The 144,179-nt window shown below is 34.6% G+C and overlaps 1 protein-coding gene across 1 annotated transcript; it reads left to right on the top strand.

Moving 5' to 3' along the window:
• The first annotated feature begins 71,357 nt into the window (after nucleotides 1–71,357).
• RAMP3 (receptor activity modifying protein 3) lies at nucleotides 71,358–130,946 on the top strand. The gene is made up of 3 exons (XM_051984560.1): nucleotides 71,358–72,029; nucleotides 105,008–105,140; nucleotides 129,202–130,946. The coding sequence occupies exons 1-3, from the start codon at nucleotides 71,978–71,980 to the stop codon at nucleotides 129,455–129,457; spliced, it is 441 nt and encodes a 146-aa protein (XP_051840520.1). The 5' UTR covers nucleotides 71,358–71,977; the 3' UTR covers nucleotides 129,458–130,946.
• Nucleotides 130,947–144,179: the final 13,233 nt, after the last annotated feature.

Here is a 144,179-nt window from a genome sequence, read left to right as displayed (position 1 = left end):
AAAATGATCAGGATGATTTGGGTTATTAAAATGCCCTTTAGAAAAAGTCAATTTTGTTTGTGGATAATAAGCTTACTTTCCAAACAACTGTCTGCTTTGTTGCTCAGAAATATTTTCTTCTTATCCTTTGGAACTATTTAGCCCCAGGTTGGATTGAATTGAGATGCATCTTTTATAATATGGAAGAAAGAATTCTGTTGGAAGATTGAAAAATTTTGCTTTCCCTTTAATGACAGTATAGGATCCCTATATTTATAGTATTGCTACTTGAAAGATAATAATAATGATAATAAGGCTAGCCATCAAATGAGGCATAAAAATGTGACTGAAAAGGAGGCAGATTAGCTAACTCTAGCCTATTCCCTCTCAGCCTTTTCCAAGGGAGACTTCAATTCCCATCAGGAGAAGAAATAGGAGATTGGGGCCAAAGCTTGGCCACTTGGCTCATCTCAGAGAGAATGGGCACTAGAATGTTGTCTAGTTACTTAAGAATTGTTAGCCAGTAGATGTAGTATTTAGGTTCAAGCTAAACTTCTGATCATTGTTTCTTGATGGGGAAAGGAAGATTCTATGCTTTCTGTCTGAGGCTTCACTTCCTACTAAATATTGTTCTACAATGAACATAGAACAATTATTAGAAGTAGCAAAGAAACCCTTTCCCCCAAATTAATAACAAAAAGAAATTGGGTTAGGAATACATGGGAGAATACAAGCCAGATAATACAGAGTGAAGGTGTTCTCCTATTAGGATGGAGGCAGCAGCTCATCTGAAAGAGAGAATCCCAGATCTCACCTATGGGGAAATCTCCCACAGTCTGTAGTAGAGCAAACTGGGGATAGATATTTGATGGAGCTGCTAATTCCCCTCATGTCATCTTCTTCCCAGAGTCTTTTCTGGGATTGGCATTATCCATTGTTTCTCTTGAATCTGGAAGCCAGAAGAGATTGAAGTGACTGTTGAGCTCCAAGTAGAATATTTGAAGAGTGAAATTCTCCTCATTCTCTGAGGAGAGAGTTCTATTCTAATGGACCTTGGGACTTGAGTTACATAACAACAATAATTAAAATTTATATGATGCTTTAAGGTTTGAAAGTACTTTACATTCTATAATATATATATATATATATATATTCCAATATGCAATATACATTTGATCATTATAATAATCCTGGAAGGCTGATATTATTATTCCCATTTTACAGATGAAAAAAAAAAAACTGAGTCCAGGAAAAGTTAAATCATTTTTTTAGGATTACACAGATCCTAAGTATTGGAGGCAGAATTTGAATTCAGATATATCCTGAATCCACCTCCCGAACTGGATACATTTTACCATCTAGCTGCCCCTCTAAGGTAGAATTCATTGGTCTTATCAAAGAGAATAGAGTAAAGTTATAAGTGGAGGAAGAAAAAGTAGTTGGTGTCATATCATTCAAATATGGTTTGATATCTTTCTAAATAGTAGCTTTATAGGTGATCACTCAAAAAACAATAAATAGAACCAACCTATGGTCCTCCTTGGGAATTTACTCATTAATTTCATTTACAGGAGTGATGAGAAGGTGGATTGACAAGCACTTTTTCTATGCTGATCTTTTCTTTGGGTATTTGTACTTTGCCTTCATGAATCAACAAGTATTTTATTAGGTAATTGCTATGTGGTGAGCACTAAGATAGATAGATGGGATATAGAGGCAGAAATAAAACCATTCTTGCTCTTAAGGTGCATACATTCTTTTGGAGCCAGGTCCATATAGAACAAAAATGGGGAGACCAACCAATGAGGGCCCAGTCCTGGAAGCATGGAAGTATATGATCTCCAGTATAGAGATCATACAGATGTCTGAAAAAATTAATATATTTTATTCTGCCTCCATTACATGTTAAAACAATTTTTAAGCATTTAAAAAGAGTTTTGAGTTCCAAATTTTATCCCTTTCTCCCTTTTCCTCATCTTTGACAATAAACAGATACAGATTATACATGTAAATCATGTGAAACATTTCCACATTAGTCATTTTGTACAAGAAATCTTGAATAAAAGAAAAAAGTGAAAGTGAAAAATTGTATGCTTCAGTTTGTATTCAAACAATATCAGTTCTTTCCTGGGAAGCAGATAGTATGTTTCATCATTAGTCTTTTGGGATTGTCTTGGATTATTATACGGATGAGAATAACTAATAAGAATAATACTACTGTTGCTGTATACAATGTTCTCCTACCTAGTTCTGTTCACTTCACTTTGCATTCATTCATGTGAGTCAGGTTTTTTCTGAAATTATTCTGCTTGTCATTTCTTATAACAAATATACATATGTCTTCTTACTACTAGGTAAGAATACTCTCTGAATTGTCTGATGAGGCAAACGTATATAGAAGGTACTAATAAGACAAATAAAATTCCTTCTTCATCAGTAGTGAGTGAGACAAGAACTGCCATAGGTTTCCTGGTTGAAGAGGGACCTCAGGCTGTCCCCACTGGAGTTCCTAAAATGTGAATATATGCCCTATTCCCAAGTAGAAGACCCATGGCATTTCTTTCCTTACTCCTACTAGTGAAGAAGGAGATTGATTTGCCCTATTAATGCCTAACACATGCACTTTTTACATAGAAGGAAAGAAGCCTAGAGAGGAGCAGTTGTCTTGCTTAAGGTCACATAGGTACTAAGTGTCAAAGGTAGGAATTGAATTCAGGATCTCTGAAAAAAAGCCCTAAAGGACTTTATTAAATGTTATTACTGTACTATAAATTAATAACAATTGATATTTATGTAGAGTTTTAAGGTGTATAAAATATTTCACATTTATAAAACATTAAATGCTTAAAGCTTGAAACTGTCCTAAGCTTTTTGGAACTTTCTGTATGATCTCATTTGATCTTTGCAAAAATTAAGCACAGCAGATATTGCAGTAGTAGTATACTAATTTTGCAAATGAGAAAGCTGAGGTTTAGAAAGGTTACATGATTTTCCTGAGTCACATAGCTAGAAAACTGGAAAAGTAGGATTTAAATCATGGTTGGGCCACTATATCTTCTATATCTTTCTGTCTCTCTCAGTTCTTTCTCTGTACAATGGAGATGATAAAACTATTCTGTTTACAGGCTACATGGGTTACTTTATCCTTAAAAGTAGCAAGGTGCTGCACTGAATAGAGTTCTGGGCCTGGAATCAGGAAAAACTGAGTATAAATGTGGCCCCAGATACTAGCCATGTGCCCTTATTAGCAGATTCTCTGTCTGTCTCAGTTTCCTCAAATATAAAAAGGGATAATAATAGCATCTATACTTCAGAGTTGTTGTGAAGATCAAATGAAATAATGTTCCAAAAAATAAAAACAAAAACACTTGGTGTGGTACCTGAAAAATTCAATAAAAACTTATTCCCCCCTTAAAGGTCTTTTAAAAAATGGTTAACTTTCTGTTTCATCATTCTGACTTCTAATATTTCATGGTTTGTTGATTACTTTCTTACTATATTAGCATCAAATTAATCTATTCAATTTATGAAAAATGTATTTGTGGCTGCAGAGTCTCTTAGTATATATACAAAACTGTATATTAAAATGACATCAAATCCAATACTTAAAAAATATTTCCCAATGATTTAATGGTAGATTAAATAAGACATTTAGGTCTAATAATAAATTTACTAATGAATTATAACCACCTTTCTTAAACTAGTTGGAATCCTTAATTATGCCCATTAAAGACCTTTTTCTTCACAGCGGGGATACTACTGATTAATTGCTTTTCATATAATCTCAGCTTTTCTGCATAAGGAAAACTAAGAAATTGAGCCCAAGATCAGATCCAACTGAATCTTAATGCTTCTTACTTATATTCCCTTAGGTTTTTATATATAAGCTGTCCCTAAATTATGAAAAGCTTGTGTTCAAAAGTTTTAGACGTTGCTCAACTGGATTTTAAGAACACATTTCCTTACAGAAATATTAAAATCAATAGCTCATCAGAACTGGGAAATAGTTTTGTTGTTAAGTCATTTTTCAATTGTGTCTGATTTTTTGTCACCCCATTTGAGGTTTTCTTGGCAAACACATTGGAGTGGTTTACTATTTCCTTTTCTAGCTCATTTTATAGATGTGGAACTGAGGCAAACAGGGTTAAATAATGTGCACCCAGCTAGCAAGTATCTGAGGGCAGATTTGAACTCAGGAAGAAGAATCAGTCTTCTGGACTCTAAGCTGGGCACTCCCTGCACTATGATGCTTTTACTGCTCTTGAGAGATAGTTTAGGGTTAATTAATCCAAAACTTTTCTTTTTAAGCTGAGGCAATTGGGTTTAAGTGACTTGTCCAGACTCACACAGAAGTGTTAAGTGTCTGAGGTCAGATTTGAACTCAGGGTTCTTCTGACTTCAGGCTTGGTACTCTATTCACTGAGCCACCTAGCTGCCTCTTAATCTAATGCTCTTAATTTACAAAGAAGAAATTGTGGCTCTTATCTAAGGCCACACATTGTTAATAGGAGATCAGAGATTAGAATCAGTATGTCAGTGACTGCTGATTGCCAGGGTTCTGCAACCTCTGACATTCCCTAATTAACCTGGCCCTTTCATCACACTCTGTGCATTACCAGAGACAATTTCTAGTCCTGCTCACAAACCTCATGATGATCTAACCTTGGACAAACTGCTGCATCTGAATGTACTTTAATTTCCCCTGAAAAAGAGAAATGGGTTGAACTTGAGGGTTTTCTTCACCTTAAATCTATGAACTTAAAAACTTGATTACTATATTTCAATGTAATTGTTTTCCTTTTTAATTCTATGCATTTTATTTTATGCTTTTAAAAACACTATTCTTAGAACAATAATATTCCATCACAATCACATACTACAATTTATTCAGCCATTTTCCCAATAGATGGGCACCCCCTCATTTTCCATTTTTTTTTGTCCTGAGAAAAGAGCCACTATAAATATTTTTTGTACATATAGTCCTTTTCCTTTTGAAAAATTTCTTTTGGGATTCATACCTAATAGTGGTATTGTAAGGTCAAAGATATGCATGAATATATAGCCCTTTGGGCATAGGCCATATTTTAAAATCATTTATCAACTGGGGAATGGCGCTCTCTCTCTCTCTCTCTCTCTCTCTCTCTCTCTCTCTCTCTCTCTCTCTCTCTCTCTCTCTCTCTGTCTCTCTGTCTTTAAATAAATTTGCCTCAGTTCTATGTATGAGAAATGAGAACTTATCTCAGAAATTTCCTTTAAAATTCTTTTTACAATTACTATTGCTAACCGTATTTCCCCCATTTATTCTATTCTCTAAAAACTCTATTATCAGACTTCCCAAACTACCAAAGATATTCTTGAAACAAAAAGGTTCAGAACCCTTGAACTAGATGACCTCAGTGATTTCTGGAAATTCTAATGTTTTATAAAATGCTTTTTACTATAATGCTATTTCTTATGAATAATGATCAGGTTCCTAGCCTAAGTCCCATAGCCTGCTCAGCCTTTTATCTCTAAATACAGGATGATGATATGTAGATTATAATAACAATATAGATGAATTCTGTTATTAGTAAGAATTTTGTGTCCTGGAAACAATAGTAGAAAAGAGGAAGAAGGGAATGTCCATCTCCTTTCTTTGTGGAAATCAAGCCATTTTTTTAGAGTCAATTAAGCAACATTTCAGATTAGGTAAAATTTGTTTGTGGAACTTTCTCACCTCCCTTCTACAATCCCTATCTATGTTATGGTATTTCTGCCCACTGTTCTCCTCCTTCCCCACCTAATTTTCCCACCCTATGATGTTCTAAAATCCCTAGTATATCTCTCTGACTTTACAGATGGGGTGGTGATGGTGATCACAAAATAGCCTATCCTGGTGTAAGAAGCACTGGATTTATCATTGGAAGATCTATATTTGAATATTTACTACCTGTGTGACCATGGGGAAATTCAACAAAATTTAATTCAATAAGCATGTGTAAGTACTATATTAGGTACCTGGGCTAAAAACTCCCAAATCAAAATATCTTTCTCCTCAAAGAATGTATCATCTATTAGGAAAGTCAATTTTTCTGGATCTTATTTTCAACTCTAAAATGGAGATTGGGGTGACAAAATGATCTTTAGGATTACTTTCAAGTCTAAATCTTATGATTTCATCTCATGATAATTATCTACTATATAGTTATCTATTAAAATATTATCCATGTGATACATTGCTCTTCTGCTCAATCACATCTCACATTTCTTCATATGTAGGACACAATGTTGACAGAGAAACATATAATACTGATTCTTCATCATAAAATGTACTGCTCATTTACTGAAAATGTCAGTATAAGCTAAAGAAAGGAAGTTTGATTTGGAATTAGGAGACCTGGGTTTTAATTCTCCATAATAGCTATATTATCTTGGTTGTGTCATAAAATTCCTGTGGGGGTCTCATTTTTCCTTATGTGTGAAATTGAAATAATAACATTTGCAATAGCTACTTCATGGGATTTGAGAAGGAAACATTTCTAAAAACTTTAAATTATATGGGAATAACTTGTACTATATTTGAGGGTAGTTTATTTTTTGAGCATAAAGGCATGAATTTACATTTACTCCTTATAAGTTATATCATGGATCATTCACAATTTAATAAGCAAGCTTACCATATGTAGTCTACGGCTTGCACACAATAGGTTGAATATATTAAAATCAAGAACTCTTGATAATTCTGAACTATAAAGACAAGGCAATATTATATTCGAATACTCTCTCTAAGAAGGCAAAGAAATAATACTTCCCCCCAAAAGAAATACACAAGCAAAAACCGTTATTTGCTAGTCCCACCAAGAAATGAGTGGAAAAAAAATAAAATAGGGAGAAAAATCAGCAGGCAATTTCAAAACTAAAACTTGAAATTAAGATACAAAATGCGTTTCTTTATATGATGATTACTTCTGTGATATTGTTTAAAAGTCAGTTAAAAATGAGTCAGTTTGCAAAATTCATTATACATCAAATTGTTGAATCATTGAAGAGAGAAGGAAATGAGCATTTATTAAGCACCTAAGTGTGGGGCACAAGGTGCTGTGAATTTTACAAATACTGTCTCATTTGATCCTTTTTATGATCCTCATTTTACTGATAAGAATATGGAGGCAGACAGAGGTTACATGACTTGCCCAATCACATAACTAATGATTATCTGAGGCCAGATTTGAATTTAAATCTTGCTGATTTCAGGCCCAACACTCCATCCAGTGAACTACCTAGCTGCCTCTTAAACTGACCATTGCTTTGCTCTGGGGTTGATGAAAGCAATGGGTAGCATGGAATACTTTATAGGACGATGTTTGATTTTGTTGAGAATAGACATGCTTGGCTTTTGCTTTAATGTACAAACAGTATTCTGGCAGATGTATGACCTCACATTAATTTTTTGTAGCATACTCACCACTGCTTCCCAGTAAGAAAAAATATAGTGAAGCAAATAATACATTAAAAAATTACTATTAAAAATTGATTTTGAAAAGGATAAGCTTTATTTATCTGGAAAATTCATACATGACCCCTGAAGTAGTGACTAGAACATTCCAGTCATGTTGAATAATGAATGATGATTGGTTGTCTTTTTATAGGTTTTTACTTACCCAAGATACTTCTAAGAATGCGTGTGTGGAAACAAAAGAAGGATATGATTTAGTCCTTCCCTGAAAGAGTCAATTTGACTAGTCAGATGAAATGATAGCTACTTGGCAATATACAAATTGTGGAATAAAATCTAACTGAGAATATTTCAAAGGGTAGTAAATGTTGTGGGTGGTAAAGGAAGTAGGAAAAGGTTCTTTGATGAAGGAAATATCTAAGAAATTGGAATTTAAGAGAACCTGGCAGGTTATGAGTAGGAAAAGGAATAGCAGAGGATTTTCCAGAAAGTGGAGGTGGTGGTTGTGGGGGGTGAACATGTTTTTTTTCTGAGAAAGCAAGGAAGTCAGATTCTTAAGTAGATAATTTATGGTCAGGAGCAGTAAGAGTGAAGTTTGAGTAGGATAATGGAGGCAGTTTATGTGAAGCCCTGAATACCAGACCAGACCTTCTGGTCTGAAGACCAGAGGAATCTGGGCTTGGTCCTATAAAAAATAGGGTGACATTGGAGGGTCTTGAACAGGGGAATAATATAATGGTAGAGATGTTTTATAGAAATACCAAATTGTTATTGTTTATCCTTTGTATTAAATAGTATTGATTGGAGGGAACAAAGCATGGAAATAGAAATGCAGGAGAAACTAGACAGAAAACTTTGGAGTTAACATGATAAAGAGTAAGGAGTTAGTCGAGTTGGTAAATTATAGAATCATAAGATTATAGATTTTGATCAATAAAGGAGGTTGATCAGCCCTACTCTCTCATTTTATAGATGAGGAAATGAAATCCAGGGAGGTTAAATGACTTGCTCAATGTCACTAAGGTAATAATCAGCAGAGGTGGAATTCAAATTCAGGTCCTTTGACATCAAATCCCAGCCTCCACTTTACTGACTCTGGCTGTGGTGAGAAGAGACCAAGATCAGATATATTAAAGGAAAAGAGCAGAAAGACTTGAAGAATCTAGAGGAGTATGTCAAATTTGGATTTTCATAGCAGTACAGGATCATGGATTTAGAACTAAAAGAGACATTTCAAGAGTATTTTTTTTTTTTTTGATCAGAATCTTAATTTGTGATATGTTATCAAGACTACTTGTGAGGTCTCTGACTAACCCAGAGTTGCCTAACTTATGAGGAATGGGTTTGAACCCAATGTTGGTTCTTAGCTAACTATGCATTTTTGGGCAAAAGATGGGACTTTTTTTCTTTTCATGAACATTTATCATGGCTCTGTCTTATCTTTAGGATACTTCTTTGATTCAGTAGTCCTGCCACCAATCTCCCATAATCACTTCTTTCCTAGTATTAAGGAAATTCTTCATTCCTACTTGCAATTTATGACACGGAGTAAAGTGGGCTTCACTTAGATTACCTTTCTGTGTTAAAAATACAGAATATTAATATAGGAAGAAAGAACCTCAGAGATCATGTAGGACAGGTTTCTCATACCATATTACACAAAAATCTAGTGGGCCACAAAACATGAAGAAGGATTCCATGAGAAAATGTGATGTTAATGAAATTGTCCCCTATAAATGTTAAATATAAAATGACATATGTATCATGAATACTTTTTGGATCTGGGTTAATTATTCCACAGCTACTAGATTCCAGTATTACTTCCAAAGGATTTGGGATCTTTCTTTACTACCTACCATCAGTTTTGAATCTCCATTCTGAGTATATTAGCCATCAGGAACTAGTATTTTAATTCCATGGGACTGATTGACATAATTAAAATTTTTTTTTACAAAAGGATATGTACTATGAAGGTATAGCAAGAAGAAGAGTACAAATGTTTTCCCCAATATTCCAGGGACACAGTTTCCTCGATGCCATCTTGTTCTCTGGGGAGAATGGGCTCAGACTTAATCCAGTTTTTTTTTTTTTTTTTGCATAGTCCTAGTCCCACTAAATTCACATACAAATGCAGCATTCCTGCCAGAAGAGTTCTTATCTCAGCTCCACTGTCATAGGGTCTGAGGGTATTAATGTTTGGGGCATCAGTATTGATTGGCTTGGTGAAAAAACTCAACGTGGCTTCATTCCCAGATTCCTGGATTTCTCTCTTTATCTATTAAAACTTACAAGACCAGATCCTCTAGACTGAATTTCTTAACTTAAAGTAAAAGAACAAAAGCTTGATTAGGCAAAGAACCAAAGCTATATTTACAGAGACAATTTTGTGTGGAATAATTTTATTTGTGATAATGTTCAGGTTATTTGTTATGTTCTTAAAGATATTTTAAATTCTGCATTTTAAAATGGTAATTTGTTGCTTTTTAGTTTATAGAAGATAGAATTCTGGTCTATAATTCTTATCAAAATAGGTTATGTCTTGCTAAATATTCTATAGGTGATAGAATTTTGCAATACAGCATGATGTGTTGCATAGTTTCCACTGTTACCTTGTACAATCTGCAACAGTTAATTAGTTCTTGTTTCTTAAGGATAACATCTCTTCTGGTGTAATTTCTGGTGGTGATGAGCCAATCTTGATCCTTCTCTTTTTATAAACAGATTTCTGTGACCCACTTACTTGTTCAATATTTCTTTCTCAATTCATTGTTTGTTAAGTTTATACAGCTGTTTCTCGTAGAGGGCTTTTTGATTCCACTCTTGTATCTTAGACATTTCATAGACTCCACCTGGAGGTGATTGACTTTCTGTCATATTCATAAAATTCAAAGGCATGTTATAATTATTATGACTGTTGTTGCTGCTAATAGAAGGAATTAGAGGTATTTAGCCTGGGGAAGAAAAGTCATAGATAAGACATAATAACTGTCTTTAAGTATTTAAAGTATGGTCTTATGAAAGGGGGACTCGATTCATTCTCCTCTGTGCAGAGGACAGAGCTAATAATAATGGATGGAAGTTTCAGAGAGACAGATTTCTTTTTTTAATTAAAACTTTTTATCTTCAAAATATATGCAAGGCTAATTTTCAGCATTCATCTTTGCAAAACCCTGTGTTCCAATTTTTTTTGCTCCTTCCTCCATCCCCTTCCTTAGATAGCAAATAATCCAATATATGTAAAACATGTGAAATCCTTCTATACACATTTTTATAATTATTTTGCTACACAAGAAAAATCAGATGAAAAAGGAAAAAAATGAGAGAAAAATCCAAAATTCAAGCAAACAACACAAAAATAGTGCAAATACTGTGTTGTCATCCATACTCAATTCTCACAGTTCTATCTCTGGGTACAAATGGCTCTTTTCATTACAAGACCATTGGAACTGATCTGAATCATCTCATTGTTGAAGAGAGCCACACCTATCAGAATTGATCATCATAGAATCTTCTTGTTGCCATGTACAATGATCTCCTGATTCTACTCACTTCACTTATCATTAGCTCATGTAAGTCTCTCCAGACCTCTCTGAAATCATCCTGCTGATCATTTCTTATAGAACAATAATATTCAATAACATTCATATACCATAACTTATTCAGCCATTCTCCAACTGATGGGCATCCACTCAGTTTCCAGTTTCTTGCTACTTCAAAAAGGGCTGCCACAAAGATTTTTGCACATGTGGGCCCCTTTCTCTCCTTCGTGATCTTTTTTGGTTTACTCACCTGCCAAGACAGGGATTTGGACTAAATAGGTATTTCCCAGATTTCCTAGACCATGGTACACTTTGAGGACTTGAAATTCCAAAATAAGAGAGCCTTATAAAAGCTACTTAGCTGTAGTAAGTTTATTTAATTTTTTAATACACATTGCTTTATGAATCATGTTGGAAGAGGGAAATAAAGAACAAAAGGAAAAAAATGGGAAAAAAAAGAAAAAACAAGTGAACATAGTATATGTTGATTTACATTCAGTTTCCTTAGTTCTTTTTTCTGGATGGAGTTGTCATTTTCTGTCAAAGTCTATCAGAATTGCTTTGGATCACTGAACTACTGAGAAGAACCAAGCCTTTCATAGTTGATCATCACAACTGCTGTTATTGTGTACAATGTATTTCTGTTCTGCTTGTTTTGCTCAGCATCAGTTCATGTAACTCTTTCCAGGTCTTTCTAAAATCAGCTTGCTTATAATTTTTATATGACAGTAATATTTCATTACCTTCATGTACTACAACTTGTTCAGCCATTTCCTAATTGAGGGACACCTCATTTTCCAATTCTTTGTTACCACAAAAAGAGCTGCTACAAACATTTTTGCACATATGGGGTCCCTTTTCCTTTATGATTTCCTTGGAATATAGTAATGGCATTGCTGGATCAAATGGTACGCACAATTTGATACCCTTTGGGCGTAGAACCAAATTACTCTGCAGAATGGTTGGATTATTTCACAACTATACCAACAAGGCATTAGTGTCCCGGTTTTTCCATATCCTCTCTAACATTTATCATTATCTTTTCCTGTCATTTTAGTCAATCTGAGAGGTGTAAGGTGGTACCTCATAGTTGTTTTAATTTTCATTTCTCTAATCAATAGTGATTTAGAGCATTTTTCTTATTACTATAAATAGCTTTAATTTTGTCATCTAAAAATTGTCTGTTCATATCCTTTGACTATTTATCAATTGGGGAACAGCTTGTATTCTTATAAATTTGATATATTTCATTATATATTTTAGGAATGAGATCTTTATCAGAATCATGGGCTGTAAAGATTTTTTCCACAGCTTTGTACTTCCCTTTTAATCTTGTTTCTGTTGGTTTTGTTTGTGCAAAATCTTTTTAATTTAATGTAATCAAAATTGTCCATTTTGTCTTTTATAATGTTCTCTAGTTCTTCTCTGATCATAAATTCCTCCCTTTTCCAAAGATTTGATAGGTAAATTACCCCTTGTTCTCCTAATTTGTTTATGATATCATCCTTTATGCCCAAATCATATATCCATTTTGACCTTATTTTGGTATGGAATGTGAGCTGTAGATCTATGCTGAGTTTCTGACATTATTTTCCAGTTTTCCCAGCAATTTTTGTCAAATTGTGAGGTCTTATTCTAGAAGCTGGAATCTGGAGGTTTATCAATTACTAGATTGTTATAGGACTTGATTATTGTGTCACATGTATCTAATCTATTCCACTGATCCGCCACTCTATTTCTTAACCAGTACCAAATGGTTTGATTGCTGCTGCTTTATAATATAGTTTTAGGTTTGGTGCTGCTAAACCTCTATCCTTTGTCTTTTTTTTTTCATTAATTCCCTTTGATATTCTTGACCTTTTGTTCTTCCAGATGAATCTTGTTATTTTTTCTAGTTCTATGAAATAATATTTTGGCAGTTTGATTGATATGGCACTAAACAAGTAGACCAATTTAGGTAGAATTGTCATTTTTATATATTAGCTTGGCCCAGTCATCAACAACTGATATTTTTCCAGTTGTTTAGATCTGATTTTATTTGTTTGAGAAATATTTTGTAATTGTGTTCATATAGTTTTTGGATTTGTCTTGGCAGATTCTCAAGAATTTTATTTTATCTACAGTAATTTAAAATGAAATTTCTCTATCTCTTGCTGATGGACTTTGTCAGTAATATATAGAAATGCTGAGGATTTATGTGGGTTTATTTTATATCCTGCAACTTTGCTAAAGCTGTGAATTGTTTCCAGTAGGTTTTTGGATGATTTTCTGGGATTCTCTAAAGATATCATCATATCATCTGCAAAGAATGATAGTTTATTTCTTCATTGCATATTTTAATTCTTTTAATTTCTTTTTCTTTTCTTATTGCTAAAGCCAACATTTCTTTTTTTTTATTTTTTTAATTTTTTTAAAACTTTTTATTGACAGAACCCATGCCAGGGTAATTTTTTACAGCATTATCCCTTGCACTCACTTCTGTTCCGATTTTTTCCCCTCCCTCCCTCTATGCCCTCCCCCAGATGGCAAGCAGTCCTTTACATGTTAAATAGGTTACAGTATATCCTATATACAATATATGTGTGCAGAAATGAACAGTTCTCTTGTTGCACAGGGAGAATTGGATTCAGAAGATATAAATAATCTGAGAAGAAAAACAGAAATGCAAGCAGTTTATATTCATTTCCCAGTGTCCTTTCTTTGAGTGTAGCTAAAAGCCAACATTTCTAGTACAATGTTGAATAATAGTGATGATAATGAGCATTCTTATTTCATCCCTGATTTTATTGATAATGCACCCAGCTTCTCTTCATTACAAATAATGCTTAGTGTAGGTTTTAGATAGATATTGCTTATTATTTTAAGTAAAGTTCCCTTTATCCCTATGTCCCTAGTATTTTTAAATAGGAATGGGTATTGTATTTTGTCAAAACAGTATCTATTGAGATTATCATATGATTTCTGTTGGTTTTGTTATTGATGTGGCTGATTATGGTAATAGTTTCCTAATATTGAGTCAGCCCTGCATTCATGGTATAAATCCTACTTGATCATGGTATATTATCCTGGAAAAAGTTGCTTTTATCTCTTTACTAACATTTTATTTAAGATTTTTGCATCAATATTCATTAGGGAGATTGTTTTGTAAGTTTTTGTCTTTGTTTTAGCTTCTCCTGGTTTAGGTATCAGTACCATATTTGTTTCATAGAAGGAATTTGGCAATACTCCTTCTTGACCTATTTTTCCAAATAGTTTACATAGTCTAGGAATTAATTATTCTTTGAATGTTTGATAGAATTCACTTGTGAATCCATCTGGCCCTGGAGATTTTTTCCTAAGATAGTTCATTAATGGCTTGTTCAATTTCTTTTTCTAAAATAGGACTTTTGAAATAATTTATTTCCTCTTCTATTAATGTGGGCAATTTATATTTTTGTCAATATTCATCCATTTTGGTTAGATTGTCAGATTTGCTGTCATACAGTTAGGCAAAATAGCTCCTAATTATTGCTTTAATTTCTTTGTTATTGTTGTTGTTAAGTTCGTCCTTTTCATTTTTGAAGCTGATGAATTGGTCTTTTCCTTCCTTTTTCTAATCACATTAACCAAAGGTTTATCTATATTGTTAGTTTTTTCATAAAACCAACTCTTAGTTTTATTTATTAGTTTATTAGTTTTCTTAGTTTCAATTTTATTAATGTCTCCTTTGAGTTTCAAGATGTCTAATTTGGTATTTAATTGGAAGTTTTTAATTTGTTCTCTTTTTTAGTTCCATGCCTAATTCATTGATCTATTTCTTTCTTTTATTCACATAGCTATTTAGAGATATAAAATTTGCCTTAAGAACTGCTTTGGCTGTATCCCATAGGTTTTGGTATGTTGTCTCATTATTGTCAGTTTCTTAGATGAAATTATGGATTGTTTCTGTGATTTGTTGTTTGACCCACTCATTCTTTAGAATTAGATTATTTAATTTCCAATTGGTTTTTTAGTCTATTTTTCCCTGTCCTTTTGTTGAATATAATTTCTATTGCATTGTGGTCTGAAAAGGAAGCATTTACTATTTCTGCCTTTCTGCATTTGATTCTGAAGTTTTTGTGTCCTAATACATGGTCAATTTTTGTGTAGGTGCCATGTACTGCTGAGAAAAAACATGTATTCCTTTCTGTCCCTATTCAATTTTCTCCAGAAGTCTATCATATCTAGTTTTTCTAGTTAGCCTCCCTAGTTTCTTTCTTGTTTATTTTGTGGTTAAATTTGTCTGATTTTGAGAGAGGAAGGTTAAGGTCTCCCACCAGAATAGTTTTGTTGTCTTATTTCTTCCTTTAACTGGCTTATCATCTTCTCTAGTAATTTGCCTACTCTACCACTTGGTGCATACACATTTAGTATTGTTACTACTTCATTATATACGGTACTCTTTATCAAGATGTACTTTCCCTCCTTGTCTCTTTTAATAAGATCTATTTTTACTTTTACTTAATCTGATATCAGAATTGCCACCCCTGCTTTTTTTTTTAATTCATCTGAAGCCTAATAAATTCTGTTTCAGCTTTTTACCTTTACTCTGAATGTATCTCTCTGTCTCAAATATGTTTCTTGTAAACAATATATTGTAGGATTCTGTTTTTTATTCCACTCTGCTATTTGCTTCCATTTTATGGAAGAGTTCATCCCATTCACATTAACAGTTATAATTACCAGATTTGAATTTTCTTCCATCCTGTTTTCTCCCCTATATATAATTTTGTTCTCTCTTTCCAATCTGTCCTTAGTAGTGGTTTTTTTTTTTACTCATACCACTCAATCCTTATCTCCTATTATCCCTCCTCTTCTCTTATTAGTATTTTTTTTTACCCATCCCACTCACTACCTTATCTTCTGTCAGACCTTTCCCCTTCTCTTACCTTTTCCCCTAATGTTTCTGCCTTCTATTCTGTCCCTCCCTTTTATTTTCTTCTTTCTCTTCCTGTTTCTTTATAGGGTTAGATAAATTTCTATACCCAACTGAAAGATTAAATTATTCCCTCTGAGAAGCAAAACTGATGACATCAAGCTTCAGACAGTGTTCATCCCCCTACTTTCTTTTTCTGGATTGTAATAGGTCTTTTGCACCTCTTCATGTGAATTTATTTTTCCATCATACCTCCCCTTTCTTCTTCTTTTTTTAGTACAGACCTTTTCCTACTCTTTAATGTCTTTTTCTTTTGATGTCATCACATAAGGGGCCATTCACAACCACATCATCAGTCCATGGGATAGCCCCCTCTGTCTGCCCCAGGCTCAGATACAGTTTGCAGGAGTTATAGATGATTGTTTTTCCATCAAGGGATGTAAACAGTTTAACCTTTAAATATAATTTTTTCCCCTGTTCACCTTTTTACGGTTCTCTTGTATCCTGTATTTGTACATTTACATTTCTGTTTAGTTCTGGTTTTTTCAATAAAAATGATTGAAAGTCTCTCCTCCTCTCCCAAAAGATGACGCTGAATCTCCATGGATAGTTAATTCTTGTTTGTATCCCCACAGTTCGTTGCCTTCTGGAATGGGGAATTCCAGATCTTCTGATCTTTTATTGTAGAAGCAGACAGATCCCTGGGTAATCCTGATGGTTGTTTTTTGATATCTGAATTGTTTTTGTCTGGCAGCTTGCAGTATTTTTTCCTTGTGATTATAGTTGTGGAGTTTCACAACAACGTTCCTTGGGGTTTTCCTTGTGAGATCTCTTTCCAAAAGTGATTGATAGATTCTTTCAATCATTATTTCCCCCTCTGTTTCTAGACTATAGGGGCAGTTTTCCTTAATGACCTCTTGTAGAATACTATCCATTTCCATTTGGCTTATTCTACTGTTTAAGGAGTTGTTTTCTTCAATTTTTTTTCCTCTCCTTTTCCAAGCTGTTGACTCTCTTGTTTCTTTTCTCATTTTTTCCTTCTACTTCTCTTATTTGCCTTTCAAAGTCTTTTATGAGCATGACCAAGAAGCCTCTTTGGGCTTGAGATCAATTCATATCAGTCTTTAAGATTTCTTCTGTGGACATTCTGTCCCCATCTGAGTTTGTGTTTTGGTCTGTGCTGTCACCATAGTAGCTTTTTATGGTCAAAGTTTTTCTGTTTCTTGCTCATTTTCTTTCTTTTTCTTTTGGTATTTAATTTTATTTTTAAGGTAGAACTCTGTTCCTGGGGTAAAGATGGTGCTGTCCTAAGCTTCTTGTGCAGCTCCGAGCCTTGGCTTTGAGCACAGGGTTCCCTTGTGTTTGCAGGGGTAGCTTTACCTGCTTTGTTCAGGAAATAGTCTGGTTTTCCCAGAGTTCTGAGCTGGCACTGGAAGCTGCCTCCATGCTGTGCTCCTCTGCTAAGCCAGGACTGAGGGTCTTAGTTGCTGATTTGCTGTGATTAAGACCCTGTCATTGACTTTCCCAGAGTCTGTCTGAGTAAGGCTGAACACCTTTTTCACTTCAGTGAGACTGACTTATCTTGAAGTTTTTCCAGTCTATCTTGAGCTGGAGAATAGTTTCAATTCATCAAACTCTGTTCAGAAGCTTAGTTTCATGTGGTTTCCAAGGGAAACTGGGAGAGCTTGAGCAGTGTCCTAACTTTACTCTGCCATCTTGGCTCCAGAAAGCGACACTTCTAATGTCACAACTACTTATTGGTCTTGGATCAAAGGAAAAGGACAGCACATGTCAAGTGTTCAGAAATAACTATCAAACTGATTTCAGTTAAATGAGTGAACAAATCTGCAAATATGGGCTCAAAGAAAGTACTTTACAAGTATTTTTTAAATCAATTTTATTTATTTAAAACTTAAATACAAAACAGAAAAAGAAAAAAATTTCCCTGTGCAAAGCAAAACAAAAGAGAGGATATGAAATAATAAATTTCCATATCAAGAATGCCTATATAATAAATACTATACATTGTGTTCATCCTTTTTTTTTTTTTTTTGCTTCCTTGTAGATTTTCTTTTGTTCTCTGCTGTGCACTTTTTACTTTATTTTTTTCTTCTTTTCCCCAAGAAAGTTCCAATTAAGCATGAATACATTTATACACATACACATATACATAGATATCTATAATCACACACACATTCATATACATCTACTAGTTTGTCCTTTCTCTGAAAGTGGATAACATCATTCTTCATAAATCCAAATCTTGCCATATTTTTCTGAATCCACCAACTCATCCTTTCCTACACCACAGCAACATTACAATCTTATACTTTCTAGTTATTTTACATATTCTAAAATAATATTGATTTATGTGGCAGACATGCAACATAGTTCCCCAATTTTTCTCTTTTGATTAAATCTATTTAGCTTTAACTTTGTCTGAGATTAATGATTAATACCTCTGCTTTTTTCCTAATAAATTCTACTCCTGATCATTGTTATTATGTTTGTGTGTTTCTCTTATTTTCTATCTCTGCTGATTTCTCTACTCTATTTTTACTTATTATCTTGCTTTGCTATTACTTCACCTACTCCTCCTCCCAGCCCCCTACTCAAGTATTCCTTTTTTATTCTCTCGTCATTCTTCTCTCTCTTTATCCCATTTTCTTTAATCTACACAAGCTTCCATTTAAGAGTAGGATTTCAGAACTAGTACTTCTCCCCCATTTAATTCCTCTGTGTCGGTTTTTCCCCTCACACCTCACCTACATAATTATTCTTTTTACTTTTTTCTTTCTAAAACCACATCATCCTCAATTCCAATCTTTCTTTTGAACTATCCAATTACTATAACAATCTTAAACATATGGTTTACATTTTCCACACATAAAATATAAACAGTTTGTTCTTATTGAGTCCTTTGTACAAGTGTTGATAAGTTTACAGTTCTTGCAGAAACAATAAGCCATCTTTCACAGGGTAAGGTCATAGTAGAAAACTATTCGTTTCATTTTGACTTTGCCATGCTATAACCTATTACCTATCTTGACCATCTGTATTTTTTTAAAAATCAACTCCTAGTCTGTTTATTCATCATTTCAATAGATTAATTTTTTTTGCCTGAAGAAATTGGAGTTAAGTGACTTGCTCAGAGTCACACACAACTAGAAAGTAAATGTCTGAAGTTGGATTTGAACTCAAGTCCCTCTGACTTCAGGGCTGGTGCTCTATTCACTGCACTATCTAGTTGCCCTGCCATCTGTATTTAGAATGAATAACAATATTGGTATCAGCAGGAAAACAGGACAAAGATTGCACCCCCCAACTTCTCTAATTTTGCTAAGTGAAGTTTCAAGATAATTTGTCTGGAGTCAATATTAGTGGCAAAGGGAGTGATGGGAGTTGGAAGAAATTTTCTCCTTCTAACTCAAATAGCAAACAGGTCCAAGAAAGTTGCAGAGGGAAGGAACCAACAAAATTCAAAGTAAGATTTGATTTAAAGCTCTGCTGAGTGACTGAGTACAGCTATGGGTTTGTCTGACCCCCAAAAAGCTGAAGTAGTCCTGGCTTTATGGGTTCTAAGCACATTCAAGAGCTATGACCATTTTTCTATAGAGTCCAAAGCAATTGAACCAATAGATGGCAGCAGATAAACAAAAAACCCAAAACTAGATATGTAGATAAAGGATGGCTGTTTATAGCTTTTAGCTCAGAAGATCAAGAAGCACTTGGTGGTCTGGTGAAGAAAGCAGCCAGGCGGCATTAACAATCAGCAGATGGCATTCAGCATCTCTATGAGAAGCAGAAAATGCAGGCTTTGGAGGCAGAGAGGTTCCAGTCAGGATCCAGTTCTAGGAGCATGAGTTGCCTTGGTTATGTGCATTCTCTCTGTGTTCTTTCACATGTAATTTCTAGTCATAGGTGTTCACAAAGTGTGTTCTGATGCTCACAGTGACATGGCAATATGAGGGAGAGAGGACTTATAATGGGGAGAATTTCTTTGTTGTTTATCTTGTTATTATGTCAATTAAATGTTTCTTCCTTTGAAGTAATACGTCTTTCTGGTTTAGTCTGGTAAAACGGGGGGCTGATGAGATATGATTTCAATGTAATTTATATGCTAAGTGTGTCTTGAACTCAGGCGTAACTATAAGGGGCCCATATTTGAACATCCCATAAAATATGGGGGTTGGATTAGATAATCTTTAAAGTCCTTTCCAGAATTTTCATTTTCTACTTAATTAGCATCCTGAAGACCATAACCTTTCAATATGGCGGGAGTGAGAGTCTAAATCTCCTTGGCACCCAAGGAAGGAACTATTTAGCTGCAATCAAGAGAGTCTTTGACAGGAGCTTCACCTCATTTTATTTGTTTTGGAATTGAAACTGGTGATCACTTAGCAAATGGTACATATACTTCCAAAATCAGTCCGTTTGTCAAGACATTTTTAAAATTCCTGGTTCTCATTCTGGGGGCAAAAAAGTGACTTGTAATAGCCAACTTCTTAAGCATGTGTAACTCAAATGTTAATAGGACTATGGATAGGATATGGAATACTTTTTTACTTTTTCCAGGGAAATGAGTAGCATAATGATAACAATAACTCATTCTATTAGAATGATTTACAATTTATAAAAAGCTTCCTGCATGACAATATTATGGAAGAGGTAGAGTATGATTATTACCATGTTATAGGTAAGGAATCTTCACAAATGTTCTTTCTAATGCTTAACCATGTTATGGAGATGACCCTGAGATCTATGCTATTGGATTCTAAGTTCTGACCTGCAAATATCTAAAAATTTTCTTATTTGATTGATTTAGAGAAGCAATTCTATTCTTATTTTAAAGATGTTGGTATTTATAATTGTGACTAGATTAGGAACCCATTTATCATAGACAGATATGAGGCACATAGGTTTGTTTTTTTATATTAGAACAAGAATAATTAATAGATTTGTTTTGTGATAATATGTTGAATAAATCATTTGAACCTGAAAATCTTATTTTGAATGAGTGAACAAAGAATTCTTTGGTTTATCCATGATGTAAATTTTTCTTGCTTATAATACTTTCTTTGTATGAAATTGGGTTTGTAGCTAATACAAAAATCAAAATATTTTTCTTGGTTAGTGGTTCAAATGGAATTATGAGAAGCATTATCATCAATGACACCATGTTTTGAGAAACTTTGTATTGAAAAACATGCCAAACTTTTATATCATTATTCATAAAGATCTATGATTTCATCAGTTTTGGAATTTCTTCTATTCATACAGTAGTTTGTTAGCTAAATGCTCATAACTAAAATGTGCCTTTTCATTGCCCTCTGTGTGACATTCATTTCCAGAAGCAATGGTGTTCTAGGGCTCGGTGCCATTCTAAAATACCAGCAAAATTGTTTGTATTGAAACAATGAGTCTTTACTATTTTATACAGTAAAAGTGCTATGCATTTGTCCCAAAGCCATCCAGTAAGCACTCTCTCCTTCTTCTTTGCAACTCTGGTCCAATATATTGTTTATTGGTATGCTCAATAGGGTGTCCATTCAGATACATGTTGAAATCTGGGCAATAAACATTCTTTATTCTTTTATTTTTTTTGATAAATAGGTTACATTTCTTTGAGTGATTACAGGTCTCTTTGAGGAGTCTCTGCAATGCTTTGGGTCTTATTGTAATCAACACAATATCATCCACAAATGGGAGCCTCTGAAGAATCTTACCATTCACAAGGAATTTCTCTTCAAAATGGACTCTGACGGATTTTTCCATTGCACTGACAAATACTTTTTTTTTTTTAAAGCTTTTTATTTTCAAAATATATACCTAGTGTTCAACATTACCCTTGCAAAATCTTGTGTTCTACATTTTTTCTCTCTCTCTTCCCCTCACTCCTCCCTTAGACAAGAAATAATCCAATATATGCTAAACATGTACAATTCTTCTACATATATTTCCACAATTGTCATGCTGAAAAATAGGATCAAAAAGGAAAAAAAAAGAGAAAGAAAACAAAAAGCAAGCAAACAACAATAAAAAGGTGAAAATACTATGTTATGATCCCCATGATTCTCTTTCTGGAAACAGATAGCTCTTTCCATCTATTGGAATTGTCCTGGATCATCTCATTGTTGAAAAGAGCCATGTCCATCGGAACTGATCATCACCTAATCTTGTTGGTGCCATATATAATGTCCTAGTTCTACTCATTTCATTTAGCATCAGTTCATAGAAGTCTTTTCAGGTCTTTTTGAAATCATTCAGCTGATCATTTCTTATAGTATAATATAATAATATTTCAAGCAAATACTTTCAGTGAGCATACATCTATCACTATTTAATTCCTTGTCTGATGTTTATGGTCAAATAAGTTATTGAATAGAATTATTTTTGTTATTACATCTTCTAGGGTATATTGAATGCTCTTGATAAGTGGGAGAGAGATACATTTATTGTAAAAGATTTTATAAGGTGACATTCTGTTTTATGTTTTTGGCTAAACAAATGATTAGCACAATGTAATCTTATATTCTCTTCCTCTGTCAACCAATTGTTAGTTGGTAGAGATGTGGCTCATGTTGAATACCATTTGCAAAAGCCTGTCTATATCTGACTAAGGTCCTTATTGAGGATTTACCAGTTCATATATAGATGTCACTCAAAAATTTATCTATATAGAAGCAGCATGTAGGCTGCAATTTTCTAGGTTACCTTGTTTTGAAATCAATAAGGTCAGAGAAATTTTCCATGCCTTTGCTATCTTCTTATCTTTTAGATACATTATAAGCCAGGTGCTCATGTCCCCCAATAGTATTACCTCTAATATGGATCTCTCCTCTATAGAGATGATCTGAGACAGTTTAGTGTCTCTGTAAGCACCTTAAGCTCCAAGTATGTTGGTTCCATTTGTACCTTGCCTGTGAAAATAGTGTGTGGTAATAATTTTTGCAAATCATTTCCTTTTTTCCTCCTCTTTATAACTCTCTTTCTCTTTTCTTTCTTGAATGTTGTTGGAATGATTTTACTTTATTGGATATCCTCACAAGCTTTATTTAGACTGGTTTTTACCCTTTGACCTCTTCTCTGTTTTATGAGACAACATGACTTATTGTCTATTATTATTCTTTGTAACATTTTACAGATGGGCCTACATTTTAATCTAGTGTTGTCTTTGGCAGGTATGTCTCTGTTTTCTAAATAATTAAAATGCTTGCTAATTAAACAGTTTTCTGGACTCTTTGGGTCTACTAGTATCTATTTATATAGACAACTTATGGATGAAATTATTAGTCATTATTGATGTTATTTATGTTTGTTGTCAATTTTCCATTTTTGATTTGTAACAGCTTGTTTAAATAATTCAGGGTTAAATCTTCATAACTGTATACCATATCTTTTCCTCATTGTTATTTTTTTCTCGCCTATTATAAATTCAGATCTTAACTCAAGAAAGTCAGTAGTCTGATTACACAGATGGTTGATTTTGAAATGGCTCCTATGTCCATAAATAAATCTTTTTCTCCATTAAAATATATTCAATTTTATTCTCCATGATTTAGTTTGATACTTGGCATGAACAGCGCCTACTGATTCTTTCTTTGAAGAAAATATTCATGATACAGAAGAACAAAGCTTTTGTATGAACTACTTTGGAAGCATCCTTTTCCATATGTTTCTTCCCATCTTTATATTTTCTTACATTTGTGTTGAGATCTTCAAGTATTAAAGTGTGAATTGATTTGATTTGGAGGTTCTTATCAAATTCTTCATAGAATTTCTCTATTATATTCATTGTTTACATGAGAGGTAATTATACTTAGGAAAGCCTTTTTGCAAATACTTATTATTAGATGCTGGAATCTGTGATGACCAAATGTCACCTGGTTACTATTGCTTTCTTCTTTAAGACTAACTTTCACATATTTTATAGTTATTTTATATGTACTTATTCATCTACATGTTGGATTCCCCATTAAAATATAAACTCCTTTGGTGTAGAGATCGATTCCCTTTCTTTGTATCTCCAGTATTTATCTCAGTGTTTAACACATGGTGGGAGCTTAATAAATGCATATTTATTAATTGATAATTACTATTCATTGTGGTTATTTTGTTATAAATATGAAAATTATAGAGTATTTTTATATCTACACATAACATGTTTTAAATTTTTGTGTTTAAGATTGATTTGTTTATTATTAAAATTATAACAAATTCTAAATTTTATTTGAATAAAATAAAATGTAAGGAAATTGCTTGCATATATTGTTTTATGAAAAATGTGAACATTTTTTTTGTAAAAATGAGGGAGCATTTCTATGATATAAATATATATTAATAATAATAAATGATAATTATTAATAACACATAATATTACATATTATTTAAATATAAATATAAACATTGTTTGAATGCCAAATGTACATTTGCCAAAAGGATTCTTTTATGGAGAACTCACACAGGGCAAGCATTCACAAGATATTCAGAAAAAGTGATACAAGGACATCTTCAAGATTTCTCTTAAGAACTTTAGAATTGATTATATGACATAGGAGACACTGGCATAGGACTGCCCATCATAGTGTGCCTTCATCAGAGAAGGTGTTGTGCTCTATGAGCAAAACATAATTAAATTAGCTCAGAGCAAACATGAGTGTGCAAAGTTGGAGAAGTCACCCTAAATGTTCATAGGGACTATCGTGTCTCTCCTGTGACAGAGCATTTTGAATTCATATTGATCTGATCAGCCACAGTCAGACCCATTGTAACTAAACTCTTAACATAGTGATGTCATTTTGGTCCTCTTCGAGAATGAAGGACAACTGACTTTTCACGACTCCATTTAAGGTTTTCTTGGCAAAGATACTGGAGAGCTTTGCCATCCCCCTCTCCTGCTTATTTTAACAGATGGGGAAACTGAGACAAACAGAGTTAAGTAACTTGCCCAGAGTCACACAACTAGTAAACGTCTTCAGACAGATTTGAATTTAGGAAATTGAGATTTCCCGTTTCCAGGCTCAGTCCCTCTATTTTTTGCACCATGTAGCTGCCCCACATAGTAGGGGACCAAATAATAGTAGGGACATATAAGGAGAAGGTATTTAGGAAGAGAGTTAGCATTATCAAATGCTGCAGAAAAACCAAGAAGGATGAGGACTGAGAATAGACCATCAGATTTAGCAATTAAGAAGTCATTGATTAGTTTGAAGGTAGCCCTTTTTTTCCCTCCAATACATGCAAAGGTAGTTTTCAACATTCACCCTTGCAAAACCTTGTGTTCCAAATTTTTCTCCTTCCCTTTCCCTCCCACTTCCCTTAGAGAGCAGGCAATCTAATAAATGTCAAATATGTGTGGTTCTTCTAAACATATTTCCACATTTATCATGCTGCACAAAAAAATCATATCAAAAGGGGAAAAATGAGAAAAAAGCAATCAAACAACAACAAAAAGGTGAAAATACTATGTTATGATCCATAGTTAGTATCCACAGTACTCTTCCTGGATGCAGATGGTTCTCTCCATCACAAGTCTACTATTAATTGGTCTGAATCACCTGAAAAGAACCATATATGACACAGTTTTAATTGAGATATGAGGCTGGGAGCCACAAGTCATGAACTTGTCTACTAAAGTATGAGTTTTTATCTGTATTAGTGCAACTGGAAGATTTAGTGAATAGGAAACTGGGTCTGGAGTCAGAAGATGAGTTCAAATTCAGCCTGAGATACTTATTAGTTGTGTGATTTTGGACATGTCACTTTCCCACTGTTTTCCTAAGTTTCTTCATCTATAAAAAGGGGATAATAATAGCTCTTCCTTCCCAGGGCTGGTGTGAGGATCAAATGAGATGATAATTGCAAAACATGTAGAGCAGTACCTGGCACATAGTACGCACTAAATAATTGTTAGCTATTATTATTAGCTAACTATTATCAGTGAAGGGTGTACACAAATCAATGAAATCGTGATTTCTTGAAGTATTAAAGTGACATATCATTAGAACTTGAAGAGTCTTTATAAATTATCTGGTGCATTCCCTTCATTTAAGAAAAATGTCATACTGAAAAATACATAAAAATACATACATTAAAAAAAGTCATACTGAAGTCTAGTGTTTGAATTTTCCCTTATAACAAAGAAAAACAATTAATACAGAATTCTCCTTTGACAAAATGTATAAAATTATTGATGTGGGTCTAGTAGTAGAGAATTGAGATGTGAGAATCCCCTCTGGACGGCACACAGATCCAACATGAAAGAATTCAGGAAACCAAAAAATCTGAATGGCAAAAGGGATTTTTATTGGCACCGAGAAGCCAGCTTTGTTAGGAAGATAGACTTCTTAGTAGCAAGAGGTGCTGTTGGGGAAATAAAGGTTATCACTGAGAAGAAAATGTCTTCACATTGGGCAAGAGTCCTGGTAGACAGCTGGGCCAAGAGGAGAGGTTCCTTGGCAAGCATAAGCCTACTTCGGACTTCTGCAGAGATTTGGAGTTCAAAATTGAGTTTTTATTGACTGTTTGGGGCTAGGTTGCAGTTGAAAAGAGAGTCAATGCCCCCGGGCCTAGATACTTATCTTGGAGTTTCAAGCCACTCAATAGGAATATCAGGCCCAGATCTCCAACTGAATAAAATCATTTTGAAGGTTTTTCCCCAGAGTCTTGGGAATTTGAAGGGGATCCAAGCTACCCCCAAAAGATTAATGGAAGGTTATTTGACCAAGATCTCCAACTTAACTTATCTGAGAAGATGTGCTTTCCCAGAGGAGGGCCTAAGATTCTGAATCTCCCTTCTTTTACAAATTAAAAGGGACACAGTTTCAGAGTTCACCCCCATCATTACGCCCAAATAGGCCCTCATCTTCCTATTGAGGGTAGAGTTATATTTAACTTTCTCTTCTCCAGGACTATTATTATTAACTTTCTAATTTTTCAGAAGAGGAAACTGAAGCCCAGAAATGATAGGATGCACACAGGTTCTGCCCCTCCCAAGTTCTTTTTTTTTCTTTTTTTAAATTAAAGCTTTTTATTTTCAAAACATATGCAAAGGTAGTTTTCAACATTCACCATTGCAAAACCTTGTGTTCCAAATTTTTTCCCTCCCTTACCCTATTCTCTCCTCTAGACAGCAAGTAATCCAATATATGTTAAACATGTGCAATTCTTCTATGCATATTTCCACAATTATCATGTTGCACAAGAAAAATCAGGTCAAAAAGGAAAAAAATGAGAAAGAAAACAAAATGCAAGCAAACAACAACAAAAAAGAGTAAAAATACTATGTTGTGATCCATACTCAGTCCCCGCAGTCCTTTCTCTGAGTGTAATCCAGTTCTTTTTTAATAAAGTATGCTATTACTAAAATAATCGTATTTCTATGATTTTTACTGTTTTCCCTTCAAGCACAACAGAGTGAATAAACTACAAGATAAAATCACAACCTTAGTGTATTTATATGCATGTCTAAATTATATTGTTTTAATAGAGTTAATTAGACACTAATCTACTCTACTAAGTAGTCAAAACATTTGGGTGGTCAGGATCAAATTTACATATTTTACCGAGCCCTCCACTGGTTTGCCAAAGAACCCTGAAGGCAGCAAAACAGATCCTTTGAATAACTCTTCAGTTCTTTGCAACTAGAAAAGCTCAGTCTTTGCCATTGTTTAGATTTGTCTGTTTCACTTTGAATTTGTCATCAGTGTATTGTGGTGTGGTATAATGTCATAATATAATATATATTACATATATATATATGTATACGTATACATATATAAAAATATATATGTATAAAATGTAATATAATAAAAATAACACTGGACTTGGATTCAGGAAAACTTGGGCTCAAATCTTAATCCTGTTGTCTGTGACTTTGGGCAAGCTACCTTCCTGTTTTTCAACCCTAGATCATTAATTGCCTATCAGATATGTCCAACTGAGATGTCACATTTCAAACTGAACATATTTACAAGTGAACTCATTAGTTTTACCCCTAAACTATCGCCTTTTCCAAACTTCCCTATTTCTGTTGAAGTATCAACCCTTGGTGTCTGATCTTAGCGTTGTATTTAAAACCTTGTAACCATTCCACATATCTAATCAGTTATCAAATCTTGCCCTTTTAATGCTCACAACATCTCTTATATCTGATCCCCTTCTCCACAAACACAGGATTTTAGTTCAGGCTCTTATTGCCTCTCATCTAGATTATTATAACAGCCTTCTAATTGGTCTTCTTGCCTCAAGTCTCTTATGATACTTGCTTAAGTAATTTTCTTTAAGGTGCAGATTTGATCATTCAATTATTCTATTCAATCAACTCTATTGGCTTCCCATTACCTCTACAATAAGAGAGATATTTATCTGATTAACTTTTTAAAGGTCTTCACAATTTCTTTCTTTTTCTTTCCAGCCTCATTGGGCATTATTTCCACTCCTACATTCTGTAATTTATCCCAAACTGGTCTTTTCTCTGTTCTTTACTCATGACACTTCCATTTGTGCATGAAATTTTTCTGATATTCCCGATTTCTAGAGTCCTACCTCTCAAAACACCTTGTATTTTGATTACACACACAAACACAAACTCTTTCTTTATGTTATATCAATTTATATGTTCATTTATTGTGTTTTCTCTTCCTCCCCCCTCATGTGAAAAGTGTGGTTCCATTCTTTGTTTTGTATACCCAATAGCTAGCATGGCACTACTTGTTAATTTATCTGTTTGAACTTCAGCTTTCTTTTTTTGTAAAATGACAACATTAGAATATGTGTTTCTAAGCTCTCATTCATCTCTAAATTTTATGACTATACATTTAATTTCTCTCATGTTGATTATTTCATGGATTGCAAAGATCAAAGATATCATTGCAATACTTTGAACAGCACAAATGCTCCATTGGTATTCTTGCAATTTAGAAAACTCAAGGAAATCCCCAGCACTTTGGGTGGTCTCCTGAGAGGACATGAGTGAAGAGATTCAAGGGATGCGCAAGCTTAGATGTATTGTAATCATCCAACACCTATGAGAATACAAATCCATAAGAACGTATGGTGCTGATTTCCAAATTACCAAAAAAAAAAAACTTTAGCTATTATTTTCATGTACCAGAGATTATATTTTACTTGGCTACAAACTTTACTCATTTTTGGGGAAAAAGCATGATAAAAAGTAGGTTTTTTTTCCTTTTCTACCCGTCTCTGAATGGTAAATGAATGATTCTGGCATTTGTCACATTGACAGCTATTTTAACTGTTAGCACTTGCAAACTCTTTTCCCAGGCCTTTGCTCAAATGAATAAGTATCATATCCTGTCTTTGTTTTACAGTTTAAAGGATCCTTAAGCTCTGTTTTCTTTCTGTAGTTTGAAGTGATTTGGTTTAAGTCAGTGACAGCTCCCAGGGTGGTTCCTCTGATAGAGAATTTTGTCTTTTTCTCAACCCTGTCTGAGTTTGGGTTAATCATATAATATTTTCTGCATATTTGAAGCAGTTACTTTTATAGTTTCTTCATGTTTTCTCATTATATGGCTAGATTCCACGCCAGCTAGGATACAAGATGTTCATCAATCTATAACTGTGTCTAGTCTTTGCTCATGTGTTCCCTGTGGTGACTAGAATGGATTATCATCATTATTATCTCAACACCTTTGTATAATACTTTAAGGAGCTTTTATTCTATCAAGGAAGGCTACATGCCTCCATTCTTCTTCCTCTCCAATACATCTCTTGGACAGTCAAAAAATAACCTTTCTAAGATTTTTCATAAAATATAATTGACAAATGTCTGATATCTCTAATATATAGAAAATTAATCCAAAGGTATCAGACTAAGGATCATTTCTCAATAGATAAGTGCCCAAAGATTGTGAACACATATTTTTGAAAAGATGAAATATAAAATATAATGGTCATCTGAACAAAATGTTCCAAATCACTAATAAGGGAAATATAAATTAAAGATTTGCTAAATATGTGGTTTTACCACATATTTAGCAAATTAGCAAAGATGACAAAATCAGAAAATAGTGTTTGTAGGATGCTATGGAAAGACAATATTAATATGCTATACTAATAGTATATATTATATACAGTATAATAACTGTAAATTGGTCCAACTACTCTGAAAAACCATTTAGAATTATGTGAGAAAAATAACTAAGTTGTTCATAGTCTCTACACCAGTCATCCTGTTATTGAGTATATACCCCATGAAGGTCAAAGACAGAAAAAAATGTCCCAATACATGCCATAATATTGACAGCAGCATTTTTGAGGTAGCAAAAAACAGGAACTATGTGGATGTCCATGGATTGGGAAATGACTGAAAAACAGTCATAAAAATAGAATAATAATTGTGGTAAGGAATGACAAATATGAGGAATTCATGAAAATATGAACTGATTCTAAGTGAAAATGAGTAGAACCAAAAGAATGACAATGGCCACAAAATATAATTGAAAGTATCTCTAAAAGGAAGTAGAATTCTGAATAGTTGAAGAATCATTGATGAACACAGGGAACAGATAATGAAAGACACCCATCATTACTGTTTCAGCTATAAGGAAACAATATTGACCAGAAAAGATGTGTAATGAGAAGTAGAGGTAAGTGGAGAGATTACTGTCTTTGTTATTAAAGAAACTGGGTTTGAATTTCAAGAATATTATCCATTGAACACTGGCCTGCAAGTCTCCTTCTCTGAACTTCAATTTCCTCATCTATGAAATGAAAGGAACTGTCCCAGATAACCTATAGGGTCCCTTCCAGTGATTTTATGAAGCAAGTTTAGAGAAATAAGGAGATGTCAGAACAAATCAGTCAAGAAATTTATATTTGACATAGATGGAAACAAAAAGGCAGGGTGATATTGCAGAAAGAACATCTGACCTGGAATTTCTGAGTTTGAATTTTACACCTGGTTGTAGTTTTACAATGGCATACCAGTAGGTACCATGCTGGTTATTATCAGCTAGACTGGTTGCTGCTGCCCTTCTCTCAGACTTCCAAGTCCCCCTGCCTAAGGTTTTGTGAATGCGTTGGGGCTGTCTGAGTACCTTGAGGCTCTTTTGAAGAGGTGGGAGGGATAGTGTCCTCAAAGAGCCTCAAAGGCTATAATTGGCCCTGGCAGGTTCTAATAGTGCTAGAATGTTATGCAGGTTTGATATTGGCTTTATGGGGTTTATTCCTATTATTTTCTGTCTTCTGGTTGCCATATTGTACATTTCTGGGGTGAAATATACAACAATTTCATATTGTATTTCTTGATCATTATTCAATCTAATCAGAACTTGAGGATTTTGTTGGATTAGGTACACAGAAGCTAGGTGGTCTCCTGCTCATTTAGACGATCAACTTAGTAGATGTATCTTGAAACTATCCTATGAGAGAAACATTAAAGGCTTTTAAATATGAGAGTTGACCTGAAGAAAGAAGCATTCATGGAAACAAGTGGTTCTAATAGCAAAATGTAAAAATGTAATAGTGAAAACTGGCAGATTTTTTTTGAGAGGGTTCAGATCTTGTGCAATTAAAAAGATTTTTGAGGACAAGAATACTCATTGGAAAGTGAGATAGGAAGTGCAGTCAACACTATTTAGCATGGTCAAATGTATTCTGTATTATTGCTTTTGTCCAGCCGTAAGCCTCTTTGACAAATAGTTTGGATTAATTTCTCTAACACTTTCTGTCTCTCCTTTCTCTCCCCTTCTCTCCTTTTCCTTCTCCCTTTCTCCTTCTCTTCCTCATCCTCTCCTTTCTCCACTTTCTTTTCTTCCTCTTTCTTTTTCTCTTTCCTACATCTTCTCTCTTTTCCCCTCCCCATGGTTCAATCATAGTCAAGTCATTTTACTTCCTCTGGCCTCCCACTTTCTCATCCTGTAAAATGAGGGGATTAAATTAAATGACCTCTGAGATCTCTTCCAGGTTTGATTCTGTGATCCTAAATTTAGTGCTGCTGTTTCAAGAAGACAATTAATGTGTAGTGGAAAGAACCATGGAATTGGAGTTAGGACACTGGCAACCTCAGTTTCTGCTTTCTGGGCTTTTGGTTTTTTCCTTTATGAAATTAAGAAGTTGGCTTAATTGACTTGTAGAATATTTTTTAGTTCTGACATTTTCTTATCCTTTGGTTTGACTTTGGAATCTCTGTTTGGGGGTAAGAGGAGTGATCTGATCCTCTCATCCTATCCTATGAGATTATCATATTTCAACAGCCCAAGAAAGCATTTGTCTAGTTTTGCAAACAAATAAGCTTATACACAGTTTAACAAAAGAGAGTGTTCAAACCCAGATTTCTTCAATCCATTCTTTTTGAAATCATGTGTATTGGTTGGGCTGAAAAAGGGAATCTAAAGAAACCTAAAAGAAAGTACCTTGAAATTTGGGATGGTTTTAATGAAAAGGGGGAAGACAATGAGGACATTGGAGCACATCAATATTTAGGGGAAAGGGACCTGCTGCTTCCAGCAGTGACCATCCACCACCAATCATCTCCACTTATGGGCAGATAAGTCCAGGAGCTCTGAGAATAAAAGTGTCCCTGCTCCAGACCACAGCCTATCCCTCATGAGAGTTTAGAGAAACAACCATGTGGAGATATGGTCTGTCAACTTTCTTTTCAAGTGCTGTAGCCCCTGCCTCCTAAATTTTTACAGCTACTAAAGAGTGGGAAAATAAATTTCTTGCCAGCTAAATATTGACAGCTGCCAAGGGATTCAATATCACAAATAGATAAGATAATACTTATGGATTATGGATAAAGATAATGGAAATGTCATTTGAAAGATACATCACTTTAATCTAAGGACCACAGGGACATTTCCATTCTCAAAGTTGAAACCTCCTTTATATATTTTATCCCCATATTAGAATGTAAGCTCATTATAAGAGCAAGGTCTGTCTTCTTCTACTTGCACCCCCCAGTGTTTAGCAAAGTTTCCTGTGCACAGTGAATGCTTAATAAATGCTTTTAAAATCCATTTATCTATCCATCTATCTAATCTATTCATAGGAAGCTTATCTCAAGGACCCTTGAAACTCTGGAGTGTTTCCTCATCATTTGGTTATTTTCCTTTCATTAAAAAAACACAATCACTTCAACTTACTAGGTCTCTTGTGATTTATATAGACACAACACAACACACATAGTTATTGGACCTTTTTACCCAGTGTCAGCAAGGATGCATTTCCTGACCTCTCTTTCCTATGCTTATCCCAAGTTCCTGAATGTGAGAATCATAGCGCCTTTTTACATAAGAGCTATCATCAAACATAGCTCTTAAAGTTTGTTTAATATTTTTGGCTCTCTTTTCTTCTTATTTTCCAGCTTTATATCTCCTTCTAGCATTTTCTTGTACAAGGCTATAAATGGTCTCTTTGACAGAAACCTTGTTCCACTTTTTTTCCTTTTGCACTTCCTCTGTGATTTTGCTCACTGAGCCTTTCTCTAAAGAATGCTTATACCAAAGATAGAACTTTTCAGGGTGGCCTAAAGTTGAGGGTCAAAAAGAGTTCACTAATAGTTAAAGCATTTACTTCTGGCCAGCTTTGCTCTTGGAGGCTAATAGGAGACAAGAGACTGTAACTTCTGCTTTTGGATATTTTGGTACTTCTGCATGGGTGAAGATGGAGGAAGTAAGTGCTGAAAGCTGAATATTCATTTACAGGAAAGAATCTTTATGCTTTTAAACTCTGGAGAAATTTGGAGGGAGAAAGGGTCAAAATGAATTTTACCTGAATTTCTTTGTCTTTTACCAAATGGATTTAGTGACCCACCCCTTTCCTAACATCTCACCCCCTATCTTTTGTTGTTTTGTTTTGGATATTCTGAGTTTGTTATTTTGTGCATTTCTTTGGTGGAGCAGAACAACAATATACACCAATAAAGGAAATTCTCAGCTGGTCTAAAAGAATAAAAGCAGGAAAAATCTGGTGATTCATGACTTCCAGGTTATTTTTTTACCCTAAAGGGTTTGAGGTGGGGTTTAACTGAAACCTCAGTGGGTCCATGATCTCATCAATGTGGGTACTTCTCCACTAGGGCACTTTGCAATCTTTCCAAGTCTTCTCATCCTGTTATTCTTGGCAAAGTTTTCCTATAAATCCTGCAGAAATTACTTTATTCAACACTGAGCATTAGGAAGTCTGTGATTTTGCAGTAACTACAGGCAGGTCAATTTCCTCTAGGAGCCTCAGTTTCTCCTCTGTAAACTAAGAAGGTCAAACTGGATAATTTCTGAAGTGCTCTGATTCTATAAGTTTAGTAGTTAAACTCTAAGCAACTTGAAGGCAGGAACTGTTTTAGTTTGATCTTTACAATCCTCAGTGTTACACAAAGGAGGTGTTCAATGAAATCTTATTGAATGGTTAATTGATTTTCTTGGTGAGTAGTTTTTACAGGTGATACTTTTCATCATCCTTATTACTTATTTTCCTATAGCTCTCATATTCTCTCATAGCTGACATTCATGTAGTACTTTAAGGTACTTTATCTCATTTTAACTTCATAACCATGCTATGAGATAAATAGTATATATCTGTGATTTCACTGATTGCAACTTATCAATTCTTAACCCACACTGTGTGATTCCTACTATGTCTTCTCATAAATATATCTCAGGTAATCTAATCTCTCTCTCTCTCTCTCTCTCTCTCTCTCTCTGTGTGTGTGTGTGTGTGTGTGTGTGTGTTTCCTCACTTTCAACCTCATGAAGATGCAGTATTTCAGTTTTTGTTTCCACCATGTGCCTTTCCATTGCCCTCTGGATGATTGCAGATTTCTGTTCTTTGAATATTATAGTGTTTTATTATTTTACTCTAAGCATCATCAGGACAAAGAAAATTCTTTTGATGAAGTCATCATTTCATTGATATTGGATACACTCAGTGGGGAAACTTGTACCAATGTCAGGAGGCATCTGCTCAGTAATTTATAGTCTCAAAGGTTGTGTGACTCTGATTTGATATCTCTGGTATGTGTTGGAGGCAGATTCTGACTTCAGGTAGTCTTAACTCTGAGGATGGTTCTCTATCCATTGTAGCTCATCACCTCTCACTAGAATAATATGGCTCTTATGTAAAGATGAATTTTTGTTTCTAAGTGAAACTTGGGATTATTAAAGAGTTTCCTAATTCCCCAAAGATATATAGACATATAAAGACAAAGAGATATAAATCCACATACTCACATGAGTGTGAACAAGTTCATTTTGTAGATGAAGAAACTGGACTTCAGTTTCCTAAGTGAGCTGCCTGAGGTCACACAGCTAGAAAATGGCAGAGCTGTAACCACATCCCAGACTTACCAATTTTAAATCTAGTTTACTTTCCACTCTGTAGTTGATGAAAAGTAATTTATAATAAAGGGATTTAGAAGTCTTTAAGATTATTTATTTCAATTCTCCTGTCTACACAGTAGAAAAGTGATTCACATAGAGGTTAAGTGATTATCTCAAATCCCATAGAAAGCAGAAGAATTAGATTCTGGATTTAGGTTTTCCAGTTTTAAAGCCAGTGTGCATTCTTAGAGGCAACAAGATTATGCAGCAGCTGCAGCCCTGGGCTTCTATTTTAACTATATTTCTCTGGGCAAGTTATCTACCCTCCATTTGCCTCACTTTCCTCAACTGTAAAATGGGAAATTGTGAAAATAGGACAGGATAACATTTATAAAGTGCTCAGCACTGTGCCTGGCACATAATAAACACTTAAATACTTAATTTAATTCTTTGGTGGAGCAGAACACTCCACTTTGTGTCTGCACCATGCTTAAGCTCATCCTGAGCCAGAGATTATAATGAATGTTACAAGTGATAAAAGTAAACCTGGGCAGGAGCTGACAAATTATTCTTGACGTTTGTTTACATTCTGAGATGCTTGACTTTCCTGTGACTGAGTGTTCACACAAGATATTTTAACCAAGAATTTTAGCTATGCTTGAATGCCTCCTGGCTCAGTACTGGTCTTAGATTAGAGCAACTCTTTATTTTCCTCTTGACTTCAAGGAAACTTGTGCAACATTACCTTTAGTATTTGTTATCCTTGTTTTCTTTAGGAAGGAAATAAGCATTCATTAAATGCCTACTATGTTCTAGACACTATGCTTTTTTTTTTTTTTTTTTTTAATATGTCATTTGATCCTCACAACAACTCTGGGAATTTTAGATACTATTCCTCTTCCCCATCACTAGTTTTGCTCCCCAGGTTCAGCCAGAATTATTTATTCCCTCTTCTACTGCAAATATTTGAAGGCTGCGGCCTTATTTGTCCCTGAATTGTCCTTCTCTAAGCTAAACATCCCTAGTTCTTTCAACTACATGGCATGGTCTCCAGCTCTCTCAACATTCTATTTATCCCCTTCTGTGTAGGCTTCAGTTTTGCCACAAACAAAGTATTCTTTGTTTAATACATTGCTAAATTGACATAAGACTCTGGTTATGGACTGTCCAGGATAGATTACAGAAAGATCATCATATACAATATCCTACCACTATTGGAATGATTACTGTTTTGTTAAAATAGTCTGATCATATGGACATTAATCACAGGTATCCATAATTTATCCTGTTGAGACATGAATCTATAAGGAATCCAAAATATAGGCAATTTCTAACTTTTTAACATGTGCTTCAAATTTTATTTTATTTTTTAAATAATAGCTTTTTATTTTCAAAATATATATAAACATAGTTTTCAATATTCACCTTTGCAAAACCTTGTGTTCCAAATTTTTTTCTCCCTCCCATCCGCTACCCCTTCCTCTAGACAGCAAGTAATCCAATATATATTAAACACATGCAACAAAATTAAAAGGAATAGAGAAATTATATTCTCTATATTCCTGTAATCATCTTCTATAATTAAAAGAGGGAAAGGATATATTAAATATACAACCTTCATCACTAATCATACTATTCTATTATATTGCATATTAATAATGCTTAATAATATAGTTTCAAATTATGATACATAGACTGACATTAATGTTGTTTTGTTACTATTTGTTACATATGGCCATTCTGTAAAGTCTCTGCATAAAGACCTTTTCTCTTCTTGTACAAAGATTTAGATCAGGTAATCTCAGTCATTAATCAATCTGCCCATTTCAGTGAAATCTCCAGCTCATTTTATTTCATTTATTTATTTATTTATTTTTATTTTTATTATTTTAAAATAACTTTTTATTGACAGAATCCATGCCAGGATAATTTTTTTTATAGCATTATCCCTTGCACTCACTTCTGTTCTGATTTTTCCCCTCCCTCCCTCCACCCCCTCCCCCAGATGGCAAGCATTCCTTTACATGTTGAATAGGTTACAGTATATCCTGGATACAATATACGTGTGCAGAACTGAACAGTTCTCTTATTGCACAGGGAGAATTGGATTCAGAAGGTATAAATAACCCGGGAAGAAAAACAAAAATGCAAACAGTTTATATTCATTTCCCAGTCTTCTTTCTTTGGGTGTAGCTACTTCTGTGCATCATTGCTCAATTGAAACTGAGTTAGATCTCTTTGTCGAAGAGATTCACTTCCATCAGAATACATCCTCATACAGTATTGTTGTTGAGGTATATAATGATCTCCTGGTTCTGCTCATTTCACTTAGCATCAGTTCATGTAAGTCTCTCCAAGCCTCTCTGTATTCATCCTGCTGGTCATTTCTTATAGAACAATAATATTCCATAACGTTCATATACCACAATTTATTCAACCATTCTCCAATTGATGGGCATCCTTTCATTTTCCAGCTTCTAGACACTACAAACAGGGCTGCCACAAACATTTTGGCACATACAGGTCCTTTTCCCTTCTTTAGTATCTTTTTGGGGTATAAACCCAGTAGAAACATTGTCCAGCTCATTTTAGAGAAGAAACTGTCTATCACAACTTGTCACTCATTGACTCAGCCCCTATTTAACAGCTACTTTTTTCTCTAAATCCAATATATAGTTTCAGTCATTGAAATCTCAAGATTGTGGTTAAGTGAATAGCTTAAACAGTTTATCAAAATAATAATAATAGAAACAATAGCTAGTATTTATTATATGTTTTTAAATTTGCAAAACACTTTATGAATCTAATTTCATTTTATCCTCAGAACAATCTTTGGAAGATGGGTGTTATGATTATTCCTATTTTATCAGTGAGGAAATTGTGATTAAATGACTTTCTCAGGGATACATGGTTAATAAATATCTTAGGCTAGATTTGAACTCAGATCATCCTGATTTTAGGTTCAGTACTCTATTCCACTTTGTCACCTAGCTGCCTCTAAAATCATGGCAAAATTAAGACAGCATTAGTTATGTATATTCTGAGAGTCCTTTATAGCTATGGAACCCCAGATCTCATCCTATTCCATTTTAAAAATGATCTTTCAGACTCTTTTCAGCTCCATTCTTCGTGGCTAATCTTGCCTCTCAGAATGGAGTCTATTTCCACTCTACATATTCTTCCAAGTTGTAAGAGAAAAGAAAGCAGGAAGTCTATCTGCTTAATGAGAAAAACATCCCCATCTCTATCCACCATAGAATTATACTAGTCATTCATGCCAGTTAACTCACAAACAGGTGCTATAGTTTGGAGTCTCCTTTTATTCTCACTGCTGCAAGTCATGTTCTTCTCCCAGTTATTTTTCTTTCCCTCAGTTCACTGACAACTTCTTCTACTTTGTTGAAACTTAACTGCTAATATATCACTCCAACTCCATACTGTGATAAAATCTCAAGCAATTCACTTAGAAAAAGCATGACAATATTAAGGAAATCTATCAGTAGCCAACATATCCAACATCCACAACCTAAGTTAGCCAACTCATTTCCTCCCCGTTCCCACCAACTTCTATTGTGATTTTAACATGCCTTGGCTCTAGTCAAGAGAAATTGGAGCTTTTGGAAAAACAGTTTTCCCATCATTATCGACAACAGGGAATTTTCAGGATTATGAATTTTCATGGCTGTTAACCAAGAGCTTGACTTGATCCAGGAACTTTGCTTTTGGCAGATGTGTAATCCATTCAGGTAAGGAAGAATATAGGCCACATTGGATTTTCAGGCAATAGCTGGAGCAATGAAAATTTCTGGGGCTGCAGTAAGATGGCTAAATCAATACCCAATTCCTAGTCTTGCTAGAAGGAAAGAGAAATAGCAGTCTCCAAATCTCTTGGCCTGATGCAATGCATGCAGCAATGGCCACGTTAATCCCTTGACTTTAAAAAATATTAAAAAAAAGGTCTCACATTGAGTGCATACTTATTTAGAGTCCATTGCACTGGAAAACTAAGTATTTTGAGAATAAAGGGCAAACAAAACTATATGTTAGAGTATCAGAACATTGGCAAAGTGCTAGAAAAACCCTTTTCTAGATGATAAGATAAAGAATACAGTGAAGATGTATACCAGTGACATAAACAAACAAATAAATTCAGATTCATACTGTGATATTCCACAGTACAAGTGTGATCCAATCTGGAGAAGATTAGTTCTTCCAGAATTGCCAACCAATATAAGAAATTGCTTTTTCATACTCAGGAGTGAGTTCAGGGAGCTTATGTATAGTAGGTGCTTAAACCATCTCTGGGGAAAGGGAGTGGAAAGGGAATAAAAATTATATGATAACATATATTCTTTATATATTTAAAAGGAACAGCAAGTTGTACATAATAGATTTGTAGTTTTATGTGAACTCATCATTTGTTTCTATACTATGTTATAGAAATGCTTCTTTTATTCCATAAATCAAAATAAAATAAATAAATTTGAGAAAATACAAATGAGAAAAGCTTAAAAAAGTTTTTTGACTGACAGACTGACTCCCTTTACAAATGAATCAATTTAGAGGAAGCAAATGTTAGGAACAAAGGAATTATAGCCAGTGCAGGATTGAATGCCTGGGAAAGGGGTAAAGGAAATGGAGGTCATGGTTGAGGATAAAAAACAGGGTCGAGGGTCATTAAAAATAGGAAAGAATAGAATAATAAAAATTATTATCAGAGAAAGGAATTTCAAAGTTTGTAGGTAAGGAAGCAAAACACTTGTGGCTGATGGCAAAATAGTTAGCTCAAGTGGAATGGAAGCATAGGTTATGAGAATGTAGTAGAGTGAGGAATTGGAAAATCATGATATTTTAAAGAATATCCAATATGTTTGTTGAAATCCCATAGTGTGAAGGCAAGAGTCATGCTGGAGAGGGAGATTTGGTGATAACAGTCTGGGATCCCAGTCAGGACGCAGGTTGTACTGTGTCTTAAGGCTCTATTTGCACAAGCAGGGTCTATTGTTGTTTAGCTGATAGTAAAATGTGAGACTATTGTACATACATTTAAAATATTAGATAAAATTATTCTTAGATATCAAAGTACTTTGTGAGATAAATTCCTATTTTTAGATTGTCTTTTTTCCTACTTGAATTTATACAAATTATCCCATTTCAATATAATCTTATTGGACTGTGTCAATCTTTTTTTTTTTTTTTAATTTTTTGAATTTTTGGAATGACTTTATAATTATTTATAATAATGCAAAGTCCTTTGAAAGGGTAGGAGATATGATGAAAGATCCCAGGTTTTAAGAGGATGGCATTTTCTTTTTTTTTCTTTTTTGGTAAATTTATTTGTTTTTAAAATACATTGCTTTATGAATCATATTGGGAGAAAAAATCAGAGCAAAAGGGAAAAACCATGGGAGAGATTTAAAAAACTCCAGAAAAAATAAGTGAACACAGCATGTATTGATTTGTATCATCTCTTTAGTACTTTTTCTGGAAGCAGATGGCATGTTCTGTCCAAAGTCTATTGAGATTGCTTTGAAAACTGAACTACTGAAAGAACCAAGTCATTTATAGTTGATCATTGCACATTTTTGCTGTCATTGTGTACAATGTATTCCCGGTTCTGCTTGTTTTGCTCAGCATCAGCTCTTGTAAATCTATCAGGCCTTTCTAAAATCAGATTTGAACTGGGTCAATCTTTAGGTTATCATTAACCCATTTTTGAAGATGACTCATGTTATTCATCTCACTATCATCTGGACAAGTATGATTTCTTCTTATTCTGCTTGGTGAGAAAATTAAGAACTGGAATGAATGAATGGAAGCTATAATGGGACTAAAGGGGAGATTTTATCTCAGTGTAAGTCTATCAGAAATTGATCTGTGGAGATCATCTCAAGGGAACATGTATTCCATACTCTCCTGAAAACTTGTGGGGACTCCAGTGACAATATTTATTCAGCATATGGTTATAACCATTAACTCTGAGAACTGCTTTATGTTTTGATGTGAGTTAAATATCAATTTCCCTGCAAATTGTAGAAGTAATTTTAAATTGTTGTCCCATTTTTTGGTAGTTCTGTTAATGTAAGGTATGAAACTTTTATGCTTAACATTTATTTTGTGTGTAGAAATAAAATACTAGTTCCATGTTTGATTTATATTGATTATCTTTCTATTCCTTTTTCTGGAGAAAACCTTGGATATAAGCCTAAACCTGAATGGTTAAAAATCTCTGATACATTTGAATTGAATTGAAATCTTCCCTTTACCCACACTATAACTTTCACTCATTCGTCCAAGTTCCCTATTCTAGAGCCAAGTACAATAAGAAGAAATTGCATTTGCTCAGATGATAGTGAAAAGTTTTAAATAAACATAAGTTTTGAATAAAAATTTCCCTGAGGCATCAGAGTAGGAGTTCAATGAGCCAGAGTATGAAAAAAGGGAACCTAATAATTCTCATTAGGAGAATCCTCATGAGGAGGGAACTCAGTCTAACCACATGCCTGCTTCCAAGAGCAAAAGACCTTCTACTTCGAAAATGGAGCAGTATAATATGCTATTAGTACCCTTGGGGCTCGGCAGAGATGCCTTAGTTAAATGAAGAAGAACTTTATAATCATTGGAGCTGCCGGACAATTAAATGGAGCTTTGAAAGGTTTTAGTGACAATGCTATGAAAGATGGGAATATTATAACCATGCTATTTAACCCTGCCTACTCTCTACTACATTATAAGAGTTTTCCTTCTTCATTTCCTTTCTCTCCTTCCATTCTCTTTTATTCTTACTTTTCAATAAACAATGCTTTAAAAATTATTTATTGTATAGAATTTTTATGATACCTGTTTTAATTTAAAAACAGATGAATGGAACACCTTACATTTTTTGCATTTAAAAGCAAATCAAAGCAAAATAATAACTCAATTAAAATTCCCCTTTCTCTTAATAAGTCACCAGTTGATTCCACCCCTCCCCAGATTAGGAAAAAGATTATCACTATTTAAATATAAATGGGCCAAATAGATGTCTGTAGAATGGTCATTGAGAAATCCCTATTCTACATCCCACCCTAACTTTCACTGAGTTCTAAAGATTAGTTAATGAGTCTGTGCACTCCTGGAGAAAGGCTACATTTTCCTCCTGCAAACAAGGAACTTGAAGGAAGATTTGGAATGCTTCCTCAGCAATCTGAGCCAGCAAATACATGACAAAGATGAGAGCTGGCCAGACAAAATATAACAAGTGTGTGGCTATTAGAGTAAGATACAGATGCAACAGCTGTCAAGTGGTATTTTTAGGTTCCGAATTCCTGAAGAGCAGAGATAAGACAGTTAAAACATTCTGTGCAGTGCTAGAACTCATTGAAGTGAACAGCCTGGATGCTGGTACTGGTTAAAAAATAAGAAAGCCGATTAACGGAAAAGATAAGGTAAATTAGACTCAGATGCAATTGAAAACAGCAACGTTATTTGATAAAGTAAAAAAATACTAACTACTAGGGTGAGGATTCATTATTTGTTAAAAACTGTTTCTTTTGCTTGTATTTGCACCCCAGGACTTAATATATTGCCTGGCAAATAAGTGTTTAACAAATGTATTTTTTGACTTGACTTGAAAAACTATGGGAAAACTTGAAAACAATCTGGCAGAAATTAAGTTTAGATTAATATCTCATACTATATACCATAATAAAGTCCAAATGAATATATGATCTCAATAGAAATAATATAACAATATTTATATATTTAGCAAATAAATATTATATTTATATTATATATAATATATATAATTATCATAATAAACAAATTGGGATAGTGAGTTTCTAGATCTTTAAAGGTCTTCAAACAGAGTTTGGATGACCACTTGATGCCATTGTAGAATCGATTTGTTCTTTTATTAAAAACTGGAGCTGATGCTCTTTGAAGACCCATCTAACTGAATTATTATTATTATTAGTCCAATGATGGAACTTTTTGAACTTTCAATAAAGAGTCTGACCCTGCAGATAAGATTTCTTGCCATTAAAAAAAAATTAATCTCCTCATTTTAAAAAATAAAAAGGGGAGGAAAGCAACAGATACTTTTTTGTTGTTGTTGCTTATTTGAAGGGATGGAAACTGCTAGTCCCTTAATTTTCTTTCCTTTTAGCCTTCTGGGCAAGAAGAAGGGAAGGGAATACCTTTCATAATTATGTATAAGGGAAAAATATTGACCGAACGAGGTATCATCTCTATACCTTGTATTAGCATCCCAGCACTGCCTGGCAATATTAACTATTGCATTAGACAAAATTCTTAATTGATCGAACTGTTCTGGAAATACATAGAACTATGTCCCCAAATCACATAGATATTTGATAAATACTTGATTGTTTGATACAACAACTAAGAAACTACTTTGACTCCAGAGAGGTCAAAGACGGAGAGAAAAGACACATATGTACAAAAATATTTATAGAGTTTTTAGTTATTATAGCAAAGAATTGGAAACAAAATAAATGAGATTCAATTGGGGAATAACTGAATATATTATATGTAATAGAATATTATTGCATCATGAGAAATGATGAATTAAACTCAAAAAAACCATGAAGACATGTTAATTGATGTAGAGTTAAGTGAACAGATCTAGGAGGATAATTGATAGAAATACAATAATATAAAGGAAAAAAACTTTGAAAGAATTAAGAATTTTGTTTAATGTAATGGTTAAGCATGACTCTATAGAAGGCTGATGACAAAGTATGCTTTCCACCTTCTGACAAAAAGGTGATAAATTAGAGATACAACAGAATGGGACATATATTTTTTCAGAAATGGGCCATTTGTAGATTTGTTTTTACTTGACCGTGTTGATTTGTCACAACAGAGGAATTTTATTTTAGGGGGAGAATTGGGAGGAAGAAGAGATGAGTAAAAAGATAAGTAATGATAGCAATGCATTTTTTTTTTAAAAGAGAAAACATTAACAAACGAAATATTTAAAAACCTGTAGACAGAAACTGAAGGAGATTTAGAAGAAGACAACAAGCAGGGCAGTTTGGTCATCATCAAAGAATATTTAAAATAATAGGTCCCAATTAGTGAGGATAATGAATCCTTTGATCTGGCTGCATGAATAAGAATAATACAACCACTTCAAGAGATTCTTCATTTGTCCTAATTGGAACTTATACTTGAGTTGTATTTAAATTCCACATAATAGAAATTGATTTTCATGTAGACCTAGTTCTCTTTTCCTCCTCTTTGTATATTGGTTTGCTCATTTATTGAAATTCTAAAGTTTGCAATAAAAATTAATTAATATAAGAAATTTTAATTCTTTGTTAGTCTGTTATACTCCCACTAGCTTGATTTGCCTACTATTTGCTTATGAGGCCTGTGGTGAGACATGATGATAGTTTGTAGCTCATGAGCTGGACAATCTTATTGCCAGTTTATATCATTTGACCATTTGTCTCTTTCTGTGTATTTTTGCACATATATCCGTTTAGTATCCTGTGTTTCTATGTTCTGTGTTTGTCTTCACACCTCTCTCCAAGGTGTTAATGGTAAAATGGAGATAACACTAAATGAGAAACAAGAGGTTCTCATTCTGGCTTTGTCACTTCCAGCTATGTAATCTTGAATAAGTCACTAAGAAATTCAGTTTCTTGAATAACTTCCCTGAAAACCTTATAGAGTTATTGTGAGAAATAGATGAAATAATGTGTGTGAAAGAACTTTACAAACTGTTAAGTAGCATAAAAATACTGTCATGTTTTCAAGTTGTCAGCACAATTCAGGGAGTCAGTGAGGAAATGGAGTTGTAGGAGAAGAGAAATGGTAGCTGTGGCTAAAATCATGATTATGGCATCAATCCTAAAAATTGGGAATCCAAAGAGTAGTTACGTGACAAGTACCGAAAATCCCCAAAGATGCAAATACAACAGTGGGACTACAGTTGGAAGGTCACTGTATAGATCATCTAGTTATGTAGTCAGCATTGGATTCAGTTTCTCACACAGTTATCTGATAAACAAGAAGGGAACGCGAGGTGAAGAGAGGAGGGTCCCTAATTGGCAATCTCCCAAAATGAATACACATTCTTACCCAACAGACAAATTTTCATCCGTGGCAACTGTGACTCATGGTCTCTTCTATCTTATCCTTAGGATTCTTGGAACACAGTATCAAAAGGTTTTAGAGATGGGAGAGACATTAGGACAATATGCACAAGATGATAGATTTGGATGAGATCTCAAAACCTAGACTTTAAAGAGATAGATGGATTGTAGAAGAAAGAAGAAAAATCACATTAAAAATAGTACATTCTAGTTCCTACATTCCACTCTTTTTTACAAATGAAGAAATTGAAACTCAGCAAGATTACTGGACTTGTCCACAGCTCAAATGGCATTGGAGAATGAATTTCTGTTTGCATTTATGGTTTTTGTCTCTAGCTTTTTCCTTAAGTACTTTTGCCTCCATTTCTTTTCAGCTTTAGAGGTAAAAATTGGGTGAGAGAAGGATTATCTATGTGTCTATATTGAGGCTTTGCTTTTATGTATTCTGATCTTCTGTTCAAACTTTTCATTCAACAAAATATTATGAACCAATGCTAAGTGGAGGAAGAATTTATATGAGACAGTGGTACATGTACCTCTTGACAATACAGTTCAAGAGAGAGATACATATGCACAGATCATTACAACATACAACAATACATGATAGGTAGTTCTTTGAATTACTTGCAGAGAGAATCCACTGCTGCCCAAGGCAACTCATTCTATTTTGGAATAACTAATTATTAAAGAAGTTTTAAAATTATATTGAACAGAAGCCTGCTTCTCCACAGCCCCTGTCCTTTTTCCCTTCCTAGTTTTATCTTCTGGAGCTTTTGTCTTATAATTTTAAAAATCTTTTCTAGACTAAACATTCCTAGTTCTCACTACTATGAAGACTGAAATTTAAGAATACTTTGAAGGACCAAACTGTATTAATTGATGCAATGCATATTTCTTCATCTTCATCTTGAACTTATAGTTCAAGAAAATAGAGGTAGCAGAAATTTTTTACTTTTAAAGTGAAATTATAATATTCTTACATCAATTAACATTTCACTATTTTAATGTTACCTAATCTTTTTATGACAATCTCAAGGACCTTCCCAACCTTAGCTGCCTTTCTCAGGAGTAGGGTTTCTTTATCTTTTTGGTGGCCTGGACCTCATTGACAATCTGTTGATGTCTATAGATCTCCTTGATGTCTATAGATTTCCTTGAAATAAGGTATACCCTCTTAATATAAACAGGCACAGTCTATAAGATCTGGAAGCATTTCTATATCATAGGAAGGTATTGGAGAAGACTTTAGAGGAGAAACCTGAGTCAGTTGATGTATCAAGCTTTTGAATGTGAGCTTTGGGACAAAAATTATCTTATTTCAAAATCTTAGTGCAAATGAATCACAATGTACAACCACTGCTAATTTATCTGACTTATGACATTATCTGAAATATATATTCCAACATAATGTAAGCAAGAGTCAGAATCACTACTTAGAAATATTGAAAAATAGTTCAAGTTAACGTCTTACCACAAACATTCACCTAAAAACATGGTACATTAAAGTTTTTATTATTTAAGTTGTATTTCTCTTCAGAGATACTTTAAGTATGCAGACTGTTTTCTATTTTTCCTTTCTTTTTTCTTTTAAAGCTCTTTTCCTTTGCAAATGTGCCAGATGAATTCCTTAAATTGGGGCCTGCCAAATCCATGACTTTCCTATGCCTCTTATCTGGCTTTTCATAGTTTCAAAAGGAAGATTTAGCCAAGAAAATGATGCAATTTGATGGACTTCACAGATACAAAATTATTCACCATGAATGGGGAGAAAACTGCATTAGAAATTCCTTTTTCTTTTCTTTTTGGAACAAAAGTATTAACCACAAATAAAAAGACAGAAATAGTCCAGGTATTCCATAGTTGGATTTTGCAGATATTCCCTGTTTCTTTCAGGGCATAAATAATGTGCTTCCTCACTAGGAATGGATTAGTATTTTCTATGAGTTGTTCATGTCATAGTTACAGCCTCAGAAAGCAATTCAGAATTCTCATTCCCCTTCTAATTCCTGTAAATCTTTCTCCTATCACTAGTGTCAGAAGGGTAGTATAATTAAAACCTATCTCTATTTATTAATGATTTGTGCTTGTGGTGCCTATGGAAAGCCACAATCTTCTAGAGTTTCTCTGAGCCATATAGTAGCATAATGGAAGTGCTGATCATGCAATTGGAAGACCTTGATTCCAGTCTTAGAATTAGCTTTGCCAGAGGGACCTGAGAGATTTCTTCAACTATACCTAAAAAAGAATTCCCTGTCCATTATTACTCAAGAAGTGAACATTTAATTTTTGCTTGGAGACCTCCAAAGAGACTGAATCTGCTATTTCTTGAAATAGCCCATCCTAAGATTAGTTAGTTCTGATTGATCAGAAGCCTTTTTTAACATCCATTTAAAATTTGTCTCTTTTTGGCTTCTCATTACTTTTCGTTCTGCCTTTTGGAATAAAAATGAATAGATTTAATATGTCCTTCATGCAATCTTTTTTTTCCCCCAAATTTATTTTATTTGAAGAAATAGAATAAGCAAAAAGAAAACCAGAAAAGCAATACAAAACAAAATAAAACAAAAGAGAACATTATCATGTGCCCAGCAGAACATCAGGGAGGATGCAAAGTATTTGATAGCAAATAACCAATTTAATAAAATATATATATTAGTAGAAGAAATTATATTCACGAGTGTCCAGTTTTTCTTTTCTTTCTTGTAAATTGTTCTTTTGTACACTGCTGCATATCTTATTTACTTTATTTTTTCCCCCTCTTTTATACCCCCGACTCCCCCTAAGGAGGCTGTAGTTAAGAAAGGATATATTTAAACACACACACACACACACACACACACACACACACACATACATGTCTTTCCTATCCCTACTGACTCTTTCATTAAATTCTGCTCCATAATTTGGCTTACTATTACATAATCTACCTCCACCAGGGATCCCTTGCTTATCTTCTTTCTTCATTCTTTGTCTTCCCATTTACCTATTCCTCCTCCCTTATATCTTTATAGATTTTATATTTCATGGCAAATATGTAGTGTTGCCTATTGAACCCATTCTCTGGTTTTCCGATCTATGAGCCCTCCTCCCCCTTTTAATGCTTCTGTGTCAATTCTTCCTCTACACCTCATTTATATAACTTGATTACTATTTTTATCTTTATTCTGTCAGTCTTTCTTTTGAGCTTACCCTATTGTTGATATAAATCTTAAACATAAGGTATATGTTTCCCATGTAAAAAAAAAACATAAACAAATTTATCCATTTGTCTATGTTGAGTTCCTAAAATTGCTCTCTGATATTGGCTTTTATATGTAAAATTTTCTCTTAAGTTTGGGTTTGGTAGATAGAAAATCCTGAAAATCTGCAAGTTCATTCAACGTCCATTTTTTTCTCATTGAAAATTATAGATCATTTTTGTTGTATATCATAATTTTGGCTACAGACCTAGTTCTTTGCTTGTCTGTAGATTTGATTCCAAGACTTGCAGTCATACAACCTTTTTATTAGACTCTGGGGATGTTTGAGTTGAAAGGCAGAAAACTGTACTTGGAAGGCAAAAGGGGCTTGCAGATGTCTGTAATTGTTAATTGCTCCCTGGGTTGTATTGTTTGATAATGGAGAAGCAGATACTTCAGAAGCAGGTGGAATGCTTCCAGCTTCCTCAGACTTCTAAGATCAAGGTTATCCGTTGCATACTGGGTCATCTAGGTCATTGTCAGAATTTTTACTTTTGCTGCCACCAGACTTGATGACTGTGGAAGAGTGAATGAGGCTGATGATTTCATACAATTTAAATCCCCGATTAAATCCAATTCATTCAAGAGTAATTAGTCCTTATTGAAAACGCAAGGCAAACAATTGCTTCCCCTTAAAGTATAGGTTCCTGACCCCCAAAAGGATACAGAAAAATGGTACAACCACATGTAAGTACAGTATATTCTTTTTGCCTGGGATAACTAAAGCTCATCTCTTCTATCCCTTCATTTTCCCTCTACTTTAAATTTAAAAGAAAGGACACAATATCCCAAATAATCTAACACTTCATAACCACCAGCTTTGCCAATATAGAAAGAAGAATTTTAATAATATTTATTACCTTTTAGTATTCATCCTTTTCCCAACAACAACAACAAAACAACTGTAATGATAGCTGGCATTTCTATAGCACCTTCAGTTTTGCAAAGCTCTACATATTATCTCATTTGACTATATACAAAATGAAGGCATCTCCAGATTTTGAAATCCATTCCTAGAATTTAAAAGCATTCCTTCTCACAAAGGGCATCTTATTTGAATTATATGGAAAAATTGAACTTTAATATTAAAAATAAACTGTATTTTTCAGCCTTTAAAACAGTTTCAATGAGCTATGGCTGAAAGTAAGAGAGAAAGTTTGCAATGAACTTTTGGAGAATCCAGCAGCGTTTGAAAGCACAATATTCTGAAAATGCAACTCCTGACTTGAGGGAGAAGAAGGGAGGTAGTTAAGAAACCATCAACAGTTTTCATTCCTACCATATTTCTGCAATATAAGAGAAAATCAAGTAGAATTTGAATAGTAAGAGGAGGAAAATGAGAGATATGGGGAGTTTAGTTTTAACTCTTAGACCTTTCTCTCACTTTCAGAAATTAGCCTTCTCAATATGCCAGACACATTACTTGACTTTGAGCCTACTAATAGATTATGGTTTGATTAGAGCAGACTCTAGGTCTTGTTTTTTCTCATTTAGATCATTAGATTTATTGGAATATAATTATGCAAAATAGTTCCTAATAATTTCTTTAATTTCATCTTCATTGGTGACACAATCAAGCTTCTCATTTTTGATATGAGTAACTTGGTTTTCTTTTATTTTCTTAAAATCAAATTAACCAGTGGTTTATCAACTTCTGTGGTTTTTCACAAAACCAGCTTCTAGTTTTATTTATTTGTTCAATAATTTTAAAATTTCACCCTTATTAATTTCCCTTTTGATTTTTCAGAGTCCCTATTTTGCTATTTAATTTGGGATTTTTACTTTGTTGTTTTCCTAGTTTTTTTTTTTTTTGATTGCTTGCCAAATTCTTAATTATATACACACACACACACACACACACACACACACACACACACACACACACATATATATATATATATATATGTATATATATTCCTCTTAAGTACTCCTATGGCTACATCTCATAAATTTGGTATGTTGTTTCATTATTATTCTTATTTTTAATGAAATTATTCTTTTTCTGATTTTTTTAGAACTCTGCAAGTAGAAATAAATATTATATGATCATTATTTTATTTTCACAGTATTTGAACGGTCTCTTTCTGTTTGCAGAATTCTTTTCTTTGGGTAACTAAGACCTCTGGAATATGACCATAATATTCCTAGAAGTCTTCATTTTGGGATCTTTTCAGGAGGTTAATTGGTAGTTTCTTTCAATTTCTATTTTATTCTCTGATTCTAAGATATTGGGAGTTTTCCTTGATAATTTTTTGGAATATGACATCTATGCTTTTTTTTGATCATGACTTTCAGATAGTCTAATAATTCTTAAATCATCGTTCTCAATCTATTTTCTAGATTAGTTTCCTTTTTCCTGAAGTGATATTTAGGGTTTTAGTTTGAATGTTTAGTTTTAACTTTCATTTGAAATCCAGTTTACTGGCTGTGTGACCTTGAACAAATTATTTAAATTTCTCTGGGCTACACTTTTCACATCTACTTCCAAGAAGATTTTATCTAATAAGGGAATGAGAGAGAAACACAAATAAAGGTACGAAATAGATGGATTACATAAATGCCTAGTAAGATCTAAGGCAGAAGGTCATCAATACCCTGGAATCAGACTTCATGGAAGAGGTGGCAAGTTAATTGAGTTTTAAAGGATATCTAGAAAATTAATGGGACAGTTAGAGGCCATAGGAGAGAAATTACTGGGTATGGAATAAGGAGATTCATTTTCATGAATTCATATTTGGCCGTAGACACTAGCTGTGTGACTCTGGTCAAGTCATTTAGTCCTGTTTGCCTCAATGGCCTCATCTGTAAAATGAGAAGAAAATGGCAAACCATTCCTGTGTCTTTGCCAAAAAAAAAAAAAAAAACCCCCAAAACAAACCCAAATGGGATCACAACTAGTCAAACACAACTGAATAAGAAAATTAATAGGTGAATGTACAGAAGGAAAACATTCTAGACATGGAGCACAGTATAGGCAAATTCACAGAGGTAGGAAATTTGGGTGGAAAGTTGAAACTAGAGAGTAGCCCAATATAACTGGAACATCAAGTGCACAGAGGGAAGTAATATGAGGTAAAAGAACAGGTTGAGGCAAATAGATTTGTTTAGTCAAGCAAAAAAAGACTAGGAGAAGCAGAGGTGGAAAAAGGACAAGATAGCTGTGTTCAAGTGTTTGAAGAGGTATTGTGGGGAAAGGGGATTAAACTATTTGACCCAGGAAAATAGACCCAAGAGTACTGAATGAAATGGCAAAGAGGTAAATTTAAATTTGATGTTTTGAAAAATGACCTACAAATTAGAGCTATCCAAATGTGGAAAGAGGCTGATTTGAAAGGTTGTGCCCTGCCCTCAGTGGTTTCCAAAAAGAAACATCACTATTTACTGAATGTGCAATCTTTCACTAGGTTTTGAGTTCCTTTGATTGAGGCTGAATTCTAGTTCTTTGTCCCAGTCAACCATCTGATTAGAATCCTCCAACGTCCATTAATTTCCCCTGCAAGTGAAAAGGAATATAAAACAATCCTATCCTCACTTTATGATTTAGATCATAAATCCAGAGGAGGGATTGTTAACACTTTTTTGTGACATGGACTCTGTTGATAATCTGAGGAAATCATGTTTTCCTTCTCAAAATGTCAGACACATTACTTGACTTTGAGCCCACTAATAGATTATGGTTTGATTAGAGCAGACTCTAGGTCTTGTTTTTTCTCATTTAGATCATTAGATTTATTGGAATATAATTGTGCAAAATACTAGAATGTAGAATGAGAAATTAATTTTGGTAATCATTTACTCTGGTGATTCTGAAAGCATGGGGACTCTGAGGGACTTTGAAACCTTTTTACTAGTTCTTCAAGATCAATTATTTTCATAATAACATTAAGGTATTTTGATTTCCAATATCATAAATACTGATAGATATAATGCACATAAACAAAAACTCTTTGAAGGGAAGTCCTTAGTAATTTTCAAGAGTTTAAAGGGGTCTTGAGATCAAAAAAATGTGAGAACTACCGAGTTGCTCAAAGAGTTGTCCAAAGGTGCTGCTACTAGTAGTAGTATTAAGTTATAGGTTTGAATTTGCCACTTTCTAACTCCAAATCTAAGGCTCTCCTCTACAAAAGGAAGAGGAATACTTCTAGAGGAATTGACTAGAGTACAAGAGAAATTGATCAGGAAAATTTTCCTGTCTTGCTAATGAATTTTTCCTCTTATATTTATGTTTGCCCATTTGGTTTTCTTTCACTTCAAAAATGACAAGAGGAAGGTCTAAACACAATACTTACAAAACAGAACCTGACTAGCACTGAGAAAGAAAATGCAGGAAAATTTTAAAGTAAATAACATGGAAGGCTTGAGCCCTTTCCAAGCGATGATGATCTAATTTCCAGTAATTAGTACCATTTCCAGCAATGGTATCTAAGTCTATGCACTTTTGCAAGATGACCACTTTCCATTTCTAGTTTAATTATTGTCTTGGGGAATAGCTGGGGTCAAGCTTGGCATACTCTTAGCATCTTTCCAGTCTGTTTTCTTTTTTCATTTAGATTTCTACTGTTTAAAGTATCACTATGAAGTTGAATAAGTATCCTTTATAAAGACACTCAGTATAAATTTATCCCAACATCAAAAACTTTGTAAAGGTTTTAATCTATGCTTGGAGTGTTCAATTTCACTTCTTGTAATTTTACTATTTTCCTTTAAGATTCAGCTCAGGTTCTATCTCCCATATAAAGCATATTCTGATCTTCTTCTTCCTCCCATCATCTGTTTTATATTTACTTGCTGTGCATTTTGCGTTTACCCATTTGGGTCTAGAATGTTCTCTCCCAATAGAATATGGCTTCCCTGAGAACAGGAACTATTTAGTTTTTGTTTTCATATCTCCGGTACCTTGTATAATGTCTGGCACATGAATATTTCTAAATAAACCTCTGTTGAATAAATAAAAGATTTAAATTCACTTGGGGGGAATTTTCTCAGGCTCTTGACTGATAGCTTCAAAGCAGGAACATCAAGACAATGTATATATATATATATATATATATATATGTGATCAATTGATGAATCAATAAGTCAAAAAGAATTAATTAAATGCTTATTATGTTCCAGGTAGGCATTCTTGTAGAGATGGGACTTGATATCTTATCTATCACCAGCACCAGCTACTGTTTTGTGAACCCCAGAGAAATTTAACATACTACTGATAATATTCCTTATTATTTACTGCTTAAGGAGCCTTTAAAGAATTTTTAGCATGAATCTTTTGGACCATTGTCATGAACTCCTTGGGGATCTGCAAACAACTACATGGGACCCATTGCTCCTAGAAATATTCTGGCCAAGGAATTACATAGTAGGACTGTTATTTCCCTCTTTCTGTACATTATAAACCACTTAGAGATGATTTGAGGTTCTTAAGCTTCTTATTTCATTGAACATCTTTGCAGTCTGGTGAAACCTATGGGTTCCTCAAAATGATGTTTTTAGATGTATAAAATAAAATTTTATTTTCAAAGAGTTGTAAAATAATTATATTGAAATCCAGTGATCAGAATGTTGTTAAAAAAAAAAAACCATGGACGCCAGGTTAAGAATTCTTGTTTGAGTCCGATTTTCCAGTCTAGTGTAATAACTTTTTCAAATCCCTGAGTGACTGAACTGGAATTCAAACTTGGGTTGTTTGATAGTTCACATTTTGTAACACCAGATGGGCTGATTGAAGATATGTTGAGATAGGAAGAATGGAAAATCTAGATTCAGGTGGCATCTTTTTTTTTTTTTAATCTAGGGAGTCCACAATGAGTTTGCTGAATTGAGAGGGTAAGAGAATAAAATGAAGAGACTGAATAATGTTTTAAGGATGAAAAGAGCTGTAATGATGTCTGATAGCAAGTTCAGATTTTCTAAGCAGGAATTACACTTCATTTCCCCTTTTTATTCTTTCTAGAGTATAATCACAGTTTTGATATTCTCCAGGAGTGGGAAAAAAGTTTTGAAACCTAATTATGAACTCTGGGACTTGTAGTTGAACATCTGGTTACATTAGGGTGAACAGAGTGACATCTTCTTTGTATACAATGATCTTTCTCTTTGTACTTCCGACACTGTGATTGACTTAGTCTAATTTGGTTCTAGCATAGGAAGGTAGTATAATAGAGTAAAGAGCCCTGGCATAAGAGTCAGAAGAACTGGTCTGTGTCATTGATTACCTGTAGTGTAATTCTTGGCCCCTCTTTTTGCCTCAATTTACTGCTTTGTAAAATGAGACGTCTAGATGATTTTCAATATCCTTCCCAGCTTTACTTTTATTGTAATTTTTTATTTTCTTTTTAAAAATTCTGACGTTAATAAGTTCCAAAGAAAATAAGCATTTCTATATGCATGTAGAATAGGACAGGATGTTTCTGAAATCATGGATCTCTATTAAAAAGAACTGGCTTTTCTTTTTATTAAGTAAATAACACATCCAATATATAACTTTTGAAGCATTTCTGTTTGCCTTTGATTTCTTATGGCTTTCCTTCTGTTTTTTCTTTTGCTTTATTTTCCAACATTATTAATGGAATAAATATATGGAGTCTAAACTTGATTGTGGATTCAAGGGAGGCTGCAGTTTGGCTATATCAGTCTTTCATCCCAATCAAATTTGTGCTAATTGGTTTTAGACTTTTTTGGTAAAGGACTCTGACATTTTTGGAAAACATTTCTGTAAAATTATGCAAATAGATTTCAGAGAGGTATCATGAGCTCTTTTTGAAGGAAACATTTGCAGTACCCTGCAGGTGCTCTCTGTTCCAATTTCTCAAAGCAGTGAAGATGCATGCTGAAAAGCTTTAAGTGGGAACCAGAGGATTAATGAGTTGTGTCAACTAATGTGATTTGAAATTGTAAATGAGTTCTTTTGAAAGTCTGAACTTGCCTACGAACAAAGAAGTGCAACATCTGAAAGTCTGGTGGATGAAATTCATTTTGGGAATTTCTAGCTGAAGTGTGACTATAAGCTAACCAATACTTGGAATGTGATAATTTGGCTTTTCTTCTGTTATTGTTAGAACTGGAAGAAAAATGCCATACCCTGGGGAGGATTATTTCATGCTTTGAATTTCTGATGGATGTCAGAGGAAGACTGGAATCATTACTTTCAAAGAAATGAAGGAGTGTAGGATTCTGGGAAGGATGTAGCAGATGGAGCTGTCTTTAATTCAATAAATATTTATCTAGTGTCTACCATATAGAAGGCATTGCCAAGTATTATGGGAATACAGAGATGAAGAAAGTGTTTTTTCTGCCATCTGTGTTAACCTTGCAGGAGGGTATTAAGATAAACAGATAACTACAGTGAAAACTGGTTTGAGAAAAACCTGTGTGTGTGGGGGAAATACAAACAGAGCTGCTGGACTACACAGAAGACTTAGAACTTCTTATTTCTGTGAGTGGGAGAGAGGGTGTTAGGTATCTCTAGATTATTTTGGGAAGAGGATTGAGGAAAGCTTTATGGAGGAAGTGGTATTTGAATGAGGTCCAGAGGATGTATAGAAAATAAACAATTGAAACTAGGAAGAGGGAGTAAGTATTCCAGGCAAAGGAAGAGGCTCAGAAGCAAGAAGTTGTGACACACACACACACACACACATATTCAGGGAATAGGAAGTAGTATCATTTTAATTGGAATGTAGGGCATATTGGAAAATGCTTAACATTGGACTGAAAAAACGTAAGCATGACACATTTTTAAATGCTTTATAACTTTTTTTATTGTAGCTTTTTATTGACAGAACATATGCATGGGTAATTTTTCAACACTGACCTTTGCAAACACTTCTGTTCCAACTTTTCCCTTTCTTCCCTCTACACTCCTCCCCTAGATGGCAGGCAGTCTGGTACATATTAAACATGTTAAAGTATATCTTAAATACAATATATATGTACATATTTATACAGTTCTCTTGTTGCACAATAAAAATTGGATTTAGAAAGGTAAAAATAACCTGAGAAGAAAAATAAAAATGCAAGCAGTCCACATTGCTTTCCCAGTATTATTTCCCTGTGTGTAGCTGATTCTGTTCATTACTGATCAATTGGAACTTAATTAGATCCTCTCATTGCCAAAGATAGCCACTTCCATCAGAATTGATCCTCATACAGTACTGTTGTTGAAGTTTACAATGATCTCTTGGTTCTGCTCGTTTCACTCAGAATAGTTCATGTAAGTCTCTCCAAACCTCTCCATATTCATCCTGTTGGTAATTTCTTACTGAACAATAATATTCCATAACTTTCATATACTATAATTTACTCAGCCATTTTCTAATTGATGGGCATCCACTCAGGTTCCTTTCTGGCCACTACAAAAAGGGCTGCCACAAAGTTGTGCACATGTGGATCCCTTTCCCTTCTTTCAGATCTCTTTGGGATATAAGCCCAGTAGAAACACTGCTTGATCAAAGGGTATGCACAGTTTGATAACTTTTTGAGCATAGTTCCAAATTGCTCTACAGAATGTTGGATCCGTTCACAACTTTACCAACAAGCATGACACATTTTTAAGCTCAATCTTTATTATTAATACTTTTCCCATAATTTTCTTAAATATAGGCTTTCTATAAAACAATAAATCGAATTGTGTTTTGTTGCTTTTGCTTATTTCAGAAGTTATTGCTTATTTTAGTTAATTTAACAATGAGCTCTTGAGAACCTTTAAGACTGGGCTCCAGCACAGACATGTTCAGGCATAAATGAATGTATGAGACATAAGTGGAGAGTATGAGAAATGTCTGGGATCAAAACAAAGACATTTAATAGCAGACCAAAGAGTAAGTCTTCTGACAACAATAGGGAACCATAGAAAGTTCTTGACCACAAAATGACAGAGATCATAGAATTTAGAGCTGAGAAAAACTCTGAGAAATCTAGTCCAACTCCCTTAATTTTTTAGGTGAAACTGAAGCTTAGGGAAGTTCATTGAATTTCATTTTATATAAAAGAGGGCTCATGATATGTACATTAATATCTCACAGGGTAATTAGAAGGAAAGCACTTAGCAGACCTTAAAGCCTATTCAAATGTGATGTTAAAATTATTGCCCAGACACATAGGTTGTAATTACAAATCTAATGTTTTTCTCTGTGTCCCTCTTTCATCTTTGCTTAATCAGTTGAAGATTATTATTTTTGCAGAATATATAACATGGACTGGAAACAGGAGAGAGGCTAAAATATCTTATTTCTTTGGATGAGAGACCCAGTGTTAGGTATTATTGGTTTAGATGCTATTAACTGGTTCTTGAACTAGAGAAGGATGACAAGTTTGGGAGTATAGTCCTGCCACAGGCTTAAGAATACTTGGGTGAAAGAATGGTCATATAAAAACAGAAGGTCCAATTATGTGGCTTTGACAGATGTTTATATGGTAGGAGTGGGGAGTGGGGAAGGAAGTTTCACCTGAGATAGCTAGATGGCAAGTTGGCTTGAACTCTAGTCTCAGAGTTTGGAAGACAAATTGAAGTCAAGCCTCAGATATTTACTAGCTATATGACCCTGAGCAAATCATTACCTTAAATATTAAGAATACTTAAATCTCAGAATTATTATGAGGAAAAAATTTACTATGACATATATAAATGTTATTTATAATTACCTTATTATTACTTTGTAATGGAAACTACCTCTAGAATGTCTTGGGGGTTGAGATGATAGTGGATGGTCTTTGGTTTTCCAAAAGTGAATTTGGAGAAGTGTTTTTATTTTATTTTATTTTAAAAGGAAAACTCAATTTATTCCTATACTCTCTAGTGTTTGTTTTCCTTTTCTTTAAACTTTTTTTATTAAAGCTTTTGATTTTCAAGACATTTGCATGAATAATTTTCAGCATTCACTCTTGCAAAACCTTGTGTTCCCAATTTTTTCCCTCTCTTCCTCTCCCCTCTCCTCCATATGGCAAGTAATTCAATATGTGTTAAACATATACAATTCTTCTATACATATTTCCACAATTATTGTGCTGCACAAGAAAAATGGAAAAAAAATGAGAAAGAAAACAAAATATAAGCAAGGAACAATAAAAAATTGAAAATACTCTGTTGTGGTCCACACTCAGTCCCCACATTCCTTTCTCTGAGTGCAAATGGTTTTTTTCATCATAAGGTCATTGGAACTAGCCTGAATCATTAGAGAAGTGCTTTCATGGGTCATTTTCTCCTTTGAAACATAAGACATGAGACAAATAGCTGCTCTGTTTGGTTTAAACTAAGGAGTTATCTGATTCTTTTTTCTAATCCTCTAACCCTAGCTCTTTTCTCCTCATCTTCACAACTCTCTTGTTGTGAAGGCACCAGGCTTGAAAGAAAGACATCAGAGGAAATTCTTCCCTTTCCCTCCCTCTTCCATGCCATTAATAGGCACAGAAGGCTAGCATTGTGGCCATGATTTATTGGCTGAAAATTCTTCCATGTCTCATAATTTCTTTTTATAATAGGTCCTCTTTCTTATCACATGACTTGAAATAAATCAACCAAGTTTATTTAGCATCTACTATGTGTACTGTAAGATGCTACATCGTAGTGGCTAGAGTCAGAAGGACCTGAGTTCAAATTTCCCTCTGCCACAAATTAATGTGTGATCTTGGGCTAAGCCTCTGATAATGCTCTAAAACTAATGCTCTGGTTCCCATTTACTTCTATAGAATGAGTCCTTATGTGGATAGAATCACAGACCTAAGCATCATGGGAGAGCAAAAGCCCTTCTTTTCCTACTTCCTTGCACCTGTTCCATATTGTACTCTGGGCTTTGGCTTGATTAGACAATTTATAGAGGGCTATGGCAGTTTGCTGTTGAGAGGGTGGGTACCCAGAAATAACTGTACTTGCATTATGCTATAGGTGTATTCATCCTAAGGTATTTATATTCATAAACTATTTGTATGTATTGTACAGGGGAAACATTTGTTTTTTGGAGTTGGTCATTTATTCTAGTTTATTGGAAACTGCACCTTGGATGAACTAATTTAACAGTTTAAAAATCACTTAATGATTTTCTAGAGTAGTGGACCTTCCAGCTGTGATAATGTGGGTGTGGTGCTAGCTTTGTTGTCTTGTGGTATGTTGCTTTCACTTAGGATAATATTTATTCATTGCACTATATTGCACCACAGAATAGAACATAAACTATGAAGCTGTAGGATTAACCAATACTGAAAATGATGGCTGCATCTGGTGTCTGGAATATTTGATATGTGTATAACTCAGTGAGAAGATCAAATTAATATTAGCTCAAGTTTTGACTATTGATTCTGCAATGCAATTGATTTTATGTTGTATTGATTTTTATAATTGAATTTACTTCTGCCCAAAGCTACCTTTCTATGTTTTTGAGCTGAATTCAGGAACTTAGCTGTCCCTCTGAGTTAATTTGAAATGTTAATGAATAGAAAAATTGTTTTGTCTCATGCTGGTGTATCTCTAGGACATCTATTTGTTATCTCTAAGTTCCACAAGTTAACTTGGTACCCTCCCCAAAAGATATGCTGTCTCTCCTTGGCTGTCCTTGTCCTATTAGGGGAGGTTTTTTTAAAATTTCTTTCCAGGAGACAGAAAGTCTAATAGTTTTGATCCCCTAACAAAGATTACAAGATGGAGATATGTCCCATAAACAATTTTTATTGTCAATTCTTTAACTTCACCACAGTATTGTATATTCTATGTGAATATATATTGTCTATAATATAATATCTTATATTCTATGTGAGTTTTAATTGGTTATACCGAGTCATCTTAAAGCTGTTCCCATTGTATATTTTATATTCTATGTGAGCTTTAATTATATTGCATCATCTTAAAACTGTTCCCATTCTTTAGGAAGATTCTGAGAACAGTGATCTATGTCTGTCCTTTTTAACATGGTTAATACTTGAACATGTTTTGATATAGATTGGTTATTGAGCATCTTAAAGTAAAATGATTTGTGTAATGTTGAATTAAAAACACATCTACTTAGCGATGAAGATAAGCTATGAAATTTCTAAGATAAATCTCTTACTGATATCAGTGTAAGATTATAATCAATATTTATTTAGGATATGTGATCTTTGAAAGCTAAATTCACCTGAAGCTTTGCTTAATGAAACTTGCTATTTAAGACAAAATCTCTTGGGATTCTAGCTGATATTAGGTGGAGTTTTGAGTTCAAGTATGATTGTCTGATGAAAGTACTCAGAGGAATGTAATCCTGAATTGTTATAAGTGGAGGTTAGTATCTGAACAAGGGCTGGGAGGACAACTTTGGCCTTTGCTTAACATGGGATCCTTCTCAGTTTCCCAATGGCATTCCTTTAAATAAGAACTCACCTGATTATTTCTAAGTCTGGCTATAAGGAGGAATTGTTATTGCATACAATTACATACAGAAATGCTAACAGAAACAGACAGACATATATGCATCTAGTAACAAAAAGATGACTAGCCAAATATTCATTTACATATTTTTGATAGAAAACTGCAACATCTCACATATATGAATTGGGTTCATAGCTTCTACTGAACACTTTCCCTGATCATAGAAATTTTCTATAAGAGAAAAAACAGGAACAGGATTATAATCAAAAACTAGTCTTTCAGGTCTGAGCCTGAGAGTACATACATGACAGGATAAAACATCCAATTTATATGCTGAATAGGTCTATTAGAGTCCAGGCCATAGTTGAAATATATGTAGGTGTATGTATATGATCATTTTTCATATATATGCATATATTTGTGTATGTGTATGGGTGTATCCAGATATACATGTGTACATAAAAATATTTGTGTTGAATTGAAGCCTGCATGGAAAATGTAATAGGGAGGAAAGGGGAAAAAAGATAAAAAAAGATAAAGATAAAATAAAAAGAAAAAGATAAAATAAAAACTGCATAGAAGAGAACAAAAGAAATCCTATAAGGAAGCAAAGAAGAAAGGGACCATTATGAATATAATGTCTATTATTATATGTAGTTTCTTGAAAAGGAAATTTATTGTTATATATTTTCAATCTTCCCTGATGTTCTGTGCGATGGAGCAATATTTTTAATTTTTAATTTCTGTTTTTTTCTGTTTTTAATTTTTTTAAATTTGGAAGTGAAGTTAATACATACTAAAAACAGATACACCAACCTGGACCCCCTTCCCCTTTCTCCTGAAGGGGCCACTGTTCTCAACATGAATGTTATTACTTAGATTACTCCAGACATTCAGAAGAAGTTGCAGAAGTGAGCAATAGGGCCACAAATTCTCCAGACCCAGCTGTTGGAGAAAACTTTGGGAGTTTTGGACAATAGTTAAAAACCGTTATTTGCCAAAACTAAAAATCGTTTTGAACAATTCCCCACTGGGTTCAGAGCATTTTAAAAGCTAAAGGCCATCTGTTGCTGGCTAGCAGAAAGCTAACCAAATATCAGGCCCTCCCAGTTGATACTCCCAATTTAACTCTGCGTGTCACACTCGCCACCTTGTTTCCTGACACTATATAGTTCAGTGACATTATTCATAGCTGTGAGGAAACTTTACATTCAGTCTACTCCAGGTGACCTGACTTGAGAGATGTTTCCGCAATCCAGATGGTGAATGGTTTATTGATGGGTCTAGTTTTTTTAGAGATAGAGAAAGAAAGATAGGTGACTCCGTGGTGACCTTCAATAGTACTTTGGAGGTTAAACTGCTTCCCCTGGAGATCTCTGCTCATTGCTCTCCCCAAAGCTTTAAAATGGGGGAAAGGATTGAGAGGGAGCTTCTATACTGACTCCAATGTTTCACATGCTCATGGGGCAATCTGCAAAGAAAAGGGATTACTGACAGCCAAAACTTCATCATGAAGTATGCTGGGGAAATTCTATATTGCCTGCAGGCTGTGCCCAAACCCAGAATTTTCTGAAATATTTGGTAAAGGACATCAGATGGGGAGCTCATTCAGAGTAGTAAGCTTGTAGAATCAGCTACGGGACTGCTGCACGTTTGCCTTTAACCATGACAGCCCTGCTCCCCAAGCTCCCTGACTCTTGTACATCTTCTTGGAGTTCCCAGGGACAGGCTCATGTTAAAGAAAGAGCATATAATCTTCCCCCCCAGATGGTTTCAATTCCCTCTGGCCAGCTTCCAATCCCAGAACCAGTGTTCATTTTCTTTGACCTGCAATAAGCTACTCACTTGGGAAAAACCAGTCTCCATTCCCTATCAAACCTTTTTCTCTGGACATAAGCTATCACTAATAATTAGGTAAGTTTGTCAAGCCTGGCCTATATGTACCCAAGTAAAATCCTGCTGATGCAGTTAATCACCCCTTTCCTGCATCAGAGGAAGCGTACCTCTCCTGGTAGATAGAGTTTACTCACAGGCCCCATTGCAGGAGTTCCAAACTACTTTTGGTTTTGGTTGAGATCTTTTCCATTTTGACATAATATCCTAAAAGGATGGCCAATGTCTTTCCTCTTTTGGACATTAAATGAACCAGGGACCCAGGGACCCAGGGACAAAGGCTGGATAGTTCTTCATCTATCTGGTAAGCAGGGCAGATGCAAATTCTAAATTTTCATCTGACTACCTTGCAGAAAATCCCTAAAGGGAGCCTGGTGGTCAGCTGTTTCTGCCTGGGGCCTTTGGGTGCTCAGGCAGGTGCTCAGGACTTAGATAGCAGGAGGTTTGGTATGAAGTGTGAGATGTAATTTATGCTGAGTTTCTGACAAATTGTTTTCCAGCAATTTTTTTTTTGTCAAATAGTGAATTCTTATTCCAGAAGCTGGAGTTTGGGGATTTATCAAATGCTAGATTACTATAGGCTTCAATCATTTTGTCATGTGTATTTAATCTATTTCACTGATCGACCATTCTAATACCAAAAGGTTTTGATGGCTGCTGCTTTATAATATAGTTTTAGGTTTGGTATTTCTAAGCCACTATCTTTTGTAAATTTTTTTTCATTAATTTCTTTGATATTCTTGACCTTTTGTCCAGATGAATTTTGTTATTATTTTTTCTGGGTTCTATGAAATAAATTTTTGGCTGATTCATTGGCATGGCACTGAACAAGTAGACCAATTTAGGCAGAATTACCATTTTTATTATTTTAGCTTGGTCGACTCATGTGCAATTGATATTTTCCCAATAGTTTAGATCTGATTTTATTTGTGGAAGAAATGTTTTGTAATTGTGTTCACATAGTTCTTGGGTTTGTGTTGGCAGGTAAGACACCCACGTATCTTATTTTGTCTACATTATTTTAAGTGGAATTTCTCTTTCCAAATCTTGCTGATGGGTTTTGTCAGTAATACATAGAAATATTGATGATTTGTGTGGGTTTATTTTATATCCTGCAACTTTGCTAAATGATTAGATGATTTCTTAGGAAAACAAGCTAGGAAAAGAACAAATTAAAACTTCCAGTTAAATGCCAAATTAAATTCTGAAACTCAAAGGAGAGATTAATAAAATTGAAACTAAGAAAACTATTGAACTAATAAATTAAGAGTTGGTTTATTTACATACCCAATTGAATGATCTATTTTATTCATGTAGCTATTTAAATATATATATATATTTTCCCTTAAGAACTGCTTTGGTTGCATACCATAAGTTTTTAGTATGCTGTTTCATTATTGTCATTCTCTTGGATGAAATTATGGAATGTTTCTGTGATTTGTTGTTTGACCCACTTATTTTTTATAATTAGATTAAAATATTCTGGAGAATGCTTTGGAATTACGCCAAAAGGACTATAAAACTGTACATACCCTTTGACCCAGGAGTACCATTAGTGGCTCTGTATCCCAAGAAAATCATAAAGGAAGGAAAAGGACCCACATGTGCAAAATTATTTGCAGCAGCTCTTTTTATCATAGCAAAGAACTGGAAAACCAGTAGATGCCATCAGCTGGGGAATAGCTGAACAAGATGTAGTATATGAAGGTAATGGGATGTTATTGTTTTATAAAAAATGATGAATAATCTGATTTTAGAAAGATCTGGAAAGATTTACATGAACTGATGCTGAGTGAAACAAGCAGAACCAGGGAAACATTGTACACAGAAACAGCAAGATTGTGTGATGATCGACTAATGAAAGAAGTGGTTTTTCTCAATGATTTAGTGATCTAAAGCAATCCCAATACACTTTGGACCGAAAATGCTATCTGCATTCAGAAAAAGAATGAAGGAGAGAGAATGTAAAGCAACACATGCTATGTTCACTTCTATTTTTATGTTTTTTTTCTCTCTCCTCTGTTTTTTCTCTTTTGCTCTGATTTTTCTCTCCTAACATGACTTCTTCCCAACATGTTGCCCTTGTTTGAAAAAAGCCCCTGCCAGCAGAGTCTTGTTCCCAAGTCTCCCTCACTGGATTTCACCATGATGGGAAAAACACTCCCTGAACACCACTGAACAGATGCCCCATCTCAACTGCCAGGGTAAATCTGTGTCCTCCTCATGGCACCACACCTGGACTTACTTCTGCAATGCATATTAAAAATAAATAAATTTACAACACACCCCAAAAGAGAGAAAGTTATATTTAATTTTTAATTTTTAAGATAGTATCCTGCAGGGTTGGCCAATGTCTTTCCTGTTTTGGGATATCAAATGAACTAGAACCCAGGGACCAAGGCTAGGTAGTTCTTCATCTATCTGGTAAGCAGGGCGGATGCACATTCTAAATTTTCATCTGACCACTTTATAGAAAATCCCTAAAGGGAGCCTGGTGTTCAGCTGTTTCTGCCTGGGGCCTTTGGGTGCTCAGGCAGGTGCTCAGGACTTAGATAGCAGGAGGTTGAGAAGGCTGGGGTGGCTTCCTGATTGTCCTGGCATTGAAGGGGATGGAATGGCTCAGCCAAGGGACTGGTCATATCCAGCGATAGGGGCTGCACAGGTAAGTCCAGATGTTGGTGCTATGAGGAGGGCACAAATTCAACCTGGCAGTGGGGCATCTGCTCAGTGGTGTTCAGGGGGTGTTTTTCCCACCATGGTGAAATCCAGTGAGGGGGACGGGGGAACAAGTTCCTGCTGGCAGAGGCTTTTTCCAAGCAATGGGGTGAGGTCTGTGGATGAAGAAGGCAACATATGAACAAAGGGGAAGGAATCAGGAAATATAAGAGTATGGAAAGGCAGCAGCAGTAGAGGGAGCAGAGATCTACTCAGAGTGAAACCTGGCCTTTGGAGTAGAGCTGGACCCTTTTTAACTTGTTCTTGCTTGTGCTGTCCCTTGTTTCATACTTGCTGGAAGCCCAAGGGACAACTTTGTTACTTCCAATTTTTGTTTAAACCTCTTATTTGTACAGAGTTGTTTTCATGGAGTCACCCCCTTAGACTGGGAGTTCTTCCAGGCCAGGGCCTGACTTGTGCCTTTCTTTGTATCCCATTAGTGCTTAATCCAGAGTTTGACCCACAGCAGACAATAAATGTTTATTGACTGACTGATGCTTCCACTTATTCTTTCTTCTAAACTCTCTGCACTCTGGCTTCTCCCCTCTTTACTCAGATGAATTTTACTAACTGAAATGAAAAATGACTAATATTCTCTATAGTGCAAAACCGATAGACCTCTGTCTTTTTAATTCTGATCCTTCAAAATTAAATTAATCAACAAACATTTAGCAATACTTGTTCTTCTATCAGTCACTGTACTAAATGATGAAGATACAAAAATTCATTATGATAGGGAGGACCACAAATCCATAAACTGGAATACACCAGATATAAATATAGAGTATATCTCTGGCATCTCTCTGGCAACATTTTTGGTAGTGACTGCCTTTTCTTCTCCTTCAGGATACTTTTTTCAGAGTTTTCATGATTCTGTTCTCCTAGATTCTTTACTGACTTATGTGACCTGCTTGCCATTTAGCCTCTTAGACTAGATCTTTATTCATGTTATGGATCCAGGTGGTGACCCCCATATGCCTCTATCACTGCTCATATGTGCTCCTACTTGGGGACCTCATCAATTTCCCTGACATTCAATTGTCATTTCTATGCAAACCACTCCCAGGTATATTGATCCTGCCCTAGTCCATCTCCTGAGCTGTCCTCCCCAATTCCCATATAAAATCTATTGGACATTTTGAATTTGATGCCCAATTTACAACTGAATCTCAACGTGTCCAAAACACAACTCATAATCTTTATTTCCCAAAATCTCCCTTTGTCTGAAATTTCCTATTCCATTCATCCAGCTTTGCAGGCTCAGTCATCCACAACTCTTCTCTCTTACTTAGCCTACATTTCATCCATTTAGTCACATGTGTTTTAAAGTCTTTCCTCTACAACACTTCTCCCCTAGAGGTTTGCTTTTCTTCACTTATGTAGCTATCAGCCTCATGACCCTGTGCACTTCTCTCCTAAACTACTCTAACAGCCTGATTGTTCTATTAGGATTATGCCTTCTGATGTTACTTTCCATATACTCTGTATTTATCTGGTGTATTCTAGTTTATGTATTTGTGGTCCTCCCTATCATAATGAATTTTTTGTATCTTCATCATTTAGTACAGTGACTGATAGAAAAACAAGTATTATTAAATGTTTGTTGATTAATTGATTGTCACCCTTGGGAAATGTCCTGTTTCTTCTCCCCATTCAGCTGTAGATTTCCTGGGGGGAAAAGAATGTTAACAAATAAGTACTAAAAACTCTTATTACAATAACTATCTCATCCTCCCAACTTAAGGAGTAGCCGCCCCAAAAGGCTTTAATAGCTAATTTGGCACAGCCTAGAGAATTGCTTTTCAGTGTTTCCTATGGTTGTGGAGGAGAGCCAGTCTCAACACACTTGATGAAAGAGATCATTTCCTTCAGGTCTCTTTCCCTATTTCCTCCTTTTTTTGTCCCATTTTGCCACTCTCCTCACCATTAAAAGAAACTCACTTGTTTGACAACAGGAAAAAAAAAACCCCAGAGGAGTCAACATTATTGCAAAATGTCTAAGTAAAAATCACGAATATCTAAAGGTAAAGTTCATTTATTGGCTGTGATTTCAGGTGGCATTTTCTTAATGAAGAGTGGATAGCTTCTCCTAGACTGCCCAAATCACAAAATTTAACACACCATGAAAGTGATCAATTCCTTCTGGTGCCTTTCCCTATTTCCCCCTTTCTCCACCCCATTTTGCCTCTCTCTCATTAAAAGAAATGGGAGGCAGGCAACTGAGAAATTCACTTGTATGACAATAGAAAAAATAGAGGATTAAATATTATAGAAAAATGTCTAAGTAAAAAGGATGACTCTCTAAAGGTAAAGTTCATTTATTGGCTGTGATTTCAAGTAGCATTTTCTTTATGTAGGGTGGGTAGATAGACTGCTCAGACTGCTCAAATCACAAAATTTCAGTGTACTTCCAATATTCTTTGATTTCACAACATCCTGTGGCCCTGTCAGGCTCATCAATCCATTGTTTCCTATCTTTGCTTCAAGAATTCTCTCCTATTTGTGTGCTCAAATCCATAAGAGAAAAGGTCAAAATAGTAACTTAAGTATGGGCCAGAATAAAGGACTTGAAAGTCCTAACCTATAGTTGGACAAAACACATGCACAGATAATTTTTCAACATTAACTCTTCTAAAACCTTGTGTTTCAAATTTTCCTCTCCTTCCCTCCACTCCTTCCCCTAGATGGCAGGTAATTCAATACATGTTAAATGTTAAAATATATGTTAAATCCCATATATGTATACATATTTATACAATTATCTTGCTGCCCAAGAAAAATAGAATCAAGAAAGAAAAAAAACCTGAGAAAGAAAACAAAATGCAATCAAACAACAACAGAAAAAGTGAAAATGCTATGTTGTCCACATTCAGTTCCCACAGGTCTCTCTCTGAGTGTAGATGGCTCTCTTCATCATAAAATTATTGGAACTGATCTGTTTCATTTCATTGTTGGAAAGAACCACGTCCATCAGAACTGATCACTGTATAATCTTCAAACCAGCTCTCTTAAGAAGAAATGACAGCTTGGATACCCAATTGCCATGAGAAAGGGATTTTTCCATACCCACATTTCATATCTACAGTTAGAATGAACAAATTCATATATAAATTTTGAGATTGATGAGAATATTTTTTATGAATTGAAGAACTATAAGAACTTCTAGAAGAAGAGGAAGCAGGCAGCACCTTAGCTGCTCAAGTTCCAGCTTATGTTGAGATTCCTGGTCTTTTATCTTTGTAATGATGTGTGAGGTAGACATGACATCAGAAGTCACTATTTTTCCTTTATACCAGTTACCTCTCTCCAATCACCTCTGTCATTAGAAAGTACAATATTTGTTTCAGTTTATGCTAGGTTTTCTGTGTATGGATACTGTTATTGCGCTCTCTCTCTCTCTCTCTCTCTCCCCCTCTCTCTCTATCTCTCTCCTGCCCCCCTCTCTCTTCTCTCTTCCCTCTTCCCCCTTCCCCCTCCCGTCTTTGCCTCTCTCTCTATCTTTCTGCCTTTCTGTCTTTGTTTGTGTCTCTTTGTCTTTGTCTGTGTTTCTGATTCTCTCTCTCTCTCTCTCTCTCTCTCTCTCCCCCCCCCCTTATCTCTCTCCCTTCTCTCTGTCTGTCTGTCTGTCTTTCTCTCTTTCTGTCTCTGTCTTTCTGTGTCTGTCTCTCTATGTCTCTCTGTCTCTCTCTGGTGTGTGCTCTCTGTTTTTTTCTTTGTCTCTGTCTCTGTCTCTCTCTTTCTGTTTTTCTCTCTATTTCTTTCTCTGTCTCTTATTATTTTTCCTCCCTTACCTTCAATCTACACCCAATCAGCAGCTTGTTATTTCCTGAAAACCTCCCAATAGAAGGAGAGATGTCATTAACTAACCTCATGTAGAATTTGGAAGGAGATTTTGATTATATTGTTAGAAAGTTTTTGTACAAACAAAACCATTGCAGGCAAGATTAGAAAGGGAACAGAAAATTGTGAAAAATTTTTACATCCAGTGGTTCTGATAAAGACCTCATTTCTAAAATGTCTAGAGAATGGACTCAAATTTATAATACAAGCCATTCTCCATTGATAAATGATCAAAAGATATGAATAGATAGTTTTCAGATGAAGAAATTAAAATCATTTCTTGTCATATTAAAAAGTGCTCTAAAACATTACTGGTCAGAGAACTGCAAATTAAGACAACTCTAAGTACCACAACACACCTCTCAGATTGACTAAAATGACAGGAAAAGATAATGATGAATGTTGGAGGGGATGTGGGAAAACTGGGATATTAATATATTGGTGAAGATGTGAATATATTATATGTATTATATTATATGCATATAATATAAACACTATGTCTAACTTTGTGACCCCATTGGGATCTTTTTTTTGGCATAGATACTGGAGTGGTAAGCTATTTTCTTCTCCAGTTTATTTTCCAGATGAGGAAATTGAGGCAGACTTAAGTGACTTGCTAAGGGTTATACAGCAAGTGTCTGAGGTTGGATTTGGAACTCAGGTCTTCCTGACTGTAACCCTGGCATTCTATCTGCTTTGCCATATAGCTGCTCTTCATTATCAGAAAGGGGGTGCCACCTCACTTGAATGCCAATCAACTTTTCTTAGTGTAGCCAAAGGTAATATTCCATAATTATCCAGACCTTTTCTTTGTTGTGTGTCAATAAAAAGGTTCCCCTCCTAATTGGAATCTCTGGCTTTACTAAGTTGCCAGTTGGACCTGCTCTGTTAACAGTTACATACGTCACTGTTAATAAACTGATTTTGCTCATTGTTGTGCACTCAGTTTATCTTTATTGATTTTTTTTTGCCATATCAGCATTACATATTGTAGAAGTGGTGATTACATTCACTATCTCCCAGTTTTAAAGTCTTTATAATGGAATAATAAATTTGACAATGGACTTGTTATTGACCTCCAGAACCACTCTTCTTTATGTCTAATGAATTTCCTTATATGGAGAGAGTTTATAAGTTAATTTTTTTTGGGGGGAAACAATCCCTTGAAATATAATTTTAGAATTTACTTAAGTTGTAAGGTAAGATAATCTCGACTCCTTTATCATATCAGTCTCTTATGTCTCAGAAGGAAGGAAAATAAACATTAAAAATGCAGAGAGAGAAAAAAGAAGCAAGGTCATATATCCTCCAGGATTAGATAAGATAATAATATAATGCTATCACTCCTGTGAGTACCCTTTATTAAGTGCTAACCACATTCTGAAAACAGACTTTTGATAAAAACCTTTGTAGTTCTGATGAAAATGACACAGCATATTAAATTTGTACATCAGAGAGAGAGCTTGGGCTTACCTGGAAGAACTTGGGTTCAAATTCCCCCTCAGTCACTGACCATGGACCATGAACAATTAACCTCTCAGAGCCTCAGTTTGCTCATTTGTTGGGCTACTAGTACTTGGAGCAATGTCTTCTAAAATATCACCCTTTATTATTATTATCACAACTAAAGGGATAAGAAAAGAGTTTGATATTTGGGAATTGACAACTATCTTTGGACAGCCCTATTTTCTCTTTCCATTTAGACCTGTCCCAAGGTAGCTAAGTGGTACAGTGGATATAGTGATGGTCCTCCAATATTATTATTATTGGGAAGCCAAAGAAAATCAGAGTAATCTTAGCAGTATCCTTGGATAGAAGGATAAGAGAGCAAAGGCTGCTTAATCGATGCAACCCGAGCTTTGGTGCTTGAAGAAAAAGGTGTGAGTGTGTGTGTGTTTGTGGTGTGTGTGTTTGTAGTGTGTGTGTGTGTGTGTGTGTGTGTGTGTGTGTGGCCACTAAGCCCTCCGAAAATTCATTCACATTCACATTCGTGTTTGGAGAGTCTGGTCAAGAAAGGAATGAAGACAGGACAGCTACATTTACACAAACACACGTGGTGCTGATACACAAGAGAGCAAAAGGGGAAACACACACCACACACACACACACACACACACACACACCCCATTCTCTCCCGTGACAGCGTCTAGGCTTTTTTCTCCCTCTGTTCCTCCTTCCTCCTGCAGTCCTGTTTCGCTGTGGTTCCGGCTCTAACTCCCCAGGAGGATCCCAGAATAGCCATTACATCCTCTTCAGTCTCCATCCCATCCAAAGAAGACCTACCGTGCGGGGAGGGAACAAACCACAGTCCTCCTCCCCCCTCTTCTCCCCCCCCCCCCCCCCGCCAAAAAAAAAAAAAAAAAAAGAAAAAGAAAACGAAACAGGAGGGTTCCAGTTCATAGGCTCTGAGCGGCGGTCTACCTCTGCTTGAGAGGCGGGGGCAGAAAGAGTCGTGGGAGATCGCAATTCGGTTGGCTCTCCTCCCGCTCCTGCGCCCGGGCTGGAGAGAGTGGCGGGTGCCCGGACACATCCGCGCTGAGCCCCGCTGCAGCACGCTGCTGTAGCTGCTCACCTATCTCGGACCGCCTCGGACTCCCTCTTATTCCCGGCTCCTCCTCCGATCCTCCCCTCTCAGTCCCTCCTCTCCCCGCCTCCACGAGCGGGAGCCGGACCCTGGCTCCACTCTTCAGGGTCCCTTCTTTCGAAGCTTCTCCGGAACGAGCGCGATGGAGCTGCGAGCGCGGAGGTGGCTACGACTTTTCCTAGTGCTCCTCTGGGGTAAGCGGGGGACCCTGAGGGTCTGAGAGAGACAAAGGGACTGGGAGTAGACTGGGTGCGAGGGAGTTTCTCGCCGTGGCTCAGGGGCAAGGTTTCTTGGTGCGGAGAGCTTCCTTTCCGAAAGGAGGGAGCGGCCGCCCTCCCACTGGATCCTACAAGTTTTTCTTTTGAAGTCTTGTCTGTCTCTCTGGAGCTATATACTTGAGGATCCTCACCCTTCCTCCTTCTGCCTAGTCCTGCCCTGCTCCACCGGTGCGAAAAGAGGGCTTGAGCCTATGGGAAGGAGGAAGGAGCTGTCCCTGCTGCCCACCCGCGAAACTTGGGCGAGTGGTGAGGCTGGGCAGCGAGGCTGTGAAGGGGTTCTGACGGGAGGAATTCCGCCGAGTGCTTGCGCCTCTTCTGCTTTCTATCTCCCTCGGTCTTTCTGTCTCTCTCTCTGTCTCTGGCTTTGTCTATCTCTGTCTCTCTGTCTCACTGTCTGTCTCTCTCCGTCTCTTTGTCTATCTCTGTCTCTGTGTCAATGTCTCTTCCCCCCCTCCCCACCTCTGTCTCTGTCTCTCTCTTCTCCCCCCCCCCCCGTTACCCCCCTAGTCTATCCGTTTGTTCATTTTTCTCTTTCTCCCTCACCCCAGTTCCAGACTAGGGGGCTAGAGGAGTAGAATAACTAGGGCTCTTGGCTGGAGGCGGGGAAGGGAGAAATGGACTTGGAGTCAGCCCCAGTTGATCTGGGAATTCTCTGGCGAAAACGTGGTATGTACCTGGGAGGCTGCTGGACTGTGGCCACGGAGAGGGACATGCATATTCAATGCAGAGCTGAGGAGCGTTGTTTTCCTTTTTCATTTGTCTGCTGGGTTTATTTATTTTTTGATCTTTTCTTTTTTCGAGAGTGGGAGAAGGAGGCTGGCTGGGAAGCGAAGTGGGGAAGATACATGGTCTGAGAACTGGCCAGATAAGATTTCAACAGCAGCTAGAGTTGGGTTTCAATCAATTTAATGGACTTGGGTTAGAGTTCGGCCTTTGTTGTTGGCTACCTATTTGACTCTGAGCTAGTCATTTCCCTTTCTCCAAACATCTCTCATTTCTAAAAAGACTAGGCTGCATTGGATGAAAGCTTCCTTTCAGCACCAAGCCAGAGAGCGTTCCTATTTTTTGGATTTTATCTATTTTTTTCCCTATGAAGATGCGGGTAATGGTTGCTGTGACTTCAGTGTGGGGGTGGGAGTGGGGCAAGAGGATTAGGAGTTGTAAGTTGGCTAGATATCCCCCTCTCCCTCCCCCCCCTCCCCTCGCCGCCCTAAATGATCTTTCAGAAAGGCTTTTCTTTGCATCCCTTTATAGCTTATCAGTAAATGGGATAGCTGGAATTCAAGAGGCACCTTTCTTCTGGTTCCTTCCCTCTCTTTCCGGAACTTCTCTCCCTTCATTCCCTCCCCCGACCTCCTCGCCCCCTTCCCTTCAGATCCACCTTACCCCCGCCCCTTGCGTTTGCTGAGGTTTTTGAAGTAGCTCTGAGGCTGAGGCTCTTTCCTCCCTCCTCCTTCTCCCCTCCCTTGACATCTCATATTTAACGTTGCAGTTTTTGTTGGAGGGATTGTCTTGTTTAAACATTTTATCTCTAGTCAAACCTCCCCCACCCCCACCCCTATTCTCTTCTCTCTAGTACAGTGCTCTGTACACAGAGGTCATAATAGATGTTTGTTGAATTGAATTGCGTTACATTCCCTAGATTGAAAATGAAAGGCATGGACGAAAAATGAGATGGAAAATAGGGGTTGGGACAAGGATTTAATTGAAATCCATTTCTCATAAGTGAATTGATTGTGTAAAAGCTAAAACCCATTTGTCACAGTTGTATGAGTGTTTTTTCCCTTGTTTTAGTGGAGGTGGGGAGGAGCTGGTAATGTGATTTGGATTAGAGACCCACACTTTAAGGAAGAATAATTGGAAGTTGGTAAGAGGTGAAGGCCAGAATCTGTAAAAAGCAAAAATACATTTCTAAGGTGATATGGAAGGAAGGGACTTTTTCCTAGTAGTCATTCACTCCATCCTATCTTCCCCAAATCCAATTATTTAAAATTTCTTAATTTGAAATTGCTTGGTAAGAAGATTGTATGACTTCATTTAGTTTGCACAGACCTGGCAATGAGTTGATGCCATTAGAAGTCTTGTAGGTTAACAATTTTTTTTTTAATGACAACAAAAGTTCTGCTTTAACTTGCTTTACCTACCCCAGAGGAGTTATACTAGATTTTTGATTTAATGTACCCTTTAATTGTATGGAACCTAGAAATTTTTTTTGGTGTTTATGATGTGCTTTACTTTGAGAGTTAAAAGTGTTGTGGTAAGGATGGTTTGTATAGGCATGTTGTAAAGTTAGCTTTGGGTGTGCATGGGTGGATGAATTGTGTGTACCTGCCTTTTTTGCCTGAAGGCTAGATGGAAAATGGAAGAAAGGAAACTTCCCCTCCCCCCCAATGTTATAGGAATAGTTCATGTCAGAAGAGTTCAGTTTTGTGATTTGAGTCTTAAAATTTCCAAATTCTTCATGACCATTTAAAGGAGATAGCTAAAAACCACAAACACTTTCTATTTGGATCCTAAAAATGATTATTTTGGAAGATCCTTGAAGTTGTTACCTCTGGAATTCTCTGTTATTATAAATAAAAAGTGTGCTACCCCACCCTACAAATATGTAGATTTATGTGTTGATTTCACAATTAATTCTAATACTCACCTAGCCCAGATTTTTCAATTCAGCACAGGGCATATATTATTGCTAGGAGGTTATGAAAGATTTATTTAATTGAATGTAATATGTTAATTGATTTTTCTCCTGTCCCCCCCAGCTAGGATGCACTAATGAAAGGAATGTTCCTACTTTTAAAGCAATTTGTTATTCTCCCTTTCTAGATTTTTTTATTATTATTTTTATTATTTTTAAATATAGTTTCCAGAAATTAACAGTGTGCTATGGTCCCTAGGTAACACAGTGTGCTATGGTCCCTAGGCTTATAATTGGGAAAGCTCATCTTTGTGAATTCAAATCTGATTTCAGACACTTACTAGCTGTACCACCCTGGGCAAGTCATTTAACTGTTTACTCCAGTGTTCTCATCTGTAAATGAGCTGGAGAAGGAAATGGCAAAGCACTTCACTATCTCTGCCAAGAAAACCCCAAACAGGATCACAGAGAGTCAGACATTACTGAAAAATGATTGAACTACAACAGCAAATAGTGTGTTTTCTCACTTTCTGGATCTACTGTAGTTGGTAATGGGTATCTTGCCCAACATCCTTAGATAAAATGAATGTCAGGTGGTAGAGTCTTGGGACCAGGGTTTTATAAATAGGTAGGTGACTGTCTGCATATCTTTGTAATATAGTTTCCCAGCTTGGTTACAATGTTAATATGAAAGGGCTTTATTGAGGAGGTATTCCTATAGTTTTTTGACTACTTAGGGTGATTTATAATATCACAAATAAAATTCACTTTTTAAAAAAACATTTTAGTAGGATTACTACAGTAGAATATAAGGTCCTTGGAGGATCTTTTTTTTTTTTTCTTTGTCTTTGTGTTTCTAACACTTAACATGGTACTTTGGACATACTAAGGACTGTTTTAATAAGTTCTGATTTGCCTGGGTTGGGTTGCATTCATTGGATTGCATTGCCTGGGATCCTTAGAGCTGGGAGGATGTGAAATATGATTTGATTCAATTCTCTTATTTTACAAATGAAGTGAGAACAAGAAAGTGACTTGCCAAGATCATGCAGCGAGATTTTGGCAGAGTTGATAGTGGAACTTAGGCCTGTTGGCTCCTATTTTCATGCTCTGCTAATGATATCACACTACTCTTTCTACCATGGTTATCTTCTCTGCTTATTTATTTTTATTTCTTTTTTTCTCCCATTTACTGCTCCCCTGCCTCTGGAGTCTGGAACTCATTGTTTAAAACAAAAGAAGCAAATGTAACACATGCTAGTTTATTTTTAGGGTCTTCATGTTCTTTTTCAGCTTTAAGCAGCAAAGAGCATTAGTATTTTTAATGCTGTAATGTCCCATCCATTTAATAATGTAACAGGTAGTATGAGTGAAAAGCATCTATTTGTATTTATAGAAAACTGGTTCCATGTGTTTACCATCTGGGCTGAATGTATGTTTTCTTTCTGGAAAGGTATTTAGTCATTTGCTTAATGCTATTGGCCCAGGTTCATTATAGATATATTATAGAGCCATAATGAATGCCATTATTCAGTATAATTTGAAAAGAATCAAGCAAAACAAAATCTTTAAGTGATTAGAGTTTACTATTTTGGGTTTGAGAATGTATGTCAGAAGAAATTGGGAAGAGTAAGGAAATACAAATCACAAAATGTATTTAGAACCCTTTTCATTTCAGCATTGACACAAAAGGTCTCTTTCTGCAAGCAAGAGCTAATTTAGCCTACACTGCTAATTTTACTGTTAAAATTATGTATTGGGCTTATAAGTTTCTAGACCTTCATCTATTCATTCATTCTTAGAATCTCTAAGGTCATCTAGTTCCATCCATACTTCTATAGGAATCCCCTTGGTGACATTCCTAATGACTTAACACTAGCCCCTGAATGGATATCTCCAGGGATGGGAGACTAATTCCTGAGACTGCTCATTCTTCAAACAAGCAAACAAAACAAAGAGATAGAAAAAAGCCCTTATAAACAAAAACTTGACTTCCTTGCCAAATGGTGGAATTGACCTTTGGTGTGAAAATGAAGAAGTCTTGTCCCTGATTTGTTATGTATTTTAATTCTGCAAATTGCTGTCATTTTCCACTGCCATCAGAAATAGGGATCTCATGAACTACACAGATGGGAATTTTATGAATTGCACAGGATTTTCCAGATGGTGGCAGCAGAAGATACCCTAAATTCATGCCCTAAGTCCCCAAGCAAATTATTCCTTGGAAGAGATGAAATTTGTTACTTTACTAGAATTAAAAACTGGGGGAGGGAGGAAGAGGCAGAGAGATAAAAAGAGAGCAGAAAGAGAGAGGAGAGAGAGAGAGGAGAGGGGGAGAGAGAAAGAGAGAGAGAGAGAGAGAAGAGAGAGAGAAAGAGGAGAGGGGAAGAAAGAGAGAGAGAGAGAGAGAGAGAGAGAGAGAGAGAGAGAGAGAGAGAGAGAACTCCTTCATTTTCTACCTTTTGATAAAAAAACATATAGTGGAACCTATAGCTTCATGGAACCCCAATTTTGCACTCAGATGCTACATTAACTTATGATCTTTCTTTTATGTAATGACCCTTCAGGTATCTGGAGGAAGCTATTATATCTTTCTGAAGTCTTCTCTTTTTCAAATTCAGACATTCTCACGTTTAACTAGTTTTCACTTTTTTTTAAAGCCAGCATATCTGATCTTTATCCTTTGTATACAAGATTCAATTGACATATCTCAATGCTTGATAACATGACTTCTTATTTCACTGAAAAAAAAGGAAGCTATTCACCAAGAGCTCTCTCTTCTTCCTTGCTCCTCAATTCACACCACTCAAATGTCTTCTGTCACCATCTCCTCTGTCATTCCTATGTCATATAACCCTTCTTCCTCTTTCCCTCCCACTCCCCACCAAGGCAAACTCCTCTACATGCACACATGATCCTGTTCTGTCCTGTTTTCAGCATATTGCTTCCTCTAGCATCCCTACTCATTTTCACCTTCTCCCCATCTCCTGTTTGATTCCTTGATGCTTTTAAATACACACATGTGTGTCCCATCTTTAAAAAAAACTTTACCTGATCTGATCATCCTTTCTAGTTATCATCAGATATCCTTCTTCCTTTTTTCAGCTAAATTCCTTGAGAAAGAAGTCTATAATTGGTGCTTCCACTTCCTTTTCTTTCACTTGATTTTAAACCTTATGCAATCTGGCTTTTGACTTTTCTCATTCAACTGAAACTATACTCTGTAAAATCATTAGTTATATTTTATTTGAAAAATTGAATGCCCTTTTTTTTTCAATTCTCATTCTTCTTACCTTCTCTACAGCCCTCAACACTATTAGTCAGTTTCTTTTGATATTTTGTTGTCTTTAAGTTTATGTGACAGTACTCTCTATTGGTTTTTGTTCTATCTCTCTGACTGATCCTTTTTAGGCCTGAAAGACTTGAATTTTTTTCCAGGTCATATCCCCTAACTGTGACTTTCTTCCAAAGCTTTATTCTGGGCTCTTTTTTCTTTGACCTCTATATTATTTCTCCTGATGATTTCATTTGCTCCCATCAGCTCTGTGCTGATAATTTTCAAATCTTAAATCTGGTCCTAACTACTTTCCTGATCTCCTCTTTTCATATCTCCAATTGTCTATTGGCTACCTTAGGCATCTTAAACTCAACATGTCCAAAATTGAATTCATTGTATTTCCCGCAATCCATTCTCCTCTTCCAACTTCCCTGTTACTACAAAGGACATCCTTCTCCTCCAGATTATCTAGGTTCATTACCTAGATTACCTAGAGTCATTTTTGACTTGTCATGTTCCTCATACCTCCCATTCAAATAGTTGCCAAATCCTGTTAATTAAACCTTTGCAACATTTCTTGTACATGCCTCCTCTCATCTGTAATCCATTGCCCTGGTAACTGGTAAGCTCCCATCACTTCACACCTGAACTATTGAAATAGGCTTCTAGTTGGTCTCCCAGCCTCATCTTTCTGTATTCCTGCCCATCCTCCATTCATCATTCTAAGTGATCTTCCTAAAATGCTATTCTGACTACCATGTTTCCTCTCTCCTCTCCATTCAGTAACCTCAAGTGGCTTCCTAATAAATCCAGGATCAAATATAAAATCCTCTGTTTGGCTTTTAAAGTCCTTTATCACTGGGTCCCTTTCTATCTTTCCAGTATTCTCATACTTCATTCTTTTCCACATATTGTATAATCTGATAACATTGACCTCCTTGTTTTAACTTGAACAAGTCACACCATCTTCCAATTCTGTGTATTTTCATTGGCTCCCACCCTTGCTTTAAATTCTTCCCTTTTTATCTCCATCTTTTGGTTTTCTTCTGTCTCTTCTAAAATCCTACCATTTTGCTTAAAGCTCCTGCCTTCCCTTTATCTCCTCTGTTTCCCTGTCTCTGTCTCTTTCTGTCTTTCTCTCTCCCTTGTACATAGTTATTTGCATGTTCTCTTCTTCATTAGACTATTTAGATTCCTCTATTAGAGCTTCTTGAAGGTAGGGACTGTTTTAGCCTTTATTTGTGCTCCCAGTGCCTGCCAAAGTGCCTGGCGCATAATAAATGCCTGATAAATGTTGGTAAACTTGACTTAATTTTTTTTCTCCTTCCTTACTTTTTTCACTTTAAAATGACACAGATAGAAGGAAACTTTTATGAACACCCAAGATCTGATCAATATTCTCTGTATTTTTCCTCCTTTTTGCTTCATCTTTCCCTTCCTCTTTTGTTTATACTCAATAATAATTATTGATATCATGATCAGTAATATGAAGTCCATAACTTTAAGTAGAGGACATAAAACATGTATATAGATATGTGAACATAGAATATGATAAATATATGAAAATATAAAGAAGGTGCTAGAAAACGGAATTTTAGAGCAGAAAATGATTTAAAAGGTCATATAGTCAGATCCCTATTTGAAAAATTATACATAGTCAGTGTCAATTCCCCAAGGTAGTCATTCTGAGTCATAACAATCTCAGAGATCAGAGATCATGGATTTAGAGTGGGATCTTTGATGTCATCTGGTCCAACAACAAAAATTTAAGCATACATTTTTATGGGTAAAGAAACTAAAGCTTAGGGAGGCTTAAGTGACTTGCTCAAGATCATATAGATAGATATTAAGGAGCAGGAATGGGATTTGAAAGCAAATGTTTTCATTAGTGAGTGTCCTTTTTATAGATCCAAGTTACTTGGGTTCTTTTCTCCTGATTGAGCATTCTCAAAGTATTAACATAATTCAGTTCTACCCAAAATTTTGCTCTCTAAACCTTCTAGTCAGATAAGGGGATGGGTAGAGGTGATGCTTGCTGGGAGTAGAGTAGAGTTGTAGGTCACTCTCCCCTATTACTCTAGCTCAGTGGTCCTCAAACTTTTGTTCTCAATATCTTTATCCTATTAAAAATGATTGAGGATCTGCCCAAAGAATTTTTGTTTATGTGGGTTATAGTTATAGATATTGATTGCATTAAAAATAAAAACCAATTATGAATTTGTAGATTCTCTGAAAGGATTTCAGAGATTCCTAGGATGCTCTGGACCAGACTTTGAGAACCACGGAGACTATGGTGACTGATTTTTTTTAATGCTTTGTCTTTCCTTGCAGGGATAGCATATGGACTATTCCTTTTTTGTCAGTGGTAGTTGTTCTTTCAAAGCAAGTAAAATAGTATATATTTGATATTATCTGGGAAAAATAATTTTTGCAATTACCCCCCTCAGAATGGGCTCAGAATAGAGCATCATGGGAAGTGAATAAAAATGCTATTATTTCTAAGACATAGGGTAATCCTGGTTGTTTATGCCTAAGAAAATCACTTTGGAGCTTAACTTAGTTACTGCAAACATACAAGTTCTTTAATTAGAACTGTATGAAGGAGAAAATTGCTTTGCTGGCAGAAAACTGCATTTTCTGTAGTTTTGTAAAATATTAACAATTTTTGGTTTCACCTTAAGACTTTTGTATATGTGCCATCCAAGTGACAGGACACAAAAATGAGCAGCATATTTCCAGAGCCAAATGTTTCCTCCTCTCCTCTCCTTTCCTCCCTTCCCCTCCCCTCCCCTTCTTTTCCCTTCCCTTCCCTCCTCTTCCTTTTCTCCTCTCATTCCCTCTTCTTTTGTCTTCTCTTTTTTTGTCTTCCCTTTTCCCTCTCTCCTTTCTTTCCCTCCTCCCTCCCTCCCTCCCTCCCTCCCTCCCTCCTCCCTCCCTCCCTTCCTCCCTCCCTCCCTCCCTCCCTTCCTTCCTTCCTTCCTTCCTTCCTTCCTTCCTTCCTTCCTTCCTTCCTTCCTTCCTTTCTTCCTTCCTTCCTCCCTTCCTCCCTCCCTCCCTCCCTTCCTCCCTCCTTCTCTTCCTTCCTCCCTCCTTCTCTTCCTTCCTTCCTTCTTTTCTTCCTTCCTTCCTTCCTTTCTTCCTTCCTTCCTTCCTTTTTCTTTTCTTTTCCTCTTTGGTACTGATTGATCCTTTCTTTTTCTCCATCCACTTCAATGAAATATACTGAAAACTGAAGAATGAGATATTTTGACCTCAGGGTTTCTCTCTGATACACAAGGTATACTGAAACTTTCTTGGTCTCTTTATCCTCCAGATTGGGGGTTCCAGTTCCTAATGTTAGGGCTGATGAATAAGTGACCAATTTGTTTAAAGCTCTTCATAGCTTTGGCCTTTTGATTATTCTTTTGATTATGACTTTATGAGAATAGTATTGTTTTTGCCCAAAGTACAAGACCACACATGGTATGTAAAAATGTATGATTTTTTCATAGAATGAAAATGTTAGTTTGTGAATTGTAAACACTATGGAATTTTCCTAAAAAGTTCTGTAGACAATTGGCTTAATAAAAAAAAAAAATCTGACCTAAGCAACAGAGTAGGAAGTCATTCTTCTTTTAATCAAAATATAGTCATAGTCATATTGGATTTCATAGTTAAGGAGTAGGTCATTTTGTTTTATTTTGTTTCATTTCATTTTTAGTGGGGAGGAGGAATTGAGCCCTAAGGGGATTGGGTTGAGAAGGAAAGCAAGTTTGAATTTCAAATATGATGTCAAATTGAGTGAAAAGAAGATGAGAAGTAGTTGTTTTGAAGGCCCTAGGGAACAGAAGTTAAATGCAGAGAAGGCCTAGAGGGACCATGATAATACTTTTTTATGGAAAGAGGAATTAGATGTGTTAAATAGAACTCAGATTAATGAGCAGAGATTGTGGAGAAGCTGATTTTTATGGCACGTATGGTAAATGATCTGAAGTACAGTTTATCTGGAGTAAAAGTATGTTAAAGGCAGTAATTCTTAGGAGATAAAGTTGGAAAGAAAGTATGGTTATAAATTATAGAGGGCCTTGAATGCCAGAATGCCAAAAAACTTTTGACTTACTCTTTAGAGTTTCGACATGGTATTTATGGAACATTCTTCATATGAAAACTTAGATCTCCAATGCTTTAGTATTTTTTCACTGATTTGAATCTGTATTGTAATACAGGTCAAAATGAATTACTCAGTGTCATCCAAATCAGAAATTTCTGGCATTAAAACGTGAGGATTTATAAAAGTAATATTAAAATGTGTGTCTCATCTTATCTGATATGTATATTACATTCTAAATAGTTGAATTGCCTACCCCTACTTCAGGTTTTTTTTTATTTGGTAGGTAAAGGGAGACTGAATAAGTTTGGATGGGGGGGGCATAAAATGGGAAAAAAGATTGCTTTTGCTCTGTTGCAAAAATGGTATTAAAGGAAGAGTCAAGGATAAATTTAGTGTTTGAGTCTAGGGGTATGAGAAAAAGGTCTTGCCACTAACGGGAAGTTAGGAGGAAAAGCAGCAGCAATGAGTCAATGAGTCAGCAAACATTTTAAAAAATACTATGTGCCTGGCATTGTACTAAGTGCTGGGGATACAAACAAGGGTAAATCTATTTCTGACCTCAAAGAGTTCACTTTCTTATCAAGAAAACAACATGCAAACAATTATATAGATATAAGATACAGGATAAATTGTAGGTCATTTCAGAGAAAAAACATTAGTATTAAGGGGTATCAGGAAATTCTTCTTTGCTGAGGAAGCCAGAGAAATCAAGAGGTGGAGGTAAAGAGGGAATAATACGTTGCAGGAATAGGTTATGGAGTGTGTTTTATGCAAGGCAGTCAGTGCTGCTGGATTGCGTGTGTGTGTCTATGTATGTATGTATGTATGTATAAGTGTATGTAATTCTCATAGGGGTATAGTAATGGATTTGGTTTAGGATGTATTAAATTTCACTTATGAGTAGAACATCCAGGTAGAGGAGACCAGTAAGCAGTTAGAAATATGGATCTGGAATTTTCAAGAAGGGATAGATATAGATTTGATAGAGGATGTAAAAAGAGAGCAACGGTGATTGAGCTTTGTGAATGTGTGTATTTAAGGCACCAGGAGCCAGTAAGAGAAACAGGATAAGAGAGGCTATAGAAATAGCAATAGGACCTTGAATCAAACACTGCAGAGAAATCAAGAAGAATTAAGATTGCAAAAAGACAATTAGATTTGTTTATTAGAAGGTCATTACTGACCTCTTGGGAGAGCAGTTGCAGAGTCCAGATGGCAAGTTGTTGAGTGGGTGATGAGGCACTCTGGCAGAGGAGACATTACTCTTCCAAGCTCTTAAGCAGTGAAAAAAAAAAGACTGATAGCTCAAAGGGAATCAGGGTCAAAGAAAGGATAATGTAGGATAGAAAAGACTTAAGATGTGAGTAGGAAAAAGTCAAGGATCTGGTAGAAAGGAAGGGACTGAAGATCAATCTATCAAAAGCCTTCAATAAGCTTCTGTTATGTGCTAAGCACTGTGTGCTAGGAACAGAGATTTACAAAAATAAAAATGAAGCAATTCCTACACTCAAAGAGCTTACATTTGGGGAGAGGCAATATGCATGTAAATAAGTACTTGTAGGATATATAAAAAATAAATACGTTAATTCAGTTTTGGTTGGGGAAGGGAGAAGAGGGTATTAGTCTTTTGAGGAGGAGTGGAAAGGCTCAAGAAAGGCTTTTCATAAAGCCTTGGGAAGAATTTTATCAGAAACAAGTGCTTCTCAGAGATAGAGGTGAATTGAGACAAAATTCTAGGTCTGGAGGATGGCCAGAGCAAAGAATGAAAGAATGAAAGCACTACATCATGTGTGAAGAATAATTAGAAGCCACTTTTACTGGATTGTAGAGGGAGAGAAAGGGAATAATGCATGATAAATATGGAAAAGTAGATTAGGGCTTGATTGTAAGAACTTTAGATTATATTTTATTTTAGAGGCAATAAACAGCCATTGGAATTTATTGAGGGAGTGTGTATATTTAAGGCTTTAGGATTCAGTAAGAGAGACAGGCTAGAGAGATTATAAATCCTAACATGTTAAAATATGCACCTTTGGGAAATTACTTTGTCAACGGGTGTAGAATGAATTTGAGAGGGTTAGATTTAGGCAAAAAGACCAATTAAGAGCCACAGAAAGGGGGAACATTTGATGTAGCCAGGTTCTTGTCAGATGGGAGTGCAAGAACCAATAACTCAAGGAGAGAAATAAGCCTTTATCCTCTGAAATGGGAGGCAAAGATGAAACAAGAATTGATATAAAAACGTTAAGGTAGAAAGGAGGAAAAACAATTCTTAAACAACTACTCTGCAAGACACTGTGCTAGGTAATAGGAATAAAAACCAAAACAAAATTTCTACTCTGATGGTATAAGTTATATACTGGGAGAAGCAAATCTGATATAAATACAAGATCATGTATGCTAATTCTTTATCCTCAATTGGATTTTAAGTTTCTTGGTGAAAGAGACTCTATTGCTACTACTACATTCTTGAATAAGACCTAGAAAATACTTAAAACAGTATTAATTATGTAGGTATTTAATACTTCTTGACTTTCCAATTAGAGTAGGTATGATTGGGGGTATAAAAATGGTGTTGGTACTGATGGTGAGACAGCTGGTGAGAAGGAATGCTTCCAATAAAGGGAAGATTGGCTAGAGCTGGCACACACTGTGGACCATGTGAGACACTCATCAATCATTTGGGGCCAACGGTGGGTGGAGATTAAGATTAGGGCAAGACTGCCAGAGTTAAAAGGGTTAAATCTTCCTGGATTATTTGAGACTTGGTCGAATATGCACCAATATTTAGTACAAGTGAATTGTTCATTTAAATTTTTTCTGTCTTTGGGTCAAAATAAAAATTGAGTTCTGATAATTGAAACCACACTCATTATCTCAGGAACAATGAATATCCAAATGTTGTTTTGTCCACAAAAACCAGGAGGAGGTTGTTGACATTTCTATATGAACAAATAAGGACAGAAAAAATGAAATGGCCTATAGGATCTACCACAATTCATATTGAAATGGAATCAGAATTCAGGCTGTTCTTACAAATATTATGAATATAAATTTTATTTATCAATAGCTGTTATTGTCTGTTCCACTTAAGAAATGTTTGTTGAATTATTTATTGAATTATTGACAATAGTATTAGTACACGCATGTGAAAGTGTGAATGTTAGTTATGCAATTATATATCTTGTATTATAAACATTTTTTCCAGATAAAATTAAACCATCTGGTTTTAGAGGGCTGTTTTCCATCTAAGGGAAAGAATACTGGATTTGTATGTAAGAGATTGGCATTCAAATTATGACTTTCAAAATTATTAACTATGTGATTTTAAACAAGTTATTTAATGTTTCCAAGTCTAAATGTCCTTATTGTAACTTGAGGATAAATTCTATTCACAAAATTGCTGTATGGAAAGAAGTTTGAAGCTTACAAAATTAAAAGAAATATAAGCTGGTAATATTAAAAGAAATACCTTTGGTCACTTCTAGAGAAGAGAATATGTTACTGGTAACTGGACTACTGGCAAAGTAGTCCAAAACTGGTTACTGGCAAAGGACATTACTGTTAAGGACCATGCCTAAGTGTACTGGAAGGGGCAGGTCAATTCTCCAAGAGCCTCCAGAGCTGTGACATCTGAAGGTGTTGTAAAGCAGTCTTTACTGATACAGGTGTTACTTGTGCACTGGGAAAATAAATTGGAGGCAGAGAGAAGAGGAGAGAGGTAATAGGGACTCTCAGTGGGGAGGTCAGAGAACATCAACTGCCTCTCAGTCTCCTTGAATCACCATCATCTTCTCACAAGAAGAGAAGAAAAAGTCTACCAAAGGTAAAGCAAAATTACACATTATGCTCCCAACACATTACTGCTGAAATTAATTTATGGAGGTAGTGGCGTACCAAACTACTACAAGGGATGATCTTATACAATCAGAACAGGGCATTTTATCTTTTTTGAGTGTCATGAATTCATAGTGAAACCTGTAGACTTCTTCCCAGGTTTAAGTGGATAAAATAAAATACATAGAACTACAAAAGGAAAGAATCATATTGAAATAGTTATTGAAATATTTTAAAAAAGAGATTATGGACTTCTGAATTAAAAAATATAATAGAATTCACTTGGAAGAACAAAACTTTGAAAATCTCAAGGGAAATATAATGAAAAAATATAGGAATATAGGGGGACTTAGCATTATCAAATCTGACTATGAAATGGGGCTATAATCATAAAAAAAACTAATACTGGTTTTAAAAAATAGAAAAACTGATCAATTAATAAAATAGGTAAACATAGTAGCCTAGTGTTCATTGAACTCAGGGATACCAACAATTGGGCCAAAGACTGACAAGTCTTGCTGGGAAAACTGGGAAGAAGTAAATGGCCAATATCTTGAACCATAAACTGTACCACAATAATCTCCAAATGGAAAATGATCTAAGCATAAGTGTTATATCATAAAATAACTAGAAGTTCCTAGTACATCTATGGTAATGAAAAGAATTCTTAATAAAACAAAGAATAGAGATGACCATAAAAATCAGGGAAGGGGCAATATGGTTGCTCATACAATAGGAAAATCTGGTGGATGAATAGAAGATGGATTTGAGTTGGGGGTGGGAGAAGATGAGGCTAATAGGCCATTTTTGAGGCTAGTAATAATAATCTAGATGCTATGTAAATATCAGATTGTGCTATTACATATACTAATATGTAGTTACTAAATTACAGTGATATCCCCTTCATTAGGGTCTTCTCTGATGCTCTGTTCTGATAGGCTTTGAGAATTATGTCACTATCCCATGCCAGTAGGATACAAGCTTTGCCAAGCTCTGCCAAAACTCATCCAAGAACCAACCTTGCTTAATGTGGAAAGATTTCATCACATGGGTCACAAAATTAACTTTTTAATCTATAAAGATTCACAAAATAGGCTTTTAAGACAAGGTAGGCTCTTAGGATAATGATTTGTGTTTGGTAGAGGAACTACCTTTGTTACTGAAAAACAGATTTCTTGGGGGCGGGGGAAATACTGAAAAAAACCATAAGCAGAGGATAGGAGAAAAGTTGTTGTAGGATTTTCAGTAGCTGAAGGAAAACATCTAAAGTAAATTCTTTCAGAAAGTTACAGACATGCAGAATGTTAGAGAAATGTGAGAAAGTGCTTTCAAGATGATCTAGGCTACATTTTTCATGTTACAGTTGAGGCTCAGAGAGACATGCCATGATCACACAGCTAGAGTCAGGATTTGAAATTGCATCTTTTATTAGTTACCAAGCTCAATGTTCTTTCCCTTGAATATGCTTTGGGATGACTACTCTAGACCACTTGGAAATGGTAGCAGAAGTTCTAGAAAAAGTGAAGATCTTTTTGCTATTCAAATTAATTGAAATTGGTTAATTTGTACTTTATAAAAAGAACTTTATGGTTTTCAGGTCAGCCCTATCATTTTCCTGTGGATCAACTCCTTATATGACAGAGAAGAGTAAGAAGTTCATACTGAAGTTGTTTTTTTCTGTCATTTAAAGAGTGGGTCATCAACTCATAGAACTATGAGTTGTGGAGACAAAAAATAGAGCAGAAAACCATTGTGTTAATGCTCATTTGAGATATCTCTTCCATGCAGGGTCATTTGGAGGATAGTCTTGAACTTGACAGCTGATAAAACATCTCTTCTTGTCACTTTCTTAGTAGCACTGCAGTGTAAGTTTTGATGGGAAAAGTGTGATATTATAGGGAGATTGAAAGTATTTGACTTCATAGTTGATATCCCATTGTTTTCAGCCAGTCTTGGAGGAGGTTTTGGTGGGGTAGGAGTCGCCACATCTGCATTACCTGTTCTTTGTAATGGTACCTTACCTGTAAATTGCCATGTTCTTACTATCTTGAAAAAGAACTCAACAAGAGCTCAATTTCTGCTGAGGTGAACCTAATCATCTTAAAGTTACCTATAAAACCTGACTCCACTTTCAAGCTGTTGCTGATCTTCAGGGGATCAGCTCCTCAATTATTACCTTAATGTACCTACAATAACTCCTTTTATTTTTCTTTATTCTGAGTTTTACTTAATTAGTTAGAGTGAAAACCCAAATTAAGAATTTCCCTTTCAATAACAGTCCATTCATTGTTAATTTAATTTCCTAGAGAAGGGAGGAAAGTTAGAAAGTTGTAAAATTAAAAAATTTTTTTTTGGTCTCACATTATAAGAGATGGGAGTTACTTGTTTGAAAACACATTTTTTTCCCCATAAGGGTTAAGAAGCATTTGCAGAAAGCAGCAAGGGTAATAGGACTGTAATTTCCAGATGTGGTTGGATTGGAGCATGTAGGTGGCACAGTGGAGAGAGCAACCCATCCCGGATTTAGAAGGAGCTGAGGTTAAATTAGGCCTCAGGCTTTAGCTGTGTGATCCTGGGCAAATCACTTAACTCCAAATGCTTCTAAAAAATAAAAGAAATATGATGTTGGTAAAATTTCTAGAGATTGTCTGGCCTTTGTTAATGTCCTGAGACTAGCGTGGGCCTCTACACTAACACTGATCTTTGATTTCATTGATACTGGTATTCCCTCTAATGGTGAATATTGCAACCCATCCTTGACCTCCTGTTCTTTGAAACTTATCTACTTCCTTTTATTTTGAAGATATATACATGTGTGTATATACATATATATAAGAATATATATGTACATATATATATATATATATATACACACATATATATGCCTGTATAAACATTTTCTTTATGCTACATCTATTTATGTGTGCATTTATTATCCCCCTTTCTTTCCCCACTTGTGAACAAGGATTATTTCATATTTATTGTGTATGCTCAACAGCCAGCATGGTTCAAGGCACATAGTAAGCCCTTAAATACTTGGTGATTGTTGATTAAATACTTGTTGATTTCTTGTAAAATGAGAACATTCAGTTATGTGCTTTCTCAGGTCTCATGGTTAATTGTTTAGGTTTTCATGGTTTATCATTAGTGGCAAAAAACTTTGAGGGTCTTCTCCCAGATGAATGTTTTTGTGATGGTAAAATAGACCATTTTGTGTCACAGTTATTGACTAGCCCTTAGTTTTGTTGACTTGGACAGACTGAAACCTGGGAAACATCCTGATTTAGAAAGGCCAAGGCTATCTATAATGCATTTGGTTCTATCTATCTGTTCCTGAAAGTTTATGCTGGGGGCTTGCCTATGTTTGCTAGGTGCCTTGGAAGACTTGAGCTGTCCATCAGCACTTTTGTGGTGTGATCAACCAGCCTTTTCTTTCTTTCCTTTTTTTTTTTTTCCTGGCTCAGATATTTCTTGGGGAATGTTTTTATATTTTTTTCCTGTTTAACATTATATAGTATAACCTAACCTGCTCATACTCAACATGTAGATATATCTCCTTTTTCTATTGGATCTTACTTGGCATAATCCATTCTAGAAAGTCTCCCCTCCCTCCAAACTTTTTTAGTTAAATTTGTATAAATCAATGTGATTAGAACTGATGGAATAGAGGTATCTTTTGAATTGATACCCTGAGTATACTCAATGAATATAGACTTATGATCTTTATTTTTTTTGATTCATTTAACATTTCTTAATTACAGCTTTATTTATAAAACATGCATGGGTAATTGATTTATGGTCTTTAACACAGCTTTGGTATCGCTTTGGTTTTTAAAAGAATAAATGTAGAATAATGAGGAGAACTATAAATTTGACCAAAAAATCTGACATTTAGAATATAGTTTTTAAGATAAAAAAAAGCATATTCTCTATAACAACCTATATGGTATATGGGCAGATATTTTTGTCCCTATTTTTTAGATGAAGATACAGGCTCAAAGAAATTATTTCCCCATAACTACATAGTAAATGTCAGAGTTGAAATTTTAGGTCTTTTGTTTCAGAGCTTGGCACTCTTTCCAAATATGGGAAGTAGAATGTATATGTATGTATATACAAGCATGTATGGTACTATAGATATGTGATTGTACACCACAGTACAGCTTGGCAAACTGGGTAGAACTGGTCTCAAAGTTAAGATTTGTATTGTTATGTCGTTTATCAGTCAATAGAGTGTTGCACTAGTCCCATAAGATGTTAAAAAATATTAGCAGAAGGACATTGAAAAATTGGATAGAGGCTTTTATAGGATTTTTTTGAAGGAAAATGGATAAAAATTGTCCAGGATAGTCTGAATAAGTTGTAAACTGTATCCTTATAGGGAGTACCCACATCAATGAGGCCACAGTTCCAATGAAGCATTATTCAATTCGCTAGATGATGTCTAGCGAACATTGCTTTCATTCCTAAGTGCACACTAATCATCAAAAAAAATCAATTATCCAGGAAAGAATGAAGAAACAATTCTTCATCAGATATGGATGGTTTCTGAGGCCACATCTGAGGAATTCTGTGAAACTTACTGGAAATTTGACATTAGGTTTGATAATCTGTAGTTACTAGAATCTCTTTTCCCCTCTCTAAATTGTAGCCTCTCTAAATTTCTGGGATAGCACTTTTAAGTTTTCCACAATTTATCAAATTAATTTTAGCAATCCTCTATTTATATATACAGATTCTTTCAGTATCAGATGGTGCAATTTATCTTTAGCTAAACATTTGACCAAATTTAGACAGACTACAAAGAGTAGTCAACTTTTTATGGTGATTGGACTATCCTTTACAGTTTGAAGAGCATTCCTTCATGGAGAAAATGGAAATAAAAGGGGAGATCAGTAATTTTTCCCTCTTCTTGTTAACAACATTATATTATCAGGATAACTAGCTTATGTTTGGCATTTTTCAGTTTGCAAAGTGTCTTCATGTGTCTTCTCATTTATCCCTCATAATGACCCCGAGAAGTGGTTAGGGCAAGTGACATTCTGTATCCTTCATATGAGGAAACCATGGGATTGTGTGACTAGGAATGGTAGGGCCAGGGCTTCTACTTCTTGGTCATTTCTCTTTCTCTCTCTCTCTCTCTCTCTCTCTCTCTCTCTCTCTCTCTCTCTCTCTCTCTCTCTCTCTCTCTGTAATGAATTACATTTAAGTTGTGCAAAGTCATTAGCCTCTCCTCCAGAGCATTAGAGTCCAGTGGCAAGACTGGCAGTGGTTCTGGATGCCATGGAAGACCTTGAACTTTTAAAGCTAAGGTCTTTTCCAGGTCCTCAGTCTGAGGCAACACTCATCCAGTAAAGGCTAAATAAGAATTGCAGTAAGAGATGGCCTACTTTGCCTTCACAAAAAAATCAGTCTGGGAGGGGCAGATCCTCAGAGTTTCTAGTCAGAACAGAATTTAGGCAGTGAACTAAGGAATGTGGTTTGAATTGCCATTTGAACATACTGATTCTCAGTTAAAATCCCAATTTTCAAAGAAGTCACATTTTTAACAAGTTCCTTGTTTTGAGGATAAAAACTTATCTCCTGGAGCATTCAGAGCCAGCAATCAAAAGTATGAAAGAAAATTAAGATTGAGAGACAAGTTTATTAAGACACTATGCTTTTTGCCAAGTGTTGATTGACATTTTCTTGTCTTTGAAGATTGCTGCCAGGCTTTAGATTCTATAATTCTTCTCTTCTTTCTGATGTTGTGACAGCTCAGAACAGTAGAATTGGCCTATTTTTCTTGACTTTTGCTTTTGTGAGCATTGAAGTATGCATATGTGATTTTTTTTCCCTCCAGTGGAACAGATGAAATCAATGCTCAAGAAAGGTCTAGTATGAAGTTGATCCTGCTTAGAGAATTTTTTCCTTGTTGAAGAAAATAAGTCAGAGAAAACTGGCTTGCTCAGATGTTCTATGGATGAACATCATGTATAAATGTTTGATGTTTATTTCTTTAGTGAATTAAAAGGCTAAATATTTTTAAAGGAATTACATGAGTGAATTAAATTTCTATTCCAGAAAATAATCATTTTTATACAACTTATCCAAAGATGTGTGTGTAGTTGGTAAACTAGAAATGGGTATATTTGAATATTAGATTGGCTATATTTACATGTTGATTTGTGGAAAATCAAAAATGTTTATACTTTAAAAAAAATGGATGTGAGATTATCATTAATCTTCTAGACACAGAATCTGTCTATTGATTTGATATTGTAGGAATTTGCTCTGTTTCCTTTAGAGAAGTCATTTGATACTATGTGCCTTTCTCAATAATGCAAAGTGATTAGTTTCTTTACACCTTCCTGGGTAGTGCAAAGAACACTAGATTTGGGTTTAAAAAATTAGGAAAAAACCAATTTCAAGTCTTTGGTCTGTTTGCTTATTAGCTGTTCAGTTTTCAATCACTTCATATCTCTGCTCTCAGTTTACCCATTTTTAAAATAAGACAATTGGATAGTCCAGTGCTTAGCACTTCCCAGCACATAGTAAACATTTAAAAAGTACTTTTTGATTGACTGGCTGATAGTCCCAAATGTCTTTTCCAGTTCTAACATGCTATCATCCTTGTAATAATTATTGAATGAGACTTGGAAGAAATTTCAGAAATTATCTAGTTCAACCCATACCTGTCCAGGAAATGCTTCCACATCTTTCCAAAGTTGGTACCCCTCTAGTAGAAGGTTTTCCGAAGGGTCTGAATGATTACTTGTCAGACATGGTATGAATGAATAAATGATTGAAAGGAAAAAAAAAGAACTTATTAAGCATTTATTATTGGTTAGACACTGGGCTAGGCATTGGATACAAATACCAAAGTGATCTTCCTTGTTCGCAAGAAACTTAACAGCTTAATAGGAAAGATTATTTCTATTTATGAAGGGAGGAAAAGAATAGGGAATGACTATTTATCTGTCATCTATCTATCTATTATATAGTTATATATATAATATACATACACATAGATATGCATATATTTCCCCATTATATTATATATATAGTCTTTATTATTATGCCTCATACATATGTATAAATGTTTGTATTTATTTATCTATGAAGGGAGAAAAGAATTTACTAAGTACCTACTATATGCCAGGCACTCTGCTAAGCATTTGACAAATATTATCACATTTGATTCTCTCAATAACTCTGGGAAATAAGGGCTATTATCATTCCTATTTTATGGTACAGGAGACTGAGGCAGATAGAGATTAAGTAATGCCTAGAATCATACAGCTATTAAGTATCTGAGTTCACATTTGAATTCAGGTCTTCCCAGCTCTAGGTCCAGCACTCTATCTATTGGACTTTCTAGATGCCTTTAAGGAGGAGATATCCAGGTGAGGAAATTTTAGTTTGGGGAATCACAGGAATGTTGAGAGCCATTAGAGCAGTTGATTAGCATATATATTTTTAAGAAGCAACAGCATTGTTTGATTGCTGTTTCTGCAGCAAAGGATGGAAAATGGATGTAAAGAAGAAAGATTAAGCCTGGTAACAAGGGATGTGGAGTGAATATGAAGCATTGTTTAGAATATGAAGCAGCTAAAAGGATAGGGCACTATATTATGGTGGGCTTTCTCTTTTGGAATCAGTAGGACTGTGTGTCCCCTAAAATCCCTTCCAATTCTCCAATTCTGTAATTTTGTGCTTATTCAGCCACTGCTTTAAGACCTGCAGGAATGGCAACTTAATTTTTTCAATCATAATGCTTTAAACTTTAGAACTTATAAAAAGGAAAAATTATTTGCATTTATGAATTTTAAAACATATTTTGTTTGTCTTTGTTGACTTCCATCTTTCTCTTTGTTGTACATATTCCTTTACTGGCTATCAGAATTTGAGCTAGAAACCTTAAACTTCCCTGGGCACTGAGATTTATTTGCAGAAAATGGTTGCAATTTCTATTACTTTTATTGTCCTTTCTTACTAACTTCTTAATGTTCATTATTATTGTCATTGTCAATCTTCCTTACTAGATTTTGACAAAGAGATTTGTTCCAGTGATTGGATAAATATTTATACAGTGTCTATTACATGTCTGGAACTGTTTAGTGCTGTGAAGAATACAAATAAATATAGCAGAATAGAATAAGCCTTTGAAGTTATCTCTCCTTATAGGCATGGCTAGGTGGTTCAGTGATTAGAATGATGAGTCTGGAGTCAGGAAGTCATGAGTTCAAAACTTAGATATCTACTAGCTATGTGACATGGGCAAGTTACTTAATTTCTCTGCCTCAGTTTCTTTGTTTGTAAAATGGGAATAGTAACAGCACCCATCTCTCAGAGTTGTTGTGAGGCTAAAATTAAATATTTGTTTTTTTCCCAGATATATATTTATATAATAAACTTTGCAAACCTTAAAGTACTGTAAAATGTTATTATCTCCATTATTCACTATTATTTTAAACAAATAGGGCAGAATTGCTATTATCACACTAAATTTATTATACTTAAAATAAATTATATATAATAGAGATATAGTTTTTCCTGTTATTGGTACACAGGAGTATTTGCGTTTGCTGATGTTTGTCAGTTCAGAAGAAGAAAAATAAGAAAAACAAAAGCATTCTATAAGAATAAGATGTTTTTATTATTAACTCAACAAGTTATAATTTCCTTGCAAAACACTGTTAATCACAGAAAAAAAATGAAAAGAAAACAAAGTCTAATCTTCCCTCCTACCTATCAGGAATCTGACTTGCATAAACCTACATAGGAAAAATGTGGATTGGTTCTCCTCTCCCTTATACTATAACAGAATAATAGCCTGTTTTCTTTTGCTTCCAGTCTTAGCACAGTGTGGGATAATCTGCACCTACTAGGGATAATCTAGGGAATGGAGCACTGATCCCTCAATTCCCACTGCATCACTTTCAAAAATATGGATCGAAGGAGCACAGATGGAAAACAAGTGTGCAGCCTCTAGTCATCTCTACTCATGCAATCTTTGCTCTCACACAGTGCTCTGGGGCCTAAGAGGGATGCCAAGTTTATATTCCCCATCTGACAGTCAAAGTTCTGTATTGTCCAGACACAGGCAGCTAGACCTCACAGAAAGTGATTTTTCCCAAACCTGCCAAAGGGCTACAAGTTCAAAATCAGATGGTTGTTCTTATCATTTTTCTTCTTTAAAGGAAGTCACACAATTTAATGTACTAGAAGTTGAAAACAAATTGGAAATTGGGAAAAGAAAATGAGGACTGAAAATATGGAAGAAAATCAGAAAGATTCACAGAAGTAATAAAAAGAACCAAAATCAAATGTCCTAAAATTTAACCATATAAAAATTTATTTAAAATAATATTGCAGCTCTCTATAAGAGCCTTCATGTACCATCACCATTTCTAGCCACAAAGAGCATCTTTCCAAATTGTGTATGAAAATTGGTCGAATTTTAAAATGTAATTTAAGACAGAATTAGTAGTTAGAACTCAGTAGCTAGATGGTGCAGGGGATAGCATGCTGGGCCTGGAGTCAGAAAGAACATTTGAAATGAGTTCAAGTTGCTAGTCCAAGGTACTAGAAGATCTCTTTCCTTTAGGTTTCGGGGGTGCTATCAGGATTTTTTTTTTGAGAAATAACAAAATGAATGAGGTCTCAAAAGAGAGGAGATGGGCAAGTATCTCAATTTTCTAAAAGGTAGGAAAGACTGACACTGAAAATCACATAGCAGTCCATATAAATTAGCATCCAGACGCAGAGTCCATTCCCTAGCATAACCCATTCAACCTTCAGGCAGCTACGTGGCAAATAGAACATGGATCTGAATCAGGGAGGTTTATTTTCCTGAGTTCAAATCTAGCCATTATTACCTATTAACCATGTGACCCTGGGCAAGAGATTTACCTCTGCCTCAGTTTCTTCATTTTTAAGATAAGCTGAAGAAAGAAATGGAAAACCACTCTAATTTTCCAACAACACTCCAAATGGGATATGAAGAGTCAGACATGACTGAAGAACAGAAAATTCAATATTTGTTATCTATTATTCAGACGAAGACATGGAAATCTTATTTATCACATTTGCAGAGGTCACAAAGCTGAAGAGAGAGCTAACATTTTGGACAAAAGAATCATTATTGAAAAAAAGTGTCAGAAGCTTGAAATTCAAAGGTTCAAGGCAACTCAATGGAATTTAAAGAGATGATTTAAAGTCTTGCACTGGGGTTTAATAAATTATTGTAGCAGTACATGACAGGGGAGACTGAGCTTGATGGCCAGTTCATGTGAAGAAAGATTTAAGAATGATAGTTGACCACAAGCTTAGTATGAATCAATATGATAACTGTACTTTGAAAGAAAAATCTCAAATATAATATAATCATTAACACAATCATGGGCTGCATTAATATGAAATGGCAAGAAATAATATATTGATTATATTTGTTGATCAATCTATTTTCAAGTGATGTAATGTGTTATCACATGTTAAGGAGGACCAACATAAATCACAATTCACACTCAAGAAATATTTTACTTAATAACTGCTGCATTGTATTAAAACTGTTGGGTGTTTAGGAACTAGTCAGTACAATGAAGGGCTGAAGTTATTAGTACATTTAACTAGAATAAGAGTAGTATATAAGGAGAGGTATTTTAGTTGTCTTCTAATATTTTATGAGTTATAATATAGAAGAGGTAGTTGACATGTTCCATGTATCTTTAAAGTAGTGGAAACTACAGGGAATCAAATTTTGACTTAATATTAAAAAGATGTTTCCAACAATTAGAATTGTTCGACAATGAGGTAAAGTTCTTCATAAATAGTTAGAACCAGTGCTACATGGCATACATATGGTGAAAGCTGTTCAAGGCATTAATTTGTGCACACTTTATATATTATATACACAAAAAACAATGATTTATTATGACATTGTAGATCTCTATTGTATATATTCTGAATATCCTACTGTTGTCTTCTGTGTATTTTTAAATGTTTCATCGACACTCTTTTTTATTTCTTTCTATTTCTAATCATTGTCTCTCTCACTCTCCTATCTCAAATAAAAGTTCTCCCCCATAATGTGTGGTTGGTTTTTCAAAGGATGGTGTCTACATGTATTATCTTTTGGAATCTCAAAAATTTCAATCCAATAAAGTAGGTGGGGGGAGAGCAGGTGGTTTTGTCCCCATTTTACAAATGAGCAAATGGGAATAGAGAAGTTTAGTGATATCCTCAAACTTGTTTTCTCTATAAAGGAGAGGAAGAAAAAAACATCATGAGATTTCAATAGAAAAATTGTGCAGATTTTTAGGGACCTCAAGTTGCTTATTGTTGCATATATATATCTCATATACCCTTTTTTTAAACACCAGTATTCTTCTAGCAATGCTATATGGCTGCAAACAATAGAATTCAGTGAATTCATCCATGTTAAAATTGCAGGATATCAAGTGCAACAGGAAAAAAAATACAAAGTGGGAATAATAGGCTGAAGTATATTACCAATGATGGCTTATGTTCTTTAAGAGATTTAGGACATCATCAAAAATATTCATGACCCAAAAGAAGTGAGCCAGTCTTGAAGATGGATAGATTAAGGGTTGTTTTGGTTTTCAAAGAAGTATAACTAGAGCCCCAGTGGGCTTTAGTGGATCTTCTATGGAAAGAAATGAAAAAAAGTCATACAAATTGAGACGGTGTGTAGGGATTTCTACCTATATTGGTAAAGAAAGCCAAGGTGCTAATCTGATTACAAATATTGAAATGCTGAAATAGTGCTTTGTAGCTTATGAATATAACATGCCATTCAGTCCTTTTGACAACATTGTGAAACAAATAGTGTAATTATCCTGGTTAGGAAACTGAAGTTTGAAGAGATTTTTTTGGGGGGGTTTACCCAATGTTATACAATTAGTTTAGTGTTAGAAGTCTCTGACTAGTAATCCAGTGAGGTTTTTTTTTTTTTTTTTCTTAACTCACAATGGATGTGCAATGTATGAAGACAGTGAGGGTAGTTAATGAGAATAGACTTTCTTCTCCAATGGAGTGAAGTGATAAAATAGATAAAATTCTGGGCTTAGAGTCTGGGGAATTCATATCCTGTCTCAGATACTTACTAGCTGTTGGACCCTGGGCAGATCTCTTAACCTTTGTCTGCCTTAGTTTCCTCACCAGTAAAATGAGGGATTGGACTCTAAGCCTTTTAAGAGCCTTTGCAGCATTCCAAAGCTATGATGCTAGTTTCAAATATGATCCTATGATACTATGAATTGAATTATTTTACATATAACTTTTTATTGTTGGTCTGGACCAATTTTCCTTTTGGGTCCATGATAGCTTTCCTCAATGTTTTTTTTTTTTTTTTTTTTTCTCACCTGACTGGGGATTGGTTTGTAAATCAGGTTTGGGAGAAGAATAATAATTTTTAAAAATTAAGAATTAAATGACATTTCTAGGACCTGGATTTTTTTGGTGAGTTTTTAAATTATAGATATCATTTATCTATAAATATAGATCTATAAATAAAACATATCTTTCAAAAAATTTGAATTTTTCATTAATTATGAAAATTAGGAATGAATGGCTCAACCATAGGCATGCTAAAAATATGAACTTATACTATTTTTTAAAACCATTTTCCCACTTTTTAGTCTTGCATTTTATCTATAATTACTTAGGATTATTTTTGAATAAATTTTACTTAAATTTATAATTTTTCAACTAATTTTACAAGGTCTCAATATTTTCTTAAAAGGCCTTTCTGGCTCTGAAGTTTTATAAATAATAACAAATGAATTATGAACAAACATTTTTAGATAAACAACTAGATATTAAGCTTGAAAAATTTGAAAAAATAGACTTAAGTTTTAATAGCATGTGAACATTTAATGTTTAACACCCTTCAATTTCGTGCTACTAAAATTTTAGATGTTTTAGATACTTTAATTATTAAGCCTTGAAAGGTAAGCATGGCCAAGTCACTCTGCCCCTCTGATAAAAAGGTATGTTTCCAATTTTTGGAATAATTGTAAATGTAAGAAAACTAAATGAATCTAGATTTTTAAAATAAGACAACTGAAATGAGATTGGCTTGTTTCTGCATTTTATGGGATTCTCTTTCATTTTGTGTGTCCCTGAGAATAATGGGATGTTTCCTACTTGGAAAAATACCATCCCAGAAAAGTCTGACTATTCAGTTGGCAGATTCTCAGGGATGAATCTCTTCACTAACAGGCTAAAAATATTTTCCTTGCTCCAGTTGTTTGCTTCTCCACACTGCACTTTCATTGTCTTGAGACAATTCATTTTTAGTGAGACATACTCCTCCGGGAGAATTTCTCTGTCCAAATTCGAATTCAAATATATATTTTTAAATTTTCCTCCCATGTTTATTTTATTTAAAGAAACAGAATAAGAAAAAAGAAAAACAGAAAAGGAATATAAAACAAAATGAAATAAAACATTTTTTGGTTTTGGTTGATTGAAAGTCCTGAAAATTTTAAGTTTATTGAATGTTAATTTTTTCTTGTTCAATATTTCAGATAATTTTGCTGGATATGATATTTTTGGCCATAGGCCTAGTTATTTTGATTGTTGGTTGATATGATTCCAGGACTTGCAGTCTTTTATTGTGGCTACTTATAAGTCCTGTATAATTCTAATTATTGCTCTATTATTTGAATTTTTTCCCTATTCCTTACAAAATATTCCTTTTAATCTGGAGGTTTTGAAATTTGGTGATAATGTTCCTATGTGTTTTCTACAAAGGATCTTATGGAGGTGGTGATTGGTAAATCAGTTCAATTCTTAAGAATTGTCTCATAATTCTGACTATGTCCTTTTTCTTTTCTAGGAAACTTTGCTATTTAAAATAATTTAATATTTTTAATTTAATTTAATAAAATATTTTGAAATAAGTTTTTTTTTTTGGTTTTCTTTGTGTCTTCTCTAGGACATTGAGCTTATATTTCATTCTTTTGATATTTATTGGGTTCCTATGTTCTTAGGCCTTGTAAAGGACAGGGAGATGGGGGAAGAAGAAAAGGAAGAATCATTCTTGTTCTACTTTTGAAGACATAGTAAAACTAGTTGGAAGATTATAAATTAGGGAAAAATATAAGCTAAAATGAAAAATGAGTGTTTCATAGGGGGTAAATAGTAACTAAGAGAAGGAAAAAAGTCTCAATGAGGTAGAAAAAGTTCCAATAAGCTGCTATAGTCAGGGAAGGAATCACCAAGGTTGTGTGATTTAAGATAGGCAATTCAGTGATTAGGAGGAGAATAAGGATTAGTGGGAGCAGGAGATGATACCTGTAAATATTCTGTTAAACTATAAGTTTGATTAAGATAAAGTTCATGACTTCCTTAAACTTTTTATCTACCCTAATAGGCAAAAGATGCCTAATAGTTGTTATATAAGCATAACACATAGTTATGTAATGTCATGTAAGAGTTAATGTTATGTAAGCCATGTTATATGGTACTTATTAAATAATTATATGTAATAATATAATATAAATAGTTAAACATGATATCAAAAATCAACAATTATGTCATTATCAATCAATAATAAACCACATAATTATTACAACATTGTGTAGAGCTTTAAAATGGACAGGGTACTTTCCCCATAATGGCCCTGTGAGGTAGGCAATACAAATATAGATATCCAGAAATTGGGGCTTAGAAAACTGAAGTAATCTTCTCAAGGTTGCAGAACTGATACATTTCAGTTTTAGGACTTGGACCCCATCCCTGTGCTCTTCTTTGCTATGTTGAATTTGTGTTAATTGAGTAAAAGCTTAGAATCATGAAAATACATGGCACATTCAGAATAGATCAATTTGATTTGAAAGAGAATTTATGTTAGAAATGCAGAGACAGAGATTTAACAAAATAGATTAGGTCAGATTACAAATTCCAGGCTCAGAAGTTTGGACTTGATTATATAGATAATAGAGAATAATTTTATATTTATAATGAGAGCAGTGATGTGATGATGGTTGGAATTGTTTTTGGTCACATTTTAAATGGAGAGAATTTGTATTCCATTACAGAAGAAAAGTGAATTTCCTCACTTTAGCATGTAGGATAGGAACAAGAAAACATCTATGATGTCCTTAGAGGCAGCGGGTGGCAAAAGAACCAAAGTAATTCCATTTTTGTGAACAACATCTATTTTATGACTTAAAGTTTAATAGTGATTAAAAGCTTTGTTGATATGATTTCAGGTAAATACCACAAAATGTGCTATTCAACTTTCAGTTAGTACCCTTTGGTTTGGTGTTATTCTGGCTAATCAGAAAGAAATAATGCCCTTGTTGCTCAAGATTATGACCTAATATGTTCCTCATTATTAACTATATGAAAGCATTATTCAGGGGCATTTAGGTGGTGCAGTGGATAGAGCACCAGCCCTGAAGTCAGGAGGACCTGAGTTCAAATCTAGTCTCAGACACTTAACACTTCCTGGCTGTGTGACCCTGGGAAAGTCACTTAACCCCAATTGTGTCAGGAAAAAAAAGAAAGAAAGCATTATTCAGTGTCCTTCCACCTGCTTAGGGGCTCTGGATCCAATTTATGTAACAGTGTGCCTTGCTGATAAATCGACATGCTTAGATTTAAATGTCTTGCTACTTATTTATTTCACTCATGACAGCTGGCAAGCCAGTCAGGAGGTTGAGAGAAGGATGCTGGCCTCCAAGACAGCCTCTTTGAAAAATCTCCAAGAATGCACCAAGAGACTTCTTCATGGAGGACTGCCATGGAGGTTAGACTCCCTCTTGAACCTCAATTTCAACTTTTTGAGCTAAGGTAAGCTTCAATATTATCGGAAAAGTCCTTTAAGGCAAGGTTCTTAAAGAAATAATGGGATCCGGTAGTAGCATACTGAAAGGAACCTCTCTGGAGAAAGTCCTCATATTTTGGAACCAGGGGAAGCTCTCAGTTCAATTAGTAATGCAAAAAAGAGTGAGTTATTAAATTGTGTAAAATTTATTCTAAACCTGCAAGAGATTGAGTTAATAAATATATTGGATTAAATTTCGTATTTTAGATTATTGTATATTAAAGAAATTGGGATTGCCTTTGAACAACTCCATACCTACCAAATGAATTATTGGTTTTACTGCAGTGCTCTAATGGATCATGCCCTTTGCTTCTTAAAGGGCTCACTTTTATTTTTCAAATTAATAATTTTGACATTATTTAAAAAAATTGTATACACTGACTTTTGATTAAACTTTCAGTGGGATATAAGAAGGAAAACTTTTCTAAAGAGTACATCTATGAGTCTGTTTTATTTGTTTTGTCTGTGATAAATGTTGCTAACTTCTTGTGGACTGATCAGTCAAAAGAAAGACAATGTATTTTTTTCTGAGGAACTTTGTCTCTCTCCTCACTGTGGGTTTTTTTTTAAAACTCTGGCTAAATTGAGGAGGCAAAAAAGAGACTTAAATAAGAACAAAGGGAATCTTTTTTCCTAATCTGCAGAAATTTATTTAGAGTCAGTCTCTCTCTCTCTCTCTCTCTCTCTCTCTCTCTCTCTCTCTCTCTCTCTCTCTCTCTCTCTTTTTCTCTCTCTGTATATATATATTTATATAAACTGACTTTCCAAATTGCACTTTGAATGTTTTTTTTTAAAATAATTGTTGAATTATTTTAGTGAGTTTTCTATAAATATTTGTTTTAAGGAAAAGTAAAAATAAGACTCTCTGAAAGTTGCATGGAAACAGACCAAGAAAAGAGTAGTTTTTAAATCTGATAACTTAAAGTAAGTAAAATCTAATTTGGAAGAATGTTTTATATTTTCTTTTGTGAGTGATAGAACAGAACTTAATTGTTTAGGTGAACTAAAAGCACTATAAAACTTAGGCTAAACTCTTAAAGGGGAAAAAATTCAGTGGAAAAAACAAAGTCTCAGTGGAAGTAGATTGATTCTAGAAATAATTTGGGATATAACTGGGAAATAAAGAATAGGAAAATTAAGCAAATAGGAAAAAGAATTTGAAAGAAACAAGACAGATGAAGCTAAGGAAGTGTGAATAGAGCATTTAAATATGAAATATTTTGAAGTTTTGGAAAGGAAGATTATGAGGAAGGCTTTTGATCTCATTGTGATAAGAAGGATATGAGAAACTACTTGATTATTCCTTGTGATATGGAAAATATGGAAATATAATTGCAGTGTTGAATTATTTAAGGATAGAAACTTAAATTCTGCCTTGGAAGGATCATTAGAAGGTTATATTTTAGTCTTTAAGTAGGGAATATACATTCATAATTAAAAAGGCGTGAAAATATAAGACTAACTTTTACATTTTTGGCAGTAGGCGAGGTAGAAGTAGCTGGTAAAATATTACCATTTGAAATTGTAAACCCAAATTTGATTTGCTTGAATTTTTTCCTTAAATTATGTGGTCTCATTTATGGTGAGATGTATTATTTTATTAGGATAATTATGGTAAATCAGCATTAAATGCCAAATACATTTGAGCACATGTATCAGGAAGCCTGAATTCAGGTTTGGTCTCAAATTTTTTGGCTCTTCAACTTGAAGAAGTTCATCTTTGTTTAACCCAATTTCCTAATCTGTAGAAGGATAATAACACTTATTTCCCTTGGCAGTTGGGATGATAAAGTGATTGTTAAAGGCTTAGCACAGTGTCTGATACATGAAAACACTATAAAAATGTTAGTAAATATAAATACTTTTGAATACATCATAATGGTTTTGAATGTAGTCAATATGGTATGTAGGCACTGATTTCTATGTAGAATAATTTAGAAATGCATTAAATCAAATTAATGCCAACAGAGTGTTTTTTCATGTTTTAAATACATGCTATCATATGTTATTTTCTTTAAAGTATAAAATTTAGTGAATTCATCATTAGATTAGGCAGGAAGCTGCTTTTCTCATAGCATTTTGGATACAATAGTATATTATATTTTCTCTTTTAATTTGTATTCTATTAGATTATTAATTGACCTATTAAAAGTACATGGTAAAAATGTTTGAAAATGGTTAAAAATTTAATGAGATGTTATTCTTGTTGTTATTTAATTAAAAATAAAATAATTTACTGTGGGGAGAAAGAGTAGCAGAGTTATATTAATTGTTACTGCACATCTGAGAAAATTATAATATTCTAATCCTAAACTGTGATTAATGAAAATTTTCTATTTAAGATAAGATTTGATTTGTTATAAATTTTTATTTCATGTATGATTGTCTGGATTATCCAGATTGTCCACTATTCAAAGGGAATGCCATGTGCAGTGAGATCTGAGAACTTCTACAATCCTTGGGAAAAGTTCAGGGGACAACTTTGTGTAGCAAAGGTTAGAGCCTCTTGACTCAGTTTCCCTATTATATTATTTTCATTTTTTGAATAGGAAAACTTCTTACCTGGTTAAATTCTGATCCTGGATTTTGATTCCTTCTGAAAAATGCAGAGCTATGTTGTGTGACTATCTGTTAACTATGCTTGGAAGCAAATAGAACTAAGGGAATTTTCATTCATTATGGTTTATTATTATTATTATATAGGTAATTATATTATACATAATCAATATATGTATATATGTGTGTATATATATATGTATATATATATTTACATTATTAGGATCAAATACAATAACATATGTAAAGCACTTTTTACATATACATGTAAATATACATTTACATAGTATTTATATACTATGTACTAGTATTATTACTAGCTATTATTATTATTATTGTTATCATTAGATCAATTTATCAATATTTATTTTCTTATTTTTTGTTCTGTAAAAGAGGCACAATCTTTCCAAATACAGTATTTTTCAGGCAGTGGTCTGGGATTGCGAAATACTGATTTGTTTGTTTCCCTAAAATCACTTTGAATGTCTGCAACCTTATATTCACTGGTGTGTGTGTGTGTGTGTGTGTGTGTGTGTGTGTGTGTAGAATTTTAGGTACTGAACATATCAAAGCGATGGCACTGCCTGAGCTCTATAGGATGGCTTAATATTTTGCTATTCTGATCTAGTAATTTATATTGGTATTTACTTTTTTCCAGGTACTTGTCAAAGAACAAGTGGTTGCAATGAAACGCTTATGCTGGAAAGGTTGCCTGCATGTGGCAAAGCATTTGAAGACATGATGAAGAAAGTAGACACAAAGAATTGGTGCAACTTGACTGAATTTATCACGTAAGTTCTTATAGTGGTTGAACAAATTGGGCCTTGGTTTCATATTTGTAATTCTGAAACTCTCCATGATTGTTTTTCTGGGGCTGTCCCTCCTAGAATTCTGTCTCAGAGATCTGGACCTTACTGAGTTACTCCAAGATAATCTTATTGAAATTTATTAGGTGAGGCTATATAATGTGTATTGACTTTCCATTAATTGAACTGTTTATCTATGTACACCATGAGAAATCTTGGAAACCCCAGGATATCTCATAGCTTCATTGTATTCTGTTGAAAAGTATTTAAAAAGTGAATGCTGAAAACTATCCATGCATATATTTTGAAAATAAGAAGCTTTATAAATATAAAATAATTTCAGAAAAGGAGATATGTATTCTTTAAAGAACCAAGTTATTTTTGGAGCTTTAAAAATATATTTGGTCTAGAATAATCTAATCCAAAGCATTTTGGTTAATAAAAAGAACTAAGTATGTAGGTATAAATTTTTGCTCAGAAAGAAGGGCAAAAACTAGGAGAAGTTATTCAGGAGGAGAAAAGGCAAAGTAATTCCCCCTTACCACAACAAGATCTACAAGGTAGAGATGGGACATATATGGTTTGAAGTTTCTCTTTCTTTTATTTTCTGATAAAGCATTTTGGGTTGAATAGTAAATTTTTCTTCCAAGTGATGGAGACTAGCTGGATAATTGGATAATGAGAATGCTGAGGAATCCTTACATAGGTAAGAGATGCTAAGGCAGTGAAATGGCTCTTGTTTCAAGTTTTAATTGATCTAGAAAGGAAAAGTATAAGAGAAATTTATTTAAGTAAATAGGTCTGAGAAGGAATCTTCTTTTTTCAAAAGAGAAAGTTCTCTTTTGAAAGCTTTGGAGGAAAAAAGAAGGGTATTTATTGATATATTGGACTAGTGAAAAAGATACTTGATTCTTTCTGGGTGTTTGTAACTCTTTATACGGTATCTTAACCTAATGGTCTATTATTATTGTAAATATAGTGACTAGTAAATGATTATACTTACTTTAACAAGTTAATTAAAAAAAAGCATAATTGAATGGAAACTATACCATCCTCTTTGACTTACTTCAAAATGCCTTTGGTGAACCTAGACTTTGAACAACAAAATTATAACTAAGATAAGCTACTAGTGTTTCAAATTCAAACATCTAAATAAAGTAATGAGGATTGTCACAGTTTTATTGAATGTGTATGTTTTTGAAGAACTAGGGGAAATTTTTCTTCTAGGTCTTTTGTGGTTATAAAAACATGAATTTTATATAGTTTGCATACTAAGGTAAAAATAACTTTGATATATTCTCTTCTGATCATTAGGACTTGAATATTTGAGTTTATATATTCAAAATAGGACTGAGCTTTTAAAAATAGCTAGATGCTATTTTTTCTAAGATTGTTGATGACATATAAGCTACTTCATAGCTAAGCAAATTCCTGTGATTTTTTTTAAAAGAATAAAACTATAATTTTGTGCAAGTTGTTATTTTGGTTGTGTCCTATTCTTTGTCATCTCATTTAGGGCTTTCTTGTCAGAGATATTGGAGTGATTTACCATTTCTTTCTCTAGCTCATTTTACAGATGAGGAAACTGAGATAAATAAAATTAAGTGACTTGCCCAGTGCCATATAGTTAAATGTCTGAGGTCAATTTTGATTTTGGGGATTAGTTTTTCTAACTCCAAGCTCAGCACTCTATCCCCATGCAAATCAATATGTCAAGTCAACAGGTATTTATTAACACCTGCAATATTGTAAGCACCGTGCTTCATGCAGAAAATAAGAAGAAAGATGAAAAGGCAGTCCTTATGTTCAAGGAGCTCACAGTCTAATGGGGGAAAGAAGAGAGCTAAAACATTGTTTCTGGTTTTGTGGCCAGATTTCCCCTCCCCCCTCTTTTTATTGTTTTCTTATTATATATGTACATTGATTTTTAAAATACATATTTCTTTGTGAATCATGTTGGGAGAGAAAAAATCAGAATAAAAGGGAAAACCACAAGAGGAAACAGAACAGAAGAAAAAGAAAAAAAAAGATAGCATGTGTAGATTTACATTCAGTCTCCACAATTCTCTCTGGATGCAGATGTTGTATCTATTCCATGTTTTTATGGGATTGTGGGTCATTGAACTGCTAAGAAAAAACAAATGTTTCATATTGGATGAATGCACAATCTTGCTGTTCCTATGTACAATGTTTTTCTGGTTCTGCTTCTTTCACTCAGATCACTTCATGTAAATCTTTCTAGGCCTTTCTAAAATCAACTTGTTCATTTTTGTTATAGAAATATGTGTGACCTATAATCATATTAAATGAAAGTATGCAAAACTTCAGTTCCATCCCAACCCCAAAATACTCTTCCTCCTCCCCCAGTAACACCAGCATCAAATTAAAATTATTCTTATCTCTGTGGCTTCAGAGGACTTTTATTACTGTCATACACCATGGTTTATTCAGCTATTTTCCAACTTATGGACATCTCCTCATTTTCCAATTCCTTGCCATCACAAAAAGATCTGCTTCAAACAAGGTGGGAGAATTAGGATTTGGATTTGAGTTTCCTAATTTCAAGTATTATGTGACCCTGCCCCTTGAATCATGAATTAAAAAATTAAATTGAATTTGAATACTTATTTTTGTACCAGTTGAATAGGCACATGTTTTAGTAGCTAATAAATATGGTGAGCACATCTCAAGATGTCAAGAATGTGTGATCATACCCTGTCTATAACTTATTAGATAAATGTTAGAGAATTGCTTGGCACTCAGAATGGTTAAATCATTTGTCCAGAGTCAATCATAAAGTATTTATTAAGCAATTAGTGTGGACATCTTAAAAAGAAAGAAAAATCAATCCTTGCTCTCAAGGAACCCATTTTAATACGGGAGACAAGTTTAAAAATAATTCTCTGCTTAAAAGATACGTATGAAGTAGTTAGAAAGCAATGTTAGAGGGGAAGGCTCTAGCAGCTCAATAAAAGAGACTAGGAAAGGTCTCTTCCGGTAGATGGAATTTGAGCTGTCCTGGAGAAAACTACAGATCCTAAGAGGCAGGGATGAGGAAGGATTGAGTACTGTTATATCTTTGGAATATTAAGCCAATCTTTTCCCAAGAGATAGCCTAGCATTTTTAATTCAGTGCTGGGATTAATACTCCAAAGAGATAGCAGTACTCAAACACAATAGGCGATGTATTTTGATAACAAATCTCTGGTGCTTTTTTCTTCTTCTCTTTTAGATAAATTATTACTCGGGGAACCTATCCAAAGTCCAACTTTGAAAACACAGATTTCCAGGACAGTTTATACCACATGAAATTTTGTTGTATTATCTAAAACCTTCCTGGGATTCATTATTTAAATGTTTATCAAATCACTTTGCTTAATTATTAATTGCCTAAATACCTAAATCATTAAAATTGTTTTTTATATATTTTATGATAAAATAAATGAGAAGGTAATCATACTTATCCATGTTTCTCTTTGTGGACAAACTTGTCATGATGATATACAGCACCATATTTGGTAGTACTGTAATTATTTCCAACTCCAGAATGAGCTTTATTCAGAGTAGAGCTCCTCAGAAGATTCATATAAAGTGATTCTTAATTGTTTGAATTGCAGTCATGGAGAGTGTAATGGACCAGACAATTCCTTTAAGGGCTCATAAATTTCCAGAGAATGTTTGGACTTATTTCTTCAGAGTTTTCATTTTAGTTGGCATTTCATTTTATTTAATAATAGGGTCAACAAAGCAGCATTATATATGACATTTGTGTTAAACAACTGGATATTCTATGATTAGAAGAGGTCCCACTTCTGTCAGAGTTGGCACTCGGTCCTTGTGCTTTCTCTTAATCCATCACTCTCTCATCTCATGCTTTTGAGTCATTGGAGACTCTTAGAAAAGCTTGATGCTAAATAACTGTGTGATCAGTGCCACATTTGGTTACCATTGATTGATTATTTGATATAGGTAATATATCACTAAAGGGTAGCAGAGAATGAGAAGAACAGAAAATTGTGTTGGGGGGGCTGCTAATGGGGTATCTCACACCACTCACTATCTATCAAGGAGGGATATATTTATAATTAGATGAGATCAGAATAGAAGGAAGTCTGGTGGGAAAATGCCAAGGTTACAACCTTGGGAGCATCTTAGAGCAAAGCAGGGAAAGAGGAAGTTAGATTAGTAAGAATAATTATGAACCTCCAGTCTAAGTTCAAACCCCTAATCAGCATGTAGGGAGAAAGTAAAAACTGGGACTATGGAGAAGCAGATGTGATTATGGATACAAGATGAGGTTAGAATGCTAGTGTGTGTGTGTGTGTGTGTGTGTGTGTGTGTGTGTGTGTATGCGCACACACACATATGTATGTGTATATATGTATTAAATATGTTTAATATTTAATGTTAAATTAAATATAAACATGTTTAAGGAGAGGAAAATGTTGCAATTGAAACAGCCTTTCAACAATGATGGGTTTGACTTTGCTTCCTTTAGAAATAACCCAAAGGGTTTTGTGTGGAATTCTTAAGGTTCCTATTCAGGGTTTGGAGATGCTATTGATGAAAAAAAAATTAGCTACATTATGGATTCAATTAATTATAGATTAAGTTAAATGGTTCTTTATTGTCTAGCATGGGAATCTGTTTATTCCAAGGAAAATTTGTTCAGATTTCCCAGCTGAGTAATTTACAAGTGAATTTTTAGAGCACAAACTCTTCATAAATTGGCCTCCAATTTGTTTCTTAAACTCATCCTCATATTTCTTATTTCTCTCTTTAGGACCTGTAGACTATTCTGATGACAGGATTGTTTATTTTTGACCCTGTTGATCTTTATCCAAATGCTGTCCAACTATGTTTCCTTCTCTTAGGTTCCTGGATTTCCTCCCTTACGATGTAATACAGAACTCCTCCCTTTCCATGTAGTACAGAGCTCAATACCCTCTCCTCTGCCTTTTCCTGATTTTGTTTTTCCTTTCGAATAAAATTATCTCTTTTAAGAGCTATGTTCCAATTATGTCTCCTGTCCTACTAATTTCTCATTGTCAAATCTACCTCCTACTAGGCTATCTTAGCTTATCTTTCTTGTTACCAATACATTTCATATTTTACCTCAAGATCTCTGAGGCTATGATTACATTGCTGATTCCTTCCTTGATTCCTCCACTCCTGTGAGGTTCTGGCCTCCTGCCTTGCTATTCTTTCCTCTTAATTATAGCTACCATCTGTTGCATCTCATTCAGTTAATAGGTATTCTCCCCTCCTTCCTTTTTGATTGAAAATACTTTTGCTTGCATACGAAGGATTCTAGACAATTACATTTTTACTAGATCTTGCTTAGTGCCCTTTATTCCTGACCCCCTTGCTGGCACTCATATCACATTCTTAGCTCTATAGAAAGCCAAATATGATTCAGTAAATGGTCTTTCTTTTCTATGATAAATACCATAGGTACCCTTATGATCTTCAGTTATGTGTCCAATCCCAAGAAATTCTCTTTATATTAATTATGATGATATCATTTTTGTCCATATGACTTGTCAACCGGGGACAATAATCATCAGGTTTGACTGGTCCTGAGAGATTCTTTGTTACACCCTGAATGTGTGCCGTGGAAACATATAGACCTCTCTATTATGCTTGTCAAGTCAACAAGTATCACTCTGCAAAGAGCCACTGACCACTGCTGGTTGTCTCTTTTGATGTACCCTTGTCCTTCATGTGGCCTCTTCTCTGATGCTCACTGTAGTTCTATATCATCATTCTTTGGAGGTCAAGAAGCTCCTTCCTTTTCTACTTCTTCTTTGTGAACAAAGTGAGTTAAGTGATATGAACAGGGTCACAGAATTAGTTAATTAAGACATTAAGTATCAGTTGTATTATTTGACCCTGGGTTCAAATCACTGATTTACTAAAAATTCAGCACTGCTAAGGTATAGAGCATATTGCTTAGTATTGAGGGAAATATAAAGTTTAGTCTAGTAAACTTTTGTATTCCTAACTAGCCTCAATTTCTCATCTATAAAGTAAAGGAATTGATGAGATCATCTCTCAATCTCTTCTAACTTAAAAATTACATAATTTTATGATTTATCTATTGGGAAAAGGACAAGTGAAAAATGAGTAATTTCCTGTGATGCATGGAAAGTCTGTATGGACACACGTCGCTTAACTGTCTCCTTTTAATGGTGTACTTTTACATAACAAATTCATAAAGTTATTTAATTAGGGGCAATGATGTAAAATAGGCAGAATGGTTGAACAATATTTCAGCAGAGTTTCATGATATTATTATGGTGGGCATGGGGATGTAATGGTAGTATGGTGGGAGGGTCAAAATACTGTATTTGGAGTCTGAGAACCTGGGATCAAATTTAACTCTGCTTCTAACTAACTTTTATGACTCTGAAAGATTCAGAATCTTTCTGGGTCTCAATTTCATGAGAGATGAAATTAGATGATTTCTAAAAAAAAGTCATCTTCTAGATCCATAGTCCTCGGATCCTATGATATGGATGTTGTTTGGACAGTGTTGGGCATGGGGTATTGTGCATGGGACTTGCCCTTTACCACCAGAGGGCACTCTTGGATTGCCAAGGCAAAATATGGACTGAGTTTCATATTTTTGGTTGTAGAGATGGCTGAAAGTATCGGAAACTGTCAAATTAGTGGTTTAAGTAGTAGAAAGCAAAATTTAGGATTGGTATGGTACTTTTTAGTAGAATAGAGCATCAGAGGAATGTGGGAAAGTGGGAAAAGCTCATAGTTCTTTCTTCTCTCCAAGATGATACAAGATCAGAAAATTCTCAGTTGTAGGATTATAGAGTTTTAAGTTAGAAGGAAACTAGTTCAATTGCTTCATTTTATAGAAAGTCAAAGTCTCTTCTCCTTTTATTGAATTCCTGGTCTTCAAAGCTAAACTGAAGTGTCATTTCGCCTAGGGTGGTGTTAATAACACTGAATTCTAATGGGTAACAACCATCCCTCCTGGGATTTCTTGGTATACTTGCTCCTCTCCAGCGTGTGAACATGTAATATTATTATCTGTATTAGTGTCCTATCTCTTTGCTCAATTGTACGTTCCATGAAGACAGACATTATATCTTATCTTAACTTTGATTTTCCCTTGATACTGAGCACACACTTTTATGCTTACATCTTATTTAATGTTGCTGAGTAAATGAATGACTTCTTCATAATTAAAAAATAACTAATCTTGTCTTGATGGTTTGCAGCTGCTCATTCTGGGCCAGAATGTTCTGTCTCCTGGCTTCTTTGGTTTCCTTAGAGTTTTGGCTACAATCCCACCTTCTTCAAGAAGCCTTTCTTGGTCTCCCTTAATAATTGTGTCTTTTTTCCATTGATTATTTCCATTTTATCCTATATATTGCTTGTTTGCATATAGTTGCTTACAAATTTTCCCCTCCCATTGGACTGAGTTGCTTAAAAACTGGAACTGTCTTTTGTCTTGTTCTCTGCATTTAGCACAATGTAAGACACAAAATTAGCACTTAAGAAATGCTTATTGACTTGATTTTCATTTTTTGCCTTAGGCACAGAGGAAATGAACTACAAAATGCAACATGAGTCATTTTGTCTTTCTAGCAGGTTTTTTTTTTTTTTCCTATTTGAGACATAATGTTGAATATTAGATGTTCTGGGGAGTTATTTGGGATGGAATAATTTCCTTGAAACAATAAAAGCAACATTTACATTACTATGTTAATAGGGTACATTCATAAAGCCTCTGTTTATTTTGTCTGATCTCCCTGGTGGAGTGTTGTTTTATTCATTTATAGTTAAATAAAACATTTATTACATACCTTCTCTGGGCTAGACATGAGAGGGAGCAACATCTAAATATGGATTACAGAGTTGACTTGAGTTAGGAAGATTGTGAAGGGGCTCAAGTTTAGTTTCTGAAACCTGCTGACTGTGTAATCCCTGGCAAGTCACCCCTGGTACTAAAGGCAATTCTCCTTTCAGTTGCAGAGAAGGTGCTAACCTGAATTGATAGAGGGAGTTAGTTCCTCATTGGGAGCTTGTTACCATAAGGACATCATAGAAAAAAACAAAGATATAAACCCCAAACCAAAATAAATGAGGCACAGTGCTAAGTATTGAAGTGCTTACAAAAAATAAATGACAGTCCCAATTTTCAAGGTATCTATCTTACATTTGAAAATCACTTTTGCATTAAAAAATTACTTTAAAAATACTATTTTCCTTGATCCCCACTCAATCTCATAGAATAAGTAGAAAATAGTTTTTATATTTTATAGGTGATTCTATGGAAGGTCAGAGAAATTAAGTGATTTACTGGTTATGGGCAGTAAAGCATATTGGGTATCTCATATAGAGTGAGCTCCTAAATGTTGACTTGATGCAAGACAGCCTCAAACCTAGACCTTCTGGCTCTTTAAGTACTCTTTACTCTATGCATTCTATAATGCTTTCTGCTTCTTCCTACTCTTTCCTCTTTATTCTTCCTTTTTCCTTAACTCAACTTTTCATCTTTCTCTCCAATTTTGAATAAAACTTTGCGGTATAGAAATGTTTTGATATGGAAAAATAGCTACCTCAAAATCAGATGCGGACTCTCCTTCCAGCACAAAGAATTGACTTCCTTTTTAGGTTATGTCCAAATTCTTCCTGCTGTAATAAATTCCATCTTTTTTTTTCAAGTGTGTGTGGAATTTCTTTCCCTTTACATCATTTGGTTTTAGTGTTTTCATCAAAGGACTGAAGATGTCACTAAATTTGGGGAAGTTATGGAAGTCTTCAAGAATTCCAGCTGATGGAATGTCATTGAAGTAGCCCAACAAATAAAGTGAATTTAAAAATAAGAAATGGTCTTAAAAGCATTTCTCTTTGCCAATAATTTGTTGCAGATATGTAGCTAAGAAAATGCTGGACAAGGCCTGAAATATAATTTTAAACACATTGAAACATCTCAGAAGTCATTAATGAGTTTATACTTATTTAATTGAATTTCTCCTTCCCACAAATGTATTATATTAACATTAGTGACACACAAGTGGATAGGGATAGGTGAGACAGACCAATAGTACTCTAAATGGAAAGCACTGAGAAGCTCTGAAGTTTGATTTTATGATTTTATATGATGATTAATGATTTTATAACCCTTTTTTGAATGAGTCACCCTCACGATATTTTCCTTAATGCTTTTATGAGAAGAAAAGCTAAACAGGAAATAAAGATGGAAAAGGATGTATTTACATTTGGAATTAAATCCCCAAAGTTATTAAAAACAGTATTCTCATTGACAAAAGAATACTATAGCTTGGCCTATATCCCAAAGTGATCAAAGGAAAAGGAAATAGCAATATTGTATGTATAATTTCCTCTTTTTTTTTTTTTTTGTTCTTTTTTTGTGATGGCAAATAACTGGAAACTAAATGATACCTATCAATTGCGAAATGGTTGAATAAATTGTAGTGTATGAATGTAATGGAATATTATTGTGCTGTATGAAATGGAGAAAGACTATTTCAGAGAGACCTGGATGGACTTGTATGAACTGGTGCAGAATGAAGTGAGTAGATCCAGAAGAACTTACATTTTAGTATCAATATTATAAAAATGAACAATTATGAAAGGCATGAGAATTAAGAACTCTGATTAATTAAATGATTAGCCATTCTAACACTACTCTTCAAATAATACTACTTAGTGGGTCTGATCTTCTAACATCTATCAGAGATGATAAAAGAAAAGACAATGTATGTTTATTTTATTGTTGTTAATGTTTCTCTTTTTAAAAATAATAGCTTTTAATTTTAAAAACATATACAAAGATAGTTTTCAACATTCACCCTTGCAAAACCTTATGTTCCAATTTTTTTCTCTCCTTCCCCCTCCACATATGTTAAATGGTACAATACTATATATTTTCACAATTATTATGCTGCACAAGAAAAATCAGATTAAAAAGGGAGAAAAATTAGAAATAAAACAAAAAAGCAAAAAACAACAATAAAAAATGAAGATACTGTGTTGTGATCCATTTTCAGGCCCCACATTCCTCTCTCTGGGTGCAAAAGGCTCTCTCCATCATAAATTTATTGGATTTGGTCTGAATCGCCTCATTGTTGAAAAGAGCCATGTCCATCAGAATTGATCATCACGTAATCTTGTTGCTGTGTACAATGTTTCTTGGTTCTACTCACTTCTCTTAGCATCAGTTCATGCAAGTCTTTCTAAAACTTTCTGAAATTATCCTTATGATCATTTCTTATAGAATAATAATGTTCCATAACATTCATATACTGTAGCTTATTAAGCTATTCTCCAATTGATGGGCATCCACTCAGTTTCCAGTTCCTTGCCAAAAAAAGGGCTGATATAAACACTTTTACACATGTGGGTCTTTCCTCCTTTTTTATGATCTTTGGGACACAAGGCCCAATAGAGACACTGTTGGATGAAAGAGTATCACAGTTTGACAGCCCTTTGGGCATAGTTTCAAATTGCTCTCCAGAAAAGTTGGATAAGTTCACAACTTCACCAACAATATATTAGTGTCCCAGTTTTCTCACATCCCCTCCAACATTTATCATTATCTTTTCCTGTCATCTTAGCCAATCTGAGAAGTGTATAACGGTACCTCAGAATTGTCTTAATTTGCATTTCTCTGATCAATAGTGATTTAGAGCATTTTTTCATATAACTAGAAATGGTTTTACTTTCTTCATCTGACATTTATCAATTGGACAATAGGTTGAATTCTTATAAATTTGAGTCAATTCTCTATATGTTTTAAAAATGAGGCCTTTATCAGAATCCTTAGATGTAAAAAATTTCCCCCAGTTTTCTTCTAATTACTTAATATAATCAAAATTATCCACTTTGCATTTCATAATGTACTCTAATTCTTCATTGGCCATAAATTCCTTCCTTCTCCACAAATCTGAGAGGTAGGTATACTATTCTTTGTTCTAATTTGCTTATAGTATCACTCTTTATGTCTAAATCATGATGCCATTTTGACCTTATCTTGGTATAGGGTGTTAGGTGTTGGTCAATGCCTAGTTTCTGCCATATTTTCCAATTTTTGTCAGAAAGTATGTTCTTATCCCAGAAGCTGGGGCCTTTGGGTTTATCAAACATTACATTACTATAATCTTGTTAATATTTCAGTGAATATATGATCTCATGAAAATGGGTATTCTTTCCATTGGTGTTCATTACAACCTTCCTCAGATGATGCAATTTTTATCCCTGGAGGGCCTAATGGAATATCAATCCAGTGTGCTATAGACTTTCTTCTGGGTCTTTTTACATTGTGTATTTGTTATCAGTGGAACACTCTAAGCTATCCATATGTTATCACTTGCTATTGACATATCACCTGTTCATTTTCTTTTTCTGATCATACATTTTCCTTCTTGTACATAAACTGTTCTTTACTGAAAGAACATTCATGTTGATGTGGACCTTTGTGACAGGGATCAACTTGATATTGTTAAAAACATCAGACAGTTTAAATACAATGAATTCTGCTTTCTTTCTTCAATTTAAGATCAAACTCATTGTTTATCCATAGCACTTATCCCGAATAAATGTCCTGATGTATTTACTCAGTTGATTGGCTTTCCAACTGAATAGCATGGTCTTAATTTTAACAATTGACATTTTTCTTTTTATTGACATCTTTTGTTTTGATATTAGTTTTATTCTTTTTCCTTTTTCTATTCAGAAAGCTATTTTTTATAATAAAAAGAGGAAAAATAATTAAATAAAACATTAAGAAAATCTGACATCATATTCAATGTTTCTGATCCATAATTCCTCATTTTTCAGGAGATAGAGATGCATAACTCCTCGTTGGAGCCAAGCATTATTATTATAATTTCACAATATTTAGTTTTGTTTATCTTGTCTTTTTTACTTTTACATTGTTGAGTATTTTGTTTTCTTGGTTCTCTTTATTTTATAAAGCTTCCCATATTTCTTTGTGTTCAACATATTCATAATTTCTTATAGTTCAGTAATATTCCATTGCATTCAAACACTACTATTTATTTTTCTTTTCTTCAACCAATGGAAATGATTTTGTTTTCCACTTCTTTGCTACTGCAAAAATGTTTTTTAAAATATTTTGGTTGTATGGGACTTGAGAAAACCCCAAACGTCTTTGGATTATATACTTGGCAGTGGGGTTTCTTGATTAAAGAGTATTTAGTTACTTTCTCAACAACACTATTTTACAGAATAGTCGGATGAATTCATAGCTTTATCAGTAGTATATTAATGTGTTTGTATTTCTACAACACCTCTAATAAGTATGCATCTTTTATTGCTTTTCTTATTTATACTATTTAGCTGATCTCTCTTAAGTATTCATGGATCTCTTTGAGGAAGCTATAATATTCTGGGGCTTGACATAATAATCATTATTTAATTTCCCCAAAGTCAGCCCTTTCTCCCAATTTCCTTATTTCTGCTGTCATTAAGCTAGTCAGGGCCAGATCTAGGATTTGAAACATAATCTTTTGATTTAATATTTAAACATGCTGATGATTGGTAAGGAACCCCTGCAAAGTCGATGGCATCCAGGTTTAAATAGTAACTATGGCAGTATTAAAATGTGTTTTTAATTTTTAAAGAGACATTAAATATCCATTTTAACAGCACTTTAAAGTAAAGACCTTTCTTTCCAGAATAATGTTTGGTCATGCTAATTTTTATTTTTTAAAGCAACTTTATAAATAATTGGAATAGTAATAGCTAAAATTTGTGGCATTTTAAAGTATATTTGAAGTACATTATTTGGTATGATTATCATTATAAACCTATGGGATAAACCATGCAGTTATTATCCCCATTTACCAGATGAGGAAACTGGTTTGAAGAAGTTTCAAAGGTGAGATTCAAATCTAGGTCTCTATTGACTTCATGTCTAGCATTTTCCCTGCTAAACTGTGCTATGTTGTGATAGTAGCGGTGTGATGGTACATATTGTGGTTAATTGGAAACTAAGCAAAGTTTTTTGTTTTAATTTTTTGTTTAGAACACTTGCACTGTAATATTTCTCTTATCAGAAGGCCACTTTTTTGACAATCTGTGTGTCTTTTTGACAGCCTGAGTGACATGAATGAAGCCAAAATTGATGCATTTTATTCATACTTTGCTTAAAGGAGAGTTGTTTAGCCTTGCTTAAGAGCTTTTTGACTCATACTTTACACTTGATTCCTATGTACTTAGTTATCTCATTTCCTTTACCCCCAACATATTGGAAGTAGCAAATTAGGAAAAGGGAGGAAAACTTTCATAGATCATTTAAATGTTAGCAGTAAGAAATGACAGCTTACAATATAACCTTGAGAAAAAACAAAACTACAAAAATAGATAGAAATAGAGCCATCTCTTATGCAATAAATAGGAAATTGGACCTGTGAATTCATTGATATAGGAAACTCCCAGAGGTGGCAACTCCTTACATCAATACAATCTACACCTTCTCGATAATTTAGTCAGAAATTTTGCTAAAATAATGAGAGCTTAAATGACTCTCCTAGGATTACATGGATAATATGTGTCAGAAGCAGACTTGAAGTCTGGTCTTCTTGGCTTTGAGGCAGACTTTATTCACTATGCCACACCACTTCCTTATCTCTTATAATAATTATTTTTCTTTTATAATAATTAAAGAAAAAGGAAAAGGAAGTTCAGTAAAACTGTCATTAGTATTCTCTTTCAGTTTCTTCTTTTCCTTTACCTCAAGCATTGTTACATATTTCTCCAAATGATCCAATTTACCATCTGGGCTTAGAATAAAGCAACAACAAAGCAACAAAAGTGATTTCAGAGTTAATTTAGGAAACTATACACACTTGACCCTATTTTTGTTATAATCTTTAGGAAAACAATATTTTGTGGGTGATAAGTTAATCTTTATTAGAGTTAAGAAATGACACGAAAGATTAATTTACTATTCAAAGCATTTCCCCTGACTATTGGGAATATTAAAGTGAAGATTGGACTGTTTATCCATAAATAGTAGGGAATTCCAAATCCTGAAGGAGCTTTCCACTTGGCACCAGTAAAATTTCAGAGTAGCAAAGAATTAAGATCCTCCTTTCTGCAGCCAAACTGAGCTGTCCTAGTTGAGACATAAAAGGGAAGGAATGGGTTTAAGTGATGACCAAGACTGCCTCATTTTGCCCCATCTGAATCCCATTTTGTTTGTACACACTGACTTCTTGAAAATTAGGTAATGAGGAAGAGAGCAGCACAGACACCCAACTAACAGGAAAGACAACTTTCTTCTTTTGTTCTTACTATCTTTCCCCTCAGCTGTGTCTAGTCTAAATATCTTTGGGCATTAAAGTTGTGTTCATTGATGTATTCTGGGAAGATATTTAGGACACTGTGGTCACCATCAGAAATCAGCAAAGATGATGAAAATCAGCTGACTTCATTTTCCTAGGGCTTGGAAATGAGACTAAGAAGGATATCAGATATCTTACACATGACAGAGAAATAATGAGGAGAGTGGTATGATGCTACCCTTTCCCCCCACACATGTGGATGCCTAGAAAGCAAACACTAAGAGTCAGCAACCTCTTAAAACCATAAGTCATATGTTTGTATCAAGTCGTTTACTTTTATAGATACAAAAGGAACATTAAAATCATAAATCTTAAAAAGAATAACAAATTAAATAACTAGAAAAAAAATTCCCCCCAGTGTACATTAGTGTACTCTCATCTGGGTTGTCATACCAGTGGGGAGGGCATATACATAGAGATGTATGACCAGAACACATAGTTGGAAGGTATATGTGTGAAGAATGCATGTAGAACATACTGATAGGGGGAATTCTCATGGAGGATATGCCCAATTATAGCACTCAATGAAGACCATGTATGAATTCCTGGGACAAATAATTTCTAATGCTACAAGGTCACTGATGATCTCTGATCAGGGAATCATGCTGTTCTCTACTGGACACTGCCCATCTTCAGGCAGCTGGGAGTTTCTATTGGACATCTTGTTCTTACTTTCTGGCATGTTCTTGCTTTCTACTCATCAACTTTTCATCACATCATAGTTCCATTCTCCAATGAATGTCTCCACTAGTAACGACAATAACAAACAAAGTTTTGGACAAGTAACAGAAGACCAGAGGAGTTTCCAGTGGTGTTTTCTTCCATAAAACCCACTAAAAGCAAGTAATATATGAGAGAAAAATATTTGGGGGAAATGGAATATGCTTAAAATAATGGTGTTTGAGAGTTCAGATTTCTGAATTATAGCTTTAAATATATGGACAACAGACTATTGACCAAGGTCGGAGTACCTCATAAAGACTAGTAAGAACATATTCACCTGGTGATTTGTAGTTCTAATAAAAAGAATTTTAAACTGAAATGAAAGGGAGAGGGAGAAAACTACTTATGTGTATCCATATAACAAGTTAAATATTGTAGATATGGGCTATGGTATAGTAAAATAGATAATAATAAAGAAGGTAAGAGATTTATGGGAGACAAAATTCAAAAAAAGAGTAGTAGATTGTGAAAAGTATAAGCTACAAGCAAGATAAACTAGAAGAGCGGATGCACACAAATAAATTTGACCTTTTGGAAATAACTAAAACTTGGGGGGATGAGGTCCATGACTAGCATATGATTCCAGATGGGTATGCCTTATTCAAAAGAGATGGGATAGCTACCGGGCTGTAGGGGAATGATGAGGGTGATATTATATATGAAAATGATGGACTCATGTAAATGAAACTCAATGTTGGGAGAAACAAACAATTTTTGCCATTAGAGAATATGATAAGCCACCACTTATTTAGAGATAAATGAAGAGTTTGAGAAACAGATCACAAGTCTGGGACAGAGGTGTGATAAGGAAGATGTAGGGGTCCTCAATTGTTTAGACATAAGCTAGAACACATACTCTTTGGCAATACCAGAAAAATGTGGAAATGTCAAGGGGAAGTTCTATGGTGAACCTAATTCTCAGTAATAGGAAGGAATTGGCTGTTGGCACAAAAATGATGAAAACCTTGCATAGGAGGAGAGTTCATTTTCTCCTAGAATTTGTTACAGAGAAAAAGAAAGTTGGGCATAATCTGACATGCTGTCTAGATTTAGAAGACAGCAAATTTCCAAAAGTTCAGAGGAAAGTTGAATGAGAACATATTGACTAAAATTTCTTTAGGGAAAATCAGTCCAGGTAATAGGATGAATACAAAAGCATGTCAAGTTATTTTAATAATAACAACAAGAGTTATCTTTATTTATTTTATTAAAGCTTTTTATTTACAACACATATGCATGGATAATTTTTTAACACTGACCCTTGCAAAACTTTCTGTTCCAAATTTTCTTCTCCTTCCCCCCACCTCCTCCCCTAGATGGCAGGTAGCCTAATACATGTCAAATATGTTAAAATATGTTAAATATACTACATACACACACACAAATATTTATAGAGTTATCTTGCTCATGAGAAAAATTGGATCAAGAAGGAAAAAATCTGAGAAAGAAAACAAAATGCAAGCAAACAATAACAGAGTGAAAATCTATGTTGTGTTCCACACTCAATTCCCGCAGTCCTCTCTCTGGGTATAGATGGCTCTCCATCACTGAACAATTGGAACTGATTTGAATTGTCCCATTGTTGAAGAGAGCCATGTCCATCAGAACTGATCATTATATAGGTTTGTTGTTGGCATGTATAATGATCTTCTATTTCTGCTCATTTCACTTGGCATCAGTTCATATAAGTCTCTCCAGGCATCTCTGAAATCATCCTGCTGATTGTTTCTTACAGAACAATAATATTCCATAACATTCATATACCATAATTTATTCAACCATTCTCCAACTGATGAGCTTCCACTCATTTTCTAGTTTCTGGCCACTACAAAGAGGGCTGCCACAAACATTTTTGCATATATGGGTCCCTAACCCATAAGATCTTCTTGGGATATAAGCCTAGTAGAAACACTGCTGGGTCAGAGGGTATGCACAGTTTAATAACTTTTTGAGCATAGTTCCAAATTGCTCTCTAAAATGGTTGGATCTGTTCATGGTCCTACCAACAATGTATCAGGGTCCCAGTTTTCTCACATCCCTTCCAATATGTGTCGTTATCTTTTCCTGTCAGCTTAGCCAATCTGAGAGGTGTGTAGTGGTATCTCAGTTGTCTTAATCTGCATTTCTTTGATCAATAGTGATTTGGAGCACCTTTTCATATGATTAGAAATAGTTTCAATTCTTCATCTGAAAATTGTCTGCTCATATCCTTTGACCATTTATCAATTGAAGAATGTCTCGAATTCTTATAAATTTGAGTTAATTCTTTCTATATTTTAGAAATGAGGCCTTTATCAGAACCTTTGAATGTTTTCCCAGTTTATTGCTTCTCTTCTAATCTTGTCTGCATTAGTTTTGTTTGCATAAAAACTTGTTAACTTAATATTATCAAAACTATATATTTTGTGATCAGTAATGATCGTCTTTGATCACAAATTCCTTCCTCCTTCACAGTTCTGAGGGGTAAACTATCCTATGTTCTAATTTGTTTATAATATCATTCTTTATGCCTAGATCATGAACCCATTTTGACCTTATCTTGGTATATGGTGTTAGGTGTGGGTCGATGCTTAGTATCTGCCATACGAGTTTCCAATTTTCCTAGCAGTTTTTGTCAAATAGTGAATTCTTATTCCAAAAGCTGGGGTCTTTGGGTTTGTCAAACACTAGATTACTATAGTCATCAACTGTTTTGTCTTCTGAACCTAACCTATTCCACTGACCAACTAGTCTGTTTCTTAGCCAGTACCAAATGGTTTTGATGACAGCTTCTTTATAATATAGTTTTAGATTTGGTACAGCTAGGCCACCTTAATTTGCGTTTTTTTTCATTAATTCCTTTGAAATTCTTGACCTTTTGTTCTTCCAGATGAATTTTGTTTTTTCTAGGTCAGAAGCACTTGATATTTTTCCAATCGTTTAGATATGATTTTATTTGTGTGGAAAGTGTTTTGTATTTTTGCTCATATAGTTTCTGATGTTCTGTTGGCAGATAGATTCCCAAATATTTTATACGATTGACAGTTATTTTAAATGGAATTTCTCTTTGTATTCTTGCTATTGGATTTTGTTAGTGATGTGTAAAAATGCTAATGATTTATGTGGATTTATTTTGTATCCTGCAACTATGCTAACGTTGTGGATTATTTCTAATGGTTTTTTAGTTGATTCTTTAGGGCCATCAAGAGTTCTAAAGCTAAAAGTGTGAACTAGGGTGCTAAGAAAAACTTAAAAAAAAAACCCTATCATAGACTTCCAGGAGCCAAGATGGTAGAATAAGCAGTGAATCACTATAAATCTCCCACATTCACTTTCAGACAACCATAAAATAATACCCCAAATCCTGGATAAGCAAAAAGATGGGATGAAATAATCTTTTAGCCCAAGAAACTTGGAAGATCATTAGGAAAAGTTTGTTTCACTTGGGAGATATGGGTATCATTTGAACTTTACTCTTATCAATAATGGCTCAAAGAGGGAATAATATAGACAATCAGTTGAATATAGAAAATTTTTCTTAGGAAAGTAGGAGGGGAAGAGATTAGATACAGGAGGGATGAACTTCAGAAGAGGGCACACCAGAGGAAATAGTAGTCAAAAGGAAACACTGTGAAGAAGGGGAAAGTAAAAGGAGAGGGAGAGAGAACAAACAGAAGGAAAAATAGAATGGAGGGAAATGCATAATTAGCAATCATAACTGTGAATGTAAATAGAAGGGACTCTCCCATAAAATGGAAGAGGATAGCAGAGTGGATCAAAAACCAGAATTCTATAATATGTCATTTACAAGATACACTTGATGCAGAGAAACACATACAGAGTGAAGGTAAGGGGCAAGCGTAGAATCTATTGTTTCATTTTCTGTACCATCTCAGAACTTGATAAATCCAACCAAAAAAATGAACAGGAGTGCAACTAGGGAAGTTAAATAGAATATTAGAAAAGTTTGATATGATAGACCTTTGGTGAAAACTGAATGGGAACAGAAAGGAATATATCTTTTCCTCAGCAGCATATTGCACTTATACCATATATTAGGGAACAAAACCTCAAATTCAAATGTATAAAGGCAGATATATAATATATTCTTTTCATATGATAATGCAATAAACAAAGGGCAATGGAAAGATAGATTAAAAATCAATTGGAAACTAAATTCTAAAGAATAAATGGGTCAAAGAACAACATAGAAACATTCAGTAATTTCGTTAAAAAGAATGACAACAATGACACAACCTCCTAAAATTTATGGGATGCAGACAAAGAAGTACTTAGGGAAAAATTTATTTCTCTAAATTCTTACATCAACAAAAGGGAGAAAGAACAGATCAATGAATTGGGCATTTCAAAAAAAAAAAAAAAAAAAAAAAAACAAACCCCAGGGGGGAAAAAACAAGTTAAAATTCCCAATTTAGCACCAATTTGAAAATTCTGAAATTCAAAGGTGAAATTAATAAAATTGAAAAGAAAAAACTGAGTTAATGAAACTGAGTGTGAGTTTTATGGAAAAAAAAAACCCAGTAAGATTGATAAGCTGTTGGTTTATTTGATTAAAAGAAAGAAGAAAACTAAATATCCAGCATCAAAAATGAAAAGGATAAAATCACCGCCAATGAAGAAAAATTAAAGCAATCATTAGGAAATACCTTGCTCAATTATGTGCCAACAAATCTGACAGTCTGAGTAATCATAGATTTTGCACAAACAAAACCAATGCAATGAAGATTAGAAGGAAAACAGAAAGCTGGGAAATAATCTTTATAGCAGATGTCTCTGATAAAGGCATCATTTCTCAAATATAGAGAACTGAGTCAAAATTATAAGAGTACATTATCATTCCCCACTTGATAAATGGTCATAGGGTATGAATAAACAGTTCTCAGATAAAGTGCCCTAAATCACTTTTGATTGGAGAAATGCAAATTGAAACAACTTTGAGGTAACATCTCACACCTGTCAGAATTATGAGAGAATATTACAAACATGGTTAATATGACAGAAAAGGAAAATGATCAGTATTGGTAGGGATATGAGAAAATTGGGACACTAATGTACCGTTGGTGGTATTGTGCACTGATCTAACCAATCTGGAGAGCAATTTGGAACTATGTTTAAAGGGCAACCAATGCATACCCTATGATTCAGCAATATCATTCCTAGGTCTGTATCCCAAAAGAGTCATAAAAAGGGTAAAAGCCCCCCACATGCAAAACAAAATTTATAGCATGGTGACATACTATTCATGGTGGCAAAATATTGGAAATTGAGGGAATGACCATCAGTTGGGGAAAGGCTAAACAAGGTGTGATATATGAATATAATGGAATACTATTGTGCAATTAGAAATGATGAATAGGTAGATTTCAGAAAAATCTAGAAAGACTTGTATGAATTGATATGAAGTGAAAAGAGCAGAACCAGAAAACATTGTACACAGTATCAGCAACACTGTGTGATGATTAACTCTGAATGACTCGGCTTTTCTCAGCAACATAATGATCCCAGATGACTACAAAGGATTTATGAAGGAAAATGCTATTCTTAACCAGATAATGAATTTATGGAATCTGAATGAATATTTTTCCCATTTACTTTATTCTTTTTCATGATTTTCCCTTTTGATCTCTTTCTTCTTTTACATCTATGACTAATATGGAAACATATTTTACATGACAGCACACATATAACAGATATAAAATTGCCTACCATTTTAAAAAGAGGGAAGGATAGGGAAAGAAGACAATTTGGAATTCAAAATCTGATAAAAACAAATGCCAAAAATTGTCTTGACTTGTCATTGGGGGAAAAAATAAAAATGTTTAGAAGATGGGGGGAGAAAGCCATTTTGAGAGAAGGAAAAGAGTCAGAAAAGAATTATGACTGTTGGTTACAATAGATGAGATAATGATAATGGGTGACAGAGAAGGTGGAACTGACCAACCCATACTATCCTTACATTTTTCTCCACTGATGAGAATTTCCTTTAGATTAGAAAGGCCAGAACAAAAATGACTAATGGCAATTAACTCTCAAATGTTGTGCTTGTTGAAACCCTTTTCTTTTTTAAGTGCAGATATTACCTCTATCGTGATCTTTTCTAATTTTTTTTTGTCGAAAATGATTTCTTCTTCAAATTTACAAAAATCATTTTGTTATTATTTTGATCTGCCTCTGCCTTTTATTATACTTAACTGTGTGTGTGTTATAATTGTTTCTCCTCATTCCCTGGTCCTTAAGTAGATTTGAGTTTCTTGAGATCATGGATTATGCTGGTTTTCAGCTTTCTATCCCCAGGACTTAGTTCAGTAGCCTGCTTAGATAAGCACTTTTTAAATGTTTGTTCACTTGAATTCTTTCTTTGTTAACTAAAATGTGAACTCTGAAAGATCAGAAACCTTGTTTTTGCCCTATAAGACTCAGCTCAGTACTACTAATATAGAATAAATGTAATGGGCTGAGGCTTGAGTTGATGCACTGAGGTCCCAAGCACGTGAAGCTAAATAGTAATTGGACTATACTCTATTAATATATAAGCTTGGAGAAAGAATGGCCCCGCCCACTCTTTGTGCAAGTCCTGATGTGTTGTATAGGAAGTGACGATTTTGGTGGGTGGAGGCAGGGGAGTGGAAAGGGAAGCGGAAAGAGAGACTGTTGGCTGGTGTCTTGTCACAGCTGCTTGCATTGCTATCGCAACTGCCCTTCACCTCCAATCCCCTTTTCACCTGCAATCCCCCTTCATCTCTGCTAGTTGGCTTCCTGTCACAGCTGCCCATATTGCTATTGCAATCCTTCTTCACCTCTACTGAGAATAAAGATTGAAGATTTTTCCTTTAACCTGAATTTCTGACTCCGGCTGATTTTAAATTTGTGGTCATCATAATAAATATACAATAAATATCTTTTGTGAGGTTAAAATGGAAAGGATTCCATTTTGTAGGGTTAAAGTATTAAATAACCATGGTTATATAATAGTGCTAGTTTTAATAACAGTGCTCTCTAGAAACAAAAGGTGCTTAATTTTATCAACATGAATAGTCCTCCTACCAATACTGATCAAAATATATCCTCCTTGATAGCTTTATGATTTGTTGTAAATCAAAACAATTCATTCCCTGTTATCAAGTCTTCTGGTGAGCACTCTCTTTGAACTTAGCTCTCCTAGTTCTTCAGTGTAGGTATAAGTCCATATGCTAGCCTGTATTCAAAGAATCTACAGCTTAGCTCTTTTTTTCTAGTAAATTTATTTATTTTTAATACACATTGCTTTATGAATCTAACTTAGCTTGATAGAAACTACTCTGTTGTTAAGTGTTTGAGAAAAAGAGACTTAAGGGGAAGATTTTAATGGGTAGTATATTTAAATACAAGATTTTCAAATACTTTTTTTATGATGTTTGTCCAGATGACCATAATATGACCTTCAAAGAATAGGATCCAATAATTTGAATTAAGAAATTGTGGCAGTAATTATAATTGATGAGATGGTCAATTGTTTTCAAATTGTTTCTAATCATTAATTTTTAATGCAATTGAATTTGGTAAATGACACAGTGTATAAATCATTACAAGAGAGTGGAAGGTATGATCCAATATGATTTAAACTCTTGCCAAAATCCCAGAGATACTTAAAATCAGATCAGATTATATTGTAAATAGTTATCTAAACTGGAAAAAGAAGTACATTTTTTCTAGGAACATTGTATCAACTTTGTGTTTTTAGGAAGACACTAACAGAGCAAAAATTTTGGGTTTATTTAAAAAATTTTTTTCCCAAGGGGCAATGATTAAGTGGTAAGTGTCTGAAGTCAAATTTGAATTCTGACTCCAGAGCCAGTGCTCTATCCAGTGTGCCATTTAGCTACCCATCACAGAGCAAAAATTACCGGTCAATAATTCATACTTTGGTTTGTCTCCACTTTGCGTGTATGATCTGAAACAAACAAGTTGTGAATTATTCACTTTTTAAGTTAATAGGGTATGGAAGATATGCAAGAGTTAAATTAATGTTTCATTAGTTAAATTAATGTCTTGTAAAATAATATTACAGAGGGAACCATAGTTTAATCTTTTCTTATGTACAACTATTAAGTCAAATCTCCCCAAGATTGGTTGGACATGTGCACCAAAATGCAATAATTTATATTTATATCTTTTTTCTTTATTAAAGCTTTTTAATTTTCAAAACTTATGTGTGGACAATTCTTCTATATTAGCCCTTGCAAAACCTTGTGTTCCAATTTTCCCTGTCTTTCCCCACACCCTCCCCTAGATTGCAAGTAGTCAAATACATGTTAAACATGGTATAAATATATGTTAAATACAGTATATGCATATGATATTTACACAATTATTGTGCTGCAAAGTAAAATCAAATCAAACGTGTAATAAAAAAAAGAGAAGCAAAATAAAATGCAACCAACAACAAAGAGTGAAAATGCTATGTTGTGAACCACACTGAGTTCTCACAGTCTTCTCTATGGGTATAGATGGCTCTCTTCATCAGTGAACAATTGGAATTGATTTGAACCATCTCACTGTTCAAGAGAGCCCCATTCATCAGATTAATCATCACATAATCTTGTTGTTGTTGTGTATAATGATCTTCTGATTCTGCTCAATTCACTTAACATCAGTTCATGTAAGTCTCTCCAGACCTTTCTGAAATCATCCTGCTGGGCATTTCTTACAGAACAATAGTATTCTATAGCATTCATATACCATAATTTATTCAGCTATTCTCCAATTGATGGGCATCCACTCAGTTTTCCAGTTTCTTGCCACTACAAAAATGGCTGCCACATTTTTTGGTACATGTGGGTCCCTTTCCCTATTTTAAGATCTCTTTAGGATTTATATCCTTTTAAAACTAAATCTTATGTTATATTTTATCTGGGTTTGTAAACTTTTAGCAGTGGAGTGTTCATTTCATATCTTAATTCTAGTTTTCCCTCTTCTTCCTTTTTTAGGTACTATGACAACTTTACCTCTTGCACAGAACTTGAAACCAACATTGTGGGGTGCTTTTGGCCTAATCCCCTAACAGAGGGCTTCATCACGGGAGTTCACAAACAGTTCTTCTCAAACTGTACATCAGACAAAGTGCATTGGGAAGACCCACCAGATGAAATTCTCATTCCCCTGATTCTGATTCCTGTCCTGTTGACAGTGGGGATGGCGAGCTTGGTGGTGTGGTGCAGTAAACGGAATGATGTTTTGGTGTAGCCTGCATGTTCCTTTTTTGGCTTTCATTGTTTTCTTTTTTTTATTTTTCTTTTTTCTTTTTTTTTTGGGAAAAAAAACCCAGCAGAAGTCAAGCATTAGGAATCAGTGGTCTATGGCGGTTTTAGCCTAAATAGCTCCTATGCAAAGGAAATCTTTCTGGGTTTGCAAAGTCTTGAGGAAAAGCTGCCATTTTGGAATTTGGTTTGCATCATGAAACACCCGTTTTTAGTGAAGCAAAGACACTGAATTTTATCAGATTTCTAATTCTACCAGAAGTAAAAATGGAAATTTCTAGAGGAACTGACAGTATCAAAGCTGCTGAATACAAAAAAAAAAAAATGAAAGGCATTCTGGGCCAGTGAGAAGTAAGTTTGTTCATTGTTTCTTGCTAACCATTCATCTCACAAATATCTATATACAGTTTGAGTCACTTGTCTTTGAGTTGGTAGAGGGCTTATATTGTGAACTTGATACCAAAGGTCTTCTACTATTGGATTTCACAGAAGGCTATCTCAGTTGTTTTCTTTGTAGCAAAAGGAAGAAAATACAACCAAAGATAATTACTGCTGTTTTGAAGACAACACTTTAAATAGCCACATCATACCTTTAAGGAGAAAGGACCATATCATATGAAAGGATGATAACAGAAATGCTTTCTTGACTTGAGTAAGACAGAATTGGCTTCAAGAAGAATGCAGGCCCTTTTCTCACAATGTGAAAGAGTAAAAGGAAATGGACTGCCTTAATTTACCAAGGAGTAATGAAGGAGCTACACATGCATTAGATCCCTTCATTTGTTCTTTAATTATTATTGTCACTTTTATGAAAATGAGTACTGACTGGTTTCTTCCCATGCCTTCTTTTTACTCCCAAAGGGATGGAGTGTACACAGTGTTCTATAAATAATAGAGTACCCAGGCTGAGATGCCTTTGAAATGCTAACTGTCAGAAACTGGCTTTTTTTTTTTTTTTTTTTTTTTTTTTGATAGATAGATTAAGGACAAGCATCAAGATGGGGGAAAAAAGCCACGAGGAAGCTTGTAACAGCCAGTGTGGGTTACATAGAATGGGGAAGAAAACAGCTCTTGCAAAAAAGTGGAAGAAAACCATTTCTGTGTTGCTGTAAAAATGTGGATATCTGTGTATTTTCTGGATAATTGTTTTCCCTGTTCCCTTTGTGAGCCCTTTCTTGTCACTTCCCGATTATTCTCTATTCCTTGTTGAGTGAGTAGTTCAGTTTAACTTCTTCAGCCAAAATTTGTCCTCCTTTAAATGTATCTTTCCTAGGTCCCAATTGGATCTTTTATTCTTAAGAGAGCAAGTGTGTGTTTGTAATAACTGTGTACATAATTCCTATATGTAAGATGTGTTTATGGGTTGAAATATTCAGTGATCCTGTTTTTTAAAAAGTCCCTAAGTAAATGTATTTGTTGTTGTTGATTTTTTTGTCTTTCACACTATTCCAGTAAACAGCAAATGCTTTCACCAATGCTGAGAGAAGTAGACCATGTTATTTATTGATTGTCATTCTAATAATCATATTTCTATGGATACACTCCCTAAATCAGTTATGCAGATTGAGTTGCTCTTTCTTCTTGTTAACTAGATTTCAGATGCAAAAGTGATTTTCTTTTGTAACAGGCCAACTTTTCTATTCCTTGACAGTGATCCAGGAATGAGTTTTTGGAGACCAAAGAGAAGTTTTTTGTGAGTGTTTTGTTGATAACACATCAGTAAATTTTCTTACACTGAGATGTTTTAAAAGCCACAGCTTGCTAAGCAACCTTGTAAAGTCAATTTAGATTGTACAATTAGAGGAATTGTTTTTGTTTTCTCAGAAATATGCCCTATAACTTAAAGAATCATCACCTAACCTATCCTCAGTGGTTGTATCTGGCTCTGAACATTTGTTGGAAACTTAATCACAGAATGTTCTAGTTGGGAAAGATCCTAGAGATAATTTAGTATTGGGTAAATAGGAATTTTCTCTACAACAGTTCCAATAAATACTTATCTACCTTATGTTTGAAGACTTTTACTCATTGGAACAAAGCTATATCCTCCTAAAGAAGACTATTCAACTTTTGCAAAGCTATGTGGATGAAGGTTATCATGATAACAAACTTATAAAACTTATCAATATCAAAACTTAAAAATTTGCAAATTGTTTTGCATTCATTATTTCATTTGATCTTCACAGATGAAGAAACTGAGGCTTACAATGTAAGCATTTTTTTTTTTTTTGCAATTTAAGCAATTTTGCCTGTGATCATATAGTTAGTAAATTTCAGAAGAAGGATTTGAACTCATCTGAAATTATCAGGAATTTTATTTTATCACCTCAAGCCTAAATCTTCCTCCCTACAGTGTCAAACAATCCTTCTAATTCTTTCTTCTGTGATCAAACAGAAGTCAGGTCCTACATTTCAATATTATAATCTCCTAAATAATTATTTTGTGTTCACCTTTCCTTAAATTTCCCCAGATTTTCCAACTTATCTTCTTATGCCATGATCTATTTTTGCCTTACTGTCATGGTTGCTTTCATTTGGATGTGTTTTGGTTGATTAAATACTTATCTAAAATGCATAACAAACTAACAAAATACTTGAATGCATTCTGACTCACAGCAGTGTATAATGGAATCAATACCTTCTTTGTTCAGGAGTTAGTACTTTTCTTAATCACATTAATATTTTGGTCAGCATATCACAGTTGACTCATTTTGAGCTTGTGATCTGCAAAAAATCTCCTGGTTTCAAGACTTTATTTTCAAGTTTTTATCTAAACTGTCTAGCTGTGCTTTTGTGGTAGATCATTAAGTGCAAGTCACTTAATCTGGTTTGCCTCAGTTTCCTGATTTTTAAATTGAGTTAGAGAAGGTATTGGCAAATCACTCCAGTATCTTGGCCAAGAAACCTTAAGGAGGTCACAAAGAGTTAGAAGTGACTGAAATGACCCAATAAAAATAAATACTATTTTACTTATGTTGTTATTAAATTTCATCTAATTTCATTTAACCCATAGTTTTTAAGTCTGTGAAGGTATTTTTGAATCTTTGTTTTAAAGTCATGAATGTTGGCTATTGTTATTATTATTATCTTTATAAGTCACTGTGCTAACTATCTTTCCCAGTTTTGATTATTAACAATAATGATAAACATGTCATCTATGCCTTTATCCAAAATAAGTCTTCATTACTCACTTGCTATATGTCTGACACTGTACTAGAAGACATCAACTAATATCTTGAATAGCATGGATTAAGGACAAATTCTTGCTGATAGTCCACCAGAAATATTCCAAAGCTCGACACTGAACCCATTAATCACTGCTCTTTGAGTTTGGTCACTCGACTATCTCTGACTCAGCTAAACTGTACTATCATTTAATCCATAATAATAGCATGAAAAAGTTTGACACATATGTTGCTAAAATTAAGACCTACTTTATGTAAATCATTCTTATAGTGTACCAGTTTAACAACATTGTTAAAGAAGGAAGTTATATTAATTTAGCATTAACTTTTTTAAATGAAGTAATTTTTTGTTTTATTTATCATTGCTCCTTTCTCTAAATATCTACAAATTATCTAATAATTAATTCTAAAGTTTTGTCAAATCAAATTTAAGTTCGCCAGCTTATACTTTATACTGTACCTCTTCTTGCCTCCCTTTTGTGAAAATGGGCTCATTTGCCCATCCTGAAATTTGTAGTACCTCTTCTATTCTCCATAGACTTTCAGAAATCATGATAGCACCTTATTAATCACTCCTACTAGTTCTTTCAGAATTTTGGAATGCATTTTGTTCTGCTTTGGCTGAATTGCTCATGACATCTTTTACAAAGTACTCTTTCATTGCATCATCATGGCATGGCAGGCGTGACCTTGTGTCCTTAAAGTATATGCCAGTAAAGTTCCAGTTTTGTCAATTCTGACCAAGTTGGAAAGGGTTTGAGTATGTCTTATTTGGGAATCAGCCTAACAAGGACAGAAGTGCTTACCAGAAGGTTTGTTACGGGGCTTGATTTTTTTCACATATAGCCATCCACAAAGATGATCCAAGCTATAGAAGATGAGGGAGGACTCTGATGCAATTATATGTTAGAAATATTAAAATAATTATAGCAATTATTTGGAAATTGGAAATAGAACTGCTAGAAATATCAGCAGTTCTAGCCTTCTTAGATAATAAATAACTAAATGTATACATACATTATACATACACGAATGTGTATATATAGCACAGTAGATAAGAGTATTGTCATAACCCAGTATGTTAGCACTGGGTTATCAGATCATAGTTATGTATGAAAGCAAGACAAACTCAAATTAATCTGGAAGGGAAGTAGCTCAGGAAGACTAAAGAAACTTCTGTCTTCAAGGCAGGTGGAAATCACCAGGTCAGATGTCAATAGCATGGATAGTTCTGAAAGATCATTTTGAATCTATTCTCTACCTTCCTCACTCCTCTAGCTCCCAAAGAGTCCATGAACTTGAATGGGTCATTTTAATCTAAGCCACACATGTTTTATTATAATTGGTTTTCTTTGTAGTCCTATTCTATTAATTTAAAAACATTCTGAAAAGGATTCATAGATTTTTACCAAACTGCTAAGAGAATCTATGATACCAAAAGATTTTGCACCCTTTGTTATGGAGTTGAAAGAAATAAGATTCTTTTATTTGATGGTAGCTTTATGCCTTTTTGGTTACTTGAGCCCAAAGTAGAGTCTGCTGATTTTCAAAAGTTTGATCCTATTCAGGTAAGTCTTTCCGGTTTTTTTCTGAACCCACTCTGCTCATCATTTCTTATAGCATAATGATATTAAATCACAATCATATACTGCAACTTTATTTAACTATTCCCTAATTGATGTGTACTACCTCCATTTCCAATTCTTTGCCACCAAAAAAAGAGCTATTATAAGTACTTTTGAACATAAAGGTCTTTCCTTTCTTTTTAAAAAAAAATCTCTTTTGTATACAGACCTTTTAGTGAGTGGTATTGCTGGTTGAAAAGTATGCATGTTTTTATAATCCTTTGGGCATAGTTCCAAATCTAGAAGGGTTGGATTAATTCGCAACTCCAACAGTGGTTGGAAATAGAAATTCTAAATTCTCATTCAATTGAAGAATCCAATTTTCTCACATCTAATCCAACATTTGTCATTTTCTATTTCTGTCATATTAGCCAATTTGATAAATATGAAGTGTACTTCAGAGTTGTTTTAACGTATATTTCTCTAAGCAAGAGTGATTTAGAGTTTTTTTCATATGATTATGGATAGCTTTGATTTCAAGTTTTCTTCAGTATATAGTAAATTGATAAGATATACCTTAAAAATGTCACTTCAGGAAATTAGGTTCTATAAAAGATCAGTGAGATATTTTCGGAGAAAATATTTGGAGGTCATTATTATGTAATCATAGAATTTGGAGCTTTAAAAGATTTTGAGATCATTTGGTGTCTAATTACAAATGAAGAAAAAAGACTTCAAGAAGTTGGATGGCATCTTCTATCCACTGAGGTAATAATTAGTATTTGAATACAGACCTTCTAACTACATATAATGGTAAAACAACAAAGACAGAAACAGACAATTAAAAAAAAATTAAACTCCTTGTCCTTAATGAATACTAAGACAAAAGTGACATTATCTGATCTTAATGATTTTAATTCTACAAACAGTATTTATGATAAATAAATGTGAACTAATTTGGGAAGGAAGAGTATTACCAACTGGTGAAAATAGTGTTGGTCAAGAAAGACTTGAAGGAGGAGGAGTTGAATTTCAGACTTTTTAGAGATGGATATTGAAAGAGAATCAGTTCCAGGCTTGGAATGTATTGTTGGCATAAAAACATGGGAAGAGGAGAACCAAATTTGAGGGACCTTAGTAGTTTGGCTAGAATGTATAGTATATAAAGAGGTAGAAGCCTTTAAAGGGGAAGTTAGATTATAAAGTCTTTTAATTGCTGAATTAGGGGCTTTTATTTTGTCATAGAGCTAATGCGGAGTTACTTAAAATTGCTGATTCAGGGGGAGGGACATAGTCAGAACTGTGTCGTTGGAATAGTAATTCCGCAGCAGAGGATAGAATGGGAAGAGAAGGAACTAAAATCAGGGAAATTAATGAGGAAGATTTTACAATGCTTCAAATAGGGTGATGAAGCAACAAACACAACAAATAACAACAATCACCTAACATTTATATGCTGTATTAAAATTTGCACAGTATTTCACCTGTATTCTCATTTGAACTCCACAAGAACCCTTTGAAATATGTACTAGCTAGGATGGTACCTGTATGAACAGGAAGAAGGAGACAGATTAGGATGTAAGGCAAATAGAGATAGAATTGACAAAATTTCCACCTGATTGGATATTAGTTGGAGTGAAGAAGAAGAAATAGTCAAGGATGGTTCTAAAACTATGAACTTGGGTGACTTGTACCCCCAATAGTAATAGGGAGATTTAGATAAAATGAAGTTAGGATGGAAGATATGAATTCCATTTTAGAGATGTTGAATTTGACATGCTAATATCCAGGTGTAAGTGGCCCAAAGATACTATGTGACATGGAATTGGAGCTTAGGGGAGATTAGAATTCTATTGATATGTAGTTTGAGCAATTATCCATATATAGATAATGGAATCCATTAGATTGGATGAGGTCACCAATTCAGAGAGAGAAGAGGACTCAGGGCAGAATTTTAGGGGTAGTAGTAAGGGTTAACACAAAGCAGTTACAAGATGTGAATAAAGATTCAGCAAAGGAGATAAAAAAATAATGTGATTGAAATCAGAAGACATGGATCTTTACAACAAATATAGAGGACCTAGGTTTTAGGACCTCTATAGCTCAATAGAGACAATATTGCATAGTTGTTAGAGTTGGTCTTGCTGAAATTGAAGTTGTAAAGAACAACGTTACCATAAGTTGTGTTCCCTTTAAGATCATCACTCTGAGATTGTGTCCTCTTTGATCAGGATCTCCTAGGCTCCAAGGAGTCAAGACAGAGCCCAGACTTTTCAGGATGAGAGCATCAACTCCCATAGAAATTCTAAATTCTCATTCAATTGAGGAATCTTAATCTGATCAGTTCCAACCCTCCCCACCTCCCTACCCCCCCAGCTGGTCTGATCTGTTCCGGCTGTCCCAGCCTCCATCAAGATGCCCAATATAACAGCTTTCCTCAATTAAGGTTTGCCGATGGGACTAGGTTGCTTGCTATCACTTTCAGCTGCCAGGATCCTTCTGCCCACTGAGAAAGCATTCTCAGTGCCAAAACTCCATTTTCTATTAGAAAACATTTTCTATCCAACAATAAAGTTTCATTTTATAACTAATAATTCAGGAATAAGTGAATTCTTTCACTCCTAAACCTGCACTGATTTAAAGGGGATTCTTAACAACTTTCTTATTGCCACTAACTTCTTGACCACCAGGAATTGAGACTACTCAAACCGCATCATAATGAAGACTGAGTTCAAGTCCTACCTCTGACACATAGACTGTGTGACCCTGGGCAAGTCATGTAACCTTTCACTTATTTAGGTAAGGGACAGAGCAAAAATGCTCAAGTCTTTCTACCATCTTGCCTGAGTTCTTTCAGTTCAACTCTCTAAACAACTAACTCCCCCCCCTCCCCGCCCCAAAGTATTTGAAATCAAATTCTTAGGATTAAAAAAAGTCATAGGATCTTATTTTTTTAAGCCCAGGACAGCTTTGGAGAAATGAGAATTCTGCTTGTAGATTCTGAGGTGGATGCTGGCGGGGAGCTTGTGTGGAGGATGCTGCACCAACTGTGGGACCTGGAGAAAGTGACAGCAAACTGAAGCAGTGATGATTACAAGAACAATAAGGGAACTAAACTCCCTTCCCTCAAAAAGGTATTAAAGATAATCCTTGTGTTAGCTTTGAGTGCAGGACTGGGTGCCATTTGGCAGCTTCTTTGCCCCTACCAGTTACATAACATGGATGAAAAAGAGTGTTTATGTTTGTGGTCATTAGGGAACAGAAGTCCTACCTGGGCAAGAGCAAGAGTAAAGATCACCACCTTGGAGGCACTGAAAATGTACAGACCTAGCCACAGAATTATAATAACCAAATCAAAGTCAAGAAATAGGCTGGAAAAAATGAGCAAAAGGCTAAAGAAGAAGCTGACCATAAAAATCTTCTATGGAAAAAGGACAGTTCAAGACAAATTCTGAAGACAATTTGTGAAGGGTTACAAAGCCTCAAAGAAAAATGTACCAAGGCCAACAAGAATTTCTAGAAGAGCTAAAGAAAGATTGGGGCATGGGATAGAATAAGTTTCCTGAGGAGCTAATATTTGATCTGAGTATTACAGAACAATCAGGAATTTAACAGATTGAGAGAGGAGCAGGGGAATAGAATTTTCCAGGTCTAGTAGACAGCCTGAGCAAAAGTAGCAAAGCCTGAAAAGGCAGACCCACAATTTGGAATGATGATTAGTCTGGTTAATTCTGCATCATAGAGGACTGATGGTGGAGTTATTATAACAGACAAAGCCAGAATGCACAAAACTATTAAGGGCTTTTTTAGACAAAACAACTTAAACTTTACTCAGCAGGAAATTTGACTTTAAAAGCAGAAAAGGGCAGGGGACAATATAGGACAAAATGATACTGGAGCAGATTGCCTGGCTGAATTTCCCTGATTCCCTATACTAAACAAATAAACATTTTTTTCCCCCAGGAAGTACTGCTCTGTTCCTTTTTAATCTGAAAGTTTGCAATATGATTAACATGATACTAGATCTTTCCTTTCAGGCATCAGGTTCTAAGCACTCTTTTCTTCTGTGTCAATAAGAAGCAATTCAGGGACTCTATAGTTTTGCCATATGCAAAAAGGGAGAAAAATTATTTCAAGTTTCTGAGATTTAATGAGACACAACTTGTCTTTTTACCCCAAATATTTTATAATTCTTCTCTCTCCCTCACCATTCTCACCATATCTGACCATTCTCAAGTCTGTTCTCTTTTCCATGGAGATCCTCAAAAACTATACCCAAGTTCATTGTAGTCTTTTGGTCAACATTCAGAATCTTTAGATCAAACCTTTATCTAATGTATTCTTTAGTAGACCAAGACAGATTTTATACATGAAGTCACAAAATGTATTTAATAAAACTGAATCATGAGGTGAATTATATTAAAAAAATTCCTACATATATGCAAAGACATACTCACCTACAAATTCCGATGACTCTCATAAGAGAGGGGACACTAATAGTCCATACAACTCATACTCTTAAGGTTGTGTCCCAGTTAAATACCTCTGTTTCCAAAGCTGCTATTTACCATTTCACTGCAAAGTTGTTGGAAGCAACTTTTAGAGTGGTTTCTCTGGAGTCGTCATTTCTTACTTTTGTGTTAAATTACCATCAGGCTACTTGTCACTAAGTGCTACTTTTGATTCCAGATGTCCTAAGTGAGAAGCTCCTGAGAAATTTCCATCATTTCACTATCTTTTAATCAGAATGGAATTTGTGATTTATGGAAGGACCTCAATATTACTAGATGGTATTTCAATAAACATTAAACACATATTACTTGAAAAGATTGTGTTAGGTGCCAGGAATACTAAGACCAAAACAAACAAATAACCACCAAATCAAATCAAATCAACCAACCAACCAAATAAAACCCAGACTTAGTCTTTGACCTTTAATTGCTTTAGTCTTACTGGAGAAACACAACACAGAAGTAAATACACATAGTAGAAAGACAAATAAAGGGAGCAAAAGCACAAAAGGTTAGAAAGAGAGATCCACAGAGAAGGTAACACTTGAATAGAGCCTCAAAAGAGAGTAAGGATTTTAAATTGATAAGGGAATGCATCTTTCCTAGGCATGCTTCCTGATTTAAGTGAATGCGTGGAGATAGGAAATGGAAAACTGAATTTGGCTAATAATCCAGTTTGATTGAAGTGTTGAGTTCTTAAAGAGGAGTAATATGAAGGCAGAATGGAAAGGTAAGTTGGAGACAGGCTATAAAGAATGGCTTTTAAATGTTAGATACGTAAGAATATTGAGTTCCAACTCCCTGCTCTAAGTACAATAGTTAATAGAGGAAGTAAGAAACAAGAGTATAAGAAAAGTCAATGTAATTTATTGATACTAGATGGAAATTTGAATGCTAGTATTTTTTTCAGTTGATATAGTTTGACATTACATAGCTCAAAGGCTCAGTATTTTGACTTTAAATTCGGGCCCCCAGAGAAAATTTTGTAGAAATCTCTTGACAAGTTAGGATGTTAAACAACATCTGATGGGAATACATTTAATAGAGATAAACATAGTCTTACATTTGTCTTAAAAAGTCAACTTCACAAAGATAAGATTTGGGAGGTGTGATAAAATAGTATGTCTGAAATTTGGGTATTTTAGTGACTTGGAAGCTCATTATGATTCTATTGTGTGATATAATAGTCAAAAAAAACCTATAGCAATCTGTTCTTGTAATTGCATTGGTATAGGAAACTTCTGGGAGTAGAAACTTCCTGAACTAATGCTTATTAGAATTTCATTTATGATCAATTATCTTAGAAAATTACTTGGATTACTGAGAGATTCTTTCAATTTATCTTACTATTAGGTGGATTAAGATATGCTCTAGGTCAAATCATGTTCTTTGAAGGATAATTGCATATAGGCACTGGTTAATATGATTAACCCAGAAGGGAGATTTCAAACTTCTCTCTGATATAAGAACTTGAAGGCCCTACAATAGTTATGTGGTTATCTAGAGAGATCATTTCATTCAGAGTATTATGCTTGTAGATAATACTAATACTACTAGTGCAAGTCTAAGATTCTATTCCTAACCTTATCTTGTATGTTATTCAATACATTTGAGACATATATTATATTAGATTTGTAAAAGGCTTGTGATCATTTGGTTTAACAAAAACCTGAAGAAAAAATCATCTCTACACTTGCCTTGACAAGTGTCATTTAACCTTTACTTGATGACCTCTAATGATGGGAAATTCATTGTGTGCTAAAAAAAACTGATTCTATTTTTGGAAAACTCTTATTATCAGCTTTTCTTCTCCTTTAAATGAAGCTGAAATTTCATTTTCATTAGTTCAACTTTTGCTCTTTGAAACAGTATATGCTTATATGTTAGGCCATCCCCTAAACTACTTGAAGATAATAATCATGTCCTTTAAGCTTTCTGCTTTAGCTTAAACATTCCTAGTTCCTTCTTCTAGTCCTTTTTTGGAAGTTTCTCCAATCCTTTCTCCTTAGAGGTCACTTTCCTAGGAAGCTCACTGATTTTTGTTAGAGTTTTTCATATAATGTGGTGACTAGATATTCACACAATATCCTAGATGTTATCTGATAGCGTGTAGTGGAATTATCACTTTCTTCCTTCCAGACATTCTTTCTTCAATACATTATAAAATCACATTAATTTATTTTACCTGTTATACTACATTATTGGATTATATTGACTTTGTAGCACATTTGACTCATATTGACTTCTTTTCCATCTGGATATACTTTGTATTACCTTTATTTATGCTTCGTTAACCTCTAATTTATTGTGGAAGTGTTGTTATAGAAAAAAATAGATATTTCCATTCCTATTTCTACTCTCCTTCCTTTACCCAGATCCTCCCCTCAAACCATTTTCTACATATTTCTATTTATTAGTTCTTTTTTCTAATTGCTGAGAACTTTTCCTTCATATGTCCTTTGTAGTTCAGTGATTAAATCAAACTGAGACCTGCTAAAAACCATACTTTAAGAAGACCAAAGTCTCCCCCATATCCATGTCCATCTTCATCCTGAATTATGTCTGGCCACTAGACCTAGATGGTTCCAACTAGACCTAGATGGTTCCAAAAGAGAAGATGAGACTGGTGATCTTTCATTGTTCTCCCTAACTCAAATCCAATTATCTTGCAAATCATGGCATCACTTCCCTGATGTCATGGTTGTCTTTGAGAATGAAGAATAAACAACAACTGTTGTAGGTAATTTGGATATTTATGATCATCAAAATGATTTAGTTGCTCGAAGTTGTTCTTCAAACAATATTACTCTCACAGTAGCCAATGTTCTCTTAGTTCTGATTTTTTCACTCTTCATAATTTCATGCAAGTTTGTTCATGTTTTTCTAAGATCATCTAGTTCACAATTTTTCATAGTACAGTCAGGAAGTTACTTCTAAGTGTTAGAAACTTGTAACAGAGTAGTCCAGTTCTTTGTACAATGCACAGATGTTCTGACATAGTTTCAACTCCTCTTTTGTCTTTATAAGGTTAATATTGTTTGTCCTTGTTCTCAAAGAGGAAGGTGATATATTATATAAACAGAAAGTTGTTGTTTGTCCTTCATTCTTAGATAGCCATGATATCAAGAAGGTGATGTCATGACATGCAAGTGAGTAGGATTTAAGTGAAGGAGGGCTGTGCAAAGTCACCAATCTCACTTTTTCTTTCAGAGCCATTTGGATCCAGTGTTAAGATATAGATCAGGATGACTGGAGTTGGCCCTGGATATAGAGGGAGACCTTGACCTTTTTAAACTAAGGTCTTTAACAGGTCTCAGTTTGACTGAGTGATTGATTGAGTGACAGATTGACATCAGTGATTAAGGTTAGGTAAGAAATGAACCAGAGAATGGTCTCTTACCTAGTTAAAAAAAATAGCAGTTTGGAAAGGGAAGACTCCCAGGGTTTCTGACCAAAACCAGAAACAATTGCTAGTTACATTCATCCTGAGCCAATTAGAGTCCAAACAATCACCAAGTTGGGCTTGACCCTGGACCTACTTTATTCAATGGAAGAGTGATTTTGATGTAAGGCATAGTCCTAGCCTATAAACCCCAAGCTATCTTGTGAAGCTTCAGTAATCAAAATTTGTAATCCTTTAGGCAGAGCATCTGCAGTAAGGGTATGATACCCTATGGACAGGGGAAAGGAAAGGGGAAAAAAGGAAAGAACAGAAAAGAGAATAGAATTATGGTGCCCAACTGGCCAGTTCTAGTTGGGTCCCCAGTGGGGTAGCTCTTCCTCGCAGAGGTTGTTGTTTGTCCTTCCATTCTCAAAGCTTGATGTAGATAGCAAATGAAGAGGAGCAATGCAGATGCAAGGTTGCACGCAAATTTTGAAGGTGAAAAAAAAACTGAGTTTAAACTGAGAAACACACAATGGTGAATGGGGAATTTTTTTCTGTAATTATTAGTAATTAGAAGACTGGGATCAGACAAAATATCTGTGACTTAGAAACCTAGGAGAGTTAAGCATGAGACAGGGATGGAAGCTGAGAAGACACAACTCCCTTGCTTTTTTAGTGGGTTTAAAACTCTAAGTTGTTGTTTATAGGCATTAATCTTGAGGATTTGGATAATGGCTGGTTTCCTATTCTGGAGTTGCAGGGATAGAAGGGGGTGTCTATAGATCTTGGAATGAAATTCTGGGTCCCCAGCTGCCAAAGTGATCTTCCTAAAATTTGACCACATCATTATTACCTCCCGTAGCTTCCTCCTGTGATCTTCTAGGGTCAAATATAAAATCTTCTGTTTTTTAAAAGTCTTTCATAATTTGACCCCTTCCTACCCTGCTAATATTTTTACCTTTTATTCCTCTTCATATAATCTATGATCTAGGTACATTGGCCTTTTTGCTTTCCCTTGAACTTGACACTTCATCTTCTTTAAGCCAAGCATGGTTTCAATCCTCCCCTCCATTTCCTTAGCTTCTCTTGCTTCTTCTATATTGTATAAAAAGTCTTTCCTATCCCTTCCCTCCAGTGTAATTTCTCTGACATTACCTATTTTTTTTGCCTTTTCCTTCTCCAGCTCAGTTGAGAAAACTGAGTCATACAGGGCTAAATGACTTTCTCAGGGTCACATAGCTATTAAGTGTCAAGTGTCTAACACTGAATTTGAACTCGGGTCCTCCTGATTCCGAGCCAGTGCTCTATCCACCTTTCTACCAGAAGCCTGTTAAAGACCTTACCTTAAGAAGGCCAAGGTCTCCTACTGCATCCAGGGCCATCTGTAGTCATTCTGATCTATATCTGGCCACTGGACCCAGTGGTTTTGGATGAGAAATTGATGCTAGTGATCTTGCACAGTCCTCCCTCACTTAAATACAACTCACTTGTATGTTATGACATCCTCCCTGATATCATGGTTGTCTTTAAGAATGAAGAACAAACAACAAAAACTTTCTATTTGCACACTATTACAATATATCTTGTATATGCATAATAGTTTGTAAGTTGTTTCCCTCATTTGAATGTGAGGGCAGAGATCATGTTTGCTTTTTTTTTTTTTTTTTTGGGTCACATACAATTCCAATCTGGAAGTTCTTGCCTTAGGAAAGGCTGGATCTAATATTGGTTCTGTAAACAATGATGAGCCAGAGGCCATACAATTGTCAATCAGCCAAATGCTAACCCCCACTCCCTTCAACTCATTGTTATGTCCTGAATTCTCATCTAGGATAAATTTTTAATAATTTAGAGTTGGATTGACTGGCAATTGAACCTATAGAATGACTGATGTTATAAGATCCTTGTTACTGAATGGGACATGGGGAATATGGAATGAAGAAATAGAGGCATGAATTATTTGGGAAAGTTCTTTCTGTAGAAGGCTGGGATCAAACAAGAGATCTGTCACTTAGAGACCTAGGAGAGTTAAGCATGAATTTTCATTTTTTTTTCCTGAAAT

The sequence above is a fragment of the Antechinus flavipes genome, chromosome 1, assembly GCF_016432865.1.
Source record: "Antechinus flavipes isolate AdamAnt ecotype Samford, QLD, Australia chromosome 1, AdamAnt_v2, whole genome shotgun sequence".
Taxonomy (NCBI): Eukaryota; Metazoa; Chordata; class Mammalia; order Dasyuromorphia; family Dasyuridae; genus Antechinus; species Antechinus flavipes.
Note: the sequence above shows the minus strand (reverse complement) of the source record. Positions and strands in the feature narration are given on the sequence as shown.

Bases quoted from the DNA above. Each gene is read 5' to 3' on its own strand.
- RAMP3 (XM_051984560.1), top strand. From the start codon at position 71,978: ATGGAGCTGCGAGCGCGGAGGTGGCTACGACTTTTCCTAGTGCTCCTC. The intron at 72,030-105,007 runs GTAAGCGGGGGA...ACTTTTTTCCAG, and splicing joins TTTCCTAGTGCTCCTCTGGG to GTACTTGTCAAAGAACAAGT. The intron at 105,141-129,201 runs GTAAGTTCTTAT...TTCCTTTTTTAG, and splicing joins AACTTGACTGAATTTATCAC to GTACTATGACAACTTTACCT.